Source organism: Rhinolophus sinicus, chromosome 1, assembly GCF_057876585.1.
Source record: "Rhinolophus sinicus isolate RSI-liver-muscle chromosome 1, RSI-T2T, whole genome shotgun sequence".
NCBI lineage: Eukaryota > Metazoa > Chordata > Mammalia > Chiroptera > Rhinolophidae > Rhinolophus > Rhinolophus sinicus.
Genome location: NC_142501.1, coordinates 83,168,948 through 83,291,287, shown reverse-complemented (window position 1 = coordinate 83,291,287; position 122,340 = coordinate 83,168,948). Strand labels below are relative to the sequence as shown.

Here is a 122,340-nt window from a genome sequence, read left to right as displayed (position 1 = left end):
GTTGGTACGAACAGGATAGATTCTCTGAAAATAGGTTGTGGGCAGCAGGCAGTGACTGGTATCTCAAGTCCAGCATTCTCTCAGAGCATCCTGGTCAGTGTTCTCGATTGTTTCAAAAGGGCTACGTGACAGATTGCGACAAACATTAGTGCTCAGCACTTCTGGGCTTCAGTGGTCTTCACTGTTTTGTGCCCGTGCTTAACTATTCATGCTGTTTCTTTTTTTCGAAATGCCTTATTTTTTCAATCTGCTTTGATACTAAGGTGAGAACCAAGTGCTATGAACTGAATGATTGTTCCGCCCAAATTTATGTATTAAAGCCCTAAACTCTAAAGGAATGGTATTAGGATGGGGGGATGTCTTTGGAAAGAAGTTAGGTTTACATGAGATCATGAGGGTGGATTCCCTATGATAAGATCAGTGCCTTTAAGAAGGCACACCAGAGAGTTTGCTTCCTTTCTGTCTCTGTGCACGCGCGTGCACACACACACACACACACACACTCACACACGGGGAAATGCCACGTGAGCACACAGCAGGAAGGTGACCATCTACAAGCCAGGAAGAGAGTCCTTATCAGGAAGCAGCCCTGCTGGCACCTTGATCTTAGATTTCCCAGCCCCCAGAACCGTGAGAAAATACATGTGTGTTGCTTAGGCCATCCAGTTTGTGGTATTTTGTCATAGCACAGTCCACACTGACTAAGCCACCAAGCAATGATAGTTCACTTCCATTTTATAGATAAAGCCCTCAGTAGTTAAACAGACTCCTCAGGTCACTGAAGTGGAGCCAGGATTCAAAGCCCAGCCTCTCTGGCCACCAAACCATTGCACTTTCACCATAGTTCTCTGCTTTATGTTGTCTCACACTTAATGGAGAAGGAGAAGGAGGAGGAGGAGGAGGAGGAGGAGGAGGAGGAGGAGGAGGAGGAGGAGGAGGAGGAAGAAGAAGAGGAAGAGGAAGAGGAAGAAGAAAACCCAACTTCAAGTACTAAAAGTAAGTTTCAAGTATTTTCAACGTGTCAAATCATAGTATTTAATTCAGTTTAGAGACAACATTAGAAAACATATTTCAAGTTTATAAATAAGGGATCTTTTGTTTTCTTTCTGTTTTTTCCTTTGGCAGAGCTTCTAATATATATAATTGTTATATCCTTTGATATTACTATTACTAAACTCAAAAATAAAGTTCATTTTAATTTTATTTGTCCTCAGAATGTACCTTGGATTTTTGCCATTGTCACAGGGAACATATATAAACAGCTTGAAAGTCTGCTTTCTTCCAAGTCTGGCCTATCTTTTTAAAAACTCTTGTGCCTCTTAGAATTTCCTCAATTAACACATAACTAGTTATGATAATCTGGAATTACTAACTTTAGAGATGCAACAGAGTAAAGGGCTCCTAAGTGGGAGTCTGAAGACCAAAATTTCATTTTGGGCTGTGCTTCTTAATAACTATGTGACTTTGAGGAAATCCTGTCTGCTCACCAAGCCTCGATTTCCTAACCCAGGAGAGGGAATAACCATGCCTCGATACCTCAGAAGAATGTTGTGAAGATAAAATGAAATAATGTATGGAGTGCTTTGTAAACTGAAAGGTAATATAGATCTGTAAGTGGATATTATTATTTATGTTATGAGCCAGTAGAAATCAAAGCCCTGGTTTCATAGCCAGGAGGATTTTCCTCACAGATCTAATTCTTAAAGCTTGGCTTTGCTGAGTTAATGAGTACTTTCCAAATAAAGATCCCTTTTACTGCTTTGATTTTTGTGAACTTCCCTTTACTCTGATTCAAAGTCACATGGGAAGGTGCTGTTGCAAAGCCATTGTTTAATTTAGACTTTTCATACTGTGTGTATGTCCGGCTATTCTCTGGTTTCAGTCTCCAAGGAGCCTTTGAGGGCAGACTGTGCTTCTTTTCCTTACATATAGTTTGGCAGCAAATGAGATGTTTTCAATAGGGATGAAAAAAACTTGCAATATGTAACCTGTCACCTCAAGGAAGAAGCACATCCTGTTCTAAAGGATTTGCCTCAGAGCCGGCCTGAGGACCTTACCTGGTGTTTTCACTTATGACTCAGGCAGTAAGAGGCCCAGGATGAGGTTGTATGGAGAGAGTTGTTACCTGCCAAACATTGTTGTAATAACAATGAGAGAAGCCCATTCAAAGGTCTTCATTTTAATAAATTAAACTTCTTGTCAGCACCCTCAATTCTGCTTAGTATGCCTAAAACTTTTTATGCTAATATGCAGGAAAAGTGCAAAAATGATTTTAAAAAATTTATTGCATGTTAGCAGATATGCTTTTAATTTCAATCTTAACATGTAAAGGGATTAGGGCAATGGATAGTTGACTGGCTTTTCCTAATGTCACTTTGTGTGGCTTAGATGGAGACAATGTTCCCAGTTTTTCCTTTAAACTTCACCTGTTAATTATGCTCTAATACTGTTCTTTCTAAGCTTTTAGGATCCAGGCATTGGACCCAGGGAATAAAGCAAGATAGAACTTTAAAAAAATGAGGTGGCTTTTCTAACCATAATTCCATTGTCACTGACTGAAGCACTATAAAAGGCCTGAGAGCTGAAAACCATCTCCTGTCTCTTGCCCTTTGTGTTCTATATTTATCAAACTCTGGGATAATAGTTTTGATAGCTGAGGGTTGGTTTACCCCTGTCCAGGGATCCCAGCAGAGTCTGACAGCGCAGAGCTTCCAAAGTGCCGCATCTATTGTGATTTCCTCCCCTCCTCTCTGTTCTAGCCCATTGCCTGGGGTTGAATTTAGGGTTAGGCCATAGAATAGACAAATGGCCCACAGTGGTGACATGATCTGGTTGTCAGCCACTTCCTGAAACCCACATCTGGGTGGTAGTAAATGCAGGACTGAGGTTCTAATATAACTTGTGGTTCTATTTTCTGTCCCTCAAACAGTGACTTCCTTTGTGAGGTATAGATGAAAGTGAAAATTAACTGCAATTTAAAAAATATCAAATTTGGAAGCTCAAACCAAGAAATCTTAACATTCTAATATCAACAGAAGCAGGATTTTGTTTTTTTTTTTACTCTACGTCCCAGTTTTCATGAGCACCGCATTTCTTTATAATAAGAGGCCTGGCCAGTGGGAAATGTTCAATAATGTGCATGCTATTGCCCTCTAGCCTAACTTTGAATGGGGCCAGCTCTTTGCAAGATCTATTGCAAGGATCTCTGGGATTCTCCAGATGACCTTTCACGCGAGCGCATGAACAGGTACCATCAGCAGCCTTGTCTGTCGCTTGGAAATATTCAGAGACCAAATGACCTAATATATCAGGCCTCCTGTTTTCAATATCAGGTTGGCTAAGTTTTCTTGAAATTCTAAGACTGTAAGATTATTGGGAAAACTCAGGACATGTTGAGGAAGTAGCAAATCGGTTATTTTGGCCAGAGTAGAGGGTTCACAGCAGGTAGAAGTTGAGGGCAGAGCTGGGAAGATGGGTTGGTTTCTCTTAATGCTACATCACCCCTAAAGTGGGTACTATTCTAATCTCTTGATATACTGATGCTAATTGTTTGAAAAATGCATGAAAATTTAGGATGGCAGAGCAGTGAGGAAATTAACAGGCAGATTTATGGGTGAATCCTACATCTGCCGCCTGCTAGCGAGTGACTCTGGGTAAGCTAAATATTGTGAGGCTCGATTTGCTGATCCAGAAAGTGGCAATATCATATTTATGTCAGTTTGTAGGCGCTAGGTAATAGAACAGGTAAGTATTAAATATACAAAGCAGTTCTCACACAGCCTGGCCCATGATGAACCATAAACGTAACCATCATCATCTCTTGCTGAGATGGGTGAAATAGCCTCCTTCCTGGTCTCCTTGCTTTGGCTCCAGCTCTGCCTCACTCTGTTCTCAACACAGCAGCTAGAATGATCCTGTTGTGATGTAAATTGGATGGGGTCACATCTCTGCTCCAAACCCTTCAGTGGCTCATTTCACTCAGAGTAAAAGCCTCCTAAAGGTCCAGTCGGCATGTTTTCATTCTCACCTCCTTTTCTCCTTTTGACGCTGTTTGACACCGACCGACCTCCTCTTGCTGTGCCTTGAACATTCCAGAGAGTTCTCCCCACCCCCTGACACCCTTTATCTGCCTTCCCTGTTTCGTTCTTCACTAAATACTTATCACCAACTAACCCTTGATGTTTTTTACTTGCTTATAGCATTGATTGGTTGTCTCCCCCTGCTAGAAGGTGAGTTCCAATGGGGCAAGGATGTTGATTTTTTTTTCTTCTGGTCTGGTTTGTTCATAGCTGTATCCCTAGTGCCTAGAACAGGGCCTGGCACATAGAAATCATCAACAAATATTTATTCAGTGAGTTCTGAATAACTGAACAAATGGGAGCCATTATTAATGAATTAATGGGATCTGTTAGTATAAGTACATGTACATAATGATTCATCTACCCAACAAATATTGGTTAAGCACATTGTACTATCTAGCATTACACTAGTTGTTGGGGAGAGAGCCCTCTTGGAGCTTGTGGTCTTAGGGCTACAAGAATTGCACTGAGTAGATATTCCAAATTGTGAAAAGGTGAAAGAATATTCTTCCCTCATAATACTTAAATATGAACTTTATTTGAAGTTTTCAGAATCTCTAAACATTATATTCTAAAACTTTAAGAAACAATTTATTTATTGACCATTGTTATTTTCAAAAATTATTTAAGGTAGAATTAGAAAATTATATTCTGACTTTTTTTTTATACCTGTGAAAGGAAAGAGATATAAACATCTCCCTGGTGATAGGACTTCATACCTCAAACATTTTTCTTACCCTAATGATCAAATCAACATCACATTTAAAATCACATATAATAACTTTTAGCTGTATTACAATGCATAATGACTTAATCAAAATGTTACTCAAGCCTCTACCTAATTTTAATTTCATGATAATTAGATGAAGCTCTCTTCACAAAGCAACATTATCTTAGAGTTTGCAATTTTGTTAACCTTTTGTGATTGGAAAATATATTTTAAACTTCCCATTTCATAACTCTGAGCTTAGCTCAGATTTTAAAACTTATTACCAGATTTAATTTTAATAATTTTTATTATCTGATTATAAGAGAGTAAGCTGTTAAGATGCATTCAATCAGGTCTGTTGTTATCATGTAGGTTTTTCAATGATTCTTAGTTCATCTTTTGGTTTGAATTTGTTCAAAATAGTCTCTCAGTTTTTTTTAGCAGTTTTGATTTGAAAAACCACCATTCTTCCAGTCTACTGCAGAGTGTGATTTCAATGAGGTTCCTTCATGGCATTTTCTTCTGTGAAGACACTGCATCGACTCGCACTGATCACACTGAATTTCCATGTTTATTGCAAGTAAGACAAGCTTAACCACCCGAAAAAAACCATGACAGCTCAGGGTAATCAAGTGGGAGGTTTGAAATACTTCCTTTTCTCCTCATAAGGGGTTAACGAAATTGTAAACTCTAAAATAATGTTACTTTGTGAGAGAGCAGAGTCAAATGTTCATGGGTAATGCTCAACTGGAATTTAAATTAGGTAGAGGAAGTTATCAATACAATTGATGTGATCTGGCCAATCTCAAAGCTATCGTGATCAAATGTTTCACATTTCTAGGGTTAAATTTTGTCCCTGCCCGTATAATGGAAATGAAGGCCTACGTTTGAGAAACCTATAATAGCATCAATAGTATCTTCTGCCCATTTTCTTAACAAGTGGGAAGCCACATGCACTAAAGAGCAGTGAATGGGAAAAGAATGAAAGGTTTAATTTGTTAAAAACAAATAATGATGAAAATCGATAACACAATTTTGAGTGATTGAGTAAGAAATAAAATTTCCTATAAATAAGTTGGGAAGATAAAAGACTGAATCAGGAAAAAATTTATTTACTTCCAAGATCTACTCTGTGTTTAAATTTGATTTTATTCTATTCCTGTAGAAATATAAAACATAATTCTTTCTCAAGGGATATTATGGAATTGCCATTCCAAAATAGAACTGCCACAAAAAGCAATAACTTTTACTTAGAGGATTATTAGGTAGAAAATGAATTTGAAAAGCATAAGAAAAGGAAACTTTTTTCTCTGTGATATCTTCTGGAAAAGATTCCAGACAGCCTTAAAATAAGGTTTCTACACGGACTTTAGACATAATGAGGAGGAAGTCAGAAAACTCTTCACAACCTTTTAGTAACTTGTGCTTTAGTTTTCAGTAGCCCTCATCATAATTCCATCGCATTCAACAAACATTTGCTGACTGCTTTGTACGTGGTATGTGCTGCAAACACAAGGATGAGTTGCCCTGAGCTGAAATTCAAGTTCAGTGAGAGTATTAAGAATATACCATGAGGAAGCTAAAATTAATTGACCACCAAACCATCTGCTGCTAGACATCTCCTAGGGCATTTACATACTTTACTACTTTTAATCCTTATGGAAAAGTTACGAGGTAGATATTACATTGATTAGGCATTTTATCACTTAAGAACTTGAGGGTCAGCCAATGAGTAGGCGAGATGGAATTCAGTGCTAAGTCTATTTGCCTCCCAGGTTCTGATTCTTTCCATCCCAGGATGCTGAAAAGAGATGTATATATACACATACACAAATAAATAAATATGTATTTATATATGCATACATAAGTATGTATATATTTATATATGAGTACACACTCATATAAACACAAATATATGTACATTTTTTGGGCACCATATATATATAACTACAAAACTACAAAAGTTACAGCCACAGTGTGTAGATAGAAAAGGCATTAAATTTGTGGGTGAAAACATAAACAGAAAATGTGTTCCGATTGATGGCAACATATTGTGCTAGAAAGCATTGAGCCTGTACGAAGACTTCAGCAAGGGATCCCGTGAAACAAGTGACACCAAGCCATTGACTGCAAGTAAGGGATGATTACAATAAGATATTTTGAGAGAAAGAGAGAACATATTTGCATAACTTTTATTATACTATATTGTTATAATTGTTCTATCTTATTAGTTATTGTGATTAATCTCTTATTGTGCCTAATTTATAAATTAAACTTTATCATAGGGATGCATGAATTCAAGAAAACATAGTATCTATAGGGTTTCGTACTATTCTTGATTTCAGGCATGCACTGGCGGTCTGAAACGTATCCCCTGTGGATAATGAATGACTATTGTAAGTATTAAATACTCCACCAGTTCTATGCACAAAAGATTTAAGAATATAGAGAAATGATCAATTTTGCTTGGATGGGACATAGAAAATAATGTCAGGAGAGGGCTTGGAGGTGGGCTGATGTGCTTGGGAAACCAGATAAAAGTGACTTCACAGAGGGGTTGACATTTGAGTCAGCATGAAAGAGGAAGGAGTAATCTTTGAAGCAACTTGTGATTTCCCACCTAGCCCCAGAGATTACTCACGCTCCTCTGTCCTCTAATAGTCTAACTCCAATTTGCCTTTATTATTGTGCATCATGCTACTCAGTAATTATTACATATTTGCCTTAACCATGATCAGTCTTATTTATCTTTCTCCTATCCTAGAAGAATGCTTGGGACAATATAAAGTCCAATATATTTGTTAAATTACTTATTCAACATTTGTTGAGCACTTACTATATGCAAGGCATTATTCTTGGCATTGAGAAACAGCAGTGAATCAAATCAAAAAGTATCTTTTCTCAAGACACTTACATTTCATTGGATTTGTTTTCATAATAAGATGACTATAACATTAAAAATGTGTGAACTGTAACAAATCAGAATATAAACAAAATATTGGGTAATGGCAAGTATCATGCAGAAAAATTAGTCAGAATAACATGTTAGAAAGGGACTGGGAGTGCTATCTTGGATGGGTTGGTTGGGAAGGTCTCTCTGAGGAGGCAACATTTGAGAAGCGGTATAAATGAAGGGAAAGAATGAGTTATGAGTATGTGACTAGGGAAGAAAGTTCTACGCAAAGAACGTGGTAGATTCAAAGGCTATGAGTTAGGAGCATGCTTGATGAGCTGTAGAACAGAGAGGAAGAACAATGAGTTGGAGAGACAGCCAGGCACAGATCATGTAGAGCTTTGTAACTATGAATGAGTGAAAGAATCAATAAACGAATGATAGAAAATTCAGGTAGCACAAGCAAAGTCACGAAGGCAAGAAAGGTATGATGCTTTCTTGGCCTGGTATGACTATAGAAAAAGTGCATTTTCTTCATGACTCTCCTCAATTTCACCTTAACCAAGTGGGAGGAGATATTTTTAAAAACTGGGTTGAAGCGAAATTGGAGGCACCCATGAAACTTATGCTAAAAATTTAACTCTATTCTTTAGGAACTGGATAATGTTTGAAGATTTTTGAGCTGCATTATCAAATTTGTGTTTAAAATGGATATTATTAAGGGCTTTCATATATTTGGGGAGATTGTTATTATTCAGGGCATCTCATCCATTATTGGTGGAACTGTAAATTGGTACAATAACCATAGAGGGCACATTTTCAATAATCTATCAAAATTTAAAAGGCATATAAAGGCAATGAACTCACCTCTAGAAATTTACCTTTAAAAAAAGCCACACGCGCGCACACACACGTACACACAGAGGGTGCCAAAAAAATGTATACATATTTTAAGAAAGGAAAAAACTGTATTAAAATTATGCTGATGGTAACCACTTTGAGCACCTCTTATAATTGCAGAAGGGTGACTTATATTCATCTTTTGTTATTGGTGTATATTGAGTATTACAATTTTAACACAGTTTTTCTTTTCTTAAAATGTGTATAATTTTTGGCACCCTCTGTGTGTGTGTGTGTGTGTGTGTGTGTGTGTAAAATATATGTATGTAAAAATACATTGACATTTGTACAGCATTTCCATTGCTTTATTTGTAATAGAGAAAATTGGAAATAAATTAAATGTCCATTAATAAGGGACTAGTTAAATAATCATGGCTCTTCAAACAATGGAATATTATGCAGCCATTAAAAGAAGTGAGCCAGCTCCAAGTCTATTGATGTGGAAAGATGACCAGGAAATATTAGTGAGAAAAATATAATTATAAAAGCATATACACAACATGACCCCATACATGTAAGAAAAAAGAATATACACATATGTGTTTGTATTTATATAGATAATACATCTAAGAATAGATAATAGCCTTGGTTACTTTTATTGAGTTGTGTTAAGGCTGCTATGGTTGGAGCCTGGAGTGAAGAATACATTTCACTTTATACTCTATACTTTTTGCCATATTTAAATTTTATATAGTGAGCATTTATTCCTTTTTTAAAAAAAGTAATACATTCTTTTAAAAAAGAATTAAGAAAGATGTTTTTATTTAGAGGACTATTGGTAGCAGTCTATTTGAAATATTAAAGCTTTTTCTGAAAAAGTAACTTTATTAAAAGATAATAAATTAAAAACCAATTTATATAAGGCCATTTGAAATACTTATTTTCAGGGAATTTAGTCTATCTAATTATGTGTTCTTGGTTCTAAAACAATGAAAACATTGGTATAGTAATTTTTCTAAAACTTTACATAACGTGAAATATAATTAAACTAGTTTATTGAATATCACCATTCTCTGTGAACTTTAATACTAATAGCCTACATTATGTAATGGTCAGAATTAATGTGTTCTCTGTTGACTTGACATTGTTTTGTTATCTTAGAGCCATTTTGATGCAAAGGGTGGTAATCATAATAAAAAATGCTTCTGATGGATTTCTTCTCAGCTAACCTAGAAAAGAAAGTGTTATAATATTATCAAATACATATCTTGGAGTTTGTTTTTGCATGACATTGTTCATGACATCATTTAAAAAACAGAATTTTAATAATTAAGGAACAATAAATTCACTCAGATAGTTACTGTCTTTGTCTATATTTTTGTCTAACATTCTGGTATCTACTATCTTGTTGGTCCCTGTTTATGTACCTAACTTTATTTCACCAATGAGATTTGAAGTGCTTGAAGATAAAGAGTGTTCAGTATTCTTTGTCACAGTTACTAGCAGGGGATATACCAGCAAGCAGATGTGGCTCTCACAGAGATTGAAATGGACCTCTCAGAAGTCCATTTGTGTAGTTCACCAGCATGTTAAAATTGTGATATATTTTAAAAGTTTAGTTCTCTCTGTGTTTCTGTGTCTCACAATAAACCTCATACAAATATTTGTTGAATGACCGTAAGCCAGTGCAATGTGCAGACTTTGAGATTTGCCTTATGTTGTGAAGGGAAGACTGATCGGCTTCATTTTTCCCATGTGACTGATGTTTTTGTGAGGCAGTCAACTTCTCCCTGCACCTGATATCCTCCACTCCTCTTCCCGTACTCTCCTCAACCCATGAGTCACTAAGTCCTGTCTTTTGTACTGCTTGAGCATCTCATGGGGTATGGCCCTTCTTACATGATTTCCGCCTTAATTCACTGTGAGGCCCATTGTATAGGGCCCTGGACAAATTGTCCTCTCACTGCCTTGGAAGGATGGAGAGCACCCCTCTCTGCCCACCTCCATGATAGGTCCTCGCCCATTATAGGCATTTAATAAACACCTAAATAATGCTTATGCTTTTATGAAAAGTAAGATGGTGGTCTCAAACCCAATCCACAAATATTTATTGAACATCCACGCTGTGTAGAGCTCTGGACAAGATGCTGTGGAGAGTCTGAGGAAGCCTATGATGTTAGATTCTTAACATCTAAATGGTGAAGCAAGCAACAAAACAATAGTTACCTAATAACCAGGTATGCAAAAATTCAAGCAAATGCCGCAAGCTGGTCTATTGCTAATTCCTAGGTTTGTTCTACAGGACATGAGTGCTAACAGTTCTGAGGAGAAATTGGCCATTGTGACCTTCGGCGATCTACACACAGGAAGAGGGGGTGAGCCTGGCCTCAGAGAGGAAGTCGCCTTGGTGTGAGTGCAGATCATCTGAGGCAGGTGACAAGGAGCTGAGTGGGGAGAAGCGGTCCCATCTCCTAGAGCAGAATTTTCCTGCAGAGTAGTGTTCTTCACTTTTTAAAGGCTATGAGTTCTTTTAAGAATTTGATAAATACTTTGAATTCACCTCCAAAAAAAATGACCATATAAAAATAAATGCAAAATTTTATATACATTTTTAGGGGTTTATGTGTATGTAGCCTACCCAAGGGCACCAGAAGGGGTTCCAACAGGGTTCATCAATCCCTCCATTTGAGAACCGCATTTCAAAAGACATTAATGGGAAGAGAGATGGGAAGTGTGCAGATTTTGAAAAGCTTTAAGACAACAGACCAAATGGAAGTAGGGGGAAAACTGGAAAGCTATTCCATTTTAATTCAGTAATTGCTTTTTCCCCTTTGACTTTTTTATCTATAGAATAAGGACACTGATCATGCTTTGTAGATTGTTGAGATGATTAGTGGTGATAATGATCTAGAAAGTACATTGTACAGCATACATACATTTATTCAATGGGAAAGAAAAAAGCCTGTACATTTTTGATTAATGGATAACATGTTTAAAATGGGATTTTAGAGAGAAACTTGTTGACAGTGTGCGAGATGAAATGAAAGGAAAAGACACTGTAATTGTTCAGTGTGGAAGAGAGGGAAATACACAGAATAAATAACACTCTCTGTTCAAGTAAAGAGGAAGACTTTTTTTATAGGGAAGAAATGTCACACTAGGAAGAATTAGCATTTGGAAAATATTTCTTCCTTTAAGAGGTCACTTTTCCCAGGAACTTATTCCCACTTAGTAGTTTAGAAATGAGTGCTTGCAATCATCATAAATGTTCACTTAAAATATTCAAGAAATAATTGTGGCTGTAGTTGGTAGACTGAATGACAAATCTGTCAAGAAGATGGAAACCTCTTTTGTAGAGTTTCACACTAGATTATATAGAAGGGTGAGTTGGGAGATGTTCCCAAGAGACACCCTACATGCTTTATTCCTGTGTGGGGCAATTGGCTTCTTTCTGCTCCTTTCATTCTTAATCCCTCTCTATAGCTCCTCGGGGAGATTGGTCTCTATTGATTTACACATCCTAAACAACTGATGGGTCTATCTGTTGCCTGTTTCTACTACACTTAATTCAGACATTTTATCTTTCCTACTTGGATATTCCATCAAGCTTCTTAAAGGAACTTTCTGCCTTTAGGCCTGTCTCGATTTAATGTATTTTCTGTGGTACAGACAGAATGCTCTTTATAAAATACGAACACAATCATAACCTTTTCCTGCTTTAAAGTCTTCACTGATCCCTCAAGACCTGCAGGATCAAGTTCAGAGTCTTCTGCATGGCTTATAACCAGCCTCAACCTACTTTCCCAGACTCATCTGCAACCATTCCCATCCACACGCTCACCTCAACATACCTGGCTGTTCCAGAGGTCGCCATTGCTCTTTTTCTTTGCGTATAAGGTTTACACCCATTCTACTTCAGACTTAATTGTAATTTTTAATACATGGACATATATTAACCATGTAAACCATACTAGGAGTCTGTGCCTGCTTTGCCTCTCATGGCAAACTGTGACTGTTTCCAGGTTAACCAGATTCAAAAATTAGTATTTCTGGTGTTTCCTTTCCCTTCCCTTCCTTTCCCTTTTTCCCTCCTTCCCTTTCTCCCTCCCTTCCTTTTTTCTCCCCTCCCTCCCTTCATCCCTTCTTTCCTCCCTCCCTTTCTTCCTTCCCTCCTTTCTTATCTATTTATCTATCTAACATATTTTTTGTTTTACTTATTTAACTTAGCTATCCCTACCATTAGAATGTACACCCCACAAGGACAGGATTTTTAGTCTTTGTGTTCACTGCTCTATCCCAAGAACTCAGAAGAGTTCACAAATATAACAAAGACTTTTACTGATAAATTAAATAGTCAAGAAAATAGGGAGCATACAACTATTGAAAAATAATTGAAGAAAATTTCTTAGAACTTAAGAACTTCAAATAACAAATTGACACCTGGTACTTGTTGATAAATAAAATAAAACCAATACCAAGACACAACACTATGAAATATAAAATGTTAGGGGTTTATGAAAAGATACTGAAACTTCCTGTGAGAAAAATAACTGGTTGTATACAAAAAAACTGGAAATTAGGTTGGTGTTAAACTTCTCAGTAGTAAGGCAGTATGCTAGGAAACTAAAAGTGGGCTGCTTTTAAAATTCTGGTAAAATTTTATTTCCAATCAAAGATTCCATATTCAAATAAATTATTATTTAAATATGAAGGTTAAATATAGACCTTCTCAAAAATCTGTTTGAAAATAAATTAACTCTCCTGTGCCTTTCTCAGGAATCTGCTGGAGGATGTGCCTTACCAACATGAGGTTGTAAACCAGGAAAAAGGAAGACATTGGATCCAGGAAATAGAGGATATAAGAGGAAACACACAAAAAGAATTAAGAAAATAGTGTCAAACATCAGGTCCAAGGCACAACCTTGTGAAACGAAAGAACACAAGGCTGAGATAGGAATCTCAAAGGCAAAAAAAGAACTATTAGATTACCTTCCTAACACTTTTGATTGTATTAAAGGAAGTTTCATGCTTTGGGAAGATTTCTATATTAGCAAAGGAAATTAAGTGAACAACAACCACAAAATCCATGCAGTTTTAAACTCGAGGAAAATCAAACAGCTTTAGGGGAAAACAAGTAAAATCATGCTTGCTGGTTTTACTGGGATATGTAGCATTTATAGAATCATGATCCTTTAAATTCTAATTATTGAATTAAATAAAAATTCTGACACACAAACACACTAGGAAGGAAAGTGCTTTAGCCTTGAATACTCTAGGAAAATAGAGTCTAAGAAAAGGATTTTTTTTTTGCTTTCCTAAGGAAAGAAAGTAAGGCCAGGAAAGGACTTATGAGTGTGTGTGTGTGTGTGTGGTGTGTGTGTGGTCACCTGAAAAGCCTTCACTGAGACAGTAAGACAAGTAAGAGGCTAGTCCAGGTAGATCTTTGGAGGAAAAGCCTCCCAGGTAGAAGAAACACCAGCTTCAGAGTATAGAGGCATTTAAGGAATAGTAAGGAAGCTAGGGTGACTATAGTGAAGGAAGCAAATGAGTGAGTGGGAGGGGATGAGATTAAACGTAATCCGGGCGTAAATTATGTCAAGGCCTTGTGGGTAGAAAGGGGGCCATTGGAGAGTGTTTAGAGAGGAGGAGTAACATGATCTCACGTATGTCTTTAATGGGAGCACTTTGGCTGGTGTGTTGAGATATTCTGAAGCTGGACAAAGGTAGAAGCAAGAGTTCCATTTAGGAGGCTTGCAACAAATCAGGAGAGGAGTAATGGTGGCTTGTACTGGAGTAACGGCAATGAGGGTTGTGAGATGTGTTTGAGTTCGTTATGTGTTTTGAAGGTAGAGCTGTCATGATTTGCTGACAGATGATGTCTGAGGTATAAGATAAAAGGGAAGGAAGGTGACTCAGAGTTTTGGCATGAGCCTAAAAAAAGAAGTTAAGAAGTTACCAGAAACTGAAAAGCGGAAAGGTACAGGAGGAGAAGGTTGTTTTTATCTCCCTTACTTTTTGGGGGAGGGAGGAAAGTATAAGCTAGAAGTTTAGAATTGGGCATTGGAAGTATATGAGAGGCCTGTTTTACCTCCAAACTGAGATGTAAATTGTCAGTTTGACTTTTAGGTCTGCATGTTGAGGTTCGATATGTGGAATGCAAAGACAGATGTGGAAGCCATCAGCATGCAGGTGGTCTGGATGACCATGAGACTGGGCGAGATAGCCTAGGGGTGAGTGTGGATTATAAAGAGATCGATCTAAGGGCTGAGTCCAGAAGCACTGCTCACATTTAGAGATCAAGAAGATGAGTAAGAAACAGCAGAAGACACCGAAAGGAAGTGGCTAGAAAGGTAGGAGGAAAGGAGATGCATGTGGAGTTTCACAAGCCAAGCAAAGAACGTTATCCAGGGAGGGAATGATCTCCTGTTAGGTGCTGCTGACGAGCGAAGTGAGATGAGCACTCAGAAAATGATCTACTTTTGGTGGTTTTCATTAGAACAGTTTTAGGGGAGTAGAAGGAGTGCAAATCAGATTGGAGTGGGTTAAGAGGGAAGGGATGGAAGGAATTGAAAATAGTAGGTGTAGATGACTTTCTTAAAGAGCCTGGCTGAAAAAGGGAAGAAGAAAAATAAGATGATAGCTAGAGCTCTGTTCTGTATTTTGGGGACTCACATTATTCAGATGTTAAATATTCTGGATTGATTCTTCGATTTTCTCGCTTTTCTTTTTCTACTTCCTCATTTTGCTGGGAGAGTCTTTGATTTTTCTTAAAATCCTTCTGTTGATTTTTTTTCCCTGCAATCATTTTAATTTCAAGAGCTCTTTTTATTTTCTATTTGTTCATTTTTCATATAGATTGTGAGCACTGTTTGTCCTTGTTCTTCATCTATCGTAAGTTCTGTTGAAGTATATGAAAATTTATATATATATAAATATATATATATATATTATATATATATATATAATATATATATACTATCAATAAAGCTTCTCAATTTTGGACTAGTTTTTCTCTCTCTTTTTCCAAAAATATTAAAGGATTAAATATTAAAATATTTAAGACATAAATATTATGTCTTAAAGGATATTTAAGACATATTAAATGGTATAAAGGATAATACAACAAAATACTTGTGCTTAAAATGTAACATTTTTTTCAGTTTCCCAGTTTTGTAAATATAGTCTAGACCCATCTTCCTAAAATTATTTATTAAAGTTTTTTTCCCCTAAAGTTTTCTCCTGCTCATTGCATTGAACTCTAAATCTTTTAAGGCTAGTCTATTCTGCTGCTTTTTTGTTTGCTTTAGTCTGTCTTTCATGTTAGAGGGCTTCCTCAAATATTTGGAAAACCTTGCCTGTCCATGCGTACTTAAGAATGGGGCTCTAGAAAGCTCATTAGAAGCTTTGTGTGCCTGGGTAGCCCTGGCTGGCTGCCAGCCTTCAATAAAGCTGGAACCCACCCCTTTCCTTGTAGGATTCCAAATGTCAATATCTTGAGGTCTCTCCCCTTGGACCATTCTGTTTTCCCAGAGAAGAATCTTTCAATTATCTGCCTAGATGGGATAACTCCAGACTTGGAAAGGGACTCAAGGAGCTTATTGTCCACTACATAGATTTTCACTTCACCTCCCATTTTTCCTTTATGGCACCTTGCCCCTAACCTTAGCTGTGCTTGGGCTTTGAGTCAAGAATCTCAGGTTCAGCTTTTTCTGGGAGGAAACCTCTTGTCTTCTGCCCAAAGTTGAGAAGAGATAGTTCCCTAGCTGTACAGACTGCTAGAAGGAATGGAAGTCACCTAAAAGCCCCGTATTGTTTCTAACCTGTCCTGTTCTTGGCTCCAGTCTGTATATTGGTTGGTAGAGGTGCCAGTGGTTCCTGTGTCAGCCTTTTGAGTGATGTATGGAGCAAAGCCACTGAACTCACACTGGTATGCTCCCACTGTAAGCAACAGATTTCAGCCTTCTTCCCTCTACTCAACCACTGCAGCTTCTTTCCTTCTCTCGCTTCCTCACCAGTTCTCTTTGTTCTGTTGGTTTTAAATTCGGAGGATATGTATTTACTTTATTTAGTTCTAAAGGGGCTACTCAGAGGTAAGTATGTACATTCAGTGTTCCATATTTACCTGTGGTGTCACTTACTAATCATTACATCCCTCGTCGTTCAGGTGTGATTCTCCCCGAGAAGACATCCTGAGACTGACAGCCCATCATTTCTTGGAACTCTGACACCACTCAGGGTAAGTCCCCTATGTTATCCATTACTTTTTCTTTTTATTGGACTATAAGCTCTAGGAGGGCCAGGACAACGACTTATTCATCCTTGAATCTCCAAAGCTCAACACAGTGTTCAATGAATGGTTATCTGCAGAATTTACCCAATTACTCTTCCTGCAAATAATCTGGTGTGAGTTATAAGGGCAACATGTACAAGGGTACAAGAGTGAGTAAGTAAAACTTTATCACAGAAAGATGGCTTTACTGTTTAATAGCTCTGTGAGGCTAAGCAAATTATTTACCCTCCTTGGGTCTCATTTCCTCAGAATCTTGATAGTAATAATGCCTACTACATAGGGTGTATGGGGGAGAATTGAGGCTTTAATTAATTAAGTGCTTTTAGTAAGCACATAGCAAAGTGGCTGGCTCCTTATAAGCTCTCAATTCACTATTATTACTTTAATTAACAAATAATTTGGGGGTACATTTTTAGAGAAACTACAGGTTTTTCTTGCTCCCCCCCCCCCCCCATGGACTTGTTATAAACTATGATGCTTTTCATAAAATAGTAAGACTTAGCCCAGGGGAGGGACGCGCCTATGTATGAAGCCCTAGGAAGAAGAGTCTTGCTCAGGGATGGGTCCGGCCTCCAGGGTGAGCTGTTCTTGCTCCATTCTCCCCAGATTACAGAGATGAGTTCTCCTTTCTCTCTCTTCCCGTCAGAGGCTGGGAGGTTTCACTTTTCTTTCTCCTGGAGATCAGTCTTAAAAGGTCAGCTATTTCCTGGTTTGTTATTCAGCTCTGCTTATTTGAAAAAAAAAAAAAAAAAGAAAAGTAAAACCAAAATAATAAATTTTTATAAAGACATTGAGTCAATTAAGGTGTGGAATAAAGAGCATTTCAAGCTAGGTGCATGGGATTCTTATTTTTATTTTTTTAACTCCTCACATCTGAGAGAGAAGGAGGGGGCGGAGCTTGTGGCACTGACTAATAAGAAATTATATGTAATTTCCAGATGTTGAAAACTTGTAGAATTTAAGCATGATATTTGCTTTGACACTTACAGTAAACTGTGGAACAGTATTGGTTGGGAAAAGAATGGAAACTAACTTATGTGTTGAAACTAGGTGATTTATTTTTTTCATTTAATTTTTTTGGTCGGGGATTAGAGGCTGGGAATATAGTGGTGAATAAAATACACATGGCTCCTGTCATCATTGAGCCTAGGGACTGATGGGGAACAGTTTTTAAGTAAAACTCTAAATATGCAAGTGTAAAGTATAGGGCATTTGAGAGATATTATCAGAAATTGGGAGAGAGTTGGTAATTTAGATTGAGATATGAGTAGACTTTTGTTATGAAACAATTTTTAAGCTGAGTTATATGGTTGAATAGAAGCCATCCATGTGAGCATTGAAGGGAAGAACGTTCCGAGCACTTTGGGCAGAAAATACTCGGTGAGTTGGGCAGCTTTAAAGTCCTGTTGGGGTGTGTGTTATTATCAGGAGAGAATGGTAGAGTAGGAGACTGTAGAAGCCAGTGAGGACCAGAAGCACAGCCTTGAAAAGCATATTAAGGGCATTCTGTGTTATTCCAAGTGCTATGAGAAGCCATTGGATGACCTTAGCTAAGCAATAATTTTATTTAGGTTTAATAAAAGATGATACTGGCTACTTTTAGGAGGAGTGTTTGGAGACAGGCAAGAATAACCTCTTGAGAACAGGTAGGGGGCTAATGAAGTGGGGTGACACTAGAGTGTTAGTGGTGTGATTGGAGAAAGTTGATTATGCTTGAGATTCATTTGTGAGGGAAAACAACTGGGCTTCTTGACCAATTAGATGTGGGAGGTGAGGGAGAGGGTGTGTGTCACAAATCACTTCTAGATTTCAAGGGGCAACTTAGAGGAAGAAGAGATTGGAGAAAAGTATCTAGAGTCAGGGAAGACACACAGCATAGTATAATTATTAAGAACAGTAAATAAATAATTACTTTTTCCTCTCTGTTAACCAGTCCTTCAAGTTCTAGATCACGTTTTGTCTTCACGAACACTTCTCTGACCACCTGAGGCAAAAATCAGTTGGCTCTGTCCTCTCATCTTCTGTAGAACTTGTTACTCATCAGAAGTTTGCACATGTTGTTCCTTCTGCTTATCTTGATATGTAGATTTTACATATAGATTTTAAACTCAGTGGCAGGGGCTCTTCCCTTATACTCCTTTGAATTCTTGGAATCATTTAATAGAGTTTATATATAATAAGTTCTCATTAAAAAATTTTGACTACGTAATAATTGGAAATATTATTTGGAAGAAAGTTTGAAAAGGACATGTTATTGTTAGTGATTTCTTCTTCCATATTGGAAAAAAAATTCATGGAGAAAAAATTCATGGAGAAAAAATCGATCATGTGTGTAATCTAATTTCCGAAATGTCTTCTTGAGGACAGCCTATAAAGAACTAGAAAATAACTTATCGTGGCTATAATATATTGTATACAGTGTATATAAGTTTCATAGAGATTAAGGGAATTCAATATTTGTTTTTAAGTCTCTGAATTCACTGTTTGTCTCATGAATTAGAGATGCTGGTTGCATTTAGAAGAACATGATGGGGGGATGGGAGGAGGGGGCTAAGAGAAGACTTACTAAAATACATACATAGTATGGTTCTGTATAATATATGAAAAGTGCTGCAACCTCAGAGGCCCAAAAAAACTCTCTAAAATGATGCCCATAGTGGTACAACCCCCACCCACTACTTTTCATGCCACATGGTTGATGGTGAAAGTAGGACAGGGCATGGTGACCCTATGGCTTTTTGGTGGGTTCTTCTGACTGTTTCTGTACCTTGTACTGTTCTGGAAGCAGCCTCTTACAGATTCCTTTGTACACAATGCTTTGGAGACATTTAAGTGAGGATAGAGACAGGAGATCATGGCCCCTTATCTGTCAGCTCCTGCTGCTATTATTCATCCTACTTAGCTCCTTGCTAATACGAACATTGGCATAGAAATAAAAGACATATTTACTGAACCCCTGATGTATGGCAGGATTGGGGCTACGCTACTTTGAAGACATAAATATGAAAACAAACAAACAAACAAAAATCTGTGATCTCAAGGAGCATGCAGTGGAAAAGTCAAGTGTGCACATAGACATACCACTTTTCACTATGAAAATAGAGATTTCTTTTCCTATGGGGTGTTAACTATTGATGTCTAAGTCTTTAGAATAAGGAAGACCTGAATTAACAGCTTGACTTCTCCATGTTGTAGCTATATGATCTTAGGCAACACTTAATTTCTTCAAGCCTTATTTACATCAGTCCTAAAATTAAGATAGTGATACCTTCATTCTAGGGTTGTTGTAAGAATTAAATGAGAATATATTCAAAGCTCCTAGCATATGTATTAGACATGGTGAGTGCTTACTAAATCATATATAATAATATAGTGATGTATATCTATATATGAAGATCCACCCCAAGTGTCTAACAAGTGCTGGCATATTCATTTGTGGCTCCAACGTTTCCTGGCTAAGACACAGTTGATGGTAATGATATATTTCCTGGGGATGAGTCAGACCAGTTGGCCCAAGGACTCACTGTTTCTTCATAGACCATGTAGCACCCTTCATGGTTTAGGTTCCTGCCCTCTCCACCCTTTCCTCTCCCTCCTAATTGTCTCCCACCCACCCTCACAGGACTTTCACTTTCTTCTACTCCAAATGATCATGCAAGGGTCAGGTTGCTCTTGAAAATATACACTTATAAGAGCAAACTGGAGAATAAATACTTGGTGATTTCAAAGCATGAACTGAGACAATTTGTTTCTCACTTCATCCATGAGTCAAGAAATTCATGGGCATAAGTTTCAATATCATATTCTTTACTGATTTGAAATAAATCTGATAAGTCATTCACTGTTTCTTGGCTTCAACTCTTTTGTTTGTAAAACAGAGGATTGTGAAATGAGAAGGTTGGGTTTCCTCTGATGACTCTTGCTGTGTTATGGTGAGTGGCCCTGAAAAGGAGTTTGGTGGAAAGATCATTGGCAGAGCAATCAAGAGATCTGGGCTCTCAACATCTCCCACACAGTGCTTTTAGGTTGGAGATCAGAGTGTGAGAAGAAGAAATAATTGATTTGTCCAAAATGTCCCGACCCCAATCCATCTTATCCTGCCCATGTTTCCTCTCTTCTCATTTGGCCTGAAGATGGGGAGGAATAAAAGAATGACCTGAGAAAGAGACAGGAAGAATGAATATCGGGATATCAATGTGTTCATGATGGGAATGGGGTGATCAGAGCAACTGTCAATTCTACCCAAGGACTTTTCTCATATGTACACGTAGGACATTGCCTTCCTGGTTTGTCTCCAAGAAAGACAATTTTCCAAAGTTAAGGGATCAATGTAGTGTTTAAATATCAGCACTATGTTTAATGATTCACTACCTTGTTCCCCCCAAAATAAGACCTAGCTGGACAATCAACTCTAATGCATCTTTTGGAGCAAAAATTAATATAAGACCTGGTATTATATTATATTATATTATATTATATTATATTATATTATATTATATTATATTATATTATTATTTAGTAAAGTAAGACTGGGTCTTATATTAATTTTTGCTCCAAAAGACGCATTAGAGCTGATTGTCTGACTAGGTCTTATTTTCAGGGAAACACGGTAGCTCTATTGTGCAAGAGTTTATCTAACATCTTCTGGAATGGATTTATGTTTTCAGACAATATCATATTTTGGGGTGATGTTTTTCATAAAGTAGTAATTTTATAATTTTCTGTAAAGAATAGAGAAGAATTATAGTCTCTGAAATGAGGCTAAAATATCACTCCCAAGACTGTTCTTCTCAACCCATCTTTCCCACGTGGATTTAATGTAAATTATTCAATGTAAGTATCTAAGATTTGAAAATATATAATGAAGACTCTTCCTAGTCACTGTCTCCCTGAGATATTATTGCCTTTTTCAGAAGGCAAGAAAGCATATTACCATAATCATGGATTTCCTTAAGCTGGCCCCTTTTTCATAAACAACAAACCACAGCCCTGTAATGCCACTTACACTGTCATTCCACTCATTTAAAAATAAGTACTGACTTTTCATCACTATGACTCTGCCAGGTTTAACCTACTTTTACCCGTGGCAACTACAGAAAGGATTTCTGGCCATTAAAAAAATAAAGCTATCCATTCAAAGTTTAGCTTTTCTATAAACTGCTATTCATTAGGCAATCCTTAATTGCAGGGAGGAGAATGAAAGGGTGATATGATGGAGAGTGACCATTTGGAGAAGGGAGGCAAGAGAAACTCTATCTTCAATGTTCAGAGAGAGCCTGTCTGTGGTGGGGAAGTAATATTTGAGCTATGAATAGAAGAGTAACAATGACAACCCAAATAATAATGATCTATCATTGTTGAGCACTTAATAATATTCTAGTCATTTATACACACTAATTCACTGTGTTCTGGGAGTTATGTTCCCAACTCTCTGCTTTAAGCAGTCTCTGCTCTTGTGGTTAAGTCCTGTGAAGAATTGGGGAAAGCCATTTCAGAAAAAGGAATGGCAGGCAGAAAGTCTCTAAGCATGTACAAGGCCAGGCATGTTGAGAAACGGGAAGAAGTCCAGAGTGGCTTGTGTGGAATGAGCTAGGGAGAAAAGCTTACACACATGGGGAGGTGTGTTGGGCGCCACAGTAGAGTTTTGATTTTATTCTTTAGTCTCCGGACTTCTTATCTCAGTCACTATTATTATATATTCAATATTTAAAGGTAAACTTGCTTCTACTTTGTATGCAATGAACCTGAGCCTACCAGAAGAACAGATGCAGAGTAATTTTATCAAAAATATGCATAGTATATTACTCTCAATATCATGCAGATATTATTGTGTGTGACACAATTTAACTATCAAATATTTCTACTCTTGAAAATATCCAAGTCTACATAATTCACCAGATTGAAGAATATTGTTCACTGCAGTTTGAACCAGGCCTATTGACCACTCCTGCAGATTGTTTCTATTAGGCACATTTTCCTCTTAAGACTCCTGAGGAAGTATAAATATTTAACATCTTTGAGCAATTTGAGCAATCATCATTTGCTCTGATATTAAAAGAGTAATAGAAATGGGGAAAAAGTAAGATCCCGATCTAGAGAAATATAGCTTTCTTGTCTAAAACTGCTTTCTCAGGAAACCATGCCTATCTTCACCAGCATTGTTTCAGTTTAGGTTGTCTATTTAACACATTGAGTCATTGCTTGGTGATTAGAACTGTCTCCTCTAGCATTTCATCTCGCTGCGAAATTGGCTCCTGGGTTTGATCACACTTAACAAGTAATGTTTACCATGTAGGCAAGGACAAATCTCTTTGTTGGTACTGAGGAAATTAAATTCTCAAGCACCACAGTGGGTAGAAACAGCAACGATTTTTCTATTCCTGTGTAGAATGAAAGAGCTGATTTCTCTAAGGATGATGGAGTGGATATTTTAGAAATCTCAAATCTTAAGAGAATGCTCTTTGACAGAAAAATAAAAAAGCAAAAATGAAAAATATGTGAGTAACTTAGTACTTCGGGTACTAAGAACACATGAAAAGAGATTGACCCATGAGGTTGGGGAGGATCGCTTTAGGTGAGTTACTAAGGAAAAGGATAGAAGTGTTTATTTATTTCAGTCCAGAAGTGGATGGGAGTGAGTAAAAGGGGATGTTCCCTTAGTAGGTTGATGTTTTTGGCAACAGTACAACCGATGTTGCAAGAAGGGAAACAGTCTCAAGATGAAAATCTCTTACAGGTTGGCATTTGCCCAAAACTGTAATGTTGACAGGGAAGTGTGGGTACACCCAAAAACATCCTGATTAAATTGCAGGTGTTGTGCAAAACCAAGTGGGAAGAGCAAATATTTTACAACTAGTAAGCAGTTCTGACAGTTGCCTTAAATATGATGTGTATAGTGTGTGATAATATGAAATCTTAGGACACATGGTAATTATTTTATATTTCTGTTGTAAAATAGAGTTTTGCTTAAAGAATCATACATTATTTGATTTGGAAAAGACTTTTCAGATCACCTCTTCTAGTGGATTTTTTTTTTTTTTTTTTAGCAGAAATAACTCCTTTCAAATAAAACTTGAAATAGAACTCAACTGTATAAAAACAGATGATATTTTATTAGTAAAAGTAATTTTATAAGTTAAAACTGAATGTATCTACTCCTTATATAGTGAATAAATTAAACTAATGGAGTTGTTTGATTAGTATGAAAACTTGGAATCAGAGCTACTGTGTTACACTTGTGATCTCATGTAATCCTTAGCATCTCATTTGTTTTAGTATTTTTATGTGTTTGCACACTATCAAAAAATCCTCATTTACACAGAAAACTTGTTGCAAATGGGAGGTTCTTAGTAGATCACCTTGTAATTTCAGGATATGCTTGTAGGACAAGCCTTTATTCTGAGACCCGTTCAAAATGAGTCACACTGGAAACACAAGTTAATAATGCATTGGTGGTTTCCTATGTACTAACTCTGCCATACACATATAATGTGTTTTAAATTTTATGTTATTTCAAATGTTTCCAAAACCCTTAAAATGCAAACTGAGTCCAATATCTGTTTAACGTTTTCCACAAAAACCTAGGGCTCAAAAGAATACTACTAATTAGCGGTGGTGTAATAATTATATCAGGTCTCTCAATTCCCAAAGAGTGTGCAATTCAACAAAATAAACAAGCTCAACACTGTTAACTAAAATAATTTACATTCTGACTAGGAAATGTCACAAGCAGTTGTTCAGTAGAAATCATCATGTCAAAATGGGTAGCTATCATTGCTGAGTTTGTCATTAAATTGGGCTTTTAATTGGGGTGGTTGGTATTTTCTCCTTCTTTCACTTGAATGGTAGCATTCTAAAACTGAAATATTGTTAGGTCTAGTTTTATGTTGTTGGGAGATTAAAATTCCTTCTTCGGAAATATCCTGGCTTCGCTTAACAATGTTTCATGTCCTCCTCCAATGTGGGAGGGTTATTATCCATCCAAGTCTAGCTCTTTAACTTTCATAACAAGAGTTCAATCTTAGTTTTTTTCTAAACTGTTGGCTTGAACCATATAAAGTTGATGTTTTGTAGAATAAAAAAAAAAGGAAAATTAGCAATTTCTTATTGTTCTGCCTAGTGTATGAATCCAATTCAGATCAACAAGTTGTTTGCTGTCCAACTCTCATCAAAAGCAGCCATAGGCACTAAGTAAATTAACGGCTGTGGCTGTGTTCCAATAAAACTTTACAAGGATAGGCAATAGGTTGAATTTGGCCTAGGGTCTGTAGTTTGCTCACTTATGCTTTAAAGGACAGAGAAATATATCCTTGGACCATGTTGCCTTGGTTCTGAATTGTTAATGAACTGCCTCTGCAGAATTACCTTGTGGTGTTTAGCTTTGGGCTTTCATGGTGGAAGAAGTCAAGCAATAACCTTATGAAATTCTTTATTATGTTCTGAGGATGCTGCACAGCAATGTTATTTGTATGATCAATCAGTATTTTACCTAAAGTATTTCTTCCAGAGCTAAAATCTTGGTAATGATTTGTTTCTTCTCCTGCCTAATTGATTTTTATCACAATAAAAACTATAACTGTCTCTCTCTCTCTCTCTCTCTTTTTTTTTTTTTTTGCTTTTGCTGCTAGAAATATCCACACCAAAGCTGAGCTTTAAAATATAGCAACTATATTTTCATTTATATTCTGTAGAGGTGAGATTCCCTTCTTTCTTGTTTTTGGCCTTGCTTTGACTATACATTCAAATTAAATCTTCCCTCGCTTTAAACATATTGAATTGTAATAAACTGCATAGAAGAAAACATAGGTACTAAACTTATGGACCTTGGGTTCAAAGAGCATTTTATGAATTTGACTCCAAAGGCAATGGAAGCAAAAGCTAAAATAAACGAATGGGACTATATGAAACTTAAAAGCTTCTGCACAGCAAAAGAAACCATTGACAAAATAAAGAGGCCACCAACTGAATGGGAGAAGATTTTTGCAAACAGTGCCTCCGATAAGGGTCTAATATCCAGAATATACAAGGAACTCATGCAACTCAACAACAAAAAAACAAACAACCCAATTGAAAAATGGGCAGAGGACTTGAAGAGACATTTCTCCAAAGAGGACATACAAATGGCAAATAGACATATGAAAAAATGCTCAACATCACTAATCATCAGAGAAATGCAAATCAAAACCACAATGAGATATCACTTCACCCCAGTCAGAATGGCTATCATCAACAAGACAAATAGTAACAAGTGTTGGAGAGGCTGTGGAGAAAAAGGAACCCTCATACACTGTTGGTGGGAATGCAGACTGGTGCAGCCGTTATGGAAGGCAGTGTGGAGGTTCCTCAAAAAATTACGAATAGAATGACCGTATGACCCAGCAATCCCTCTCCTGGGTATCTACCCCAAAAAATCTGAAAACATTTAGAGATAAAGACACGTGTGCTCCAATGTTCATTGCAGCTTTGTTTACGGTGGCCAAGACATGGAAACAACCAAAATGTCCTTCGATAGATGAATGGATAAAGAAGTTGTGGTATATATACACAATTGAATACTATTCGGCGATAAGAAAAGATGATATAGGAACATTTGTGACAATATGGATGGATCTTGAGAGTGTAATGCTGAGCGAAATGAGTCAGACAGAAAAAGCAGAGAACCATGTGATTTCACTGATATGTGGTATATAAACCAAAAACAACAAAAGAACAAGAGAAACAAATGAGAAACAGAAACTCATAGACACAGACAATAGTTTAGTGGTTACCAGAGGGTAAAGGGGGTGGGGGGTGGGGGGTGGGAGATGAAGGTAAGGGGGATCAAATATATGGTGATGGAAGGAGAACTGACTCTGGGTGATGAACACACAATGGGATTTATAGATGATGTAATACAGAATTGTACACCTGAAATCTATGTAATTTTACTAACAATTGTCACCCCAATAAACTTAATAAAAAAACAAAACAAAACAAAACAAAACAAAACAAAAACAATGTTGAATTGTAATTTACCATTCTCTATTGTGATTCTTTATTGTAAACTGACTCAAATTCTTGTGGATCATGTTTGAGAGTAAATATACAGAGTCGGTAGGTGACATATATTTTTATATCACGTTCAATATCTAAAATGCTTTAACCTCAGGCATTGTCTATTAAATGTTTTCAATTCAACAAATTATGAATATCTGTTCTCCTGCTCCCAAAGAGTTTATCTTCTGATGGGGGAGACAGACATGTAAACAAATAATGACAAAGCTACAAGGTAATTATCATAAAGGAGGTGCGTAGACCATGCCTGGAGCTTGAATTTTTAAGGAATGATGCTGTTTGCATCACCTTCCTCACTGGCATGGTGAGTACAACTATGCAGAAACAAATCTTTTGTGGATAGTCATTACTTTTTATGGAAAAGCTTGAAAACATGTAAGCAAGATGATAGTTATGTTTCCTTTATTTACAAACTCAAAAACTCTTACAATTTACATTTCATTACTTTTTATGGAAAAGCTTGAAAATATGTAAGCAAGATGATAGTTATGTTTCCTTTATTTACAAACTCAAAAACTCTTACAATTTACATTTCAGAAAAACATGTTAGTTTTAACGAAGATTTATTGTGTAATTGTTAAGGCTATCAGTTTGAGCCTTATATCTCAGTTTGTCTTTGAGCTTTTCAAGGGTTTAGGTTTATATTACAGTGCACTAGCTTTTTTCATCAGGAAAGCCAAGATGTACTTTCATGTTATTTAATACATATGAACAAGATGAGCCTGGATGATTAAAAATTCATAAACATTATTTTAATGACATTAATGTAATTAATAATACAAGAAAAATGTTATAATTATTCTGCCTCAGTAAACTTATTCTTGTAATTGTAACTTTAATTCATATGCAAAAATTTTAACACTGCTAAAATCATAGTTTGTGCCTTTAGTGTTTAAGAAATTATAACACAAGACTTTTTAAATCGAGATATATACATTTTTATACTTATAATTTTAACATCTGAAATTTATTCATTGTGCAAATATTTATTGAGCACTTATTATGTGCCATGTTCTATCCATATACAGAAGATACTGTAGTGGACAAGATATATAAGGTCTTTGACCTCATGGAAGTTACAACCCTATTGGAGAAGACAGATGATAACATAGGGACAAATTCTTAAAAATATATATTTAAGTAATGATTAGAGTGATGATAAAAATAAAACATAAAAATGGGATAATGAGAAACTGTTGGAGGAGGGTGGTGGGTGGTAATCTCTAAAGGTCTTTCTAAAGAGTGTTGAAAAAGAGCCAGCCACGTGGAAACCTAGCAGGGAAGAGCAGTGAGTATTTAGAATTTATTTAAAATTCACTCATGTTTGGGGAATTAAGTTATTTCCCAAATTTTAATATCAACAACATTGCAAAAAAAATCCAATTAGATGCATTCCTCACCCTCTTTGTTCTTACCTATAATTGGAAAGATAACTTTTAATAAATCATTATGCCATGTAGAATGATTATATTAGCGAGGGATAAGTTTGATTTTCTTGTAATGCTTCACTCTGAAATCCTATGCCCATTTCTTTGGAGGACTACACAAGGTTCCATTTCTTTTCTCCCAAGGTGGAATTTGAGACAAAGGGGTTCATGGCCTTTACCTCCTGGAATGCCAACAGAATGGAATAGGGTCCGTGGGATGTATGTGGAGGGTTTGGAGGGTGGCTTAAAGATAAAATAAGAGAGAGGGAGGCAGATCATGGAAAATGAAGCCCCACTCACTCATTTTCAGTTGACTATTGACTGAAAGATGATACCATATTAAAAGCTGACATTAGAAGTTACCTTGTACTCTCACTGTAGGTGTGTTTATTATCAGCTAACAGAGTATGAGCTTTCTGGTGATGGACTATCCAGATACTAACGTGTATAATAGAGTTTAAATATGTATATGGTTAAAAAACATTTTAAATGTCTTTAAATTTTCTTTCTTCGAATAAATTCTCAGAATTGAAATTTCTAAGTCAATGGCTACCACTATGCTTGTGGTGCATGCTAATCACCACATTGTTTCCAAATAGATTATCAGTACCAATTTAGTAAGCCCTCCATGATTATCCTCTTAGGCATATCTTGCCAGACTGTTTGATATTTAAAATACAATTGAAAATTTTCCCTACAAGCATTGACTGGGAGACTGATTACTTAACTGGCCATCTGCTAAGTCTGGATACAAGCGAAGACCCTAATGGCTGACCCAGTCTAAAACCTACAATAGAGCATGCGGCTTCCTTCCTGGGGGAGGCCCTCCCTTTTCAGCCAGCCTATGGGTCCTGTATCTACCGTGTAGACAGATCCACAGCTTCTAGATATCACTGGCAGATAGTGTCATTCTGTAGATGGCTCCTTTCTACCATAACTCCCACTTATTAGCTGAGTCCTTGATTATTTCCGTGGTGACTGCAGAAGGAAATCTTGACTTAAAAAAGTATCAATTATCCATTGCTATGAAACATCCGAAAACACAGTGGCTTGAAAAAAATAACCATTCATTCAACACATGAGCTTGTGGGCCAGTGATTTAATATGAATGGTTACTCTGGTCTCTGTTAAACTTGTTTGCCTGTGGCAATTGGTTGGCTGTTAGCTGGGAGTGATTCGGCAACTGGGCCACTTTCATTCTCTAGCAGACTATTTTAGGTCTTTTTTCATTGTATGGAAAACATATAGGAAGTAAGTGGAACTTCACAAGAATTTTGGTGACTGAGACCATTGTAACCTGGCATTGAGGCTTTAGTGAGCTTGATAAACAATATCTATTTTTTAAGGGGATCCTTTAGTGTAGCCATTGAAAGCCAAGACCCCAGAGTCAGAGTCAAATCATAGCTCTCCCTAGTTACTCTCTGTGTGTCCTTGGTCAAGTTATTTCACCCCTCTGTCCTTTAGTTTTATCACCTGTAATGTGAGGATGACAATGGACTCTACCATATTGGGTCGTTATGAAGATTAATGCATATATGTATGTATTACATTCAGAACAGTGCTTGACACATAAAAAATATTATCTAGAAATTATTTTCCTTGCAAGTCACTCCTATTGGTTTCTTCAGAGATCTTACTGCAGGGAAAGTAAACTCCATTGTTGCTGATTTAGGCAAGGCCCTTCAACTCGCTGCTTTTCAGTTCTTCCCAGGGCCTCAGCTTCTTGCAGCCTCCCCTCATTCAGACACCCTTTTGTGTGGAGTCCATTTCAGGATGCTGATGGCCAGTCTCCCCTCATAGAGTTCACATTTGTGCCCTGCCACAGTACTCAGGGAAACTCATATTTTGGCTCTGTTGGCTTTCTCTTGTTTTTCTGTCACCAAATTACCCATGCTAGCTCGCCTTTTTTTCTTTAATTTTTCTAGGAGAGGGTCCAAGCCACCTAAGAATGAGGACTTTTCTCTTTAATCTTTGTGCTAAGCCTGATCATAGAACAGGTCAAAGATATCAGGTAAAGAACAGTGGAGGAGGGTGAGTAGGGGAGAGAGAAACACCTGACCAGGCTCTGGGTCTCCTCACCAGCTTCCACAGCCTAATGCAGGCCCAAGCGGGCAAGAGGAAACAAACGTTATTTGGATCACAGTTTGGATCTTTGATGTAACACTGGACTGGACTTTAAAAATCCATTTCAGTTTCTACAACAAACAGATTTCAAATATAAGAATATAATTATTTAAAATAATAAGCATCACTATCTAACAGGAAAAACACACACTTGCCAGGCTCAATGCCGTAGCGTAAGAGCAACTTTATCTGCCACTCCTCCAAATTCTCTCTCTCTAATCTAATGTCCTCCACAGATTACTTAGTCACCTCTTACACAATAATGGTGGGGGAACTGTTTTGGGACCACAAGCTTTAGAAATCCTTTAGCATGTGCAGCTGTGGTGGTCACTGGAATTGTTCTGTCTGGATTATATAGTTGTACTGCTTAGTTAGTTAATACTAGAATACCATGAAAGGTTGCATTTTAAAATTCTCTTTCATATGTGTGCCGGTCTTTTATGTTGCAATGATTTGTATGTTGACTCGTATGTCCGTGGTGCATCATTTTAACTGTTGCAACCCTAGTCTTTCTAACATTTCTAACTGTTCTTTGCTTTCTTCCATGTGCACTTTAATGTATGTGTTTCACCCATTATCAACGTATTATATGCACATGTTAAAAACTTAGACACAACTTACATATAGAATTAAATAAACAATCATTTGATTATCCAAATCTTATGGCATCTTTTCTTCTGACTCCAAATGGCAGGTAGGAGAAAAGATGGCTATTAATTAAAATCAACAATCCCGTCACACACAGTCTCAGTCCTAGATGGAATTATTGTGAACTCCTAAAATATTCTATTTATTGTTTTTTACGGGTTACCAGAATATCCGTGATTAAAATGGTAATGTGGTTAGCTTTTGGTTTACCAATTTTAGTCATTTATGCCCAACCTCCTATGACACTAAATCAATCTCTCACTTCCCTTTTCCCCATCCCAATATAGTTATATTATTATTTTTAATTCCACTATTTGTGACTTTTACAACTTCAAATAATGCATTTTGACAACTATACCTTATTCTATCAATTCCTGATTTTCAAATCTGAAAGGTAAAGATATTAGCATTTCTTCTCTTGCCCTCATTTCACTTCACCCTTCAAGGCCTAGCGTCAGGCATGGATAATTTTTATATTGTCAAGGTAACTGGCAATATTGTCAAGAACTACTGATAATATTTCTCTATTATTTTGTAACCATAATTGAGCTTTTAGTGCTCTGTATATAGGAGGTGTTGATACTTCAGAAGCCACCCAGAGCAGGCAGGCATGAGTTAAAGAGACTGACATAGCCCTTTGGTAAACTGGGGAGTACATGCTGAGTATTGCCTACATAATGTGGACCTAGTCATGCAAATTATTCTATTGTTTTAAGAGAAGCCTGATAATCCATAATTTCATGTGTAATCTTTTGGTTTAAAAATGCTGGAAGCTCATTCATTAAAATACACACACACACACACACACACACACACACACACACAAAGCGGGTCAAATAAAACACTTCTGTTTAGTTGGATATAGCCCATTGGGCTACCACTTTGTGGCTTCCAGTGTATGGGCTGTATCTAAAGTTTGTAAATAAACAAATGCTATTTACATTTTTTTAGTTTAAAAACTGTTCATAGCATTTCAAATGGTATGCTAATTTCCCTTCTTAAATATATATACAGAGGGTGCCCCCCAAAAGTATACAAGTGAACATTTTGGTTAATGTTGCTCAAGCAGTAGTTTGCCATAATCAAAAGTGTCTGGACGCTGATGGTAACCACTTTGAGCACCTCTTGTAATTGCAGAAGTCAGACGTGACTTGTATTCATCTTTTGTTATCAGTATATGAGGTTGGACAATTAAGTTTGAGAACTCATCCAAGAAAAAGTGCTACATGCCTCATTCCTGAATATCACTATGGTCACCTTTGAAGTACTCCCCTTGGGAAGCTGTGCACTGATGCCAGTGCCTAGTTCCCTCTTCAAAGCAATTTTGGAACTCTTTTCCTGGAATGTCTATCAGAGCTGTTGTCGTATTACCCTTGATGTTCTGAATGTCATCAAAATGTCTTCCTTTCAATCTTTCCTTGATCTTCGGGTAAAGAAAGAAGTCACTGGAGGCCAGGTCAGGTGAGTAGGGAGGGTGTTCCAATACAGTTATTTGTTTACTGGCTAAAAGCTCCCTCACAGACAGTGCCGTGTGAGCTGGTGCATTGTCGTGATGCAAGAGCCGTGAATTGTTGGTGAAAAGCTCAGATCTCCTACCTTTTTCCACGCAGTCTTTTCAGCACTACCAAATAGTAAACCTGGTTAACTGTTTTTCCAGTTAGTACAAATTCATAGTGAATAATCCCTCTGATATCAAAAAAAGGTTAGCAACATCGTTGCAACAAGTTTGCGAATTTAGTTGTCCTACTTTGTATATTCAGTATTACAATTTTAAAAGTTTTTTTCCTTTCTTAAAATATATACGTTTTTGTCACTGTCTGTATGTATGTATACATATACATATACATATACATATACATATACATATACATATACACACATATATATATACATATGTATATATATTATATTTGCTTTTCTTAGTTTCTAATTTACATTGTCTCCATTTATTAAATTCTTGAGGTCTTTCAACTTACTAAGGACTATGCCAACTTTAAGAAGTACTTATTTTTTTGAGTGTCTTTGTTCCGTCTTTACAGATTGCTTTTTTGAACTTTTTGCAGTTTCCATCCAGGGACTGATGATATCTTTGCCGTGGGTCCCCATTTCTTAGCTTGACGTTCTCCTTAATTTCCTCCCTTGTTTTCCTTGAAAACATTAAGTAAGTTCCTAAAAGGGGATGTGTGGAAAGTAAGCATTCTGAGTTTTTGCATATCTGAAATGTTTTTATTATACATCATATTTGACTGGTAATTTGACTAGATATAGAACTATAAGTTTAAAATTATTCCTCCTAACATTAGAGTCATTTATTTTCATTGTGACTACTGTTTTTAAAGTGTCATATTAACGGTTGTTTTTAAAAATATATTTATGTGTATAACTTTGCAATGTTTCATTATTTAAAAAGAAAGATTAAAAATATCAACCTTATCAATGTTAGGAGAAAAATCAAAGCAAATCTAAGGAGAACAGAATGAAGAAAATAAAGTCAGGGTTGCTCATGTGGCATCAAATACCACTCTTAGTCTCATTGGTGTTTTTCTCTATCTAGAAACTTAGAATGTTTCTTTATCCTTTGTGTTCCAAAATTTTAAAATGATGTGTCTAAATTAGAGTGTTTTTCCTTCATTGAGGCAGTTAGTATAGAACCTTTGCATCAGAAAGGTTCTTTAGTCCTGGAAAATTCCTTTTGCAAGCCTTTTTTTTTTTTTTCCTTAATCATTTTAATCTCTCTTCTGTTTTCATTTTATAGCATTAACGGAAGCTGCAATTTGAATCTCATCCTAAGTATTCAACTTTTATAAAATTGAATTTAAGAAAGTATTCAGATTTACTTTTTCATTCTGTTTTGCCTATTTTATAATTGTTTTCTTCCTTTGACTTTATTTTATTCATTTTGTAAAAGTTATACATGTAAATAGATTTAAAAGGAAACAGTGACTAAGACTTTTAAAACCAGCAGTTACCTCCCCAACTCCTCTCCATCCTCAATTTAAATTCTTCTGCTTGTTTCTTCTAGTATTTATTTCCACGTTTCCAAATAACATGCCTACATGGATTTTTCCCCCCTCTGATTTAGGTAATATCTTCATTTCTTACTCTTAAGCCAAGGATTTAATTTTGTAATACATGCCTCTCCCTCCTCTTCACTGAAACACTTTTCCTTTCTCATTTTCCAGATATAATCTTATTGTTCTTTTTAATCAAATCAATATTCAGTGTTTATATTTTTATAACTATATGGACTTTATTCACAGATGAACTATGCAGTGTACTTTAATTTCAATTCATTTCCCATATACATTTTCTTTTTCCTGGAGTCATCATTGTCTAGTTTTTTTCTTTTGTTTAATTTTCTGAGTACCTATCATTTGATACAAGTTCAGCTCCAGAAAGTTCAATTGCAAACTTTTTGCCAGAATTATAAATCTTCTCTTGAAGAACTCAAACATATCAAAATAATATCTTAAATTCATTTAAATGCATTTGAGTTATCCCTCCTGGATGGGTAGATTTGATGCTCTCTAGTCCAGCTCTCTGTTGTTGGCTTGCAATTTCCGTTCATCCTCATCATGATCATGGAAATTCCCAACTCTCTCCAGTGTTGGACACTCTGTTTCCAGTTTTCCATTTCCTGGTTCCTCTTTCTTAATTTACTCTCTCCACTAGTTCCAGAGAAAAGGAACAGGAAGTACGTGTTATGAGACCTTTCATTTCTGAAATATTTTTAGCCTATTCCCACTCTTGATGGATAATCTGTCTGGGTATAAACTTCAATATTGGATGTCATTTTTCTCTTAAAATTTTCAAAGTATTACTTCACCACCAGGATTGCCATTTAGAGAATCTATTATGTTGTCATTTTGATTCTTGGCTTCTGATCTTCTTTGCTTTTGGATCTGGGGAGATGTAAAATCTTTACACTCTTGATATTTTGAAAGCTCATGATTTTACACCATGCTGTGGATTTGTATTTATTTGTTGACACTTTCAAGTTCAGTTCTTCGAAACTTTTCTTCGATTATTTCTTTGACAAACTCTTGACCTTTGTTGTCTTTATTCTTTTTATGTGGAACTTCTGTTTGTCAAATGCTGGGCATTCTGGCCTATTTTTCTCATTTTCTAACTCTTTGTTGTTCTTTGTCTTCATTTTACTTTCCAAGCCTGCAATTGCATTTTAAATTTCTGATACTAGATTTTTAATTTCAAGAACTCTTTCTTGTATTCTTAGCATTCTGTTAAAAATAGCATCTTGCTTTTCATTCCATAGCTGTAATATCTTCTATTACGTCTCTGGGGATTTTAATTTATTTGGAGAAGTTTTTCTGTCTCTACCCTGTCTCATCCCTCCCTCTCAGTTTCTTTTACTGTTTACTTTGGTTGCTGTCCCTCATGTTGGAGGTTTCCCTCAAATGCTATGTGTCTTCTGGGTGGTCCACTGATACTTAAGTTTGATGCATTAGATGGCTATCTGGGAGCTCTGATGGGATGGTTTTATGCCAGTATGATTGGATTGGGATGTTTCACTAGGGGATACACAACCATTAGTATCTATAGATCTTTTCTCACAGGCTGGTAAGACTAAGATTTCCTTCTCAGGGGTCTAACCAGGCTGCTGGTGCATTCTGGGAGCTGAGTGAGAAGAGTGGGAGGGAGCTCACTATTAAATATGCCCATTGTCACTTAAATGCTTTATTTTCACTCTGACTTCTGACTTAAGTTGTTCACAGTATAAGATCCCTCTGCTTCAATCCCTCTAAAGAGTAGTTTTTTTCTGTTGGATGGGGAAGGGAAAGTTGTCTGGCTGAGTAGGTTGGGGAGGTGAATATGGAAAGGGAATGGGTCTAATTGATTGAGGCTTCTGATCTGGAAGTTGTTTTTATATATGTGTCTGTTTCAGCCACCTCTTCACCTCTCTTTTAGAAGTAAAAGATGTCTTTGATTTTGAAATGTTCTAGGGGTCTTCAATATAAATAAGCTTATTTATGATCTTACTATATTGTTGGTGTATGTTTAACTTTTCCTCTTTTTAATTTGTTAGTCATTCTCATTTTTTACTTCATCGATTCCAAAATTTTGATAGTGCAATTTCCTTCTCTGTCCTCATTTTCCTTGTAGACTTATGTCTTTTTTAAAAAAATTTATTTATCACCAGTGTCATTTTAGTGAAGCATGGGAAAGGAATGAAGATCAAAACATATGTTCAAATTATCATGTCTAAACAGAAGTCTCTGCTTTATTTTTAATTCAACTTTTATTTAATAGGATATTAAAATTTGGGAGAATTTTAAAACAATGCAATCCCACAAAATCCCATTATTTTAGTAAAACTATTTTGAAAATTATTATTCAAGTGTTCATGTATTTTGTCATAATTTTACTCACATTATACATACTTGCATTTCCTTTGTGATTTCATTTGATATCATCGTAAGTATTTTCTGTTTTTCTCTACAGACTAATAGAAATAAATAGAATATTTGTAGTTATGGCTTTAAAATGTTTCATTATGTTGATGTCACATTATTTAACAACCAGTCTTTACTATTGGATTCTATTTTTTTCCTATCATTCATAATATCAAAATGAGCATCTCTTTACTTTTTGTCCTTCTTGAATTTTACATACTCATTGTAGTGCAATGAAAAATATATTCTTTGTAGTGCAATGACTGAATCCAAGAGGCAGAACATCCTCATGGGTCCCATTACACATTTCCACACTGATTTTCCAAATATTTTACATCAAATTTTAATACCACATCAATGACTAAGGATATAATACTAATTTCACCAAAACTTTTAATTTATATCTTGCCCCTTCAGGGCTCTTTCCTAAAACATGGCTCTTGTCCAAGAAAAGTATTCTTTTACACCATCTTTGCTGCACACATGTTTCTGAAAATTTGATTAAGGCTATGGACCTTTCTCCCATTAAACTGAATTCTCAGCCACACGGAGTCACACACACACACACACACACACACACACACACACCTCTACACCTAATTTCAGGCACTTGATGAGCTATGAGCACCAAATTCCTTTGTTGTCAAGAAATTCAAATGGAGATAAAACGTAATAATTACTGAATCGCTGTTGACCCCAGAGTCAGGATTCATGTTGCTTTCCCCTGATCACCATGCCACTATGACTGTGGGGCTAATTCCAGGGTCCTGGGGAGTGATGAGGAGCTGATTCTTCTAATCTTTGCTCAAGTCCTGTCCCTTAACTTTGCTCTTTTGCCTTGAAATTTATTGTCTAGAAACACGATCACTATATAGATTGGGTATAGAAGCATAATCTGGTCAAAAATTGAGCAAAACAGGAAGCTCAAATAGGGAATGGGTGTGAGAAACTTGGAGAAAAATAATAGAAAGAGCACGTGGAAGTAAGAGTGGCCTGTTCTGAAGCAATGTGCAATCTTACAGGATAAAAATGCGTATTAAGGAACTGAAATTAGAACACTTGGTAACCATGGGAACAGCACTGTTATGGCTCAATTATTAGAAAAACAGTCCTGGGATTTCTGTGAAATGGAAATGATTGTTTAGATAATGGTACATCTCTAGTGTTGGGACTGATAATGAAGTTCCAGTGTAATTGGAAGTAGGAGGCCAAAATGTGAGAAACTTCTCAAACCCAGCTTTCCAAAATATTTCTTCTGGAAATAAATACAATAAAGCTTTATAGAAAATTCCAGTATTTGGCATTTTGCAATGTGACTGAAATTTTATGGCCACAATTTTCCTATATGTCCATAATTTTCCATATTCCTCCTTTTTGCATAATCTATATTTAGCACATTTTCAGTAGCTTGCTCCTGGAAAAATGTCATATGAGCTTTCTATTATTCTAGTCTCCAGATCCCAGAGTTAATTTTAGAAAGAGAATTTAGAAGTTAGATGCAGAGTATTCTTAAAAGAGGAAATTTATCTACATATAAGGAAATACTTAGGTCTTTGTTGTCTTTGCTATGGAAAACTTTATGATAATAAACATGACTTCTCAAACATAACATGTTATACTGGGTGCTATGCTGCTTGCTTACAAATACAATGTCGCCAACTTCATTTTAGATGTTTATACTTCTTTATAGATGTTTACCAAATGTTGAGTTGAGGCTCAGAAAGGTTAAATCATTTCTGTAAGGTAATAAAATTGTAAGTGACTACATGGTGACTGGACATCACTCCTCAGTCCTCAGGTCTTTTTACATCCACACTTTGTGTTCTTTCCATTATTCTGTGTGGTCATTAAGGTCTGTATCTGCCACATTTTGCTAAGGATCAGGACATGTTCGTTGTTTCTGATTTACTGCAAAATTAAGAATTCACATTGATGTTCCTGATGACTGGTAAACCCTTCCCCTCAATCATTACAGCCACCAGACCATTCATGGCTCAGTTCAAATACCAAATTTTTACATTGAACTTTCCCTTGTCTACCTAGTTGAACCATCTTTCCTTCCTTGACATTTCCACAACATTTTATCTTACATTTCTTATGTGCCCATATAACCTTCCTCTTTTATTGTGTCCATGTTTGGTTTAGCTTCTAGAAGGTGTCTTATATACAGTAAATGGCCACACAGTGTTGCCTCATTCATGGTGGGTAGCTAGTTTTTGTCAAATGGACTTATTGTGTTGTTCTCTGTGTGTCTTCAAGTGACTGAACAAAAGAGAAGATGCAAAGTTTCAGAAATACAAGTAATAATGAAACAGTATAATGTTTTGGTCCTTTTGCTCCTTCTGAGGGATGTTTCTGTAAAATGAGTAGTTTCCGTAGAATGAATGGATAAAAGCTTGCCTAGAAGAAAGCATTGGGAAAAGTCTGAAGAGAATTCCTCTCAGTGCTCAAAAAAACATGAAACCTAGGTCTCCATGCAACTGCATTAAGCTGAATATTTTATAATTTAAAAAGGAGTGGGGCGGCCGAATGGCTCAGTTGGTTCGAACGTGAGCTCTCAACAACAAGGTTGCTGGTTCAATTCCCACATCGGTTGGTGGGCTGTGCCCCCCATAACTAGGTTGAAAACTGGCGACTTGACTTGGAGCTGAACTGTGCCCTCCACAACTAGATTGAAGGACAACGAGTTGACTTGAAGCTGATGGGCCCTGGAAAAAACACACTTACTCAATGAAAAATAAAAAAAATGAAGCTTATTTTCAGTGGCTGTAAAACCTCAGGAAAGTGCAACTTTATCCATGTATATGACCTATGACATCAATGATGACCAAAACCATTGTAAACTCCAAACATTTTTCTCCAAAGGAATTTCTAGATATATTCATTACCGGATATGTTGTTTCCTTCTGTATATCTGGGACATCATTTTGTGGAAGTGGTCTAATGTATGGTAAACCTTATATTTAAAAACATGAGATAAGGCAGTCATATACAGCCTAGGTGTATTTTTCTTTGAATCAAGAATTGATTATTAAAAATTTTTCCAAAAAATTCTAGTAAAAAGAGATGGCTGGAAAGAATAACAAGAATAGTTCTCAACTGTAGCTTCAATTAAAATGGTCTTCATCTGAAAACTGAAAAAAAAAGCCCCCAAAACAAAAACAAGCTTTCTAACAAAACAAAACTAACATAAAACTCCCAAGTGATGTGTACCCATTAATGTTTATAATAGTGATATTGTTAGTTCATTTAGAGTGCACACAATTTATAGCAAGTGTTATTCTTAACAATAAGTATTATTCTGATGGGAGTCTCCTGCATGATTTATATGGTTGGTGCCATTCAGTAATTAATTAGTCTGCCTAATTTAATGATAGATTATACTGCTTTGTTAGGTTTTAATTGAATCAAACAAGGATTTCAGGGAGTTTTTAAAACTCTTTCACTGAAGAGTCTTGTCTGTTGCTTACTGGTTACACAGGGTTTATACCTTTCTGTTTGGAATTCTATATGTAAAAGTGCTTTTGGTTAGGTGAATGTTTGCAAGAGCCCTTGACTTTTTTTTTTCAGTGAGGTTTGCTACCTTCAATAGACATAGTTTATGCAATTTTTTTGAAATTTTAATTCAAGTTTGAGAAATTTAGGGAATTAGTGACTCACGTAGAATGTGTTGTATTTGGAAGGTTTATAAGTTATAATATGTGCAGAATAGAAATTATACTTAATATTGGGTATTATTATCAGGGTCCCAAATTTATTGATAGCACAAATTGAAATGGAATGTAGCTCCTTTATTTTCCATAGCTGTGGTAGATACAATACTGCACCCTTGCCCCAAAGGTAACCTATGCATATGTTACCTTACATGGTAGATGGGTCCAATTTAATCACATGAATCCTTGAAAGTGGAGAACTTTTCCAGGCTCGGTGAGAGAAAGAGATGTGATGATGGATATATGGTCAGAGAGATGCTATATTGCTGGCTTTGAATACAAAAGAAGGGAGCCAGGAGCTAAACGATGCAAGCCATTTCTAGAGGTTGGAAAATAAAAGGAAAGGGATTCTCCTTTAGACCCTCCAGAAAGGAAATAGCCTTTAACACCTTGATTTTAGCTCAATGAGACCCATGTTGGATTTCTCACCCACAGAACTTTAAGATAAAAAAGTTGTACTGTTTTAAGCCACAATGTTTGTGATAATATGTTATAGCAGCAATAGAAAACAAATACAATAGCTGAGCTATACTTTCTCATGAGCTCCCATCCTCTGTCTAGCAGGGAAAATAATGTAAACTTATCATATCAAGTAGAAGTATTTCAGCCCCTTCTGATTTTAAATAGTTGTGTGTTGAGGTCACTCAGTCCCTTTGGGTAAATGTTTGCTCCCCCATATTTCTTCTCCCCTTTTCTATTCTTCCCAAAGTGGCTCACAGGCCAATGGGGTGGAGGAGTCCTCATATATATTCTCAGGAATGAGGGGGATTGCTAATCTATGAGAAGACTCTGGTTATGGATCTGTTTCCATTAATCTGTGGTTGTTGGCCTTTCCTAAATGTCCTGGTGTTGAAGTTGGTCCTCCCAACCTCTGGGCATGCCCTGTGAGAATGGTGCTTTGGGGAAAAGAAAAATAAGATGCAGAGAGTATCCATTCAGAGAGGAAAAAGAAGTAAAAATCTAGCCTTTTCCCTTGCCACCTACCTTCGACCCTGCCATTGTCTCTGGTCATTGAGGTCCCATCCTTAACAAGCTCTGGACTCTTCCGACCAAGTGGTCTTCTTAGTACCTCTGTAACTTCTGGGAGGCCATGTGAGAATTTCTGTATCTACTGTATTGTATACTGTGCCTAAGCCATGGGAGGCTATAAACCTTATTTTAGGCTTCTTTAACCAATGTCGTGCTAGCTGTCTTGTGCCATTTTACTCTAAATGGCTCAGGGTTTCTCCTACAGGCTCTGAGCCTTCCACTCTACTCAGGAAATTGGGTGGCCAGTTCTGAAGTTCTTAGGATTCTTGTGTCTATCTAGAAGTATCTAAAGCATTTCCTCCCATCTCTGTGCACAGTGTTTGGCTACGATTTGTAGAAGTTGGATGTCTGATATCCTCATATTGCCTCTCATTATTCTCCTTCCAAGCTCTACCAAGGATAAAAAAGATCTACATTTTTATTTCTTCTCCAACTCTGGAAGCGACTTTCCCTACATCCTACTTTCCTTTCCCCAGAGCACCAACCTCACTTTTTAATAATAATTAGAAAGTAATAATGAGGAAGGGTATCCCCTTCACACTATAGAACGAACTCTATGATCTGAATTGGCCATGTTTATCTCTTGATAGGGTAGCTGCAGGACAATGAGACATTAGAAATGATAGACTGAAAATACATTGGTTTAGTGCAGGGGGTGGCACCTTAGAGTCCACAAGCTGGCTGAGTGTTTTTGTACAGTAAGTTTTCTAGGAATACAGCCATGTGCATTCATTTACAGGTTGTGTCTGATTGCTTTTGGGCTACAAAGGGAGAACCGAGGAGTGCAATAGACACTGTATGGCTTGCAAATCCCCAAATACTTAATATCTGGCCCTTTAAGAAAGTTTGCTGGCCCCTGGTTTAATGTATTAGTCATTTATTGCTATGTAACAGCCCTAAAATCTGGTAGCTTAAAACAACAAGTGTTTATTATCTCACAGTTTCTGTGGGTCGGAGATCTGGGCTGCCTTAGCTGAGTGATTCTGGCTCAGGGTCTCTCATGAGGTCGCAGCCAAGCTGTTGGTCAGACCTGCAGTCATGTTGACCGGGGCTGGAGAATCCACTCCAAGCTTTCACAGGTGGTTGTTGGCAGACCTCAGTTCCTCCCTGACTGTTGGCTTGGAGGCAGTTCTTTGCCACATGGGCTGCTTCATGGGGCTGTTCCACATGACTGCTGGCTTCCCCCAGAACAGGTGGAGAGAGAGAGAGAGAGAGAGAGAGAGAGAGAGAGAGAGAGAGAGAGAGAGAGAGAGAGAGAAAGAGAGAGAGAGAGAGAGAGAGAGAGAATTAAAAGATGAAATCAGCAGTCTTTTGTAACCAAACCTTGGATGCACAGTATTCAATTTGCGGAAGTGAGCACTAAGTCCAACCTACCTTCAAGGCGATCGTATGACAGCGTGGATACTGGGACGCAGGGGTTATTGGGAGACATCTTGGAGGCTGGCTATCACATTTAGTAACTCCCTCCCCCCACATTTTCACTCTTTTGCTTTATTGTGCCATGATAGATTTCTACCAATATAGCAGTGGGATTTAGGACTGTGAGAATCGAGATGAGCCAGGTAGTTTAATTTTGAGATAGCCATAAAAGTTGCTAGCCTGGCTGCTGCTTGTGGGCGAATCCCAGCTAGACTCAAAAGGTTGGAAATACTTGGGAGCCTAAAAAGAAGCACATGGCAAGAATTCAGAGAGAATAGAAATTGATGGTTAAAGTAAGGTTGATTTGTGGCAAGGTAGGCAGTTGAGAGTACACTTCAGCAACAATGAGACCTCTTGATTTGTTAATTCATTCAATATTTAACAAATATTTACTGAACTCCTACTAAGCTTCAGGTGCTATTGATAGCATTGTGGCTATAACAGCAAACTTGGAAGAAAAGATGGCCTCAGGCAGGAAGCATCTTACAGCAGGTGCTTCCTTTGTGTGCTGACAAAGACAACAAGTGACTTCCCAGGATTTGACCTTTGCAGGATTTGTGGGAAGAAGATATTTATATCAAAAGATAATAGGTAGAATGGAGCTTGTATCCAGGGATGTAGAGGTAGGTCCCAGAAACTTTTTAATGAATTTATAGCCCTTCCTAGTTTAACTGAAAGCTTTAAAAATGCGTGTTGCCCTAAAGTTTGTGAGTCCAGCACAGGCATGAATGGCAGGGTCAATGAAAACTACAGATTGTTGAAAGTATCAACACACTGACTTTTTTTTTTTTAAACCTACATTATTTAGCCATTTTTAACAGTCATTTCCTCCAGTAGGCCCAAACTATACATACATACATATATATGTATATATATATATTGAGTATTGCAATTAATACAGTTTTTTCCTTTCTTAAAATGTGTATACTTTTTTTGGGCACATTTTAAGAAAGAAAAAAACTGTATTAATTGTAATACTTAATATATACTGATAACACAAGATGAATACAAGTCATGTGTGTACATTTTTTTGGCAGCCCGTATATATATGTATATTCTTTTTTTTTTTTTCAACAATCAGATCTGGAATTGTGCTCTAGAAACCGCTACCAAAACTCAAACCATTTTTATTCCTATGAGATTGATGCAGAGAGGAGAGAGTGGGGGAGAAAAGAAAGTTTTCTTGGCTGATCCAAAGGAAGTCAAGTTGATTTGGAGGTAAATTGTAAAGGCCCCACTCTGTGCTAGCTGGGTGCAGGAAGTGACCATGGTGGCCCTGCCTCTAGGTCACTGTAAAAGTTTTTGACCTATAAATGAAGTTAATTTCCTCTATCTGTGATTGAAAGTCAATTTTAGGATCCCATTGGGCCCACGTAGTCCAATGCCTGGACTGGCGTGAATGGTTTATTGGTGTGGAATATTTTTATGGTTCTATGGAGAGACCGACACTAAGAACTCTGTGGGATGTTGATTTCAGTCATCCATATTTCAAAAGGGAGGAGCTTGGAGGAACTGACAGCCACAAACATTTATTGTTTGGAATCCGAATCTGTGAGAAAAGTAAAAATTGCAATGTTAAAATGAAATGATGACAAAACAAAAATTAAGGCGTACAGGTCCACAACTGATCTCTTTGACTGTGAGTCCTTTTTCCTTGGAGATCATGCTACACAATGTTTTGCACTTACTCAGCAATTAAAGGTAAGAGGTTGTGAAACTCTAAATGAGCCATGAAAAAAAAAAAAAAAAAAAGAGGCAAAGGGCTGAGTTTGAGTGAGTAAAGGAAGATAAATCAGATGAGATTGCATGTTGATGACACTCACCAGGGTTGCTCAACAGCAATATGTGACAAACAGCAAGAGAAAAAGGAAACATTCTGGCAGAGTCAGCCACCCCCACCATCTCTCTTCAAAACCCTACTAAGAAATCCCCACTGCTGGATGAGTTATTTCCTCTTTCTGCAATATGAGTACAATGGGAAAAAAATAGACCCTAAGAGCTGAAATATTGAAGTTAGGAAACAGTTGCATGAGTAATAACACAATAATGAACTTGACCGAAAGGCCTAGAGGTATGGGTCTTCCATCTAGAGGGTCCCTTTTGGTACAGTGGATATTTGAACTGTCTTTTTAGGTTGCGTGTGTGGTATGGTCTCTTGTGTATGACTGTCCTCATTGCCCTTGGTTTTGTTCATTCGTTCTTCCTTCCTGGATTCCAATGGAATTCATCTCTCACCACCACCTCTTTGGTCCTGTGGTATCTTATCTGCCTTGGAAACCGTTATACTTTCTTCAAAGCCCAACTTAAATACATTTTTCCTCCAAGAAACAGCTCTCCCAGTCCAGAATTAACCTCTTTCTCTTCTCTCCTCTTAATATCTTTAGCCCTTTATTAAATTGGTCACAGTGTCCTTATACACAAGTTATTTATACATTTTTCTATTGTCTCTATTCAGTTGAAGTCTCTGGAGGCAAGGGGTTTGTCATGAACATACTTATGCTTCCTAACACATTGATTCAGTGATATAAGGGATATAAAAAGCCATTATAATAAGTCAATGTTTATAGACAAAGTATAAACTAACTCTTTATCATTTTAACAGAGATTAACAGTATCCTAGGCAAAAGTCACTTAGTTTTCTTGCAGATAAAATTAATTAACCTCTATCTCGTTTTGCCTTGTTATGTAGAATTACGATTAAATAAATAAGGCTATTAATTTTTTTTTTTTTGAAAAATCCCAGGGAAGCTATTTTATTTTTATTTTAGAATTTTTTGATTAAAGAAATTGAGTCCACCTACCTTTGAGTTCCTTGGAGGCACACGGCCATTTGGTTCTCTTATTGGCTTCAGAATAGAGCTGTAGAAGGTTCTAGAACATATTAATTCTTTCCAGCTTTGTAGAGAAAGCTTTTAAACAGAACTCCATGTTGTAACAAAGAAACAGAGCTACTATCACTAGATCCTATGATTTTTTTTTTTTCTCTTCTTGTCCCCCCCTGAACCGCTCAAAAGGTGTAGTTTATACCAGTAGGCTACACTTCCTGGATACTATGCTTTCCTTTCCCAACTCTTTATAATTAACTGACTTTGATCTTCATTACACTCCAGAAATAGTTCTCTGAAAGGTCAGTTGTGACTTCCTTTGTGTCAAAATCTCTCAGCAGCATTTGCTATTGATAACCTTGTGACTCCCTGCTGCTGCCTGGGCTCTGGCATTACTCTTCCCTAGCTTTTCTCCTAGGGAAAGGGGAAAATTAATTTGTTAAACATGTATGTTCCTGCTAGGAGCTTTCTGTGCATCACTGTATTTGAGCTTCATGACAACATTCTGAGCCAGGAGACGTTCATTCACACTATCCCTTGTGTATAGATGCTTTTGTTTGTCCCATTGGCCAGTCATTTCATAGAGGGGGAGATCTTGTGTGCCTTAGCTGGTTGCAAGTTCTTTGGGGGTGAAATCCACACCCTTCACCCCTTCCCTGTTACTCACAGTGCCTGACACAGCAAATATTTTCAGGGCTCAATAAATATTTGTGGTCTGATTGTCGATGAAGGCACTTAGACCTTGAAGATGAAGACTAACACGAACACTGACCAGTTTTTTTTGTGTGTGTTTTTTCTTTTTTTTTTTTTTTTGAGTATTTGTTTTTCCAAGTGCTGGAAGAGACCTCCCTTCATGTATCATCTTGAAACGAAACAAAACAAAAAACCAAACCTCATTCATGAAAACATTATGTTTGACACTAAGGTTAGAAAACTATTAGCAACTGTCACATGTAGGCCAGCATGGATTTCCTTCCAGTGATAGAAGCTCTCGGCTGAGAGTGAGTGAACCCTGAGGCCTCTGAATTAGATCAGAGTGATTAGGTTTATTATCTCCTCTGGGCAGCTTTGCCCAGTTTCTGAGTCAGATGCATTGAATTCGTACTTTCTGCCTGAAACACGAATATCTTATCGTCCATTTTCAAGTGAGATTAAGGCCAGCCCTGGGTGAAATGGGGGAGTGGGGTGATGCTGGGGAAGTTAGTCTGTGTCACCCTCTCCATTTCCTCTTATACTCCCTTTATCGTCTTTCAGTTCCTCCTTTCCCACAGGTGCCAGAGGGGTGATGCTTCCCCATAATCCTTCTTGTCTTGGGGGAAGTGCTGGGAACTAACATTAAAAAAGAAAATGTGAATGCTATGAAGCTTATACATCATTGGGCTTTCAGAGTCATTTTTTTCATTTGCAGTCTCTTGATAACTCCATGAGGTAGATTTTATTATTTCTGTATCACAGAGGTTGAAACGGAAGCTTTGAGAGGATAGCAAAGTTGTTCAAATCACACTGCTTATAAATAGAAAAGTGGGACTTGGAGGTCAGCCTGTCTGACTCCAAACTATCTGGGCTCCTTATTGTACCAGGTTACCTCCCCACAAGAAAAGGATGGTATAAAATTGTTTCCCACGGAGGGCTTTAGAGGTATGGTAGAGACAGAACGACTTTTCCAGTAGAGCCCCAGCAAATGTGCCATGGTCCGAGGGCCAGGGCATTTGGGGTGGAGAAAGCTATGCTTTATGATTTGGACAGCATCCTTTCATCACTACACGTGCCATGTAGCATTGTACCTGATGTTTCCAACTAAGCACTTTTAGCCACCTGAGGTTCTTAATCTAGAATTCAGCACTCATGGTTTTTTTTTTGTTTTGTTTTGTTTTTATGGATGTTCTTTCATTAGTCCTGGGAAAATGAATCTAGTGCGCTAGGTCCTTCCTTTTAATCAAAGTAAGTGCCCTGGGTTAAAATAAGGAGCACTAAGTCCTTCCATCAGCACTAAGTTAATTGAGGATGGGTATGTGTGTGCAGTATTTAGATGAATCCCTCTGCATTGGTTGATGTCATAATGCTCACCTGTGACTTGATGGGTGGCGCAGTCTGGCAGGATTTGTGAGGATTCTTTGAGGCAAGGACCATGGCTGGAACAATGAATGGGTCCTCATCCGAGGAAAATTCACAAGTACATATAGATTTAAAAGCTCCTTAAAATGAATCCATTTAAAATTTTTAAAAAATAATTGAAAGAACCATGGTTGGGTCTGTAGCTCCAAAGTGAAACAATATCTCTTGACAATAAGTTGCATATTCTTACATTTAAATACATTTAAGTTAAATTATAGTTAGCACTTTAAGAAAACAAAAAGGAAACAAATACTGATCATCCCTTTCAGCGTGATTTTTATAATAAAATTATATGAGAGAAATACTGAAATCTTATATATATATATATATATATATATATATATATATATATATATATATAACTTTTATAATGTTATCATGATGAAAGTTATTTTTGCCTTAAGTGAGGGTTTTGTCAATTTTCCTAACGGACTCACTCTTTAATCCTTTTTATTCAGATAGTTTTTTTGTTTTGTTTTTTGCCATGCCTATCACATCAGTATCCTTGTTGATTTCCTATTCATTAATTTTTAATAGGCCCGTCTCTGCCAGTTCATTCTTTTGGCAGGGGGGAATCCAGAAAGTTTTCTGACATGACTTTTATCAGTCTTATGAAATCCTACAACTTTTGCAATGTTTGCCTTTTTGCTTGGCAATCTATTGCATTGCATCTACATTATTTGATTAAATGTCTATAACATCTGCACCGCAAGTCAGAGCTGGTATTGATGTGATGGGTGGAGGAGATACAAGCTAGTGTTTAAGTGGAGTGGGATAAGTGGTGAAGAGTATTACAAGAGATCAACCAGCTCCTTTGTGACTATTTTTGTGGTATGGTGACTTTTCGCTTCCCTAAGCAACCATGTAATTGTGAGATGGGGCATAATGCATGTTCAAATAATAAGGAATCCCTGGGCTCAAGTAATTGTTGAATGGAATGGAACTGACCTTGCCTGGATCTGCTCTCAATGATAAATGTAGCAGATGTTAGGAGCCTACAGGCTTGGGTTGCCCATAGATGAACTAAAATTGTCTTCCAACCATTTTGATGTGCATGAATAGAGCTGAAAGCATTCCAGAGCTAGTGGAATGTTAAATCTCAAATCCAGAGATCTGCTTAAAGGCCCATAATTACCTCTGTAGTGATGCCTTTCAACAGATCGAAGAAGTTGTATAGTTTTGATTCAAGGTGGGCTAAGGGGTTGGTAAAACTGAATAAGACTTAGGTTCCAGGCCTGTTCTGTTACTGCTATGTTATGCTTAGGGGGAGTGGGGGTGGGGGAGGGTCATTAGCATCAATAGAGTTCAATGCTATAACATTGTTTCTTTTAACCTTATTTATCATTATATTCTCCTGTGTGTATATAACTTAGTAAGTATCAGTTTTCATTCCTTTAAGTAATTTAGATATAATAGGTCAGTAGGAGAGGATGAACTTGTTTGCTAACCACCCTCTTCTAACTACATCTGTAGGACCGCACATTTGAATAGAATTACCTGAAAAGTATAAAAGCATTTCGAAGTAATAATTTTTTTTCATAGGTAGAGAGAACGATGGTTTGTTTTTTCCTTTTTGCCTCTTTAACATGCATTTTATATGACATTTCTTCTTCTTCTTTTTCTGCTCCTGTTGTTTTTGGATGTGGGGGTTTTGGTTAATTCTGTATTTTTTCTTCCTGGTGGATTGCATACTCCTTGAGGGAAAAAATAACCCTTTGTCTTATTTTGTTTCATGTCCCCATGATCTGACATAGAACTTCATACATGTGTGCTATATTGTTCTTTAATTGAAGTAGAAATGAAGAGTCTAGCTTAGAAAGAAGGAAATGATAACTTATTAGGGTGGAAGTTAAGTGGGTTGTACTAACTTTGCAAGGACAGGAAATAAAGCAAGGTTAATCAGTGGAAAGTAGGACAGAGGGCAGGTTCTCTGTGGTGTATTATGAAAGGGGCAGAGGCCAAAGTACAATGACTATTCCATTGGAAAAACAAATAAACAAGCTGGAACATGCTTGCCTGAGCACATGTAAACATGGAGTCCGTGAGCAGTGACCAGGTATATGCCAGTGCCCAGGTATGAAGCCACGTGTATAGTCTCTTAGGCCTTTTAATTTTTGTTCTTTCAAAAGTGCTTCCCCATAGGAAATGACACTCTTTAATAAAGTGTCAATGAAGTTTAGCCACTGATTAATGCAAGGTGATAGAATCTCCTTAAAATGAAAATTTTTAATTTCCCCAAATCTCTGTTTTAAGGAGATTCCATCCCATCAGAAATTTCCAATGATCAACAGAAAAGGGGCAAGAAGATTTTCCAGAAGCCAATGTATGTAAGTACAAAGCTGAATGTATCCACAAACCTGTGAGGAGAGAAGAGCTTCATCAGATAGATGAGCGATTTCCTGAAAAGGCATATGCGGGCGTTGGATGACATCTCATTTCCTCTGCAAGAGGCATGAAAACCATGGTGGTGATTAGCAACTCACTGTTTTGGAGCTTAGCCATTCTCCAGTTTATTTTCACTTGGTGGGAGTGAAGGAAGGTGATGCTATTGCTTTTAAGTTGGGTTCTCTTAGTCACGCATGGTGGATTTCTTCTTTGCAGAATGTGTGTTAAATTGAAATCCAGATCATCTGAGTGTGGGGTTTTGCTTTGTGGTTTGCCCTGGGTTAAGCTGCAGTCACTTTAACCAGAAGAATGTTCTAAGCCATCGAGCCCCCACTCCCCCTCCCCGTCCCAACCCTGCTTTCAGTGGCTCAGGAACCAGAAATTAATTTTGATTTTAATCCAAACTTGATTAGGAAAGGAAATATAATGCTGCTATATGAAAGCATGAAGTTCATGCCAAACTCAGACCTGTAGTTTAAAAAATATTCTGATTCTTTCCCATTTGATTTATCTATGTCACCATGTCAACTCGATCTTTCCATTTCAGTGTGTATAAAGTTGGACAATTAAGTTTGTGAATTTTCCACCCTGTAAGTGCATGGTGGAAAGTTCATGAACTTAATTGTCCAATTCATGACTGAGAGTTTGCTATATGGGAAATTAATAAATGATTTCATCAATATTAAAAAGCTACCACTGACTTGGAAGATCAGAATGTTGAAGTCTTTCTCTGGATAGTATGGTCTTCAACCCTCTTTCCTCAGTGCTTCTGCTTCTTTGAAATAAGGAAGTTTGCAGATCTTAGTTTCCTTTTGCTCACTTGTCTTCCCCCCATCCCCCACCTCCACCCCCTTTTGGTGTTTTACAAAACTGAGACATTGAAACCTTTTCCATTTGTCCACTGTGCAGACATGGAGTAATTATCAAGAAAGAAACCTTTTTATTCTTTGTAGGCTGTTTGAAATCCTAGTTATTAAGCCTTATTACAGCTCATTGATTTGAGATATTTTGAATTTTTTAAAAGCAGTGGGCTAGTGATTGTGAATGACTATTCTTGCTAGAGTTGTTCTTTCAGTAGTCAAGTTTAGGGAACTATTGGACCAATTGAAGTTTGAAAAAGATAAGTTTCCTTGTCTTATGAAAAGAATACATTTTCACTTAAATATATTTGTATAAAGAAGAATTGTAAACATGCTCTTTTCAAACCAGAAATTAATTAAGGATTTTAAAAAATAAAATGGTGGGAGTGAAACACTGATGAAGATGAGATTTTGATAGCGACTATGAGGCAAGGCAAGCTGGGAGACAGAAAATCAGCAAAGCCCCTGGGTTGGAAAACAGAGTCAGTCTGATCTGCAGCAGTTTTACTTTAGTTCAGAAAAGGACCTACATTAGTCAGGGTCCTCCAGAGAAACAGAACCAGTAGGAGATATATATATATCTTGGTCTGATGGACAGACCAAGTCTGACCATCAGATATGTTTTTTGTGCCTCTGCAGAATGTTTAAAATGTTTTTTATTTTTTTATTTTTTTAAATGTTTTTAAGTTTATCTTCAACAACAAAAGTAAATAAATAAAATTTATCTTTAGCACTCAAGCATAAATCTAAATTTCTGGCTTTTCTTGAAAAAACGAACAGATTTGGTATTGCTGGACCAGTAATCCTTGTGGGCCTGAGAGGCTGGAGCTGAGTATTGACCTTTCCACACAATTTCCAAGGCCACGAACTGCAGTGTTTGACATAGTTCTCACCACTCTGCAATTTCTCCTTGACATTGGGGGATGAGTTGCCACTTATTATCAAGGTTGGGCTGTTGGTTTTCTTATAGTTAAGTTAGGATAAAATAACAATATTTTAAAAACCTGTATCTTTTTCAAAAACAGGTAAGTGATAGATAGATTGAGAAGCGTATGTTTCAAGAAAAAGAGGAGTGAGCAATTATTTATAGATATAAAGACTATCCTTAAATGTTTGATTTAATTGAAATGTGTCTGGCTTACCTAATTAATGTTACCTATCTGGTCTACCTCGATTTAATGTACTTGCATGTCCCCTTTAGGAATTTGAGAATAATGTGAAGCAATACTTTTGCTAATGAAAAATGTCATTGCGAGGACCTGCTTTGTGGCATTCAATTTTATCACCAAGAGGTAACAATAATGTAGGAGGCACTAGGCTATGTCCTTTCTTTTCTCTTTCTCTGTATGGGGCTTCCTGACTCTTTGCATGCACATTTCCGTCTTCATCTGAATAATTCTCTACCCACTGACACAACAGACTGCTTCTGGGATCTAGGCTCCGATTTTCTAATTTTTGGTTGTGTGTGCATTTCTGTTTATGTGTATGTTGGGTGGTGGTGATGGTAGCTGTGGGAGTTGACCCATTCCTCAGTGAGATTCAAGTTCAGGCTGATCTGTCAATGACATGAATGAAAGGAACACTATGATTACTTTCTCAAATGCCATTGCTACTCTTCGCATTGAGAAGTCTGAATTATCAGTTTACTTCATATCCATGCTACTCTTAGGGAATGCTTTGTTCACTGAGGATTTATTAAGCAGTGAATAACTGTTTATTCATGTTTAAGATTTTTTTTCTTGATATGTGGATCAAATTCTAGATCTAGAGTCTTATTATTTTTCAATTAAATTAAAGCTGTGAAGTTGGGTCAAGGAGTCTCATAGAAATAGTCCAAGCTCTTCAGGACCAAAGTCTGAGATTTTTGAGAAAACTTAGTGAGTTCTTTCTCATTTCTTTGGAACAGTGATCATGAGGATACTGGTATACATCTCGCTATTATTTAGATGTTCACAATGTCCATGGATTGAGGATTCACCAGGTTAATTCCTTTGCCTGATTCTACGCACTGCGATAGAGCAGAGGACCCCACACCTGATTCTGGGCAGACTAAAAATATAGATGGGAAGGCAGGACATACAAACATAAAATGGTTTGCTAAAACAAACATTTGATCAAATGGTTTTGTCCACCTGAGGTGCAGTGGCAGGGAATGACAGATTCTCTTGCAACAATAGAGAAAACTGTTGAAGATAATTTCTCCCATATCATGTCAACTTAAATTAATTAACATCTTCCCTGGGAGAAACTTGAACCTGCATTTCAGCAAATTTAGCCATCATAGAAAGGATAAAAGGGCATGGATTGTATTCACTGTTCACGTAGGACCAAAGCAATCACTGAAAAAGGAGAAAAATAAACAATGTTTAATTTTTACACCATCCAAATAATTTCTTTCTAAGTTGTAGATTTTTTTTTAATGGAAATGTAAGTGACAGAGAGTAGAAAATTTCTCTGTCTGTCTCTCTCTATGTATATATACACACACATTCCTCTCTCTCTCTCTCTCTCTCTCTCTCTACACACACACACACACACACACACACACACACACACACACACACAGACATGGTGCCAAAAAAATATATACACATTTTAAGAAAGGAAAATTGTATTAAAATTGTAATACTCAATCTATACTGACAACAAAAGATGAATATAAGTCACGTTTGACTTCTGCAATTACAAGAGATGCTCAAAGTGGTTACCATCAACAGCATCCAGTCACTTCTGGTTATGGTGAACTACTGCTTGAGCAACATTAACCAAAGTGTCCACTTGTACACATTTTTTTGGCACCCCTGGCATATATATATATATATATATATATCCCAATCTCCAATGCTCATAATTGATCCTTACAATAAATTACTATTAATAGATTGGCTAATATCTTTCAAGCTTTCTTTCTAGACACATGGCAAAGTTATAAACACATATATAATTCTTTTTTTACACAAATTGGAATAAAATGTACATTGTTCTATAATTTACTTTCTATTCATATTTTATGGCATGTTTCCATGGCATCCAGATGTATCCATATTATTTTTAAAAATTCTCACATTATATTGTATTTCATATTATAGATTAATCACAATTTTAAAATTTTTTCCATACCTAAGAAAATGTAGAATGTTTCCAACTTTTCACTATTATAAAAAAATGCTAAATGAAAGTTATTTATAGTCTATATATTTGCATATGTATATCCATAGGATAAATTGTCAGAAATGGAATTGCTTGGCCGAAGAGTATATACATTTTAAATATTTATAGGCTTTGTCAACTTGCACTCCATAAATTTTACGTGAATTTACATTCCTAAATATGCCCTAAGAGAATTTACATTTTAAACACCCTTAGCGAAAATGGATATTATTCATCTGATCAGGATAAAAGTTGTCTTATTTAAATTATTAATTATTAGTGAGATTTAATATTTTCGACCATATATAGTTCTGCTTAGAATTACCTGTTTGAGTTTTTTGTCTCTTTTGTTTGCCTTTGGGTTGTTTCCGTTTTACTTTTTTCACTCTTTGTACTCATGTATTATGAATGTTAATATTTTCTACATTTGGTAAATATTTTTCCCAGTTTTTCATTGTATCACTTGTCAGTACACTTTATCATTTCCTAAATTTCTGCATTTTTTCTTTGATTATGTCAAGTTACACAGATGAACTTCTTTTCACTAACTTTTGTGTTAAATAAATAACAAAAACAATGAAAGTAGCACCAACTGAATCAGGTCAATTACCTTGACTTTTATATTGACTCCACTGATTTTAAGATTAATTCAATTCTTTCATACTGTTAAATAAGTAATACAAGGTTGGTATGTGATATTACAGCTTTTTTGTCTCTCTTTCTCCAGCCTTTCTTCTTTTTCTTTTTTCTTGTACATCCAGAGGATTCTGTAGGCATTTTTATTTCACTTCCAAGGTGACACTTAGTTGTAAAGAAGTCATTGTAGGCAGTTTAGTAAACAAAACAGAAGAAATCTGAACACACAGGTAATAGATCTGGTACTATAAATTCAGTTCCTCTACCCAAAAAGTGTAGATTATGATACTTCTTCCTTGACTTAGAGGGATCTCAAAAGAACAAATTATATCATGAATATGTAAATATCTTGACCTTTCTCAAGATGGCTGGTTGTTTGCTGGAGAAGAGGGAGCAGATGAGAGCAGCTAAGGTATATTAGGGTCTACTGTGGGTTAGTTACTATGTATGAACTGCTACATTTCAGCCTTCTAGTAACATACTGAGAGCTTGGTTAAAAAAAAAAAATTCCTAATTTATTACAGGTGAAAAAATTGAGGCTTTTGGACCTTAAATAATTTATACAAAGTCATGCGATAGTAAAAATGAGATTTGAACAAAGGGCTAAATGAAATACCCCCCAAAAGTGAAAGATTAGCAAGGGCTGTTTTTTGTTTCTGTTTTTGTTTTTATTCTATTTGGTTTAATTTTGACATAGTGCCTGACCTAGTGTATCAATAGATATTTGTTGAATGAATATGAGTGGAGTTAATGTCCATGTTCTTTCCATTATATCATGTTGGATATGGAGAAAGGGGCTAAGTTATCCTTTAATGTTATAAAGATATGTTTTTTTCCCCTGGGATATATTAGAGAGGCAAGGTTGCAGTATTTGTTTTCATAATTTAAAATAACTGACTGGTTTGTTGAAGCTTATGCTGGCTAGAGTATTTTGGTTGCAAAGCTATGACATGACTAAATTGGAAATTTTATGTGCCTTTATTTAAAAACAATGAGTATACCATACCTTTCAAACTAAGCTTTCAAAATGGAGTAAATTGTGGGCCATAAAAAAGTTCCATTGATTTATTCAACAAACATTTGAATGTTTACTAAATACTTACCACTGTGCTACTTAGTACGATATTATATTGGATGAAATGTCTCATATAAATGTAAAACACGTTTCAATAGAAAGAGAACATTTTAATATATCGTGATGTAAAATTGAGTAAAACTTTCCTTGTCAGAAATGTTCGCTAGAAATCTCAGAGCACTTACTCATTTAGGAAAACTGCCCTGATCTGTCACTTCTGACAAAGAGTAAATGTGTTAACATACCTGAAGCAATTCTACTTCTCTAAATATGCTTCGTAAAAACATCAAGATGATGGCTAGATGAAGCAACTGTTCAGACTGAATTTATTTTATTCAATTTGGCTAAACAATTGGCTTTATTTTTCATCTGAATTACAACTGGTGAGCTGTTTTTACATCACATTTCACACAAGTTATTTTTTTTTTTCATATACTAAATTTAGTGCTCCCTGATAAGTCTTGTATTCACTTTGAAAAGGATGGAAAAAAAGCAAAATAAACAAAAATCCCCGGGAAAATGAATGCCTTTGAACAGTTTCTTTACTGTTTGTATAATTTTGCATTTTTGAATATGTTTCCATTTATATGTATCCTCTGCAGTTATGTACTTTAGAAGCATTTTTCATAATAGAGTAAAAACTAGAAAATGGATATATATTCATGGAATTTGAGAAATAAAAACAGTTTCATTTAAGTTTATATTGACCCAAACTAGCAGTTTAAAATGTCCTTTATAAAAATATTTTCTTGCACTTGCTCAAAAGATTTTCTTTTTGATTTATAATACAAAGACAATGAAAACAGGTAGGTTAGGAGAATAAAGCAAATGATTTAAGAGGATTAAAAGATTAACACCCGGCACAGGGAGGCTGTTCTGCACACCCTGGCTTATGCAGAGCAGGCCGCATTTCTCCAAAATAGAGACTCTTTCAGAAAATGTTCTTTATCAGTGAGATGGTAGCTTGCCCTTGATCATTTGGGGCACATGAGGTAAATAGTCTATGCACGCCTCTATTAGAAACATAATAGCATATTACATCTTTCTTACTCTGAAATGCTAGGGCTCTACTAGTTAGAAGAGAGAATCCTTGTTTTACCCTAAAGAGCAAAGTCTGTAATGCCACTCAGAAATAGAAACCAATTCAATCAGCTACTATCATGTGCTCTGTATTGATGGATCTTAAGTCCTCAGTGTCTGTACTAAACAGGTTTCTTTTTGTGGCAGAAAGAGTTCAAGTTTCATCTTTTATCTTTGTACAACTTCGCCATGATTAGCTTAAGGACTAGATATAGGCTGGGATTAAAGAAACATTTTTCATAATAACAAGCAGTATATGTAACAACAAAAATTCCGTCCTTTGCAGGCTGTTCCATTGACTGAGGAGAACTGAAGCACAGTTGATACGTAGTTTTAGAATCACAACAGTGAAATCATTCCAAATTGACTGGAAAATGGCCAGGCTCCTTGCTGCATATGAATATGGCATACAAAAATATCCAAGTTAACGAGATGTTGATTATTAAATTAAAAATAATGGAGGTCAGTAGACACAGAAAAAAAGGGTTGAACTTTATCAGCAATTAGAAAAATGAAAATTGATATGACAATGACACACTGACCAGATTGACTAAAATTAGGATGTAAAATCACATTGAAAGAAAGCTTGGTATTATTGAGGAAAGCTGAAGATATATATATATATATATATATATATATATATATATATATATAATCATATGACCCAGCAATTCCAGGAATATACCCTAAAGAAATGCTTGCATATCAGCCACAGGATAATGGAAAAATAAATTGGATTACTAAACAGTAATGTAAATGAACATGGGACAGTTAAAGATAACACCATGGAAACTGTCACGATTTTAAGGTTAATAAAGGAATCATGGCATAAAAAAACAAAAAGAAAACGCCTATGTTATGATTTTGTACCTGTAAAATTAAAAAAAACAGACAAAACCAAACTCTGTTGTTTAAGAATGCATAATAAGAAGTAGCACTAAAAAGAAAAGCAAGAAAATGATTAACACAAGTAAAGATAGTGGTTATCTCTGGGGGACATATACAATAAAGGACTTCTGGGGTGCTGTTGATATTCTGTTTATTGACTTGGATTGGAGTATTTGTTTAAATAATTATCAATGAGTACATGTGTATTTTAAGTAATTTTCTGTATGCATGTTTTATGCTGCAAAGTAACACCTCTCTCTCTCTCTCTCTCTCTCTCTCTCTCTCTCTCTCTCTCCATGGCATGCAATTATATCATGCCTAATATGCTATCGTGGGTCTGGCACTGGACTCAACGGGCCACTCCTTAGCGTGACATCACTGATTGACTGTGTTTCAGGACTGAATTGCTATCACACAAAAACACATTTCAATAAAATCCTGTTTGATGCAACTAACTTCATTCATTCTCACAACTACTGAGTCTTACTGCAACTTGGTTTAGGGATAAAAACCGTTAGATGTTAATATAACTTCCACGAGAATTGGTTGGGAATCTCTGAAAATCAGTCCAGGCTCTTTTATTTTCATTCCAGCCCTGCTCTCTTTCTAAATGACCTGCAAATTCATTTTTTGTCAGCCTCCTTTTACCTCAAATGACACAGCCTGCGTTCCACAGATAGCAAAGGAGAAATACATTCAATGCTTTTTTCTTTATCATCTCCAAACACATGAGCAAAGGAATATCTGAAAGATGTTTTCATCTCACTAATTAGGTTAGAAATCTCAGGAGAACAGTCCTATTTTCTGTATTTTTGATGGAAATGTTTCTGTTTCTGGTTGAGAATCTTGCAAGAACAGATTTCTCCTTTGACACTTTCTGTTGGAACTTCAAGTAGGGAAAAAAAAGCAACCTTTTCTCTCATCAGTTGGATTGTAAGCAACTTATGTAGAAAGCCCATGACTGCTTCATTTTTAAGGTACATATTGTATAGCAGGGAGTTATGCAGAGTAATAGGAAATAAATGCTTATTGGTGATTGTTGGTATGTTAACCACTCCCCTCCCCCTCCCCCTCTCCCCCCCCCCCCCCCCCCCCCCGCACCTCCATCCCCACCGTCTAATTTTGCTATTTCAGTGCAGCATTCATAAGGCCATCAGTTTTTCAGTACAGGCAAGTCAGATGGTGGAACATAGAACACTTCTCTATTTGAAACATTTTCTCCTTTTATGGTTTATGAATGTGAATATGTGTGTTTGGAACTCTTTTTTGTGGAGTGGCCATCAGAGCTGTCGTCATATTACCCTCGATGTCCTGAATGTTATCAAAATGTCTTCCTTTCAATATTTCCTTTATTTCTGGGTAAAGAAAGAAGTCATTGGGGGCTAGATCAGGTGAGTAGGGAGGGTGTTCCAATGCAATTATTTGTTTACTGGCTACAAACTCCCTCACAGACAGTGCCATGTGAGCTTGTGCATTGTCATGATGCAAGAGCCATGAACTGTTGGCGAAAAGTTCCTGTCATTTTGGTCTTTTTCACTCAGCCTTTTCAGCACTTCCAAATAGTCAACTTGGTTAGCTGTTCATCCAGGTGGTACAAATACATAATGAATAATCCCTCTGATATAAAAAAAACTTAGCAACATCATTTCAACAAGTTCGCAAACTTAATTGTTTGAACTTCATATGTGATTAGAAGTGGAAAATAAAAAACAGAGAGAAGCCAAAGGCAATTAAAACATAAATTATTATGATTTCAGTCTACCGGGTTTTTTCTCCCATTGTCCAGTGTCATTAAAAGCCTCTGTAGGTTCTAGGCAAGAAATTAAAGAAATTAATGTAGTTGTGATAGTAAAGAAAAGGAATGGGCATGTCAGAGACTTTCTAAGATGCTAGTGTTTAGTTTTCAATGTTCAATTTTACTAAAATACTCTGATAGAATATAATGGGGACATATTATACAGAATATAGACCAGAGTTTCCTAACAGGGGTCTGTGGAAGGGATCCAAAGGTCCTTGACGTCGTATGTAAAGTTGAATCTGTGCATATGCACATTTTTCTAAGTGTTCTGGCCTTTCATCTGGGATGTCTGACCTCTTGCTCCCCGAGGTTAAGAATCATGGCTTAGGGGTAACTCTCTCCATGTATTCTATGTCCTAGAACCAGCCATGTGAACTTGACTGGACAAAGTAGATTTGAGAAAGATCCTCCCCACAAAGACTCAAATGGCGTTTTGCAAAGATGACAGTTCTCACCATGTTTCAATTTAGGAATGTTCAGGGGATCCCTTTCCAGAATTCAAGTATAGTGCTGAAAATACCCAAGGCTATTAATACTGCATACATATTTACTTTCATGACTTGGCAAGAGTGTGAGCTGTGACATGCAACCTTCCTGAAGCTGATACTGTGAAGGGTGGCTAGCAACCAGGCAGATGTCTGGGGGCTGGCAGTGATGTGCTCCTCCTCCGCCATCTTGGAGCCATAGTGTATTTGTATTTCCAGTCTCTGTAGCTCTAATCTCTTCTATTTTTTTTAAAAGAAATTGTTGTTGAGATATAATAGATATAGCTGTCGTGCGGGGGACCCTGCTTGCTGCGCCATTTGTCATGCGGGACGGCCTGCGGGGTCTCTGCCCCCGCTCCCCACACAAGAACGCAGGATATGGTGAGGCCAAAAAGGAACACCCACGGAGCCATAGGTAGGGGAGTCATACCACTATGGTCTCACTGGCGGCTGGGTTCACCAGACGTGAGACCTGCTGTCCATTTTTCTGCCAACCGACCGACGACAACTCTCCTCCACTCTCCTCGGCTCTCCTCTGTAGCCGCAGCAGTTATATTAGTGGCCAATTGGCCAACTGGCCACATCCAACGGCCAATCAGCCACAGCTGACAGCCATCTACTACCCGAGCCAGAACCTTTCCACGTGAGGCCGAGAGCCTGTAAACTACTTTCTGGGGCTCTGTCCCCACATAGCATACCATAAAATTCACATTTTTAAAGTGTACAGTTTAGTGGTTTTTAGTACATCCCTGAGTTGTGCAACCATCACCACCATCTCATTTTAAAACCTTCTATCTTTAAGACCCTTTTCTAAGTGTTTTCTTCTAATAGCTCCAGAACAACACTATATCTCATTTATTTTTTAAAAAGACTTATTCTCTGAAATCATTCCTGTATATAATTGGTAGTCACATGTTTGAAGGAGGAGGGGCTTCAAAACATATACTTTCTTCATCCCTTCGAATGCCAGGATTAACTCTTTGTGATTCAGTGTTTACAAAGATAGTGCTAGTCAGGTTTTTAAATGTACATGATGTGTCCTAGATTAAAAAAGAAAAATTATGTTGGACCATTAGAATTTATAGGCCCAAAGCAGTGACTATAATTTCACAAGGTTCAACATAATAAAACTCGCGTGAAATTTCTACTCCTCTCCATTGGCTCTGCAAAAATTTGAAAGTGGATACTATATTTTAGGGTCATTAAAAGTAAAGTAACTTATTCCTGCTTGAAATACATGGCAAAAATATGTGTTTCTTTGGGACCACGTGTATATACAAAGAATTAAATAGTCTCAGTCTCAATTTTTATCCGTTCATTCAGTCTCAAATATTTTCTAAGTACCTACTATCTGCCAAGATAGATGGTGGGAAGAAAGATATAGTCTCAGCCTTAAGGGACGTATTTTTGCTGTGCCTTCCTGTGGAATGCTAATTTATTAATTTATTATTTTATAGCTTTGCAATGTGTTTGCATTTCCATCTTCAGCAAATTTATTAACTGATTAGCTCTTGGTCCCTGCTGCTTCGTAAGTAGGACAAGGCATCCCTTCTTCCATATGTACAAACTTCAGTTACACACATGACTTTTTTTCTCTATAGTCCCCAGTTCACAGAGTGCTCATAATCTCCTGTCAATGTTGCAATGTTTTCAGATTGTTAAGGGATGTAATTTTGTGCTTTTCCCAAGTATAATTACTACCTGCCTGAGTCTTGGCTGAATGCCAGTAAATCTCAACTCTTAAGTTTTGGAAGTAGATTAAAGCATTTAATACACTCTCTCTCTCTGTCTCTCTCTCTCTCTCTCACACACACACACACACACACACACACACACAGTATCTTAAATTGTGAAAATCTTGTTCTTAACATTCAAGTTTCACATGTGATTAAAATCATTGATAATATAAAAGACACATACACTAATTTGTACATATTTCTAGTATATTGGTAAATTCCCAATACATTTTAAATGTTACATTGGTCTTTCAGATATTCAGTGGAATTTACTTCTTCTGAGTTAAGCTGGAGTATTGACTTGGGGTAGAGAATGACATGTGTCTTTTGGTAATTTTCCTCCAGTTACTGCTCCTAAATGGAGAAGTAGAATGTTGGGAAATTTGTATCATCAGGTTGATACCAGAACGGACATGATACTCAGGAAGCAATAGGAAGCTAATAAGGATAACAGCCCAGAACTGATAGAAAACAGAATCGTGAGTGATGGAGAACAACTTATCCCATTTCTTCAATTTACAAGTGAGGAAATGGAATCCCAGAAAAGTCAAGTGATGAGTTCAAAGTTACTTAATTATTAGTTAAGAATTCAAAATTCAAATCCAATGATTTAGATTCACTGCACAATGCTCTTTCTACTAATGCTTTTCCCATTGTTTATGGGAAAAGATTTACATTTATATTGTATTTCTAACATGCATTTCCTTTTAAATCAAAGACCTGTTTCTTTAATTGTCTTTTCTCTTCTTACCCTAACTACTTTTCTTAAACTCCATTTAACTTCATCCAGTGTCGAACAACTTTACCACTGCTCCTTAAACCTGAGCATGCATCAGAATTACCTGGGGAACTTTGGAAAAAAAAAATTTTTTTTTATTGGGTAACAGTGTGTTGTTTTTTTTCCAGGACCCATCAGCTCCAAGTCAAGTTGTTGTCCTTCAATCTAGTTGTGGAGGGCGCAGCTCAGCTCCAAGTCCAGTTGCTGTTTTCATTTTAGTTGCAGGGTGGGGGTGAGGTGCAGCCCACCATCCCATGCAGGAATCCAACCGGCAACATCGTTATTAAGAGCTCACACTCCAACCAACTGAGACATCCAGCTGCCCCACCTGGGGAAATTTGATAAAACAGATCCTGGAGTCCAGCCCTGAGTTTCTGATTCACTAGCTCTGGTGTTTGAGTATGTGTGTGAAAATTTGTATTTCTAAGAAGTTTCCAGGAGATGCTGATGGTCGGGGATCCACTTGTAAAACTGCACACTAGGTGAAGCAGGCTTAACAACTCCTCTATCAACAGTGTTGATGACTGTGGCTCCTGTTACTAATTGCTTTAGCCTCAAGAAGTAGAATACATTGTCAAATACCCATCCAAAGCTCAGTTGCACTCTAGTCTCCTGGCACTGGCTTCCACATTGAGACCAGTGTGAAAATGACTATGTGTCTTTGCAGATGGCTTGTGAGTCAGGATGGAATAGGAAGATAGCTGTTTAACACTTCTTATTAGCGCTCACACTTCCCAAGACCTAGCCACCTGACTGGTGCTTCTTTCTCTTTCCATTAACAAAATAATTAATGTTAAAAGTGCCAATTATAAGACAGTAACCATAAAAATATGTTTTATGAATGTCCTCATGTCTTCAGTCCTTAAAGAGTCAAAGAGTTAAATATCATTGTCGCAGTCAGGATTCTTAGTTGCAGAAATAGAATTGAGATTAGCCGGTGTAAACAGAAAGAGATTTAACGTAAGGTATCAGGTAGCTTACAGAATGTGAGAGGGCTTAGAAGAAACTGGGTCCAATGCAGATCCCTCTGTGGAATGGGAGTTTTAGCTTTCCAGCCTTTCTTCTACGAGAAGGCGTGCTAGAAGGAGATTGGAATGGTTGTTGAGTGAATCAGTCTGCAGTATCTAGCACAATTAACATGACCAAATTGTAGCTTATTCTGTATTCTCAAGCTAGATGCTGGTTAAATATTAGGTCTTGGTGTTACATATTCAGACATCATGTATGAATTGGCTTGGTGTTAAAGAAGAGATGTGGCAATAAACTGACCAGTAAAGTGAAAGGTTAATAACCTCTTGTCTTTGGATTCTTGAGATTTCAGGATTCACAGAGATCTTTTATTTTTAGAAACACTTTTCTAAAGACAATCTGGTGGCTGTTACAACCCAATACTGATTACTTTGTTACCGGTGGCTCTAGTGGTTATACTTCATACTATATTTATAGTTTGTACTATGATTCTGTAATGTAAGACTATTTATTGAAGGTAGAATTTAAAAAAGTATATTTGACTACAATATGCAAAGCCTATCTTACAGGATGTGTTGGATTAAAAGCATCATTGGTCTTAATCATCAGCATGTCTTCTTATGAACTATGAAACTTGAGATGTCTTCGTTTATAATTAAAACTATTTCTTTGTAAATAGGGCCTTAAAGTGTGGGCTAGGTCTCTACTGAATAGAATCCAAGGCGGAGGCTTACTGCTCAGATTCCTCAGTTTATCCCATGGCAGCATTTACTGATTGTTGTACCATCTAGGCTGTTAAGACAAATATACTCACAATGCAGTGAGAGTTTATTTTTCACTTATGTGCCTGCCTAGAAGCGGGCAACGCAGGGCTGGTATATCAATTCTGTTATATTTAACACACAGCTTCCATCTCTGTGCCCAACGCGGGCTGGCTACAGCATCTCTGCCCCAGACAGTGGGAAGGGGAAAAGAGGAAGTAGGGGGCACATCCCTCCTAGTTAAGGGTAAAACCTGGAAGTTATACACACCACTTTTGGCTCACATGTTATTAGTCAGAACTTAGTCACAGAGCCTCGTTGCAAGGGAGGCAAGGAATTGTCATGTATAGTTAGAGGGTTTTGAACCCAGTGAAAATCTGGGCGGGGGATTTTAATAGCAGGAAGAAGCAAATGGATATTGGTGGATGGCTAACAATGGCTTACCTGAAATTGTGGGTTTGTTTTCTCCACATCAGAGCTGCTTCATGGGTAGACTCTGCTGTGGCCATCGGTGCTGGAAGTGAAGCTTCTTGAAAGGGCCAGTAAGGGGAGTGTATTAAACTAATTTCCTGGTAAACAGATCAGGAAATAAAAGAATCTCAGCGATCTCAATTGTCATCTAGTCCAACCATTCACCTGAGAATCTCAACTGAAGCCCTTATCTTTTAGACTTCCCAATTTTAATTGTGAAAACTAAGGACTTACCCAAAGTCACAAAATTATTGGTGACACTCAGGACTAGAATCCAGAGAACCTGGTAAATTTCATTTTCTTTCTGCTGCTCCTGGATGAACCCTTCTGAGCTTGGTTTCTATGATGTTTGGTCAGAGAAGAGATATTTGTGTGTATTATAGGCTATAACAATCTATGTATTTTTAGCCTACTATTATATACTATAGAATAATTGAGCTAGTGTATTGAATTGTAAGGCTGCTTTCAGTTATTGAAACAGTGGAGTCTTGTTAGAACACAGTTCGTGATTATACATATTTGGATGACCGTGCAAGTTGGTAAAAAGGGTATTAAAGTGGAATTCAAATGACATAAAAGAGTCTTGGCTATCTACTCTCTATGTGACTGGGGAAATCATTTTGCATCTTTGAGATCTGACTTATTTTTAAAATAAGGAATTGGACTAGATGGTAAACTACTTCACCAATGGCATAGATAGCATAGATTCCAACCAATCAGAAGAGATGCTAGTTGTCAAAAACTGAATTGAAGGAACTGGTGCAGCCTGGAAAAATGTCACCCAGCTTTTAGCTCTATGAATTTTCTCTTGCAGCAGAATTGCACACAGTGAAAATTGGTCACATTAGCCTGAATCGTTAGTATTCATCCTCACTCTTGGTACTTGTTTGAGAAAGGAATAAATTGAAGCTTCCATCTGATGACTAGATGTTATTTTTAGACCTCAAGTTTCAAATATATTTTAGAAAAAGCAACAAATCTCTGAGAATCTGTTCTGGAATAATGAGAAAGTATTGTCTGTTTAGAAAACCCAGAGTTTCCCAGGTCCTTCTATAAGATAAATTATAAAACAATGTAGAGACTGGCTTCTAAAATGGCAAGCAATCCACTTGGCCATAAAAGAGACAATTTCTAGAGCCCAGTTCAAAAGGCTGTCACATTTCATTATGTTTCTAAAGACCTCAGCTCCAAAGAGAGGACAATTGTGGGCCTGTGGGTGAGTCTGAATGTAATCTTTACTAAGGTCTGGAGATAAAGGTTGCAGTGAGAACAGAATCCGTTTAGGATGAATTGGATAGAATAATTTTAAATTACGGCCTTGAAATTCCCATTTCACTTATAGGAATGAGATAAGGCAAAGCACTCCAGGTAATGGAACATGAGCTACTGATTTCCTGAAAAAGACAAAAGGAGGGGAGCATATTGCTCTTACATGAAATGAACAATTTTCTTCAGTCTCTATGCTGACAATGAGAGGCTGTGTCAAGGGAGAAAGTGATAGGAGAGGCAGCCTTAGATCAAAACAAAGAATAAAGGAAAGCTAAACAATGACTCTTATCAGTTCCAAAGGTGAATTCACCTTCCTGGTTTTCAGTTCTCTTGTTCATGGACATGGCTGCATGACCACAGAGCTGAGTGTGCTCTCTGCATCTCTGCATGTGTGTGTGTGCACGCATTTTAATCATTTATAAATTGTGTTTCCTCTATGGTAGTTTTTTTTCCTGGCTCCTGGAAAAACAGAGCCTCTGTTCTAAAGACATAAACATGGAATTATCATCACAATCTCTCCTTATTTACGTGAGGATGTGGAAAATGTACATGTGAAGAGCACTGGCTATACCGGAATTAAAAACAAGCCTTCTTCTTCTGTGATATCAAAGCATTAAAGGCCAGACGATCTGCAGAGCTGGGAAAGGCACTCAAATCCCAGAATCCCACTGCTAGGGTGGTGCTCCGGGGCCTTGGCACGCAGCTCGTCTTCCTGGCAATCTTGGCACTACCCATCCCCTCTTCTCAAGGCTCTTACCGGGACTGGACTTCTGAGGCCTGTGGAAGAGTGGAATCTGTTGTCCTGGACAAAGGAGAAGGAGGTGATATTCCACTATGACCTCTGGCAGCATTTGATTCTACATCTAGTAATTGGCTTCTCAGTTCCTCCCGTAAAAGGCCTGATTTTCTGAGGCTTTGTCATTTTGGGCTGGCTAAGGAGTACAGGAGAAAGAAGGGGCTACGTGTTATCAGGGGTATCTGGCCTTGTTCACATCCTGGTTTCCTGAACCCATCATTTCCTCTCCCTGTTTCCTTTAGATGTACCATATAGATATGTGGGGTCTTGTGTTTCCCTTGCAATTCTTTTAGTTTGAAATGACTCCTCTTTCTAATTCTCTCTGCCCCTCCCACCCTTCCTACCGCTCTGTGCATTTTTTTCTCTCAGGTTTTCCTTTGTCTTTGTCTTGCACATGCAACCAGCACAAAGTCGTGATTGTCTTGTTGAATTCCTTCCACATTGCACAACAGTCTTGGGAAGGTGTATTTTTATGGGGCAACTCAGGAACTTAACCTGTCTGCAAGGCCCTCCCTCCTCCAGAAGGGACCTTAAATTTCATAATCAAAATGGCTTTGAGTCCTTTTCCCAGATCACTCTGAAATTGCATGGTTCCATACTAGATTCAGTCCATTTTGTTAGGAATAGACTAACATTATCAGCCTGACCTTAGGAGGTAGGATAATAATTCTGTAGGGTGATGAGAAATGGCTTCCAGAACACGCGTAATGTAGTAGAGGGGTAGAAAGAAATAGAGCTTTGGGATTATTCCACACCTGATATGTAGTATGCAGAACTGTTTATGTGTGTTGTGGGAGTGCATATGTGTGTTATTTGTGTATATTTTTGGTGTGGGTGTATTTGCACTTAGGGTATGTATTGCATTTGAGGTGGTGCATTTATGTGTTTAGTGAATTTATATGTAGTGTGTATGTAGTGTGTGGTGTGTAGCATGTGTTTGCAAATGTATATTCATGTGCACTGTGAGCACAGGTATGTGGAATATCATGTGTATGGTGTGTGTATAATATAATGTATATGGTGTGTGCATAATGTGTACGTGTATTCAATTGTAAATAGTATGTGTGTAGTATTTACACATAGCCTGTGTATGCTGGTGGTGTGTGTGTGAATGTATGTGGGTTATGTATACATGATATTTGTGATATGCATGTGGGGGGTGTTTGCATGTGGAATGTATATGTGTATGGTGTCTGTTGATGTGTGTGGTGGTATGTATGTGTGTGTGCTATGTTTGTATGTGTGCCTGGTATGTGTATGGTGTGTGTGTGTGTGTGTGTGTGTGTGTGTGTGTTTGTATGCATACATTTTAGCTGTGTGTATATATATATATTGAAGGGGGCATGTGGTATAGCTACAGGTAACGATTTATCCCTTAGTAGTCCCAGATTTATTGAAGGGCTATTCAAAACCATTATTGCAATTAGTTCTGTCTTGTAATAAGCTAAATACAATAGTATCATTTTTCTAACTGCTCCTTTTTCTTAATTCTCCCAAAGTCATGATATATTGCAGACAACAATGCCTAACCAGTTGGTTCCAATAGACCTACCTCCTTGGCCTCTGGGGAGCTGGTTTTGTTGCAAGGAATTGGGGGATGGGAGAGCATTGTAGAAGTGTTAAAAAAAAACAGAGTGATTCATTGATTTGTATATGTGTTTCATTACAAGTCAGAGACATGATTAGATTTGCATTGGCAATAGCCCTTCTTCCAAGTGGACTAATACTTCAGGTTAATTTTGTTTGGCTCCAATTGGGTCTTCAAAATTGGATAGGATTTTATTTCCCAATTTGAAAATAATCTACCCATTCGTAAAAGGCATGGCAAAGAACAACCATAGCCTCCGAAAATAAAAAAACCTGTATCTTCTGGCAGTTACAAACTCCACTTCCAATTTTTTTAAATGTCAATTTTTGTTAGACTTCCGAAAAATAAATCTGTCATGGACCTGAGGCACAGAGACAGGATGGGAGGACGAACACCACTTGCTAAACATTCATGCCATTTGTCCCTACATGCACTCTGTTTAAAGAGTCGGCCTAAAATGCAATTTTGAAACAGAAACAACAAACCTTTTCTCAGAATCCTCTGGCAGAGAAGCTGAGGTAGCGCCAGTAAGAAGTGTGCCAAATCCTAATTACTCCTCCGGGAGCCAATCATCAGGTGAAAACCGCATAATGTTCTGTCTCCTGCACGATGCAGATGCTGACATATTTCTCATTTTGTTGTTTCCTGTCATTTGGAGCTGTTGCTATTTGTCACACACTAAACAGAGGAGGAGAGAACAGTAAAGTGCATTTCAGTACTTATGCAATTTTTGTAAATAATCAATAGACATGGTTGTTCTGAAAGGATGTCTTCTTCTGAGTTGGTGCATTGTGAAGCTGCCATTCTTGTTTTGGAGCCTCACTGGCAGTAGTTGCTCAAAGAGGCCTCCGGGGGCACACCAGGTATAAAGGAGCCGAGTGCTCAGGGACAGAGCGTGACCTCCTCAAAGCCCTAGTATCTTAAATAGAATAGCTTCACTTAAAAAAAAACAAACACATCGTTTATGCTGGAGTTTTCTTTCACATTTAATTCAAGATAAAAGGGGTAGTAAAGCAATTGCACTGTAATCTTAAAAGGAGTAGGCACTCTGCATGATGAATGATGACTGAGGGACCACATGATACAGAAGGATGGCAGGTGGCCAGCTCTCACAGTGACCAAGGAACCACAATCAGCATCAATGGCCATTGTCCAAAGGAGTCATCCCTGATTTGAAATCTCTTTATTGGCTCAGTTCTTCCCTAGCAGAAACATGATTCACTGACTATGAAGCTGGAAAGATACACAAGAGGCAGACAATGAAAGGTCTTATAAGTCAGGTTAAATGGACGGCCTTAATCTTCCAAGTCATGAAGTTCTGTAGAGGCAGGTTCAGCAGGGTTGAGTTGTAGAGAGAGCGTTGTTGCTGCTGGGTGGAAGATTAATTGGAAAGTGGCAAAACTGGAGACAGAGAGACCAAATAGAGAGCTATTGCCTTTTCTTTTTTTCTTTCATTTGTAGAAAAAAAAATGTACCTCTGTGACAGATGCTAAAAGTAAGAACAGTGCCAATAGAGCACTTGCAAAATAAGCATTTATTCTTTCAGTTATTCAGTTTATTTGTTTATTCAATTTATTCAACAAGTATTCGAATGCCTATTCTATGCCTGGCATTGTTCTAGGTATTGCAGAGCAAAGTCATTGCCCTCATGGAGCTTACATTCTAGAAAGGAAGAGACAGAGAGTAAGCAAATAAGTGAAATGTATAGGATGTTAGATGGAAATAATGATTAAAAAGAAAAAAAAAGAGAGATGGAACATGCAAGGAGTGGCACGGGAGGTGGGAACTTTTTAAAAAGGCATGGTGGCCATGGAAGTTGCAATAATATAGCTAAAACCGATGACGTTTTGAACTAGAGAATATAAGAAATGGAAGTACGATTCCGAATGTATATTAAAGGTATTGCTGATAGGATGTACTAAGGGATTGGATTTAGGGTATTAGAGGACAGAGGAGTGAGAGATGGAAAAACAGAGTTGCCATTAACTGAGATGGGAAAGATGGAGGTGGGTCAGGTTTGGTGGGTAGTGGGGTGATCAGAAATCCAGTTCGTGACATGTTAAGTTTACAGTGTTTACCAGACAAGAAGGCATTGGGTATATTTGACTGTATTTTAACAGACATGTCTGAGTTAGAGTTAAAAATTTGGGAAATCTCAGCAGATAGATGATATTTAAAGCCAGAAACTGGATGCGATTACTAAAGGACAGGATATAGCTATGGAAGAAAGAAAGTGGACCTAAACAACAGTCTGGTACAAATAATATCTACATTCTTTGATATCTCCCAGAAGCCCTTTATCAGGCACTCCATACAATTATTTCTTTAAATTTTTTTCATTTCCGGGTAACACATTTTTGTTCTAATGAAATAGTTTTATTTTCTACTGATTCAAAAATATAAATTAATATTATTTTGCTACACATTTGATTTAAATAAAATTCACAGGTAACCTAGGAACCTAATTTAGACTTTTCAACAATGTATCTATGGGAAAATATATTCTAAACTCCAAGTAAATATCTTTCAAATTATCTTTGGAACATTATCCACTTTCAGTTTGAAAACTGCCTATAATTCCAATACAGAAAAGAACATATATTTGTATCATCCTTTATATCTTTCCACTTGATCAAATATCATTCATATTCATCATTCATATTTATAATGCAACCAAAATATTTATTTCTTTGAATTTTAATATAATATACTATTAATGTTTTCATTACTAGGTATTTTTCTTTTTCTTTTTATAATCTTCCTTTCCTTTGGCCTTTGTCTGACCTCCTACCCACCCCCATTGATGTACATTACGTACTTTCTAATTTTACTGATAAAATCATTTCTATTTTAAGTGATGACTACTGATTTTTATATGTTACGGAAATCTATCCCCTTCCTCCCATTACATGCCTTATTGAACTGAAATTAATACCAGATCAGGCTTGATTGGTACAGTCTTTGGGGCGATGACTCTGTTTCCTCTTCTGTCCTGGGTTCCAGGTCATTCATGACTGCGAGGAGTTGGAAAGAGGATGAGGAGCCACTGAGGTGATGGAAATGGAAAGAAGCGGCAACACAGTCTGATTTTCACTTTTGTTCAATTTTCTGGAACCCCTCAAATGACACCCCATCATTTCTTCTGGCTGAGCTCTTTTACACAGGACTAAATTTCATCATTCCCTAGTATCTGGAGGTAAACCAATTTCTCTTAAAATCCTTCATTATGCATTTCAGGGATGCCTTTTCTGATTGTCACTGTGACATTTTACATGGAATGGCCTATCTAATCAGGAGGATCTCCCAGATGAGCTTTTCTTCTGTTAATCAAAAGCGTGTTTTACCCTCATGCTATCAACAGTAATCTCTTTGAAAGACATTGAGTTGCAGGATTTGCAAGGCATGTTTGAAATTCATATCCTTTCAGTTACACCATTCACTGAGTTAATCTTTGGATAGGGTGAAATGTCACCGATTTCACCAGAGGATTTCTCAATCTCTTTCATTTGTTTCAGCCCAACAGTTTTCCTCCTCACTGGGGTAAATGATCACTATGTCTTGCAGTAAAATTCTTTGGCTCTACTGGACTGGAAAGCTTTGATTACTATTTGCACTCCTGGTTCATGTTTCCTTTGACATTATTCTTTTATATTTTCTGCAGTAATTGGAAAATATTGCATGAAGGTACTATTCTTTTGCAATAGAAAGAACATAGGACAAAGTATCTGGAGATCTGGAATGTGGGCCCAATGGAAAAATACCCTCGTTATGTTTCAGCAGTTTAAGTTGGGGTTACATTACCTTCTCTACTACCATTATGGTGTACATTACATGAGGCAATTCCGTCTCAGACTTAGAAGAGCCTTAAAGGATACTTTATTGCAATCTCTACAGTAAGATTCCATTCAAAGCATATTTCTTTAGTGGTTGTTTGCTTTTCCTTGAACATCTTCAGACATAAAAATTTCCATTCAGTTAATGAAAAGGAATGATTGTTAATTACTCATTATTTTGAGGGTAAAGAAACTCAACCCAAGATTGCTCCCCATAATGCACTTGGAAATTTTTTGAGAAGCCAACCAGTGTAACAAAACATTGTTTTCATCAATTGAAGGTCATCACAGGTGGTGGTGATCTAGGAAAGATCTGAGTGCCTCTTTTCCAAGAAAAAGATTCACTCTCCACCATTTATGAAATCAGGACTCACCAGCAATTTTTTTCCCATTATTTGGCACATTTGTAGTTTTTTTTTTTTTTTTTTTTTTAAATACAGTTTTGAAGACAAATTTGGTTGCAGTTTTTTTTTAAATTTTATTTTATTTCTTTAATTTTTATTATTTAATTAAAAAAATGTATTGGGGAATCTTAGGGCACAGTGTGTTTCTCCAGGGCCCATCAGCTCCAAGTCGTTGTCCTTCAATCTACTTGTGGAGGGCGCAGCTCACTGGCCCATGTGGGAATGGAACCAGCAACCATGTTGTTCAGAGCTCGTGCTCTAAACAACTGAGCCATCCAGCCACCTTACATTTGTTGTTGTTGTTTTTTTTTTTTTAATCTTTGACATCATGTGGAGATAGGGGTGCCCCTTCTAAAGGCAGGTATTGACAGGTAACTAAGGAACATTGCTGGTGAAATTTTTTAAAAAGAGGAAAGAGAAAGGAGGGAGAAAGGAATAACAATGAAAGAGATGAAGAGGAAAAAGATGAGGAGAGAAAGTTGAACAAAGAAAAATGAGGGAAAGAAAACAAGAAATAGCAAAATAAAGCAAAATGTCTCATATGCAAGTTGGTGCCTTCCATCAGGGTTCAATGAGAAACACGCAGAGTTGCGGTTCTCTCTTTGACCCACTCTATTGAGTGGCCATGCCTTTGCTCAGATCTGCAAAAACCTTTCTTTCCTGGTGACTAAACCTTGGTGTTTATGAATGTTCATCTCTTCTTCTTTTGGTTAACACCAAGGGAGATAAGGGACTCTGTCCATACTCGTTACTAGTATTGGTAATTTCTAAGTTATTGACCACTTCTCTTTTCTGTGAATCTTTGTGGGTGGAAGGGCTGCTACACATTTCCTGTGACCTACTTTTCGGGGCAAGTCTTAGGTAGCAAAGTTGTCTTTTCTTGAGCAGAATCATTTACTTATGGCAGTTATTTGGTGCTATATCCATCCATCTGTCCATCCATCCATCCATCCATCCATCCATCCATCCATCCATCTTATTTCTCTCTCATTTCTTCTCACAGAGGACTATGATTTCTTTGATGCCCTAAGCTTATTGAAATCTGGCCCTTCCATGTTTAATCTAATGATCCAACAAGGATAGTTTGCTTTGCTTCTTCTCTCTTTTATTATAAATGATTGCTATATAGTTCAATCTTCTTTGAAAAAGCTTGTTTTTTTCTGATTAGTTTTAAAAAAACCAGTCCTATATAAAAGATCAGTCTGAAAATACATATTTAATCTATCTTATTTAGAAAATATATTTTAATCTATCTTATTGGTTTCATAAGATATGATATATCTTAAGGCTGTATGTTCTAAGACTTTAAGAAAGAATGAGGAAACTGGAGTTTATGTAACCACTATAGGAGGTGTTAGGTACTTATAAAAGTAATTACAATTCGTATTCATCATAGTCTTCTGAGGTACACTTCTTTGAATTTTAGGAATTTCTTCATGGTAATACTCCAAATCAAATGTAGAGTTAGAGATTGATTTCATGCCCACTTGATTCCAAGGTTTCTCCTCTCTATTATCCTGTGATTTACTCCTTTGTCCCTTTTCTGTGCAGATATCATACTTTTACTCAAATCCTTCCTTCTAATACATTAGAAATGAGATCAGAATGGATTAGAAAATTGAATGTAGTTTTAGTAATGTAGATCTTTATCATATCTTAGTAATAAATGAGCTATACTGGAAAGAGCAATGAGTAAGCCAGGGTGGGAAGCTCAGTTGGCTGTATGACAGAGGAAGAAGTTAAACAACTTCTCTGGAGTGTATTTTCTTAATTGAAAGTTAACAACACCTGAGGTGTATGTTTGACATGAAGACTAAATGTGATATATATGTGAAGATGGCTGGATCAGTAAATTGTGCTTTTCCTTCTCCTTTGAGCTTTACTTTCCTTATCTGAAAATTGACAGAACTGAATTAAGTACTTTCTGAATCACTTGCTTGGTCTAATATTCTCTGGAACAGCACCATAAATACCTCCTACATAAAGAAAGTAATTATTTGGGCGTAGATCAGTGAATGTCTTAAGTAAGTACAGAGTTGTACAAGCTTAAAAAAATATGAATTCTAATTCACTCATTCATTAGTTTAATATGTATTTGTTGACTGTATTTTATGTGCCAGATACAGGTGAAATACGAAAATGGACAAGATCATAATTTTTCATGCTTAAGAAAGAACTTACAAGTTTTTTTTTTTTTTTTGTGTAGTAGTGATTTGGAAATTGTTAATTATAAATTAATATGGTATGCCCCATTTTAGAAGAAGCTATGAACACAGAAAAGTAATTAACATGGCCTTAGAGTGAAGATGTTACAACAAAGGTAACATCAAAGCTGGATTTGAAAGATGAAGGATTTGCACTGATGATTCAAGGGGTAAAGGGCTTTCCTGGAAGAAACAACAGGCCCAAAGTTACAGAGTCAAGAAAGAACGTGGTGTGCTTGGAGAAAGGCTAGGAGGATGGGAAGATTGGAGTGTAGGGTGCACAAATCGATAAAAAATGAAAACTGAAGTTTTATGCCCTCCTGAAAACTAGAATTCCTCATTCTGTAAGTAATGAGGAACCATAAGAATAATTAAAGAGAAAACATTGTTTTACCCAAGACAATGTCTTTATTAGATTTCTGGTTTAGAAAGATATTAGGTTGGTGTAAAAGTAATTGCGGTTTAAAAGATTGAAAATAATTGCAAAAACCACAATTACTTTTGCACCAACCTCATAGTAGTAATTGACTGGGTAAAAGATGAAATGATAAGAAGAGAGGCAAAATAACCAATTCATTAATCACTATGAATGAGATATGTTGAAGATTGAATTACGGTAGAAGCAATGGAGACAGAGAGGAAGAGGTGAATTCAGGAGATATTTAGGAGGTGGAGTTTTAGCTGATTGGATATAAGTCATGGAAGAGAGGGAGAGTGTGTCACTTGACTACCAGATTTCTAATTTGAACAATAGGAGTGGGTGCTGGATAGGGAACAGAAAATAGGGAATACAAGTGGGTTGAACTGAGGAAGTATAAGGTTGAGTTCAGACTTGGGTATGTTGAGCCCAAGGTGTTGATTGGATACCTAGGTGGAGCTGCTCAGGAGTCAGTACTGTTACATATTGCTTGATTGCCAACCCAAACTCTCTATTCATCTTCTCCATTAGACCACCTCTACATCATTGCAAATAACAGCAAATGGTTTCTTGACATCTCATTATCTCTTTTTGTCCTCTGTGGGCACAAATAGCAGGACCTCCTCCTCTGTTCCCACTCCCAGAGCTTTATCCCAGAGCCTCTTCCTCAGCAAAGAGGATTAGCAGGAGCTATAGCTCCTATGAAAAGGGCCAGGCTCAGAGGATCGGGCAGCATCAGGGTCAGGGGCTAATGCAAGTGTCCCCTAGGTATGTAAAGAGCTATAAGTAAAACCTTCATGTACTGGTTTTAAAGCATATCCACAAATTATTTGAAATGTTTCCTACATCACTGTGAAGTCTAATCCTCCTCCCCTTGAATATAGACTGGCTTTAGTGACTAGATTCTAGTAAATAGAAAGTAGCAGGAGTGATGCTGCCTGCATGCTTTCTGAGGTCGTACATGATGATTCAGCTTCTGCCAGGCTCCCTCTATCTCTCAGGTCATTCACCTTAGGAGTCCCAAGCTAATGTGAAAGAAGCCGGCAACCCTGAAACTGCCATGCTGGAGAGACCATGTAGAGAGTCCAATAGACATACGAAAGCTAAGATTCTGATAACCAAATCTAACATATGGATTTTTTTTTCCATGTCACCAAGCAATTCAGTAACATCTGGGTTTGCTACAATTTAACTCAATTCTGACAGTTATCTACCAGAGATAGCATCTGATTTCATAGGTTAAGGGTTCAGTCCTACATGACTACCCCTTCTTCAGATACCAATTACAAATCCAGGTTGGCGCCTGTGCTTTTGACTGACTGGCTATAGATTGAAGGTTCCAAAGGTTTGATTTGCTAGAGCAGCTCACAACATTCCGGGAAATACTTTACTTACTAGATTACCGGTTTATTGTAAAAGGCTGTATAACTCAGGGACAGCCAGATGGAAGAGATGCACAGGGCATGGTGTGTGGGAAGAAGTGCAGAGCTTTCTTGTACTTTGAGCACTCCACTTTTCCTAAATCTCCACGTGTTCGCCAACCCAGTAGCTCTCCAAACCTTGTTCTTTGGGTGTTTATGGAAGCTTTATTTCATAGGCATCGTGACTGATTAGATCACTGGCCATTGGTGATTGAACTTGATTTTCAGCCCATCTCCCCACCCTGCAACTCCAGGGTAGGACTGAAAGTTCCCACCCTCTAATCAAGGTTGATTCCCTTAGCAACCAGCCCCCATCCTTAGGTGCTTTACAAAAGTCACCTCATTAACATAATGAAGGACCCGTCCTCTATTACTCTCAACAAAGGAAATTCCAAAGGTTGTAGGAGTTCTGTGCCAGGAACAGGATGAAGACCAAATATATACGTTTCTTACTATAAATTAGACTATCCTAGAAGCCCAGTGGTGCCAGCTCTCTATCTGCGTCTTCCAGTATCAACCATCAGACACTTGAGGAAGGAAGCCTGCAGATGAGCCCAGCTCTTAGCCTTCACATTTTCCCAGCTGACACTGTGTGGAAATAGCAGTTCTTGCTGAGCCCTGTCCAAATTGCAGCTTTACAAGCAAAATACATTTTGTTATTATTTAAACTACTAATTTTGAGGTGATTATGTTACATTTAATAATTGAACACTATAAAACCATGGTCCATCATAACTTAAGGAGTATTTTACTTATTGATACAGGGTCAACCTTTATTCCTTTTGCTCCCAAACTTTCAAAACTGTCCAAGATCTTAATCAATGCCAATTTATTAAAATCTTGTGTTCTATTCTACAGCATCAGCAAACTCTTGGCAGCCTTTCATTCTTATGTTCCAACCAAAATTGCTGATCTACACTGGCCTTTCCTCATCCTTCTGCCCTGTTAAGATCTTTATAGATATTAGGCACGTTTACTTTTAAAGGATTTAGCGCACATAATATTGAACATAATAAATTATCATCTGTGTTAAACATTGTTTACAGTCTGTTCTCAACAGAGCTGATAGAACGGTCCTTTCAAAACCTAAATTAGAACATATCACTCACTCCTCTGCTCAGAACCCTCCAGTGGTTCTTGCTATAATGTGGACTAAACAGCAAAGACTTTCTAAAAGGCCATATGTTGTCTGGTCTCTTGTCACCCTCTAACCTCATTTCCTGTGCTTCGTATCTTTTTTCTCCAGGTTTGCTGAGATTTAATTCACATATAACATTGTGTAAGTTTAAGATAAACATCATGATGATTTTATACATGTCTATTGCAAATGAATATAACAATAAAGTTAGTTAGCACTTCCATCATCTCACATAATCACCGTGTGCACGCGCGCGGTGAGAACATTTACTCTCTTAGCTACTTTTGAATATATAATACAGGATTGTTAATTATAATCACCACTCTGTACACTAGATTCCCAGAAATTACTGATCTTATAATTGGAAGTTGGTAACTTTTGACCAACATCTCCTCGACTCCCAACCTCTAGCAGCCACCAATCTGTTCTCTGTTTCCATGAGTTTGGCTTTTCTAGATTCCACGTAGAAGTGCTATCATACAATGTTTGTCTTTCTCTGTCTGACATATTTCTCTTGGCAGAATGCCCTCAAACATGTTGTCCCAAATGATAGGACTTGCTCCTTTTTTTATGGCTGAATGATATTCCATTGTATGTGTGTGTGTATAATATACACCACATTTTCTTTACCCATTCATCTGTCAAAGGACACATAGGTTGTTTCTATATCTTGGCTATTATGAATAATGCTGCAATGAACATAGGGGTGCAGATATCTCTGTGAGATAATGATTTCATGTCCTCCAGCCTCCTGCCTTTATAGATTATGTTAGATCCTCCTTGTTCTCCTAGATGCTTCTGAGGCACTTCTGGCTTGCTCTTGCTTCAGGGACGTTGGTTCTGTGTTGGCCCCTCCCTGGAACTCTTTTACCCCAAATATTTGCACAGTGAATTCCCTCATGTCCTTGAAGGCTTTCCCCAGCCAGGCCTTCCCTAAACATCTATTTGAATGCAAGTCCTTTTTCCCTGGCTCTCTCTATTCACTTTTCTCTGCTTTATTTTTCTCGATAGCACTCACTATCTTCTAATATATTATAGGATTTGCATATTTTATTTTCTGTTTCCCTCTCATGCACCAGTATGTAAGCTTTTGGATGATAGGAATTTTTGTCTTTTGTGTTTATTTCTAGGTCCCCAGCATTTGGAACGGTGCCTGACACATGGGATGTATGCTGAATAAATGAATGAATGAATAAATGAATGAATAAATGAATCCTATGACAGTTGGGTTGAATTGAGGTTGACTAGTTGGCATAATGTTAAGTTTTATGGGTTTTTAAGCATTTATTTACCAGAAATTTGCCATTTTCTTTTCATATTTGGAAACCATTACATTTTTAAACATTTTCATAGGCCCTTGGAAAGTTCACAGGGCCACAGTACAGTGCTTTTAGAACCTAGTGAGTAAATGGCCCATACTCTTCCTTCTCTCCTTTGTGCTGTTCACAGTTTTAGAACATCACTTCTGCCTCCTACTTGTAGCAAGTGGGGGAAACGGTTCTTTTTCCCAGTCAGCTTTACTGAAGGAAATCAGTGATGTGTTCTGCATCTTCCCACTTTCCCTCCTTATTTCAGTAAGGGAGTTTCATGGGCTGACTTGTGTCACCCCCAAATTTATATCTTGAAATGCTAACCCCAGAACCTCAGAAAGTGACTGCATTTGGAGATAGGTCTTTAAAGAGGTGATTAAGATTAAATAAAGTCATTAGGATGTGTCCTAATCCAATATGACCAGTGTCCTTATAAGAGGAGGAAATTTGGACACAGACACACACAGAGGAACACTGTATAAAGATACACGCAAGGAGGGGTACCCTCAGAAGAAACTAATCATGTTGACACCTTGATCTTGGACTTCCAGCCTCCAGATCTGTAAGGAAATACATTACTGTTTAAGCCACTCAGTCTTTGGTACTTTTTAATGGAAGCCCTTGCAAACTAATGCAGGGGGAGGACTTGGGAAGTGCTGGGACACTTATATGTTAATGAATGTGACATAAGCAGAGAGAATGAACTGTGTGCTAATGACAGCTGGCAGAGAAGGTGCTCTCTTGAACCTCTGACAAGATCCTTTTAGCTGCGTTTTGGGCCAGCAATTCTGTAGGAGCCTGTATGTGGGAGTGAAGAGTGAGGTGAAATAAAGCAAAGAAGCCACTGAGTCCTCTTGGGAGAAATAAAGATTTTGTGTGTGTGTGTGTGTGTGTGTGTGTGTGTGTGTGTGTGTGTGTGTGTGTAAAGCATCACGCTGATATTATATTACTTTAAGTTAAACACCTTTTCATTCTTTTTAACATTTTATTTGACTAGGTCAGAAAGTCCAGGTTAAAAAACTAAATATTTTTAGGTTTTCATAGTTAATAGAAAGGTCTGCTTTTTATTCTAATAGACTAGAATATAATTTTAACACTTAGATGACAAAGAACACTGACCAGATGATGGTATCTTTGGTTCACAGTAAATGACAAGTAGCTTTATTTTTTCCTCTTATGATCAGATGTATATAAACATCAAAACAAAATTCCCTGTGCAATAGAGAGTACACAAGAATAATTAAGGAAGAACAGAATATATAATATATTGTCTTTACCTACTTCCAATTATCTCAGGATCGTTAGGCTCCTTTGTAAGTTGCAGTGCTCATACCACACCCCAATTTGGTGGCAAAGTGGCCCTGCCCTTAGCTATCAGGTAATGGATCTGAAAGATTGAGGTCAAACAGCTTGGACTAGAAGGCAAGGTAAAGATTGTCATTCAGAAGAAAATACATAGCCTCAAACCCCCCAAGTGTACAGTAACCTCATCTTTGTCCTGGAAGGGTATTCTCCATCAGCTGTGTGATCTGGGAATGAACTGAGAAGGACAGATTCATTTTCCCCAAACAAGCCAGCAAGAGCCAACAAAGAAGGAGGGCACTAATATTCCACATAAGATGTGATTTCTTATGCATCTGGACTATTTCCAGTATGGTCAGGTTTGGGTGAAGCTCTCTTTCTGGTTTAGAGACAAGCATCTTTTGGTAGTGCCCTTATATGACACAGAGACAGGAAGAGCTCTGGTTACTCTAAGGACACTAATTCCATGTATGAGGGCTCCATTCTTATGACCTGTTTACCTCCCAAAAGCCTCATCACCAAATACCATCATGTTGGGGACTAGGGTTTCAACATACGAGTTTTGGGGGTACACAAACCTTCAGTCTGTAACAAGTCTTTACTAACTGAGACACGTCATAAAGTGTATATCCTGTCAGCCACCTACTAAATGGGAATCTATAGATCTCTAACTTTTCTCTGTCTCTGCAGTCATTCATGAGTATTGACTATTTATTGATTGTCCCTCCATCCCCCGTGTGGGGAGGAACACTAAAGACACATAAAACAGAATTCTGATCTTTTATGTACTTTAACATTAATTTGGGGAGAGGGCATATACCCCCCAAGAAAAAAATGTGTTCCGTTTCCCATTCCTCTCCTTTCTTCCTCCTCCAACTTCATCCCCACCTTTTCCCATGGAAGCTATCATTCCCATGGAAGTAAGTTACTTTAGCTTAATCATCCGGATTCAATATTCCTCATCTAGTTAACATAGATTAGTTAGAAGGTGTGTTCCTTTTCTCTCTAGGCCGTTTCCAATAACACGGCTTATTGCACCACAGACAAATCCAGCAAGACAAGAGACACCTGGGACTCACTCTTGATTCACGCTGACGTCAGGCAAGAGTCTTATTTTTTGTGTTCATGGCTTGCTTCAGAATTGTTTTTGAGCCCTGTGCTCATTTCTGTCTCTTCCTAGAAGCCACATATTTTAAAAGAATGTAACTGCAGGTAAGAAGCTGGAAGGAAAGAACATTTTGAAGGGTTAGGTATAAACACATACCTGAAAGAAGCAGGACATAAGAGTAAATCTAGTTGTTATTTCAACCCAGAGATATGTCTAGGCGTTGTATTTTTCTGAGTTTTTATTTATTGGAGAGTGACAACTACTTAAGTTCTTAGAAGGAAGGTGAGCTGGTGACATGCTTTTCATTGAACAACACAGTCCATTCTGGTGAGTATGGGGGTGAGCTGCCTGCCATTGATCTTTGCCGGGCACTTTAAAGCTTCTTTCTGAGAATAGAGGCTCTGATTGGTATGATTTAGGGCATTAGAAAAAAGGCAGAGACACTAATAATGTTCACTGAACTTTATTATCCAGGCTCTGTGCAAAGCTTTTCCACATTAATAATACCTAAAAATACACATTTTAGATTGAATCGTATTTTGCATTTCATATAGGCCAAATATGGTTGACTATTGGCAATTGCACATGCTTTAACCTAATATGATCCTCATTTTTAATGATGAAAACATACCAACACACACTTCTTCTGTTCCCTGTGTACTCCTCCAGCTCCCCATCTTCATAGCGTAAAGCAATTATTCTCAAACTTCAAAAGGCAGGACTTGTTAGAAAACAGATTGCTGGTCTCCAACCTCAGTGTCTCTGATTCAGCAGCTCTGGGGTGGGACCAGAGATATCGAATTTCTAAAATGTACCCAGTGATACTGCTGCTGCTGGCCCAGGATCACACCTTGGGAGCCATTGGTATAGAGGGGCGACATCCTCAATTATGCTCCTTTAAAACGTACTTTTTCTTTCCCCCTTTGGGCTCCAACACAACACAAAAAAATCTAGATTTCCTTTAAAAACATCTTCCAAACCTGATGCCATTTTCACTTGCCCTCCACTTATATTTCCTTGTATATAATGCATAGACCAGAAACTTAATTTTAAAGACCACAAAATTGTTTATTGATACAAACATAATTCCAGAAAAAAAGTGTTGCATAGATTATGTAATGCTAAAAGTCTCAAAGTTAAAGTATTGGAATTGAGGGAGGAGCACAGGAGTAAATAAAGGTTCGTAGTCGGGTGGGATAATGAGCTGGAGATTCATGCATCCAATTTGAGGTTACACTTCTTCTCCCTTTAGGTCCTTCCCACTACTGAGATTCTATGAACCAAGATGCACTAAGAAAAACCAGCCGGGAATGATTATCTCCACTTCATAGAGAAGGAAACACATTCTGAGGAGTAAAATGGTTTTCCCATGGCTGGTCTGTGGAAGAACCCAGTTAGGGGGTGTTAAAAGATAAACTGAGGCATATTAAACATTTGAAAAGTTTATTTGAGCAAACATCGATTCTAATCTGTCAGTGCCAAAACAGAAGTGGTTAGGAGCGAGGGGAGTGACTTTTATAGAGAAAGTGTGGAAGCAAGTAAAGGAAATTATCTGGTTGGTGGTAGCTTAAATCCTAGTTGTCTATTTGTGATTGATTGTCCTTAGCATTTTGATTTTGTAAACGTGAGATCCTTACAGGCTGATTTTGGTTTGCTTACATAGGACCCCACAGCATTAGAACCACCTCAGTCTAATGGATTTCTTGCCTGATCAACTTAACAGGGGTCAGGGCATATCTCAGAGTAGGGTCAGAGGGGTAACAGCATAGGAGATGGGGACACATTACATATTTTGGCCTAGGATAGACGAGGAAATCCTATTCATCTGATTTCCTCTCACTTTCACCCATATTCAAACAAATATATTAGGAGCAAATAGAAAATGCTATTTTGATCTAAAAACCTAGCATGAACAATCCAGGTAGTCATCAAATGCTCTGGCTATTTTCTAGTAAATGCTTAGGTCTTCAGAAACACCATTTTTGTTTGAAGTACCAACAGCAGCGTCCTCACTGCTTGCTCTTCTAGACTCTTCAAAAGACTTGAAAGGACTGGTTTTCTCTCTTTGTTTCCCTGTGTCCTTGTACTTATCTCTCCTTTTCTCTCATCCTTTATCTCACCCATTTTCTTTGCTCCTGCCTTTATCACACCAACTTTACGTTCCTACTTAATTTGCTAGAATTCTTCCAGCTGCTTTCTCTGTGTGTTTGCCATTTTAAGGAATGTGAAATGCTTCTTCATTTATCGGGACGTTTCCTAAAGGTTTTTAAGCGAACTTTGCCCTAAATGGGAAGTGGTGATAACTGGTTATGTGCCTCCTGAAGAACTCCCTGGAAATGCCAGAGAGATGTTAATACTATTCAGCATTTATGAAGGACAAATTTGTTAGTAGAACTGCTCTGCACTGCCTGGACAAGTTACCTTCCTCCTGTGAACGTGGCTTTCTTACCTGTAAAAGGGGGATAATAATATCTTCTCACAGAGTTGTTACCAGGATAAAATGAAAAACTATGATGCTTCAGTTGTCTATTGTTATTATCCTCCAGAACAGTATTAATTAATTAATTAACAATTAATTAATTAATGATGTGTGCCAGTCACTATTAACTGAACACTAAACAAGGTTGGTCTTTGACCTCATGGAACTCACAGTCTATCAGACAAGATAGACCTAAGCAAATAATTGTAAAAATAATAAACTGCATAAGGACAACAAACAGAAATAGACAGTGCTGCAAAGTTTAGTGAAGGAAAAGTACATTGTGACCTGAACGTGTATAATGGGAGGACCTGACCTAACCTGCAGGCATGAGGGGTCAAGCACAGCTTTCCCACTGACGTGACACTTAAGCTGAAGTCCAAAAGATGACTGTGGCATTAACTGGTTGGGGAAGAGAGAGTTCCAGGCAAAGGGAATAACGTGTGTGAAGGCCTAAAAGCTGCGGGAAAGAACTTGGCCCAGTGAAGGAAGTCATGAAAGGCCCATATATTCAGAGGTTAGAAAGCCAGAGAAAGAGGGTCATGTGTTAAAGTTGCAGAAACGGTGGGAGCAGAACCACCTGGGGTCTTGTGGGCTACAATGAGGATGTTGCCCTTTGTCCAAAAGCATTTGGACGGCTTTGAAAGGATTGAAGCTGAGAAATAATATAGTCAGATTTTCCTTTTGAATTTGTGGGTGAGAATTGATTGGAGAAATGAAAGGATAGGAGAATATCTGTTAGGAGCCTCCTAGAATTGTCTAGGTGAGATAGAGTGGCTTGGATTACAGAGGTGAGAGGGAGCTGGAATGGAGCTTTAAGATACTCAACAGATGGGATTGTTGGGTTTTGTGAATTATTAAGTGAGTGTAAGATGTGAGGATGAGGACGATTAACTGATTTCTACGGCCCTGTTTAGAATACCTGGTGGTGGTGCTGCCACTTCCTCTTAGAAAGGAACACATTTGAAGGGGAAGCTCATTTGTTCTGGCTCGGATATACTGGCTTAGAGGTGCCTGTGAAACAGCCACGTAAAAATGTCTGATGAGCAGCCAGTTCAATATATAGATCTGAACCGGACAAAAAGCAGGAAGGTTGATGTTTTGAGAGGCTATTGAAACAGCAGTGAATGAGAGAGAAATACAGCAAACCAGCTAACAGAATGACAGTGTATCCAGAGCACAGCTAATGTGAGTATGAGGGGGAAAGGGTGCAAGAGCATAGTGTGCAGGGGGAAGTGCGTCTTTTCTGGTAGGAGTCATTTTTGCTTTAAAGCCATCGTTTCTAAGCACAGCCAGAATGCTTGGGTAGCTTATTTAGGGTACAATTCAAAACCTCAGTCTTAAAAAACCCGCTTTGGGCACAGTTAGTTCTCAGATAAACTGGGAAGAGGGAAATATAATCCTTTTGTAGTCCCCTACCCCCCATTATACATATCACATAAATGACTGTATATCTTTAACATATATTTTGCATAGCAAATTTAACATTCTATTTAAAGGCAGGAGAAATATATATTTAAATGTAGCCAATAGTTGCTGTTTCGATATAGAAAATTAAATCATATTTTGCTGTCGTTGTTGATTGCAATGGAAAAAAAGTGTTGATTAGATAATCATTCAGATTCGATTCCGACTGAAAACATTTGTATATTGACTAGAGAACTCTACTCGGATACCTCATGGGTATTTAATTATAATCTTCATGGTTTTTATATTATTGTCTTGTCTGTGACTAGAGATACTAAAGGAAAGTAATAAACATAATAACCTATCCACCCACCCACGGCAATATAATGTGGTAGTTAATGGCATGGGGCCTGGAACTCGTCTGTCTGGGTTCTGCCACTCGCTGGCTGTGTGTGCTAGGGAAGGTCACTTCAGTTTCCATATTTATAAAATGGATGTAATAGTAATTTCTATCTCAGGATTTTGTGAGGATTAAATGAGTCCATATATATAAAGCATGTAATGATGAAGCCTCGATTATACTAAATACTTTTTATATTATTAATACGAATAATGACCTAGACATGGGCCACACGGTCCTCCCCTCAAGGAGTTTACAGTCTAGTGGGGAGTTCAGACAAGGAGACACTAGAACAGGGTCAGGACAAGCCCAATGAAGGCACAAAGGAGGGGAAGCAAAGGGATTCAAGTCATGTCCGATTTGAGAAGCAAGGGGTGACGGGAATTACAGCACGGGTTTTAGGAAATAGGTTCTGCACTCCATAAAAACTTCTGGCATACAACTCATTCACAATCACAAAAACATTTATCTTTTCTTTACACTTTTCAGTGATTATGCATACATTAATTTATTTGATTCTTATATTAACCTTATGAACTCAATAGTTTGGAGTAATTTCTCTGAGTCAGTGGTGGAGGAAGAGTCATAAAAATAAGACACATTTCGTAATCTCAAAGAATGAAGTTTAGTGGATGTTTCGGTCTCAGTTTTATAGACGTGGAAATTGAGGTTTGGAGGAATTAAACGACTTGCTTAATTACACAGCTGGTGCTACAAGAATAATATGAACTCTAGTCTCTGGATTATATATAGGTTTTAGTCCTTTCACGACGTATAGAACGGCTCTGAAACTAGATGAAACCACCCACTAATGGGCATAGCATATCTGAGGTCCTTTCCTCAAAATAATATTAGAAAATTGCACACTTTGATTTTAGAAACTCTGACAATAAAATGAAGCAGAAAGAGAATAAAGAGGGGCTCTGAATGTGTTTTCTCTGGCTTTGCAATGACACAACACATCACTCACATCCTGATAGAGATTAAAAATCTTTCCCGAACCTTCTTATTCAGTGAGCTTCCTAGGCTAGAACTCCAAGGCATTTCACAGGGACATAAAGAGAAAAGGTTGGGATGTGTCAGCCCTGGGGCACAGGTGGCTAAAGTCACCACTTAGGGTTTGGAGCCAAGGACACCTGTCCAAAGCCAAAGGTAAGCTCAGGAAGCAGGCAGGTGGGGCAGGCTGTGGGTAAGTCACAGAGCAGGCTGGGCCTTGGAAAACCAGAAATCTACTGCTATGAGAGACGATCAGCTCAAGGGCACCCCAAATCAAAGAGTCGGAGTCAAGATAAGGCTACAGGGAGTGGGAGAATAAAAGGTGACTGAAGGATCAACGGGGCAACCCAGGAGGACAGATAATATCAGGGAAACACGATCCCTGAATAGGCTTCCTGTTACTACTCCTGAGGCTTTCTTCAGCAATGATTTGGCAGGAATCAGTCACAGCAGGGTTGGTCTAGACTGCACAGGTGAATACCAGCAAGGAGTTCACTGGCTGAAATGAGGCAGGCTACCGTGAAGGTTAGCCCAACTCCTCATGAGTAAGCTGCAGAGAGACGCTGGAGACGGTGTAAAGTGCCAGGCTCAGAAGCATGCGTGCTTCTACTGCTGAAGATTGTACTTGGCGAAAGCATCATGTACTACTTCAAAGGAAAAGCTTTTCAAGGTGTTTGTTTTTCTAAAAGATTCATGGTAGACAACTAGTAAGTGGAGAGGGGATGGGGAAACGAAGCAAAGCAAATATCCTTTTCTGTGAGTCAGAAACCTATGCATCATGCTGTCTTTGAAAAGTGTATAGGGCTGAATATAAAGGTCCAAAAACTTCTAAAAGCATTTGAAACACACATATATTTGGATTTCTATACCACTCCCTCAACTGGAAACCAGTTTGAGATACAGGAATAACAGTAAATTTGAGCTTGTTACCCTGGACTCCGAAAGGTCTAAGGGTGATGGAAACACTCGTGTGCTACTTAAAACGTGCCAGCCACTCTTCTCAGCACCATGTATGTGCTCATTTAATCCTTCCAGCAACCTTACCATTCCTATTATCATCACTATTTTACCATTGAGGTCACTGAAATACAGAGAAATTAAGGACATGTCCAGGATCACACAGTCAGAAGTTCATAGAATCCTGCAAAACATGAATGTGATAAAATATCATAATCACATTTGCTTTTCTTCCTCTGCCGCCATGAGACCAGGAGCATTTTGGAGAACCATAACTCCAAATGTCTGCTTCCACGCAGCTAAGAGGCTATATTTTTCTGTCCTGCAGTTAGCCTAACCTATGGGCATCCCACACTGGTAAAACAGTAATTATTGTGCTGAGCAGTGAAATGTGTAAAACTTTTTAGGCTTTTGTGTCATAAATGCAACTATATCTGTGTCAGATAGATAATCAATGCTATTATTTTGCGCTATAATTTCTTCCCACACTGTTATTGGGTTAAAGTAAGGGTTAAGAACAGGGGCTGGAGTCAGAGTTCTGGGGTTAATTCCTAGCCAAACTTACTAGTTATGCAACTTGGAAAGTATTTATCCCACGAGGGGCTTATGTTATGTCCCTGCCTGACAGGCTTCATGGGGGAACTTACACGGGATACGTACTAAATGCTTTGCACAGGGCCTGGCCCTTAGTAAGTGCTCCGTACATGCTCGTCATCATGGTTGGCGTTTATTACTCTGAAGGTGAAACCAGAGGAAACCAGGAGGAATAGGTCTTTCAACTTCTCTGGAGCTCTGATTCTCTTCCCTCCCTCATTTTAGAATTCGACAAAAGATGCAGCCAGCACTTAGATGGTGTTAGGATGGAAAGGACAATGTAACCTTTCTCTCTTGTTTTGCCCAACTGAAAAAAAAATGAAGTTTGTTACTGGATTAATGGGACAACTGATCTGGGGACAAGGAGAGCAGAGTTGATGAATAGAAGGGATAGGCAAGAGGTTTGGTGATTCATGCAATTGAAATAAGATGTTTGGGGAGAATGCTTTCATAGAGACTCATTTTATGGTGAATTCATTATGTAACACTTATTTTAAAATGTTTCCATAATTTTCCATAAGTAATTAATTTTGTGGAATACTATTAATTGGCATATTTCCTCCATCTTTACCACCAGTACTGGCAATACCAGGAAAATAGAAAAAGTATATTAAAACATTTACTAGAAAATGCTACGTAAAAAGCAAAACAAAACAAAAAAAACTTATTCATAGGCCAATAATATCCCATTAGAAAATATAATAGGAAAAAAGATCTCATTCAAAAATTAAAATAACATAAAATATCTCCATAAGACTTTTGTGAAGAAAACTGCAAACCTTTACTGACAGATTATAATATATATATATATTGAAGGATTGAGAAATACTCAATATTTTAAAATGTCAATTCTCCTCTGAATAACCTACAAATTCGATACAATTCTAATCAAAATGTAAAAAGAGTTTTTAAAGGGAATTTAACAGATGATTCTAAAAATTTTATGCGGGTAAATGTGTAAGAATAGTTAAGGCAGTTTTGGAAAGGAATTACAAAGCAAGGGCCCCTGCTGGAAAACAAAATGACAGGACCTGATTTGTACATGGCCTCCTATGTTCTTTCTTCTTCTTCCCTTATATTTTGCTTCCTCGCTTTACCCTTTCCTGCTTGTTTTCTTTTCTTTTTTCTTAAATAGACTTTATGTTTTAGAGAAGTTTTAGTTTCACAGTAAAATGAGCAAAAGGTAGAGAGATGTCCCATCTAACCCCCCTCACCCCCCACACACGCATGCATGGCCTCCCCTATTATCAACATCCCCACAGAGCGGTACATTTGTTAAAATCCATGAACTTATATTGACACGTCATAATCACTCACAAATCCATAGTTTACATTAGGGTTTACTCTTGGTGTACATTTGATGGCTTGTTTCCTTTTAAAATATCATCTCTGGCTTTATGCCTTATACCTGATGGCTAAACACCTGGCAGATCCTGGTCCTCATCTATGCCAAGTGCGCAGGAATCAGAGACCTTCTTACAAGGCCATCATGTCCATGTAGAACCCCATTCTGATCCTCTTGGAGGGGCCCTCATGGGGAATATTTGTGTGGGTGTTTTTTTTTTGCACTGCTATAACCTGAGGGCAGCTTCCCATCATTTTGGATCTTGAATCCTCCAACAAACTGATTTACTTATTCCCCCATACATTTAATGACATTTAGGGACTGAGGACATAATAGAAAAATAACAGGGTCTTTGGCCAAATGGAGATTACATTCTAGTGTGCAGACAGCCAAATAAACAAGCGATTACACTGCTGAGTGATCCGTGCTAGAGGGTCCTAAGTGGTCCCTGTTGGCTTAAATTCATCTGATATATAACAGCCAAATTAATAAAACACTCTTCTTCCATCAATGAAACGTGCAGACCCACACTCCCATGTTGTTTGAAAATTTCCTGTAGAACGGATGTTGAAATTTTACTTGTGTTCTAGAATGAATGTAGTAGTCTACACTTCAATTGGAGGACAGTGAGGTATTAGTGTACGTCTTCTGCAGACATTCAAGGGACTCCCTGGAGCAAGCAGGAGGATAAAAATGATGCATTTTTCATATAATGTGGCTCCTTTGTGTCTGTTTTGCCTATTTCAGGGTGAAATAGCTCATCAAATATAATAGATATACAAACCTCTGGGCACTCAGAGGGATTGAAATTCTCAAAAGCATCATTCAAGTTAAATTTACTTCTGTCTAAATTCTGTTTTGCCTGCTTCCAGTGATTTCTGCTGAAGTGTTGACTGTATGGTAATCTTTTCTGCTGTCTGCACCACATCTTTTTTTGCTGGACTGGTTGGAGCTAATCTCTTTGAGCCAACCATTTTTTAAAGGCTTATGAAAGAACCTCTGGCCATCTCCTTATATTTTCTTTTCACTTGAACACTAGTGTAGCCTCTGCCAGCCCTCTTTCTCACATTCCACAGGAATGAACTGGAGCATGACCTTTTTCTTATATACAGTGTGCCTCTAGAGGTGAAGGTAGGATTAGAGAATGTTAAGAACACTACAAGATGTGTGTGGGGTTGCAGAGGTGGCTGTTTTGTTTTTGCCTTTCCTGGTTTCAGCTGGATAGCAAAGATCAAGGTGTTTGCTTCTGGTTGTTGCAGGGACACATGGATGTTGAAAAAAACAACACGTGTGTGTTGGGGGACAAGGGTTGGAAAGAGTTTTCAAAAGGAAAGTAGAAAAGTTCTTCAGAATATGGACATTCTATTCCAAAACGATTTCTTTTCATATCAAATAAAAGGCAGATGTAAAGGTCTTTGCCATTATATAAAGGGCCTACCAAGGACACATGTGCTAAGGGAGGTAGCCCAGAAAGACACAGTGGCCTGTGTGAGGCCTATTTCCCTATGGAGCTAGGCTGTGTGTGTAGCCAGCCAGGGTGATGAACATAGAATAGTGGGGGCTGGCCAGCAAGATTAGAAAGAGAGATGTGCCTATGAGGTGACCCAGGCTGATGCCAGGGATTCCTTGGGGGTGGAAAAGAACCCCCCAGTTGGCATCCTTAGCTTATGTGAATCAGGTCCAATACTCTGGCAAAACTCAGGTTGTATATTAACTTCTTTAGTTTCTTACAATTGAACATATTTCTAACAAAATCTCCCAAGTGGTGGCAACTGAAACTTAGTAAATTCAAGGTAAACTCAGTAAATGTGTTTTTTTCTTCTTCTCGTTTTCTTCTAGATTTTGCACTTACATTTTTGAGTCAGACATAACATCAAAGCCTCAGGGAACAGTCATCATGCCCCCTTATCCTCATTGCAGCAGTTTTAGGAGCCCATTGCAATGCGATGTCACATGGGTGAGGCTCTGGGTTACTCGCCATGTCACTGGGGCTTCCTGGGCCTCTCTGTGAAGGTGCAGTGAGTTCTTCTGCTTATACATCTGTCAAAGACACTGATAGCCCGCTATTCTCAGGCTGTTCAGGGGGTAGGGCTGGCCATTTTCATGGAACTAGTCTCATGTACTTGGGAGCAGGCTATGCACAGGGTAGGTAAGAAAACCCTTCCTAATGTAATCTGGTTAAAATAGTTTTATTGTGTTTTCTGATTATAGCATAATATTTTCTCATTGCAAAAACGAATCAGAAAAAGCAGATAAGTATTTCGATGAAAAAGAATATTAGGTATAATCACACCATCCTGATATAACACTGTTCATATTTTGTTGTAGATTTTCTCCCTATGCATAACCAGGATTTTTGTATGTTTATATATGTGAAGTGCATAGTTACCTAAAACAGAATTCAATCATGTTGTACGTATTGTCTGTTACCCCCATATCCTCTTAAATTATATACTGTGAACATCGTTATGTGTCAATATATATGGATCTATATCTTGTTTTTGTAGGAATAACAAATTACTTAACCAATCTTCTGTTGATGAACATTTAGGTTGTTTTCAATTTTCACGCTGAAAACAGTTCTGTTACAAAAAGCCTCATTCTAAAAGTCAAAGGAATGGACTCAATAATGTCACAAAACTGCCTCCGAATAGTTTGTATTCACTTAGAGCAACAATGATTGCCAGTGCCATGGTCTACACTGCAGGATTTGAAGGCCAAGCCAAACTCTCTGAAAATCAGCATCACCATCACCATCACCTAATAAGGTCACCTTCCCCAAGGCCAGGCATACAAGTTCACTAACAAGGACCAGTTTAGGGATTAGAGCAGGGGTGTCCAAACTTTTTTCAATGTTTTTTACCAAGGGCCATATGCAGTAAAATACACAGACAGCTGGGCCACTCACTCGAGGTGAAGTATGTATTGCCTCACCTGGTTTATTTAAGTAAACTAAATATATTTTTGGAATTTGCTGCGGGCCAATTAACAATGGATTGCGGGCCACAGTTGGCCCGCGGGCCACAGTTTGGACACCCCTGGATTAGAGCTTTCTCCAGAAGTGTGTCACTCAAATGCTTCAGGGATCGGTCAAGATAAGTGGTTTGAAAACACCCACATAGCAAGCCTGTGTTAGTATAAGTATGTATATGAATGTGTGTGTGTGTGAGGGAACGTGCGGGCGTGTGCACACTCATGCAGGCAAGCCGAAAGGCAGCAGTAGTGATTACAAGTGTGGGTACAGTCCATATATGCTCAAGTTTTTTCTAGGGAAGTCTTAATTTTATTATTTCCTAGTAAAATGACTTAATTCTCAATAAATATATTTGTATAAGGTGCATTATATGATGTATTTATATAGAACTGTGTTTACCAATTTACAAAGCCCTGGGTCAAGTTATTTGTTTTGTCTTCTGCTCAGGAAATACCATCAGTGTGACATGGCTACCCCCCTAAAAGAGAGATAATGTCCTGTCTCAGGAAGGCTGGGCACCCCCCATACAATAACATCTCTAGCTCCGGTCCTCGGGACAGGTCCTCAGCGGAGGCCGGCTCTTGCAGCTATGGTTCCTCTCCCACTCTCTGTGTAAAAGAGTGTGGACCACCCCCTGAGCCCCACCTTTCTCTGCCCATCTGCTCTCAAGTCATTCTCTATTTCTCCCTTTTCAGGGTAAAGTGTGGGAGTAGGGAATTAGGCAATACACCATTTTCCTGGAGGTTGAGTAGACTCGTGGGGATGTTTTTGTTTAAACCTCACTAATCTATTCCAAATAGGTGACCTTAGGCTTTCTCTCCCACATCCCTATGCCACCATGTCTTGCTTCAGTTTGTATTTATTGTCACAAATTGCCTGGCTTCTCTCTCTTCGTTCCTTCATGTAAAAAGATATCCATGTCCAAAAAAGAAAGAAACTGAGGAAGTCCTGCTATAGGTGTGGAGGGAGCTGATAAGTCTTGAAATGTCTTTTTATTTGAGACAGACCCCAAAACAGCGTAATCATAACATGGGGGAGATTTGCAATAGTGAAAAAAAAAATTTAGAGAGAATGAGAAGAGTGACAGAGATAGGAGACGGATGCATTTGAGGGGCTGCCGCACAAGTTGTTCACTCCCCTGGGATGGGAAAGATGGCGGGCTGCTCAGTATTGATTTTCAGGACATTGCAATGACTCCTCTGCCTGGAATAAGAGTGCAATGAAGAAACAAAGGTCAAAATTGTTCCCAGAGACAAAGTGAGAAGAAAGTCATCCATCCTGTTTGGCTGTAATCATTTCCAGGAGTTTTGATCTTTTTTTTTTTTCTTTCCTTTTTTTCAACCTACCTATAACAAACTAACCCATGAAGGTATAATTTTATTGTGTGCCTCGCTTTCTAATTATGTTCTGGGATGCTGAGGGGAAACTCCAATTTGGCTTTTCTGCTCATGCAGGGAGTACGTTTTTTTTCTTTTCATGTCACCGATGAACTGACAATGGACATTTTCTGTTGCTCATTTGTAGGCTGCCTGTGTCAGGGAAATGGGGGGGGGGATCAGTTATGATTTAGTGCTGAGTTATGAAACTGGGGTAACCAGAATGTGACCTTCCCCCCAAACTGGGCCCTTCAGGAGAGCTGAGGAAGAAGGGCCAGCTGGGAGATGCTGGAGCTGGTCCTGTGAAGAGGCAGTGCCTCCCAGGACGGTCACAGCTGTTTTGCTTTTCTTCCTAGCAGCAGCTTTATCTGGCTTAGTCCCCTCACCTCCTTCCCTTGGTTACACAGCATTGATGAAAGGCAACAGAAGGGAGGGTTATATAGAGAGCAAAGAGCACCAACACATGCCTTACCATGTGTTATCCTCAAAATATCACCGGAGGGGTAGATAATATAGCTTTCCCTAATTTTCCTGACAAGGAAACTAAACTCAGAGAGTTAAGTGATGTACCTGGGGTCACCCGAATAGCAGGGAGCAGAGGCAGCACTAAAGCCCCGTATCTGACTTCAAGTCCAGAGGCTTCTACTACAGCCATACCTCCCTTTATTGCACTTCACAAATATTGCATTTTTGTCAATACGGAGGCCTCCATCAGCAAAAAAGATTATAACTTGCTGAAGGCTCCGATGATGGCTAGCATTTTTTAGCAATAAAGTATTTTTAAATTAAAGTATGGACATTGTTTTTTAAGACATATGCTATTTCACACTTAATAGACTACAGTATGGTATAGCTACTTAGCTTTTGTATGCACTGGGAAACCAAAAAAAAAAAAAAAAAAAAAAAAAAGGAGTGTTTATTGCTTTATGGCGATAGTCTGGAACCAAACTCACTATATCTCTGAGGTATGCCTGTATATCACCCGGATGTACCAGTTCTTGCATATGATTTTACTAAGTTTCTTGGCACTCTGGACTATGTTGGTTTTTTTGTGTTGTCATATTGCAAATATCTCCAGGAAAATTTTCCAAAAAATAAGGAAAACTTAAAAGGGTAAAAGAACTAAGGTTATAGATTCCCATGCAGCCACTATTCTTATCACCAGAGCAAATACGGACATAGGGTTTATTATTCATGTTGGTCAAATCACAAAGTGAGGTCAAAATTTAAAAAGAAAAGAAAAAAATTGAAAAGAGAAGATACTAGTCATAGAACGGGGTTAGGATGGGGTGGGGAGAATCTGAGAATTCTCATTCTGGAATCTGATTATCTGAGTTTCAATGGCATACTCATTGCTTTCTAGCTATGTGGCCTCAGGAAAGTTGCCTCACCTCTAAGCCTCAGTGTTGTCACCTGCAAAATGGTGATACTGATAGTATTTACCTCATGGGTATTAGATGAAATAACCTTTGTAGACACAAAGTTGACTCCGTGTAAATGATAGCTATTATGATTTTAACATGAAGGAACGGGCAGGGTCTGGTGCGAGGAGCCAGAGTCCATGCCTTCTGCTCCATCTGGGGTTCATTTGGGGTCTTATAGGCAAGTTCTAAGGGCTTCCTTTCCGGAATGGGGGAGGAAGTCACAGTGAAAGGATTTTCTTAGCCTTTAATGGAAACAATAAAAAAGGAATAAATCAGATGGACATATGTGTCTGACTTGCGCGGCTGCCAAATGGGTGATGCCTTGGGATGGATGAAAGAACGCAAAAAGTTAAAAAGAAAGTTCTTTCATCATTCCTCCCTCTCCCCATCCCCCACAGCTCCACTGGGAGAAAGGAGGCTTCAGGCTGCCACTGCGACCCCGGACCCTCTGGCGCCGGGCAGTTAACAGCCTGTGCATCCAAGCTGTCCCCCCTTTGCCTGTGGTTCATTGAGCAAAGTTCCCGCGGCCTGCAGCTCTCCCGCAGCCGGAGGTCTATTTGGCACTCTGCCAGGCGCGGGTTAAAGTGCAACGCTAGGAGGCAGCTGCTGCTCAAGTGTCTGGGGATGGCAGAGGCCTCCAAACAACCTTCCTGAGCCAGGACGAGGTGGGGTTGGGGGCAGGGCCCGGTTCGGGCCTAATCAGGCTGTGGGTGACCCACAGCTTCCCCGCCTGCTCGCCTGGCCTGCGGCATCTCACCCCCTGCTAGGCAGCTGTGCGCCTGCATTTGAGAAGAGGAAAAAGTGAGGGCCTGAAAGGCAAACACCCGCATTATTTCTTCTAGTTGTTAAGATCCTAGGACGTACCCCAGGAAGCTTATGAATTATTCATTAAGCCTAATGGGGCGGTCACAAGGGAGCATTGCTGAGATGCAATTAAGTGGTGCTTTAATTTGAGAAATATTTATTGGGGTGTTGTGTAAAACGTTCATTCATATCTTTGTGAAAAACGATTTGATGGTAAATAAGAAGAAAAAAACAGCGGTCGGTAGAAATGAAGCTGATTCCACGAGCAGCTTTCCTCAGCTGCTGCCGCTGGCCCCTGCCTAGCATCCTGATTTATAGGATCGAAGATTTTGAGCAGAACAATAGATAGCATTTGTCAAGGATTTGCTCTGGCCACGAACTGTTTAAGCATGTTTTGCACATGTATCCTTAAATACTCACCCCGAGGTCACAGTGCAGTGTGATCTCTTCTACAAGACCTCACACTGGTCCATTATGTTGATGACCATACACTGATTGTACCAGGTGAGGAGGAAGTAGCAACTATTCTAGCCACTTGGCATGACATGTGCCTGCTAGGAGGTAGGAAATAAATCCCACAAAAACTCAGGGGCTCCCACCTCAGTGAAATTTCTACATGTGCGATGGTCTGAGACAGGTCAAGTTATCCCTTTGAAGGTTAAGTTCTCCATTCCTACTACTAAGAAAGTGACATCACATGGGTTAATGGCGGTAATATGTACCTCACCTGAGTGCTGCATCACCCAAGAAGCTGCTAGTTTTGAGTTGGGCCCAGAACAAGGAAGGTTCTGCAACAGGTCCAGACTGCTGTGCTAGCTGCTCTGCCACTGTCTCCCCAGCTAAAACATACATTCCATGGTGTGCCCTAACTTGGGGATAGAATTTCTGCTCAATTTGTCCCCCACTGTATTCCCAGGGCTACAAACATTACCCAGGACGAAGTAACCACTCAAGAAAGTATGTGTTGAATGAATGAACATCTATGAGGTAGCTACTATTACTATCCTCATTTTAGTGAGAGAGAGACGGAAATTTTGAGAGGTCAAGTTGCTCAAGATGGCATCGAGTGAATGCAGGACTCTTCTCATTTTCAGCCGGTGTGCAAGGGAAACCCACACATCTTCCCTGAGGTCAGTCATTTACTCAGCTCAGGTTCAGAGTTCATCTTCTGTGGCTCTTTTGTAGCTCTCGGATAAAGGCATAAATTGAGCAAAATCTGGGATTTCTCCACAATCCATCTTCCCTGCAGAGGGCACTCTAGGCAAAGCTGGAAAATCAATGGCATTGCCCATGAACCTCCTTTCTATTTCCTTCTTATTAATTTTTTTTGCACCCCAGTCTCCATTTATTTATGTTACAGTGCTTGGTTTTTAACATAGGTAGGTATTTTCCCCATTGGAGGTTTTTCTTAAGAATCGGTTCACTTTTACTGAATATCTTCCTGTGACTGGTATAATAAGATGTTTCCTATATGTTTTCCTGTTTAATCCAGGAGAGTCCAAATAGGCCCCAGTATTTGGGAGAACTTGTAATATTTCCCAAACCATGCTGGAATGAATAGTATTAAATCAAGGCCTGCTGTGCTTGAAGAAATCTGGACATTAAGGTAACTTGTGAATATTTATCCATATGTCACATAGACCCAGCTCATGTCCAATTAAATAGTAAAGAACATGATGGTTATGTGGCAAAGAAAGACAGTTTCAGTCTCTCTTGCTCCCTGACCATCATCATTTTAATTTATTTTAAAATGAAAGTTTGGGGCACAAGTTACCATTGGTGATCGTCCATGTAAACCAGACTTGTTAGAGGGTGTAATTTCCTCATCACTTTTCCTGGCTGGTTATTGTAATGACTGAAATATTTCTAGTGTGTGATACATAGTTAACTTTTATTTCTCTTTACAAGAATAATTCAAAACTCACTTTATTCCTAAAATGGTTTTCCTGTTCTCACCACTAACCTCTTATTAGCATCTCCTTAATAGTTATATGCTTAGTAATTAAGTTATATGCTTAATAATAATATTAATATGAAGAATAAAGCAAGCTCTTATGTAGTGCCAGGTACCATTTTACCATTACATTATATATACTAACTCATTTAATACATCCGGCACCTCTGTGATAGTAATTTTTATTATTACCATGCTGTAAGTGAGGAAATTTAGTCAAAGAGAGATTAAGTAGCAAAGCCAAGATTTGAACTCAGACAATCTGGCTCCAAATTCTGAATTCTAAACAATTATGCTATAAGGTATAATTTCATATCAATAAATAAATATTTACTCATGCCTACTAAATACTAGGCATCATTAGATACCTGGAATAGCCTGCTAACTAGTGTCTGAAACTTTGTAAATAAAGTATTCTGTTGTTACTTATTGATACCATTTTAAGAGTTAATGATCATTAATATAGTTCCCAGGAACATTATAGATAATGTCTTTTATTTCTAATAAGTATTATTTTGTAAAAAGCATGTATGGATATTAGTGCTAATTCTCAACTAATTAGAGAAAGAGTGTGGCTGGCCCTAATGATAGATGAATAACCTGTGACTCAGAGAGACTCTATGACTTATCCAAAATCATTCAGCTGTTTATGGGCATGAACTCAAGTTCATGATGTTGGACATGAACTCAAGTCAGACTGAATTCAAAGCTCACGTCTGTTTTACTATACCTTACTATCTTAGAGGACACCTTGGTATAATACAAAGACAAGTTTATTTGCATGTGAGGAAAAAGTTGAGTGGATATGGGATGGTCTAAAACTCACTCAGTATTTTTCAGACTTTGGTGTCCATCAGAATTACCTGAAGAGCCAGTTGAAACTTCAGTTGCTTTGGCCTCACCCTTAGAAATTCTGCTTCAATAGATCTAGCATGGGTCCTAAATCTCCTAGGTAATCCTGATGCACCCGGAAGTCTTAACCTTTAGTTTCTAAGAGTTTGTTGGCAAGTTCTTCATCAATGATCTGGACTAGCAGTTCCAATCCTGATTAATTTGATGCAGCTGGATCCATTAGTATAGTCAAAAACAATGTTTTCCACTTATTTAAAATAAGCTAGTTTACTCAATTTGTTATAGGAATGGAGTATGAGGAGGGCAAGGTCGGGAGACTTGGAGATTTTGTAAGGAGGAAGGACTTCAGCTTTTGTTTTCTCCTGCTGCTGGCACGTTCTTGACCTTCACTCTCCAACCCTCAGGGAGCTGTTTTCTCTAAAAACCTATGAGAGATACAAATTCTCCAACACCCTCCCAGGTATACTGAATTAGAAATTCTGGACGTGAGGTCCAGCTAACCGTTTGAAGGAGCCCTCCAGGTAATCTGAAATTATGCTAAGTATATGGACCCATTGGCCTGCATTATTTGCTACCAAATCACCCATTTGGCACTGCACTAGTTTCGTAGGGCTGCCATAACACAGCACCACAACATAGATGCCTTACGCAACAGAAATTTATTGTCTCACAGTTCTGGAGGCTGGAGATCTAAAATCAGGTGTTGGCTGTGTTGGTTGCTTCTGAAGGCTGTGAGAAAGAATCCGTTCTACAACTCTCGCCTCACTTCCAGCGGTTTACTGGCAGTCTTTGGCATTATTTGACTTGTAGAAGCATCACCCAGATCTTTGCCTTCATCTTCACATAGTATTCTCTTCATACCTGTGTTTGTTCCCAAATTTCCCCTTCTTATAAGGACACCAGTTATATGGAATTAGGGGCCCAACATATTCCAGTATGACCTAATCTTAAGCTAATTAATTTCATCTACAATGATGCTATATCCAAATAACTTCACTTTCTGGGGTCTAACTAGGGGTTAGGACTTCAACATATGAATTTCAAGGGGGACACAGCTCACCACATCAACCCCTAATAGGCACTTTTATTGGTAACTGACTTATTTTATTGCCGTAGGAGATGGACATAGGCCAGTTATTCTTTTTCCTGGTAAATGTCTTTAAGTCAGGCTTTCAGGCAATTCACCTGATGTCCCATATAGCTCTACATATGAACACATTTTGCCTTATATATTGTCAACTTTTACTGGAAATATATTGCATCTTTTAAAATTAAATTTTAGTCAGATTATAAATGGTTTAAAAGCAAATATGCTGTCAACATTGCTGATATCCCTGTTTTAGAATCTTGAAGATGATGATAATAACAGTAGCAAACATTACTGAGAGCTTCCTATGTTCTAAGACGTGTAGTAATTACTTTATGCACGTTTTGCCACCTTTTCCTTACAATTTTATGATGCTATTATATCAATTTAAAGAAAAGGACACTGAGGCTTAAAATGCTTAAGTAACTTGCACAAACTCATAAGTATTCTAAGGTGGTCTATCAACTGTTCATCTAATAACTGTACGATGTAGCCACTGTGAATAGAATAAGAACATAAAAATAATCCCTTATTGCAATGTTTTCTGGCTTTTACAATTTCGTGTCAGTGCCTGATGACCTGCATTTGAGTTAAGTTGACCCTTAAATATTAACTGGAATGTCCAGTGAACGTACTGAGCCTGTCTACTTGAAAACACTGCCCCTAGGGTCCAACATAACATCTCAGTGATGCAGAACTGAATTTTTTAAAAAGGTACCCTACTCTCTGGTTCTATCGCTTTGATTTTTTTTGGACTCCACATATAAGCGAGATCATATAGTATTTGTCTTTCTATGTCTGGCTTATTTCATTTAGCATAATGCCATCAATAAAGCTGGAAAAAATAAGAAATAAAAAATGAAAAGGAACTCTGTTGGAGATACAATGATAAACTACGTGAGATGACCTACGTAGACTGTGAAAGAAAAGTCACAATTCTTTTTTGACAGTGTAAAAAAGTCACAAATTTTTCATTAAGATAACTAAAGACAAACAGAAAACAATGAGCAACTTATATGTCAGATTATGCAAACATGCACCTTCCTCTCAACTGCAACTACCTAAAACCCCTACCTGGGCTCTGATTGACTGACTATCAGGTAACATAATCCTCTTCTCTCCTCACTAAAATAAAAAACACTTGTATGTTCTCCAGTGAGATTCTAGCAACACTTTTAAAACTCCTATGACATATGGAGGAGATTGATTTATGAAGGTCTTCTCTTTGGGGCTTCCCCAAGGTGGTTTTCGTGAATTTTCCCACAATTGAGTGAACTCTTGATGTTAGCACGCTCACCCAATTTAGGCATTAAAGGGGGGGGTCTATGCGATCCCAAATAATCTGGTCTGATGATTTGGGATCGAGTAGACAAGCCCTGAGAAGGTTTTAAGTAGGACCCTAGAGCTGTGCTTCTCTAACTTTATTGTGCACTTCAAAGAACCGTTGTTTACATTAGAATGCAGACTCTCAGGGTTCACCCCAACACTGAGGCTGCCTTTCTAACAAGCTCCCAGGTCATGCAGATACTGCTGGTTCATGGACCACACTTAGAGTAGCCAGGACTTAGAACAGTGGTTTTCAAATGTGTCTACACATCAAAATCACCTGGGCAACTTAAATATATATATATATATATATATAAAACAGCTTTATTGAGTTGTAATTAATATACCATACTATCCACTCATTTAAATTGTACATTTCAGTGGCTTTAGCACATTCACAGAGTTTTGCAACCATTGCCACAAGCAATTTTAGACTATTTTGGTTACCCACCCCCAAAAAACCTTTCTACCCATTAGAAGTGCATTCCCCCATTTCCCCTATCTTACACCTTCCCCCCAAATTTTATGCAACCACTAGTCTACTTTCTGTCTCTATATATTTGCCTATTCCAGCTATTTCATATAAATGGAATCATATAATATGTGGTCTTTTGTAATTGATTTCTTTTACTTAACACAATGTTTACAAGATTCATCCATTGGGAACATATATCAGTACTTCCTGGCTTTTTATGGGTGAATGATATTCTATTGTGTGGATAGACCACATTTTATTAATCAATTCGTTGCTTGATGGGCAGCTGGTTTGTTTCTACTTTCTGGCTATTATGAATAATGTTGCTATGCTATGAATATTCATATACAAGTTTTTGTCTGGGCATACGTTTTCAATTTTTTTGTGTATATACCTAGGAGTAGACTTACTGGGTCATATAGTAATTCTATATTTAAACTTTTGAGGGACTCTTAGAATGCTTCCAAAGCTGCTGAATAGTTTTACATTTCTACTACCAGTGTATGGGAATTCAGATTTTTCCTTATCCTCACCAACACTTATCTTTTTTATTATAACTCTTCTAATGTGACATGGTATCTCATTGCAACTTTGATTTTTATTACTGGGGTTGCTAATGGTCAGCTTTTAAAAAACCACTTATTTCTAGACTCTACCCCAGATCTACTTGATCAAAATCTCTGAGAATCTGGATTTGGAGAAATCTATAATTTTTGCTAAACCCTTATGGTGATTTTTATAATCAACCAGAACTACTTCTCATTCTAGCAATTATATCAAGGGAATTATTTTAGCCTTAAGGAGAGGTGATCTATCTTTGTGTTGCAGATTTCAGAATTCTTTATGCTTTGTGATTTGATAAAGTAGATTAGAAAATATATTTCTTTTAAGACACACAAATTAAGAGATTGTAGAATTCCCAAATGAAAATATTTCTTTAGGTCACATTGACAATTTTTCTGCTAACAATAAATTTTTAGCAGTATATATTCTTGGTAGAAATTTAATGAAGGAATCTTCCCTGAGCATAATTATATGACTTTATAATTTATTCATTTGAATGGCTAGTTTGTCGCAGCTATGGCTTGGGTGCCTACAGAATCCAGGAGCAATTAATTGGGTAGCAGTTTAAAAAAATACATGCTATACACAAAACCTAGTGATTTAGTGGATGTGTTCAAGGAATTGGGAAATGAGAATTCTTGTCCAGGTTCTAATTTTCCTTGGTTATTAGGCAAACTTTTTCTTTTATCAGAGTTGTCTCATCATGAGGTAGAAATAAATTACAGAGAATAAAATACTGATTTGGATAATTGTTTTTTGTGTGTCCTGGTGCTCACTTTTGGAAGCTACTGCTAAAATACATACCATTTATTTTTTGAGGGTTTGCTATTTGACAGATATTATGTTAAATGCTTATTGCATTTCTCACTTAATCCTTACAACACTTTAAGGTAAATATTATTACACCCACTTCAATGACAAGGAAATTAACACTTTTAGCAGCTAAGAAACTTGCTGAAGGATATATAAATATCAAGGTAGAGAGCTGGAATTTAAATTCAGTTATCTCCAGACCTGGCTTTAGATTCCTCAACTTTTCTTATAGAAACTATAATGAAACAAGCAAACAACAAAAACAAGGAATAACCAAACAAAAAATACTTCCCCAAAATGTGTGAATAATAATAATAAAAAAATCTTATGTAATCCCACCATTCAGACAGAAATAAAGTTCATTCACTTCTATGTCTTTCTGTCCAGTCTCTATTCTATGCCTACACAGTTGAAGGAAGGACTTTAGTGCTAATGCACCTCCAAGTCAATGGACAAATAAAGGGAGTTGTAACTGGATGGAGAAAGTATAGATTTTTGGGTCACATGGATGTTGTTTAAAACCTGCCTGAGTTGTGTGATTTTGGTCAAGTTAACCTCCTGAGGTTCATTTTCCTTAACTGCTGGTCATAATACCTAACTCCTAAGCTTATGTAGTGATTATAAATAATGGCTAAAACATACACAATACATAATAAGTATTAAATAATTGGTAGATAATAATAATGTTTATTTGCTGAGATGTAATAGAAACATTGGTCCATCAGGGCCACGTGACATCAAATTGCTTAGGCCAAAAATCTAACAATTATTTTTGATTGCTTTATTTCCCTCATAACCTGTATTCAATTCATCACCAAATCTTGTCAACTCTATCTTCAGAATATAGTCCCAATCAAACCACTTCTTATCTTTAAGGCTACTAGCCTAAGGCAAGCCTCTCTCATCTTCTCACCTTTCACCTGGAATCTCAACTGGTCAGCTTCTAGGCTCTGGTCTTACCTTTCTGCACTCTATTCTCCACACTGCAAACTGAGAGATTTGTTAAAAACATAAACCAGCTTAAATCACTTCCTTGATTAAAGTCCTCCAGACGTTTTCCATTGCTTTTAGAATAAAACCCACATTGTGTATCCAGCCAATATGGACCCACACAATCTCCCACTGCCTTCTTTTCTGAACTCATTATTATCACCTTGTCCATCATGCACCAGCTATCTTTTTCTTCTTCTCAGGAATACTACCTAGTTTCCTCTTAGGCCTTTTTAATTTGCAATCTGGACTTCTCCACAACCCCCTCCAGCCCTTTTTATGGGTGGCTCCCTTTGTTTATTTCAACTGCATCCTCGTTAAGAATGTGTTCCCCGATCACCCATCTAAAATTGCATTCCTATTTCTGGTCAAGTACGTAATGCTGTACTCACTTCCCATCAGGACAATGTCAATTACAATTAAACCACAGAACAACCATTATTGAGAATCAACTGAAGTCTAGCTGAACTGAAGCCATGCAACTATGGATATACAGAGGAAGCTACCTTGAGACTGGTAGAGGTGGCAGAGACTTGGAACGGGCTGGTCCCACACCCAAGTGTGACCATTAAAAACAGAGAGGAATATTTCTGCTGCAGAAGTCCCCCCTGAGGAGTGAGGGGTTCTAGCCCATCGCCAGCCCAGGATTTCAGTGCCAGGGAGAGAAGTGCCTCTAAGTACTGGCTGTGAAAAACAGCAGAGTATGTGGCTGAGACAGAGTGTGGCTGTACTCCCAGGTGCTCCTCTTAAAGGGACCATTCATGGATTTACTTGCTCTGAGCTCCAGCACTGGGACAGCAGCTCGAAAGGCGCCAGGGACATATGGGGAGGAAATGAATTATCTAGCTTCAGAGTGAGGACTGGAGAGGCAACTTTATCCTGGACAGAGGAGCTGGCATAAACCATTGTTTGTTTTCTGAGCCCTCCCTCTCTCTATATGCAGACACAGGCAGACGCCATATCTAGGTCTCCATCAAACTGGCTAATACCTTTCATATGCCCCATTCTGGTGATTCACTGAGACCCGCCCCACCCAACTTGTCAGAGTACCCAAGCCACTTCCAGTGGCTTTTCCATATAAGTGGCCTGTCTTGGCTCATGCTGCAGGCTTTTCTAAAGTCTCTCAAAGGTTCACAAAACCTAACAAGCAGCATCTGGCTTCAGCATGTCCTTTACCTCTGGCTGAGCAGTCCTAAGCCGGGCAATAGTGACAGCCAGCCTTTGTTCCTGGCTTGGCCTCTCAAGGCACCTCCAAGCACCGTGTGGGCAGTAGCCATCTCTGGATTGCTTTGTGGCTCATGCCAGGTGGCCCCAGGCAGGGCACAGAATGCTGCTGAACTTGGCCTGTAGCAGGTCTCGTCCCAGGAGACTCTGGGGCTGGCAGGCCCAGTGACCACCTTTGGACTGGGCCAGAACATCACCCAGCCACCTCCAAGGATGACATACCCAAAGAGAAGATTGGGCAGGCACCAGAGCCCCCTTAAAGTGAACCCTGCTTTGTAGGGTCAACCCCTGCAAAATAGTCACCTATTGTAGTCACAGCCAATCCTCACAAACAATCAGCCTGAGGGTCAGTCTCTCCCATTGATAAGCAAACAGCAATCAACTGTCAACTATAACAGGAGGGCACACACAACCCACACAAGGGACACACCTGAAACACACAGCTCTGGTGACCAGGGAGACTACACCACTGGGTCCCATATGACACCAACTACATAAGGCCACTCTGCTAAGACTGGGAGACATAGCAGTCCTACATAGAAACAAACACAGGGAGACAGCCAAAATGGGGAGACAAAGAAACATGTCCCAAATGAAAGAACAGAACACAGGTCCAGAAACAGAACTAAACAAAATGAAGACAAGAAATCTACCAGAGGCAGAGTTCCAAACACTGGTTATAAGGATGCTTAATGATCTCGGGAGAACTTCAACAAAGAGATAGGAAACATAAAAATGGAAATTGAAAACATAAAAAAGAACCAGTCAGAAATAAGGAATATAAGAACTGAAATGAATACATTAGCGGAAACAACAGTAGATTAGATGAAGCAGAGGATTGAATCAATAATTTAGAAGATAAGGTAGCATAAAACACCTAATCAAAACAGCAAAAAGAAAAAAGAATCCAAAAAAAATGAGGATAGTTTAAGGGGACTCTGGGGCAACATCAAACATGGCAACATTTGCATCATAGGGATACCAGAAGGAGGAGAGAGAGAGCAAGGAGTTGAAAACCTATTTGAAGATATAATGATGGAAAACTTCCCTACCCTGGTGAAGGACATATATATACAAGCCCAGGAAGCACAGAGAGTCCCAAACAAGATGAACCCAAAGAGGCCCACATCAAGATACATCATAATTAAAATACCAAAGGTTAAAGACAAGGAAAGAATCTTAAAAGCAGCAAGAGAAGCAGTAGATTACCTACAAGGGAGCTCACATAAGATTGTCAGCTGATTTCTCAACAGAAACTTTACAGGCCAGAAGGGATTAGCAGGAGATATTCAAAGTGATGAAAGCAAGGGCCTACAACCAAGATTACTCTACCCAGCAAAGCTATCATTTAGAATTGAAGGACAGATAAAGCCCTTCCCAGACAAGAAAAAGCTAAAGGAGTTCCTCACCACCAAACCAGTACTACAATGAATGTTAGAGGGACTTCTTTAGGTCAAAAAAAAAAAAAAGAGAGAGAGAGAGAGAGAGAACAAAAATATGAATAATAAAATGGCAATAACTACATATGTATCAATGATTGCTTTAAATGTAAATGGATTAAATGCTCTAATGAAAAATAAGGTGGCTGAATGGATAAGAAAACAAGACTTTTACATCTGCTGCCTACACGAGACTCACTTCAGATCAAGAGACACAGAGACTGAAAGTAAAGGGATGGGAAAAAGATATTTCATGAAAACTGAATGAAAGTAAAACAACCCAGTGGTAGCAATACTTATACCAGACAAAATAAACTTTAAAATAAAGGTTGTAACAAATGAAAGAAGCACATCACCAGAGAGCATAAACCAATACATGCTGTAAGGATGTCATCGGCTGTAGGAAAACATTCATTATCAGAGAGAATTGTCCAACTCCTAAGTATTCCACTACAAAGAAAAAACTAAGTCTTACTTAATGGAAATATCAAAAGTTGACTTCTCTTAGTTTTTTCATGGGTTTTTCTCAATGCCTATTTCATTCACCTCCAAGTAGCAAATTTACAACTGGAGTCAGATATGAAGTTCAGGCAACTCTCAACTATCTATGTATTTAGCAATTTATAATCTATGTATAACCCAAAAGCTTCATGTATCTAACAATTTCTACTGCCTCCTCTTCATCATCCATAAATAACTTCCCTGGCACCTTTAACCAAAGAAAAAATTACTTTGAGTTTAACCTTGTCTCCCTTCAGCCTGCTATCATGAACTGAGATGGTCAACACTCAGGTGTTTAGAAGTAAGACTCCCAGTTTCTAATTTTGCATGTAAGGAGCTTGGCAGTCACCATTGTGCTCTAACAACAAATAAAATGCTAATATAATATGCTATACTATATCTGAGGGAAACAATTGCTTGCACAGTAACTAGGGAACAGAACAGTTTGAAGGGTCAGTTAATTGTATGCAAAAGAGAGTGCAATGGAAGTCAGAGAAGGGAAAATCCAGTGGTCTAAAGTCTCAAGTTTGCAAGGAGCCAGGTTCTACAAGCTGGTTAGAATCTCAATGGTAAGGGTAGAGAGACAGGTCAAAACGAGCCAGTGAGACAATAAATTCATGGCGAACAGGAGGCAAGAAGAAGCTGGAGGAAAGGACGTGATTTGAAGAAATGAGTGCATACCTGGAAAGACAGACAAAGGCAGGCTGCTGAGAGTTTCAAATGCTGGACAGATGGATTTATGAGCATTCCAGTAGTAAAGGGTCTTTATGTTCTCTATTTTCATCTGGCTTTAGTTATGTCATATTGAGCTTCTAACACACGAGCCCATGGGAGAAGCCTTTTATTTAGACTGCTTAAATCCCAATAATTTGCATTGGTCCTTTTTACCTTTAAGTTAAATGTGCATTCTAACAGGATGACAACAGGTTGGGCTCCTCGGAGATAGAAAATAACCAAAACAGCTGGAAGAAAAACCATGGTGCTTGTCAGGTTTGCTTTGGGACAGGCAAGGCCGTTCTGCAGTTTAAAACAGGGCCTTTTCAGTCATCTAAGGAGACTTACACTTCACAAACACACTTCCACTAGCAACGTTATTATCATAAAGAAAGCAGAGATTTCTATTTTCAGCTGTAGGCCTACAGTAGACTTGCTGCAGACTGCTCCGATCATTAAGGGGATTATTTGTGACAACAGGAAAATGTGCACACCTATATAGTTCCCTCCTCAACTCTCCCTTTTCCTTTCGGGAGGGAACTTCATCCTTTTCATATCTCATAACGTCCAGAAGAATCAAAATATGTCAGAATCGATGTGCCATGGATGAAGTTTTCCCAACTTCAAAAGCCAGGTGCCCTTGGGCATAGAAGGAAATACCTGCTACCCAAGGGGTCCAAGCATGTCTCTCCCATCCTGGCCTCCTCTGAGCAGGCAAGTCCTATGCTGTTCAGTGTGTTCTGAGGGCATTTGGGAGCTAAAACAGATGTCTTACCAGAAGTGTTTCTTCCTATTTGGAGGAAGAATCAGGGAACAGCGTAGGTTGTTGAACTTGTATGTTTGGAGATGGAAGGATGTTGGAAGCTATTGCCAAATGATTTCTTTCCTCAGGCACCCATCTATCGTGGGCTGGATCAGCTTCTAAGCCTGGCCTTGCAAATCAAGTTTCGACAACAACCACCCATCCTACTAAAAACCTGCTCTGTGTTTTTAATTCTCTTCAGTCTTTTGGTTATGCTTTGAAGCACTGTGAAATCAGAGCCAATATGTGTTGGGTGGAGGGGAGGGCAGTATTTTATATACATATAGATATGTATATATGCATGTTTATATTTATAACACGTATATATTATATGTAAATATACACAACCACATATGCACACACATATATGCGTATATATTTATAATACATTGTATGTATTATGTATTGGGTATATATTTGTATTATATGTATATGTACATTATGTATTATGTCTATGCATATTTAAGTGATTTTCCACAACCCTTTGGACTGTCCTGTAATTTTCCTCTTTCTCTTCTTGTTTTTCCATCAGCACCGCTGTTTAAATGGGAATTCTCTAACTATTCCCCTCGACAGGATGAGGGGCACAGATGACGGAGCTCTGGCTATTCTCGTGGTGGCAGGGCAGGAGACACTTTGACCTACAGGAAGCTTCCTCGCTGGAGACACACAACAGAGTCCTGTCTGAAGCACTTCCGAAAGGATGGGCTGGCTGCCCATGAGGCCAGGAATGGCGGCTTTGGTTTGGCCTGAGTTCATGGACATTTTTTCCCTGGTTACCTCGGGAAGTTCTAAATCCAGTTCCAGTTTAATAGGTGAATGATACCCTCTTCCCCAAAACACATGAAGTGTTGGAGAGGGGATGCTATGATTTGCACCCAGTTTATGTTCATTGGATAGGAGGTGCCTCTTTTACTTGTCACAATATTGTGGGACCGCCCAACCCCCACCATGACTGGGTCTCTTTGGAGTTTTTAACTCTCAGCATTGTCCACACTGAGCTCCCAGCAATTCATCAATCGTGGTTCAGTTTCCCTACCCTAGCACTGGTTCCCAGGATGGTTCTGCTGCCGAGTTCGCTCCTGTAGGCAACAATCCCTGTATCTGCCTGTCTGTCTCTCCAATCTTGGGGGCAGCAGTTTGTCCTTCCTTTTCTTATGATCCAAGAAGAATTGTTGATTTTGCCAGCTTTTTGGCATTTTATTTGTTGTTAGAGCACAATGGTGACTGCCAAGCTCCTTACATGCAAAATTAGAAACTGGGAGTCTTACTTCTAAACACCTGAGTGTTGACCATCTCAGTTCACAGTAGCAGGCTGAAGGGAGACAAGGTTAAACTCAAAGTAATTTTTTCTTTGATTAAAGGTGCCAGGGAAGTTATTTATGGATGATGAAAAGGAGGCAGTGGAAATTGTTAGATACATGAAGCTTTTGGGTTATACGTAGATTATAAATTGATAGTTGAGAGTTGCCTGAACTTCATATCTGACTCCAGTTCTAGATTTGCTACTTGGAGGTGAATGAAATAGGCATTGAGAAGAACCCATGAAAGAAATAAGAGAAGTCCACTTTTGATATTTCCATTAAGTAAGATTTTTTTTCCTTTGTAGTGGAATACTTAGGAGTTGGACAATTCTCCCTGATAATGAATGTTTTCCCTACAGCCGATGACATCCTTACAGCATGTGTTGGCTTATGCTCTCTGGTGTTGTCAGAGTTGAGGAAAGGCCAATAGCTGTATGAGTTGAATACCACAGATGGTCCCTCATTGTCCCTGTAAAATTTTCAGATGTGAATTTCAGTGTTCTGAGAGCCTGGTAGGAAGTTCTGGGAAATAATTCTGGGATAAAAAAAGTTTTAAACAATGTCCATTGCAAACAAAAGGACACTGTAATTAAACCAAATCTCCCATTTACCACCCTTTCAGACATAAATATATCTTTTCCTCTTCTGGATTTTATTGATTCCCTCTTAAAGGAATTGCATCCTTGGCAAACTTAGTTTATCTCCATTCTTCATCTAGTCTTTCCTCAGTCACTTGGTCTTCCTATTGATCTTTTAGGATATACACTCTTTTCTGCAGTTGCTTGAGAAATAGACATAGAGCCTTTTTAAGCCCCTCTTGAGGCAAGAGTGGGCAAGTAATGGAGCCATCAACTGTGACAGTGCTTCTCAAAGGCAGGGATGGGTTGCTATCAATCCTTTCATAGTTGATGGGGTCCTTCAGATGATACCCAGGTTTGTTTTGTACTGTTTTTGTTTGTTATATTATACTTCACAGAATAAATAGAAGCCATCGGAGGGAAACTCCCCAAGCTCTTCTACTAAACATATTAACCCACCTGCCTTTGCACCCGTCCTTCCCAGTTGTTAAAGCAAAGCAATATTTCTTTAAGCTTTGTTCCTGGAACACTTGCTTCAGAATCATCTGCACTGAGTGTTAAAAAAGGCTAGACCTATTGATTCAGAAACCCGGGGAAGGATTTAGATAAGGCATGGAGATCTGAATTTTAATGAGCACACTTTTTGTTTCTCATGTGCCCTGGTATTTTAGAATTACCATCTTAATGTATTAATTACACTTTCTCTAATGTATTTATCCCCTTCTCTATAAGAGCTAGAGGTAGGATTCCATATTAGTTAAGATCAAGGACCCTGGAGCTCTGACATTTACTAGCTGGGCAGTGAGTTAAACTTTGTGTTTCCACTCATCTATAAAATGAGAATAATAAGATTACCTTGTCCCCAGAGGCTTATAAGAAAGATTAAATGAGCAAATATATGTAAAGCATTGAAAACATTGTTTTGCATATGATCGATGAGATACATGTTGGCTTTTAATATTACTAAATTCTTCCTATCAACCTTGAAACATATGTTAAGACTCTCTTTTTTAAAAACTCGCCATAGATCCTTTATCTCTCTCTCTCTCTTTCTGTAGTCACAATAGTACCCTCTTCCCTTTTTATTATTTCCTCCAACTGGTCCTGTTCCTTTCCCCCCACAGGGCTTTAGTGTAAGATGAAATGCTTTTCTCAACACCACCCTTTAATCTAGTTATTTTCTACTAATTCTTCCATTGTCAATTCACTGGTCTCTTTTGTAGGGAACTCTCAGACTAAGAAAATGCCCCTATTATTTGCTTTAAAATCCTATATAACTTGTATCACTGTTGTGGTTTTGCATCTCTGTGTACAACTATTTGATTAATGCCTAACCCCTCCACTAGACTGAATGCTCCAGAAGGACTGGCACTCTGCTGATTTTTGTCCACAAATATTTCCCCGATGCTGAGCATTGGGCTTGGTCCAGAGCAGGTGCTCATAAATCTCTGTTGCGTGAATTATGCACAAATATGAATATACATGAAAATCCTCAGGAGAGATACAAGACAGGTCTGCTGGACAACTGCAGAATTATTTAAAGAGGCTAGCTTTGAAGTAAGAAGGACCCAAGGACCAATCTTCACGCTAGCACATACTGGCTATGCAATCTTGGTCAAGATTCTTAACTTTTCAAGGGCTCCCTTCCCTCATCTGTAATAGAACCATAACACTCTAGGGAAGTACAATATCGACTTGTTATGGGGATTGAAGAAGGAATGCATGCAAAGGGTTTAGCGCAATGCTTGGGCCAAAGCAAATGCCCAATCAATATTCATTATGATGCTGATGATGACCTTTCTCCTGTTAACTCCTGTTAATACTCCCCAGAGGTCTCCCATCTTCTCAGGGGCTAATTTCAGCAGCACAATCCCTAAGTGACCCATTGTGCATTTCCTACCCCATCTTTACTTACAGCAAAGAGAGTGAGATACCTCAGATGTCTCCTGCACACACTGATCAGAGTTTGCTTTCCCCTCTTGGCCACTCTTGCTGTCTGCCAAGCTGCTTAGCTTGTCTGGTATTTTCCTTTCCTCTGCTATCACCAAAGTATGCGCCTCTGTGCACTTTCATCCATTGCCACGGCCTTTGCCAGAGCTACTCTGTCATCCTCAGTGCTGCCTCTGCCATTTCCTTTCCCCAGCAGGGTTGGGAGCTCTCTTTTCTTTACTGCTTTTGGTGGAATGGGAAAAAAATTAAGGCTGAGGCTCTCAGGGTGAGAAAATCAGTGAGCTGTGAGGCACAGCTTTTCTAATGCATCCCTTGTGCTTTGAGGTTCCCTCTCCAGGAGGGCTGAGGCAAGCCACAGTCATGATCTTCCCAGATTCTAGAGAGTGGCCCTCTAACTCTGCATCAGTGAGACTGGAGGCAGTGAGAGTGACAGGAAAGTGTAGTCAACCCTAGGAGACTTGCAGCAACCCTTTTGCAAGCTCCCTTTCAACTCTAGAACATGTACTTTTTCTCTCCCTCAACTCCTAGGCCAACTTTCTCTCCCAAGGAAAATTCTCTTTCCTCTTACAAAGTAGTTTTGCTCTTGTCCAAAAGCATTTACACATCACCCAAGGCCACCCAAGGGATACCTTGAGCAGATTCAGATTGCTGAGATGTCCCCACTTTATACACTATATGTCCCCACAAAGTACACTATTTTTATGCTATATTTTGGTGCTTTATCAGCAACAACACTTTTCTTTCTATTCATTTGGTGACATTTCTTTTGCAGTAGCAATAGATGTAGGTAGGGCAGGTAGAGTATATGATTTTAGGTCTCCCTGAAGTGGCCTTGGAAAAGTTTGAAAACCATAGTTCGAGAAACACACCAAGAAGGAAAATTCACTCTTGCCAGAATTCCTGTGAGGAATAAATGGAAATGCAAGCAGTCAAATGACCAGTGTTCTTAACTAAGCTGTGTTAATCTTTTCCCAAGGTAAAGCACATACATTTGTTTTTCACGTGATGCTTTCCTGATTTTTCTTTCAAGGACAAAAGATTTGTAGCCTGAGCAGCTGGATCACTTCCTCCCACTATTCTGTCCTTGGAGACATTTGGCCCATTAAAGGGAGCCCACGGATTCCATTTCAACAGATGCATCTCACATTTATTCAGGATATAAGTGATAGGGTGACTCATTGTACTGCTAACACAATTACAGTCTTTGTTGTTTAGGAATCATATCTTGATTCCATATAGGCAAAGGGCTTCATTATTATACTCTGTTGTAAGGAAAGACTAAAAGGGCAATCTGTGTAACAATGTCAGAGAAACTGCAATGTTCCTACTTGGGAATAAAATGTATATATGGTCATTTGACTCATAGCTTTAGGTGAGTACACGTAGAATGTGGGCTTTCTCTTATTTAATAAAAAGTCATGGATTCCTGGGTTTGTAACATTAGAACATCTATCATGGAGTGTCGTGGGTAGCTGGCCCTTGGGAAATAAAAAAAAGAGGGAAAGAAATCTTATTCATTTCCCTTTATGTTTTCCACAAATTCTATCTCTATGTGAATAAAAAGTCCTGGTAAGTACAGTATCTTAATTTTACTCGTGATCACTTTTGGACCAAGGCATACATAAATTTAAATTATGCGAAGAAAAATTTTAAAAGGATTTTATTACTAAGCTATTCGTACTTCTCCTTGAAAAAAAAAAGTCTGACCTTCCTCCGAACTTTTTTTTTATTACTTTCAGCTCCCAGTTTCTGTAGGGGTTCCTGAGATAGCAGGAAAAGTGAGTAGGCTGGAATGAGGTAGCTGTTTACTTTTCCTCTAGCTCCTTCCCTGGGGCTCACACGTGCACTCAGGTAGTGACAGGAAAGAAGGTAACCGCCTCATGGGGGTCTTGTCACTGATGCACAGGAAAAGTATCCTTGCAATTTTTTTCTAAGGTCTGAATTTAAAATAATTTAAGAAGTTGTGGATTTTAATTCCAGCTCAACCACTTACTAGTTGGGTGGTCCAGGGCAAATGATTCTCTTAGTGAGAGACAGTTTCCATAAAATGGAATTATAATAGTACTCACCTCATAAGTTTATCAAAGCATTCTGAATGCTGCCACTAACTGGCACGTACTTAGTATGCACCAAATGTTATCTATTCTCCTCCTCCTTCTCCCTCTCCCTCTCCCTCTCCCTCTCCCTCTCCCTCTCCCTCTCCCTCTCCCTCTCCCTCTCCCTCTCCCTCTCCCTCTCCCTCTCCCTCTTCTCCTTCTTCTCCTTCTCCTCCTCCTCCTCCTCCTCCTCCTCCTCCTCCTCCTCCTCCTCCTCCTCCTCCTCCTTCTCCTTCTTCTTCTTGTACTATCAGGTCTGATTTGTAGTGCAATGCATGAGAGTTATGGACTATTTGGAAGCCAGCCCCAGTTAACTGAGTGAGAAAGCAGGGGCAGATATAGTTTTTCACAAATGGCCTATTCTTAGATTGCTGCTGGCCCAGTGACTTCAAACTTCAGGAACTAGATTCCAATCATAGGACTGGTTTCGTGTAAGGTCATATTGATCATGATTTAATTTAACAATGAGCAGAGCCATAGCAAAAATTAGGAGGAAGTAAGAGAATTTTTTACTTGAAAGGGACAAAATGTTGATATTTTGTGCTCAAGAGGTGGTGTTGTGTAACAGAAAGGCAGACACTTTGGAACAAGAGACAGCTGGGTTCAAATTCCCAATCCAAGGGCTACTATTATGTAAATTTGGGGAACGTGTTTCCATTTTTTTATTTTCTGTAATGTGTGGTTAGACATACATACTTTGGAGCATTGGAAAAATTGAATATATAGCCCGTTTTAAAGTAGATTATCTACTTTAAAATAATTAACTACTTTAAATAATAGCATGCTTGGCATACAGTAATTTCTCAAAATATTGTTAGTGCCCTTTTTCTTCCCTGTTCTCTCCCCTTTAATGATGATAATGCTGTGATTTCATACTAACTCTAAATTTAGCTCGTACCCTATCCCAAAGAGTGTTTTCTCTGCTGGATCGTGGTATGCTTTGGCCACTTCCTGAGGAGTCCTCTCTTCTTGTTGGCTTTGTCTATTCAAGCTCGGCATAGCCCATCTTAACTGAGTGTTAGAGGAAGGCAAAACACTGTCTTTCTGATGAATTTCTGATGGATGACATAAACTTCTTCCTAGCATTGCATTGGTTGAGGAAGTCTCTTCAATCACCCCATGGAGATGTGGCTGTATGTATGTATTTCCAGTGACGGCCACCTCAGATTCTTTTTGAAAGCAGATGAAGCATAAATCATGAATTAATAAAATACTCTGACAGGGAAGCTGCTTCTGCATGTGTCTCCATAGCCATGACTGAAAGTAGTTAGATAAAAAAAAAAAAGAGTAAACTTTGGCTGGTTCTTCTTTTCCCTTTCAGTCCGATGTGCAGGTGACTTTATATGTTTTAGAGCAGAGGTCAACAGTCTGCAGGCCTGGTGCCTGCTTTTAAAATAAAGTCTTATTGGCACACAGCCACACGCATCTATTGATGCCTTGTCCATAGCTGTTTTCAGGCTACAATGGCAGAGATGTGTAGTTGTGACAGACTACTGTATGGCCCATGAAGCCAGAAGTATTTACTATCTGGCCTTTTACAAGAAAAGTTTGCTGACCCCTGTTGTAAAGAATTTGAAAAATATCTATGTGTTGACCTATGCTTGGACTCCCTTTAGACAGAGACTGAGGTGTAGGGTGAGTGGTTTCTAGAATAGCACATAGTAGACCTGTGACAAATGTCAGTTGAATTAAATATCTACAAAGCATATGTGTTGAAAAATGTTATTAGCAATTCTTAGCATAACATGACATACATTTTTGCTTTTCTTTGCTTGTTTAATTTATTTGCACAGATCACAGAAGAGAGATCTTTATTGTTAAAGAAAGGTCGCTATCACCTTCACAAATCCAGCTGGGGCGAAGGAGGGATGAAAACTTCATAATTAGACATGACTGAGCTGCACCCAAACAGTCATGTGAATTCCAGTGGTGTCAGAACATTCTGAAGCATTTTTCATGAATGGAAGGCCATTCGTCATTTTTCCTTCTAGTTAAACTTCAACACAAAGCCTTCCTGCCCTTCGTTTATCCAAACATCTCATTTTCCCCAGGATTAGCACAACTCTGCCCAGTCCTCTTGCCGTAATGTTGTGGCAAAGAAATGGAAAAACGATTCAAATTGAAAAATTATCCCAACTGGTATAATTTAGTTAGGTCAGTGCACTTAAAATGTCATATACTTGTAGCTTCATTGAATGACTTTATTTATCCAGAAGGAGCTCCAGTTCCTGTCTAATGGAGCTTCCTTAGCTAGCTCTACCCAGCCAGAGGTGTATGTGTGACTCTTTGTGTGCAGTTGAACTCGAGACCTTCTTCCAAGCCTGGGAGTGTGGGAACCAGTACCTGTCCGGAGCTGAGCTTAGACCACCCACTCATTTCACACAGCCCATTAAACAGTTATCATATGATGCTGTGTTACTTCTGCTGTTGACCTTGCCCTGAACGGCTGTGTGTCCAATTACTAATTATCCCTACAGCTTTACCACGTAAATGCCATTTAATTTCCACCTCCACTTTTGGAAGCCACTCTGCTCAGAGAGTCCCACTGTAATATCCTCAGGAGCTAGCTGTTGCAGTGGGATGACATCTATCCAGTGGGATGGAACCATTGCCACCAAGAGATGTTTTGTTAAGTACACAACGATAGCTAATGCAAAAAAAAATAAATAAATAAAAAGCAGTCCTTCCACACCCCACCACACACACAACCACTTTTATTGTGAAAGTTGCACTGCTCTCGACCATTCTCATGCTTCAGTTTCATTCCTGGTCGACGCTGGACACTTGCCTGGGCCGTATGGAAATAACAAGCCACCATCTGGGGGTTTCATCATCTTACTCTGAGGCAGGAGTGTCTCTAAGGATTATGCTTTGCCTACTTGGCATGGAAACCCTGCTTTAGCTTCGATGATTAGGAAATGTTGGAAGTGATTCCCCTCAGTCTAGACCCCAAAGACTAGCCCAAACAGGCATAGGAATTCCCATGAAAGCCCTCTGGACGGCAGGCCATGGTTTACCATATGTCGCTGTCATATTTTTGCTAGGATATTGCTTGTAACATTTTCTAAACATTTTAATTTAAAATGACCCATTCATCTGGGATCACAGAGTGCTAAAAACATGACCATACTTGAAAAAGATAACTCTGGAGCACAGTAGGTCAGAAGGGAGTAGGTAATGATGGCTTAGTGGAAAAACAATTAGGAGGCTTATAATCATTATTTTGATTGAAGCCTAGAATCCCTTCTATGGTAAAATCATTTGTAGTCATCAGAAAATAATGAACTATATAGACCACTCACTGGAGGCTAATTTCGAAGGGTTTTGATTTTAAAATAAGAACCCAGGTTCTTATTGTTTTGATTGTATCTTATAGTTTTGATTGTGTTATCAATCAAAACTAAAATCAAAATAAGTGTCTTAACCTAAGTAATGCTTGTTTTTTACTGTGTTTAAATTGAACTTTTATTTGTAAATTTCCCAGTTGCCTTTCAAATAACTGACATATATTTACCAAACCAGGAAATAAGCAAAAAAAAAAAGAAAAAAAAAAAAAAAAAAGAAGATGCTTGTTTTTATTCATTTCTTACTTAAACATTTGTTGGGCATCTGCCACATAGCAGGCAACATGTTAGGTGTTAGGAATGCAACAGTGAGAAAAAATAGATTCAGTTCCTACCTCATGAAGTTATAGTGCCTCTGAGATAGAAATTAAATTAGAATAGATGCAAATTCACACATCTAGCAAATAACTTTACAGATGATTGTTTAGTGCCATCATTTACTCTACCTTTAGACTATAATTTTTCTACTTGATTACAATTCAACATAATTTTTTCCTGTCAATTTCCTTTTGAAATAGGAAAATCACTGCTTTTTTGGAGAAAACGGAAAACTTTGAAATATTTTCTCTTTGGAAATACATTTGCCACCATTAGTTTTTATTTCAAAACTTTTCTATTATCAGTCAAGTCATATTTTTTTCCCAACCTACTTTTCTAGCCTTATTTTTCATTATTCCCCTGTCTCTTGCTCAATACTCTAATCAAACCAAGCACCTTCTATTTTACTAAGATGCCTCACCTTTTTTCATGTCTCTGTGTTTGCTTACCATGTCTCTTTGTCCAGAGATGCCCTTCCTCCAATATCTGCATCTTTCTAATCCTACTTATGTTCCAAGTGTCAGCTTCGATGCCATCTCTTCTGTAAAGATGTACCCACATAAAGGAGAGTTAAGCTCTGTGTTCGTCTCTAAGCAACTATAGCACTTTTTAATTCTCTTTTGATTTGAGGCAATAATTTGGGGAAGACTACGATATTCGTGTATATTTCTCTTCTATTAAAGTGTCAGCATATAGAGAGCAGAAAGAGTATTCTACGTTTATTATATTGATAATAATTTTATTTATTTATATATGTAAATAATGATATATTATATCTATAAAATTATAATAATATGTAATAAGATATAACAATCTATATAATTATAATAATATATATGATTTTTTATTTACAATATATAACATTGATTACATCAATAATGCATGAGGACTTCCTGTGTGTCAGGTGCTGGGCAAGGCTCTGGGGACATAGACACGCTCTCCCCACATCCCTATGGTGGGCATTTAATGCTTGGATGTTATGAACATGATATTTGTGAAATAACAAATAATTCTCAAGTACCCTTCAAATTTGGACCAATTCTTGACCTGCTATGTTGGATTGGAGGCTCCAGAGGCCATGGCAAGTCAACTTATTTTAGGTGTTTACATGCCCTGACAGTGCTTATTTTAGGTGGAATCTGACTCCTTACATACCTTGCATCACAAAAAAATGTGGTGAATTCATCATCAGATAATCAAGAGACAACTCTTCAAACTAGCAGCTGCGTTTGTAAATAATTAGGCGCAGGGATGTAGCTTCTCCTAGTTCTCAGGGTGCCTGGCTGCCTTCTTCAGTCAGGCAGCAGAAAAGCAAAGTAGGAAAAGTGTAGATCACTTTGGTGTTAGACTTGCTTTTGGTGTTAGACACAGCTTCACCCGTTACTAGAGGGGAAGCTTTGGGGATCTCAACCTCACCTGTAAAATAAGAATAGTTACACCCTTCCTGTGAAGATAAATAACACATATAAAGTCTAGAACAGGGTCCATAAACTATGGCCTGTAGGCCAAATTTGACCTGCTGCTTGTTTTGTATATAAAGTTTTATTGGGACCCAGGGACACTCATGCATTATGTACTGCCTATATGTCTGCAGGACATCAGCAGAACTGAGGAGTCACAATCAGAACAATATGGCTCACAAAGTCTAATATATTCACTATCTGGACCTTCATATAAGACAAAGTTTGCTGACCACTGGACTGGAATATGGCTCTTAACCCAGAAGATATTCAATAAATAGTATTATAATTATTCTCTCTTTCACCAAATCTAGTATGGAGTAAGAGTGAAAAAGTAGGGATGGAGAAAGATTGGCAGGACAGGGACTAGGGTGACTAATTGTCTCTTCTCATTTAATAGAAACTCAAACTGGAATTGAACTTGGGTCTATTACTGAAACCTACTATAGACCTGAGGAAGTAAAATTTCATTTTTTTTTTTTCCTAATTGAAAACTGCCACTGGTCCAAAACTTTTTTTTTTCTTTCCCTCCTGGAAAGTGCTATGAGTCACCATTAAAGTTAATAGTTGATTCTTGATAATAGTTGTTGTTGGCAGGGACCATGAAAATATCCTATCAGGGTACAGCATGGCCATTCTAGGCAGTTTTCCTTGTGTTGGTATTGATTTCAATTAAAACAAGTTATCTGAATCACTGGGCTTCCTGTTGGCTGTACTCATTGCCCAGTGATGCAAATGGAAAACCTGTTTGAAACCTACAATATCAGGTTACTTACAACAAGGCCCAGGAAGCTGGGGTATAAACAAAACCCAAGCACTGATCAATGTAGAAAGAAATGATCTTCATTTGCCCTGCATGATGTCATCCATCTTGGGCCTCACAGTTTTCTAACAATTATTGACTATGAGAGTAGGAAGATCTTATGAATTCTTCTTCTTTTTTTTTTTCTTTTTTTTTTTTTAATCAAGGCAGGTAGTCAAGACTATCCCAAAACATTTGATTTGATTCAATTCCTTGTGTACATATCTTTTCTCTTCTTTTTTCTCCATTATGTCAACCTCTGTGGGAGGAGTTTGTGTGTTGGCACAAAGCATAGTGTGTTGATGCTCTGTGTCTGTGTGTTTATTCCTTGGGTGAGCATTTGAATGGCTTTTCTCCTTTACGTGTTAGTTTATAAGTAATCTAATCCTTATCGTCATATAATGGTTCAGTGATTTGTGTCAGAATGTTGCTTTATGATAGCAAAATAGACCTTTGTTATATTCAAAGTTACATGTCACGTGAGGCCAAATGTACAAAATGTATAATTTGTGATTTTGTAAATTGACATATTTGAATCATCGGCCTTACGGCTTGTGTACTGGCCTAAGTCTCTGTGACTTACATGTTGGCTAGTTTTTTTCCCAGACTACCTTCCTTTTGGTACAGAGCTAGACTATATTTCCCAGCATCCTTTGCAGTTAGATGCAGCCTTGTGTCTGAGTTGTGGTCGGTGAACATGGTGGAAATGGTGTACACCTTTTCCAAGCCTATGCCATAAAAACCTTCCCAAACAGGATCCTCTAATATGTATCTCTGTGTCACAGTTGCATGGAGAGAATTCCAAGGACGTGAAAAAGGATGAAGTGCAAGATGGAAGGAACCTGCATTTCTAAATGAATATGTGGAACAGAATTCCTAGCCCCACACTTTTGCCCCCACCAACTCATATTAAACTATGATAGACTCCTTGTCCCACCCTTCACCACCGGCCCCCACTGGATTGTGATAAGAACTAACAAAAAACATTTACTGTGTTAAGTCACTGAGTTTTGGGGTTGTTTATTATACAGTCTAGCTTGACTAATTTACTGGCTGTTATTCTTCTATGTAGCATTACTATTTTTTTTTATTCATATCTTCACAAATGCAATAATTTTCATGACCTTATACTTCACTGTATTTTATGGAATAGATGATATGCTATAAAGTTGTTTGGATAGGTGAGAATTTTTGAAAATGTGTGGACATATTCATTGAGGATATGAAGGCCTTTATGTAACTTACTTATTTTTTTCCACATCATTTCTATATTAGAGATCCCGTGTTCAGTATGAAGGTAACAATGAGGGCTTGATGTCTTAGTTCCATTTTACAAGCAGAAAATTTTTCCCGCGTGTAGAAAACCCTGTTTTCTCTCGGTGGGTCCGTTACTCTGTATTAATTGAGTCAATTGTATATGAATATCAATCTTAATTGGGCAGAAGATGGCAAATGATATTTTGGTTTTGTTTTGGACTGAACATTTGTAGTTGAGAGGGAAGTGAGTATGACGTGAAAGAGGGAAGTGTGAGGAAGTTATTTTGCAAAAGCTT

The 122,340-nt window shown here is 38.0% G+C and overlaps 3 long non-coding RNA genes across 7 annotated transcripts; 1 reads left to right on the top strand and 2 right to left on the bottom strand.

Moving 5' to 3' along the window:
• The first annotated feature begins 925 nt into the window (after positions 1-925).
• Positions 926-114,946, top strand: LOC109452869 (uncharacterized). 4 transcript variants are annotated; one of them, XR_016022439.1, is made up of 7 exons: positions 926-996; positions 10,824-10,954; positions 16,686-16,757; positions 49,829-49,902; positions 52,022-52,112; positions 71,304-71,496; positions 109,468-114,946. It is a non-coding gene; the product is annotated as an uncharacterized LOC109452869 (long non-coding RNA). The 4 variants fall into 4 exon arrangements; XR_016022445.1 differs by lacking the exon at positions 109,468-114,946 and adding an exon at positions 81,340-81,536 and having other exon boundaries at positions 10,824-10,930; XR_012493903.2 differs by lacking the exon at positions 109,468-114,946 and adding an exon at positions 81,340-81,536.
• Positions 40,280-45,693, bottom strand: LOC141568525 (uncharacterized). The gene is made up of 3 exons (XR_012491678.2): positions 45,437-45,693; positions 42,156-42,390; positions 40,280-40,506 (listed from the first exon to the last, which is right to left on the bottom strand). It is a non-coding gene; the product is annotated as an uncharacterized LOC141568525 (long non-coding RNA).
• Positions 63,143-66,954, bottom strand: LOC141570071 (uncharacterized). 2 transcript variants are annotated; one of them, XR_012493905.2, is made up of 3 exons: positions 66,674-66,954; positions 64,621-64,745; positions 63,143-63,524 (listed from the first exon to the last, which is right to left on the bottom strand). It is a non-coding gene; the product is annotated as an uncharacterized LOC141570071 (long non-coding RNA). The 2 variants fall into 2 exon arrangements; XR_016021644.1 differs by lacking the exon at positions 66,674-66,954 and adding an exon at positions 64,882-65,046.
• Positions 114,947-122,340: the final 7,394 nt, after the last annotated feature.